Raw genomic sequence first — 144179 nt, 5'->3', positions numbered from 1 at the left:
TTCTTACTTAAATCAAGCATTTATATGTTCCCATGGGAAATTAAGATTGTATAGAAAAGGATAATAGAGAATCTTCATTTTTGTGTGGAGTAGCTATTTTTTAGCAAATAAAATCACAAGTGGAAAAATTTGGAGGGTTGAAAACAGATAACCATTGCTTACTAAAAAAAATTACTGCGTGTCTTCATAAAATTCTTTCCCACCAAAATTTACCACTTTTTTAAAACCACCAAAACTTCCCTCTTTTTTTAACCATCAAATATTCTCTCCAATGTATATGTAACAATAAAATATCAATACTATTAATTTGTGTGTAAAAAAAAGTGAAATTTCAAATTGTAGCAACCACACCAAAAATTGGAATCGCACGAAGGTAGTGAAATAATTTTTTTGTCAAAATTTAAAATTATAAAATTAAATTTTTATTTTACTCTTTTTTTTAATTCTTCAATCTCGTACCAATATTGTTTTTGGTTGATAATCTAAATTTAACAAATTGTTTATCTATTTTCCACTAATATTTCTTGTACAGTAGGTCTGCTCTGTAATTTTTTAGACTTCATATTAGAAAAGGATACAAAGGATACGTGTGTGCATTGTTTGACCTCTTGCCACTAAAATAGCATTTCTAAATTTAAAAATGACAAAAAAAAGATATGTCATTATTTATTATTTCTCATTTATATTTCTTTCAAGAAGGTTGTTATGTTTCTTATGCTTTTAAATTAGAATCTCATTCATTTGATAAAGAGGAACTGCTTGATTGAAATTGGTAAGTATTTTGAAAGACTATGTTTTAATTGAAATTGGTTAAAATTGTCTAAATTTATTTGCGCCTATCTTTTTTTTCACTGAGTGTTGCTTATTTAGTTTGGATAACTGCACATGTCACAATAGTGTTTCAACTAGCTTTCCTTTGTTGGGGTTGAGCACTATTTCAATACAAGATAATTTTTGTACCCTTAAATTTTGAGTTTTTATTGTGCAAAATGTTACCAATTATTTTATCTTTTAGTCCTAACCTTGGTAGAGGTGAAAGGAGAGTGGAATGATATCTTGAGTGTGGAGTCTTCCATAAATTGGGAATCCATGAAAAATAGCACATTTTGTTTTCATATTTTTATTTTTATTTTGTATTTGTTGGGAAGTTTTATCTCTGATAGGTCACCTAATCTGTCTGAACATTTATTTTGGAACTTATTTGTTGCTCACAGTTTTACACGTCCAAAGAATTATGAGAAATGAAACCAATACATTGTAAAAAACTATAGGCTTTTTTAAAACCTTATATCAAATTTGACAAGCATTTAAACAATGTTGATTGGTTTAATAGTGAACACAAAATGCATGTCCATCTTCTTTAGTTGAAATTTGTCCTTTCTGCTTTATATTTATATAAAAACTTGAGCACACTTGTAGTAGAACTTGGCAATAATATTGAGAACCAATCAATGTCTAACTTTTCCCTCTTTAGTTTGGTTATATTTTTTTTTTTCTGATTTAGGCCTAACTTTAAGCATTAAAATTGCAAATTTATTTTAAGTGGTGTTGTATGTCTGAATAGTTAACACAATATGCATATGATTTAGGTCTAACTTTAAGCATTAAAATTGCAAATTTATTTTAAGTTTTGTTGTATGTTTGAACAATTAACACAATATGCATATTCATTCATTCTAGGTGAAACTAATTCAATTGTTTATGCATAAGGTTTAACATAATTTTGAGATCTAGACAATAATATTTGAGATTAAGAGGAACCTCATGTAAATTTTTTCCTTTATGCATAAATAATTTGACAAGCATTTGCATTTGCAATATATAACATCCAAAAGTATGATGTTTCTCTTTCAAATTTGACAAACATTTTAACTATAAATGCAGAGCCTATGAATAACAACTCATGCTTGTCATCATATCAAGAAGAAATTGACATTGAGATTGGTAATAACATATAATCCATTAAGAGAGAAATCAAATTCAAATAGATAATGATTCTTATGTTTTCTTAGGAGCTTGTGTGTTGCAAACATTTTGTAATATGCTTGTAAACTAGATTTGGCTTTAGTGTTAATTTCCAAGCTACCATAAAATAAACTAGTTGAGTAAAGCTTGACATTCAATCTATTTGTTAGCTTTTGAGTATAGACAATTGAGAACTAGATAAATAAAAATACCATTTTTAGTCATCTTTGTCATGTACTTAGGAAATTTCAAAGTACACTATCAGGCACTAAAGAATTTTTGTTTAACTTACCCTTACCAAAAGCTAAATCAAAAAATCAAATCTATGTACATAAATCTATTTCACTGACTTCTTTGCATTTAAATAGAGAGTGAATTTTACTAGTAGTTAAACAACCAATAGCCATCCAACTTTAGACTTATTGAGAAGATATATATTGCTCATAGAAAGTGGATTTATTTATTTATTACTATATTATGCATAATAATAATGATCAATTCTTTTTTTATATGTTTTTCATTTTTTTCTATTTCTGCATTGATTTGAACCATGTTTGGCTACTTTTCTTTTTCTTTTTTTTTTGGATGTGGAACTCCTATGAAGATCTTTGGCTTTATATGGTCAAAAGTATTTATTTTGATACTTATTGCCTAATTTTTATAATTTAAAGTGGCTCAATATTATCAATTTGACTATTTTAATGTAGGTACGAATAACAATCTATTTTCCATCGCTAGAAATACCTACCATCCAGTTCCTCGACAAGGTTTCTTGAATTTTACTTCAATGCTTTCAAACACTAGCATGGCTGAAAATTATCTCCTTCAATGATGACTACTAACTAGAGTTTGCTTCTAGTACACAAGTGAAAAATCAAGAAGTAGTCATTTAAAATATGGTTTCCAATTAGTGATGTAGAAGTATCAAAAAATCACTCATGTACCTTCTCAAACAAAGGGTAGGGTTTGATGGAGCATAGAAAATACAATGATACTAATTGAAGATTGTCATGCCCGAATTCCTACAAGCCAAAACACAACTAAAAATTTTTTTTTTAACATGAGAGAAAACTAAAGATAAGATACATGATCTATCCTTAATTTGGAGGTGATGAGGTAAGATGGTGAAACAAAGTTTGTTCCACTCAAAATCTAGATTTCAAGTTTCCTATGAGATGTTTACTTGATTACCGAATGCAGGCTAAGTCTTAAGATGCTACGGTGATAGCCCTTCACCTACAATTCTCCAGTTTAAGACACTTCACAAAACATGTGAAAAATCAATTTACGAGCCAATGGTTCTAGGGTATAGTGTCACGAAGATCTTATATGAATATCCTGATCATTTGATTTTGCACTACTATCTATGTTTTTTTTTCTTATTTATTGATTTGATTCTCTTCATTTATTTAATTGTTTATTTAATTATTTATTTATTACTAATATTACTACTACGTTTCTCTTGATTTACTAATTTTTTCAAAAATACTAATTTTACGCCCAATGGTCTTACCTTACTTTTTAACACTAAGCTCTGATTTAGTTCTTTACCCAAATATTATTAAAAAAATATATACTTTATTAGAACTATTCCTAAATCTATGCTACAAGACCACCCCTTAACAACCATCTTTAATTAACACATGTATATAACAAAATTAAAATACATTTACCCTTAACTAATCCAACTTAACAAATTTCATTAACTTCTAAGACTACTCCTAACTACCCCTATCTAATAGAATAAACATTTAAATTTTTGAATTCAACTCTTCTACTAAAATTTTCTAACACTCTAATCCCACATAACCCCTTTCCACTTTTGCAATGCAACAATATTTAAACAAAAACAAAAGTAAAATAAAAATTTTAATTGACTAACTTACTTTACCCAACTACCTACTCATACTTGAAATATTTAAACAACCCATATTAATAATACTAACATATATATTCATTTCTTTTAAAGATCAATTTTCATTATAATATCCTAACTTCCTAAAACCCCTTTCACTTTATGGCAATTTTTTATAAAAAATAAAATAAAATAAAATAAAATTTTAAACTAATCTCTAAACTTTCTTACCTAACTACACCTATGGCCACCCTCTCATTTTCCAATGCCTTTTCCATCCTTCCTTCTCTCTTCCCACGTGGGAAAGAGGAAGGAGGAGGGGACGGCATGCCTTCCTAGGCGTCTAAGGCCCCTAAAGTGTTTGACCGCCAGGAGGAGTGGGGGGAAAGGGTATGTCCTTTTTCCCCATTTGCATTTTTTTTTTTTAAATTTCTTTGAAGACCATTCTTACAATGATAATGACCAAGCCACCTCCTAGGATGGGGTGTAAATATGGACTTTTATTTAATTTAATATTTTAGTTATTTTATTATTGTTAGTTGACAGAGTACTACCACATAACCATTATTTAATTTTTTTGTATACTTCATGGGTAACCTTCTTGATTATGATAATTGACTTATACATTTTTATATTGCAATTGGATAAATAAGATTATTCTATTCTGATATTAATATTTTATTGACTATTTTTTTTTGAAGATAGACTTTTTGTAATGCCATACATTTTCCAAAGACAAAATATGCATCTACAAGCACTTCTTTTTTTCCAAGTTGCTTAATTACTTTGTTCTTCCACAATTTACTTATGGTTGTTTTATGATTGAGCTGTTATATATTGAACATTTCATTTTGTATTCTAATGCCTATTCTATATAATGCATTCTAATGGTTGTTACATAATAATTATACCATCGCTATCAAGATTAAAATTGTAAGATACCAATTTAGGAGGCACAATGAAATCTTTGCATATAATTTTATGAACAGCATATACTCTAATTTTATTATTGATATCTCCTTCATGACTATGAATTCACAATGAATTGGAAGTAAAAATCCACGTGCAATATGAATCAAGATTGAACACAATTACATCTAGATTATTCAAATGAGATTATAGGAAATAAGAATAACAGAAGTATAATCTCCTATTCTTGACTCTAATTCTTTTTCTTCAATGCAATCCTACCTAAGAGAATGAAACTTTAATAACAACTCAACGAAATTCTTTATCAAAGTCCTTCCATTTCTTCCATACTACACACTTATCAACTTGAACATAAGGTGGTGAACCAATATATCATATTACACACAATGGAAATACCTATTCCATAATACATAGATGAATCATATTCTCTCTTGACAAGTGAAATGGAACAAACAACAGTTTTTCAATTACAAATATAAACACGTAACAAAGTGGATTTTCTCTCTACTCAATACAATACAATAGTTTCTTCTTATCCTATGCCATGGAAGGGTTACATGAAACTCCAAGTTTCCAATATCTTCAAGAATAACCTGCAATAGAGAGACAAGAAAGGGGAGCCATGGAGGCTCACCTCCCAACCTAGGCCTCAAGGAGGCCACCCACCGAGCATGGGGAAACAAGGCACAGACAGTTGCACACTACACATTCACATAACATGCATGATCACAACAATATAACAAAATAATACACAATACATTACAAGACAACCCAACCTAAGGCTTGCACAAAGATTCAACAATTGAATCAAGTTATAGGGTGAAGGTGGGCTCTCTCCATGAGGAGGATTTCCAAACTATGATTCACAAATATGCACATATTCTCATTATCAACATGCCCTTTCGAGGCTTACAATGACTTCCCTCTTCACACACTTCCTTATACCTCCCAAATGCAAGTAAACAAGAAGTCCATATTCCATTGAACACATAAGAATCATCTCCACACATGGGAGAGTTCCTCAACTACATGAGTGAGCCCAACTAACCCCTTCACCCAAGCATCTCTTCCCTCCCAAGGGTGAGTGATGCTTCACACCCATTACAAAAAAATACACAATATGAAACAAAACAAGATTCAAGGAGGAAATCACATAAACTTCTCACATGCAACACTCAAACAAAAAGATCCTTTTTTCACAAACCACATCTACAATACACCAAATTTATCATGGAATTAAGAACAACATATCAACTCTACATGTAAATGAAGAACACCATGGATCATGGATACCAACCTCACTCCAAGCAATGACAAATAAAAAGTTGTAGTAGAGCTCCTTATCATCTTCCTCCAAACCCTAGTTGTCTCTAAAGATAAAGAGTGGCCAAGTAAGTTTCTAATTTAGCCATGCCTCTCTATATCACTTTCATTTTCGGATTCAATATAAAATGCATTCTTTTTGGGGTCTCCTAGGTCTTCTAGGCACCCTAGTGGTCATTATTAGCCCCCTAACTTAAAGTACTAACATGGGTAGGGTTTATTTTTATCACAAATTCACCTTAAAGCTACTTTATGGCCCTCACAATGCTAGGTAAGTTCAAATTTCAAATTTCCTATGGTGGTAACCTTGTTCTCTTTACTAATTTAAGGCAATAAGTCAAATTTCTCAATTAAGGTATTTAACTCAAGATAAGGTGGCCACATGATCCATCATCAAAGAACATGTCATTTTCACATAACGAGTACAAGTGTCAAGTGACACACACAAAATTCACTATACATCACACATGACATATTAAGAATCACACATCACAACAAGGTTTACAAATCTTATAAAGATTCACCTTGGCAGTGTCATATGAACATTTGTTTATACTTTGTTTCTCCATTATGTTTCCATGGTTCCTTTCCTACACACTAAACTTGAGCATCAGTAGTTCAATGAAAAGCCACATATAAAATACATATGAAAGTAAAAGTACATGATAACTTCATTATTCTACCATTCACATACAAAATATTTCATAATTAACTTCCTATTCTCCATCATTTACATATAAAGCATTTAATCATTAACCCTAAAAAACAAACTACATATTACTAACTTTCCTAACAAGATCAAATTAAGCATTGAATCACATCATAATTCCATTTCTTATCATAATAGTGAAATACTGAATAATTATCCATTAATTCATTGACTAAGCCCATTAAGTCCTAATACATACCATAATGAAAGATTACAAGGTAAATATCATCAGATGAGTAGAAAAATTTACCGTCCATCAAGTATCAAATATATATGTTGATATATCTAGTCCTAAGTAACAAAATGGAAGTACAATATCTATGCTATAATGGGTCAGGGTGAGACCTCAAAAAGATAAACAAATTGAGAAACTTAGTCAAGTGGTGGTGCAATGAGAAGAGCGTTAAACTACAATGAGAAGTGGAAAATCATTCAAGAATATTGATCTACTCAACCAATGTAGAGATATTTGGGAGCATATATGATGGGGACTCAACCCAAGAACAGAATGGAAACAATAGAAAAGGGAAATTATATTAACTGAGAAAATAAGCTAGTACAAACAGTACAGGAAAATGAACTTCAAAACATGCCCTAAGGGCTTACAATAGCATAAATCTGGAGATAATTTCTCCTTATGGCACCTCCTCTCAAACTCCACTCCGAACTGCCTTTTACAATGCCAAAAATCTCCTTAAATAGGGACTAGGAGTACATTCTAGAAAGTGCTAGTAGGCATCCACTGACCAAATAGAAGGTTCTGGAAGCTACGTTAGAAGTCGGTGCAAATCTAGAAGAATCTAGAAACGGTAACCGAACTTTTGGGAGGCATAACTTTTGAACCGTAGCTTCGATTGACGAACCGTTTACATTTTCGGAAAGCTCTATAGCCCTATGGACAAGCTTCACTCGTCCCCCATTTTTTGGCTCTTTTCAAGGTCATTTAATGCCCCTAACCTGACTTCGAAGCATTCTTAGGGGGTCTCCAAAACCTGAAAAACTGCAATAACTTTCAAACCGTGGGGCCTTTTGACCTGATTCTTTTTTTGGAATGCTCTAAATCACAATTACATTCATCTGGTCAATTCACACCTTCTAGGTCACCAAAATGATGGCCAAATTGCATGCTCCTATTTTTTCAGGATTTTCAAACGCACTGATAGTGGAACTATGAGAGTTGGAACCTTTATTTGACCCAAATGGGTATCCAAAAATGTAAAGACATGAAACAGAAACTAAGTCTAAGTACATTTTTTTGGGTGACACAGGATTGCCCTTATACCTCTGGATGCTCCTGAATCAGACACCCAGGGTAGATTGAAAAGTGACCCTGTCACTTTATGGATGGTAGAGGAAATCCCAAATGGGAAACCTCAGCTACTGAAATCCAAGTTGAGTCCTCGATCGGCCGTCCTTTCCATTTGACCAAATACTCTTCATACTGCCTGTTTCTAGTACTCCTACCCACACGATGATCTAGAATGTCTTCTATCTCCTCCTTCTTAGAAGCAAGAATTGGACATGGCTCTAAAACCAGCTCCTCATCTGCACCATCATCATGATATTCTGTTAAATCTGCAATGTTGAAGATGGGAGAAATGTGAATACCTTCTGGTAGCTCCACCTCATATGCATTTCCTGAGTCATGTTTCTTCAGAATTTTGCAGGGGCCAAATTTCTTCATTTTCAGTTTATTGTAAGTACCGGCTGGAAATCTTTCTTTCCGTAAGTGCACCATGACTAGATCCCCTACTTGGAATTCCTTATGTCTTCTCCTTTGATCAGCCCTAGCTTTATACTCTTGATTCATCTTGGTAATGTGTGCCTGAACCTCCTCATGTAGACGCTTGATATGTTCAGCAAATTCTTCTGCTTCAGCACTTGTCCTCTCCCCTTGTTCTATCTTCCTCAGCTCTAGTGCAGTCCTTGGGCTACTCCCATATACAATTTGGAATGGTGATTTTCCAATACTCCTATTTACAGAGCTATTATAAGCAAACTCTGCCTGTGGTAGAATCAAATCCCATCCCTTGGGCTTATCCCCAACTAAACATCTCAGCAAATTGCCCAAACTTCTATTTACCACTTCTGTTTGACCGTCAGTTTGTGGGTGATGCGTGGAACTGAATTTCAAGTCTATTCTCAACTTTTTCCACAATGTCCTCCAGAAATACCCCACAAATTTAGTGTCTCTGTCAGAAACTATACTCCTTGGAAGACCATGTAGTCTTACCACCTCTTTGAAAAACAAGTCTGCAATATGGACAGCATCATGAGTTTTGTGGCATGGAATGAAATGTTCCATTTTGGAGAACCTATCAACCATCACGAATACTGATTCATTACCCCTTTGTGTCCTTGGTAATCCAAGAATAAAATCCATACTTATGCCCTCCCATGGCCTTGATGGAACAGGCAACGGCTGATATAGACCAGTATTGTGACTAAACCCCTTAGCAACTTGACAAACCTGGCAACTCTGTACAAACTTCTTCACATCCTGTGAAATTTGAGGCCCAAAATAATGTTCTCTAAGAATGGAAATGGTCTTATCTCGACCAAAATGTCTTTCCATTCCTCCACTGTGTTTCTCCTTAATCAGATTTTCCCTCATGGAACTCCTTGGAATGCACAATTGACTACCTTTGAACAACATGCCATCCTGAATCAAATAATCTAACCACTTGGTTCTATCTACAGCAATAGGCTCTTTACAAGCTTTCCATGCTTCAGCAAAATCAGGATCCTCGGGGTACAAATTCTTGAGTTCATCAAACCCAACTACTTCAACCTGCATTACTATAAGCAGTGACTGTCTCCTACTTAGTGCATCTGCAACCCTGTTAGATTTTCCACTTCTATGCTTCAACACAAATGTATAACTCTGCAAGAATTCTACCCACTTCATATGCCTCTGATTCAATTTACCTTGGCTATTTAGGTACTGTAATGCCTGATGATCAGTATACAAAAAAAATTCCTTTGGCAATAAATAATGCCTCCATTTCTTTAAGGCCTGAACTATTGCATAGAATTCTTGATCATAAACAGAATACTTCTTCTTTGCATCATTCAAATTTTCACTAAAATATGCAATAGGCTTACCTTCTTGGCTTAATACAGCCCCAATAGCGCTACCACTAGCATCACAATCCACCTAGAACACTTTTCTAAAATCTGGAAGTGCCAACACAGGCTGTTCAGTCACCTTCTTCTTCAGCAATTCAAAACTTCTCACAGCTGCTGTAGTCCATTTGAACTCTTTTCTATCCCCTCTTATTGTATCAGTTAGGGGTGCACATATGTCACTGAAATTCTTAATAAACTTCCTGTAAAAACTAACCAGACCATGAAATGATCTTACCTCAGTAGTAGTCCTTGGAGTATGCCATTCCAAGATGGCTTTTACCTTCTCTGGATCCATTTTGAGACTTTCAGGTGATATAACAAATCCCAAATAGACTAACTCCCTTTTTGCAAAGACACACTTCTTTAGATTAATTAACAGTTTCTCGTCCCTTAACCTTTCAAGGACACTATGAATATGCAGTAAATGTTCTTCCAAAGTCTTGCTGAAAATTAAAATATCATCCAAATAGACAATAACAAATTTTCCCAAGAACTTCTTAAGTACCTCATTCATGAGCCGCATAAAGATGCTTGGGGCGTTCGTCAATCCAAAGGGCATGACTAACCACTCATAAAGACCCTCCTTGGTCTTGAAGGCTGTTTTCCACTCATCTCCTTCTCGAATCTATATCTGATGATAACCACTCTTCAGATCTATCTTTGTGAAGTACTGAGCTCCACTCAAGCAGTCCATAAGATCATCCATCCTTAGTAAAGGAAACCGGTATTTGATGGTTATCCTATTTATAGCTCGAGAATCTATACACATCCTCCACTCTCCATCCTTCTTTGGTGCAAGTACTGCAGGTACTGCACATGGACTCAGGCTCTCTCGAATCAAGCCCTTCCTCAACGGCTCCTGAACCTGTCTATTTAGCTCCTCTGCTTCTGTAGGAGTCATCCTGTAAGCAGCCTTGTTAGGCAAACTAGCTCCTGGAATCAGATCTATATGATGACTGATTTGCCTTACTGGTGGCAATCCATCTGAAACATTATCAGAGATAATATCTCCAAATTCTCCTAGTAAATCTGAAACTTCAAATGGTATTTCACTACTACCTTCTTTATCTTTCCTAGGAATCAAAGCATAGCACATATGTTGATGTTTCATGCCATCTAAAAATTTCCTTCCATCAACAAGACAAATCCTAGCACTGCTACATACCTTTTCACCTTCCTTTTTCATGGGCTTCAATTTATGGTGAACTCCATCCTTTGTGAGAGAGTATGTGTTTGCATGTCCATCATGCACTGCATGTCTATCAAATTGCCATGGTCTACCCAACAATAGATGGCAAACATCCATCGAAATAACATCACAGAGAACTTCATCATGGTAACTCCCAATTTTAAATTTTACTAAACATTGTTCACTTACCAGGACCTTATGATCATCTTTTACCCAAGCAATCTGATAGGGTTGGGGATGTTTCTCCCTCTTGAGCTTCAGCTTAGAGACCATCTCTTCTGATACCAGGTTATCAGTGCTACCACCATCAATGATCACGTCACAACATTTATCCTCACACTTGCATCTGGTACGAAACAAACTCCTTCGTTGTCTTGGTTCATTCTCACCACTTAGTAGGACTCTTTTATTTACCAAGGTCTCTCCTCTTTCTACATCCTCTGAATGTGATGATTGTGTATCCCCATCCACATGAGCAACCCTAGCTTGGCCCTTAGCTCTCCTATCTGTCCTTCCTTGTCGTTGAGGGCATTCAAAGGCACGATGACCTTCTTCATTGCAATGGAAATAGGTTCCACGGAAGCCTCCTCTTCCTTTTCCACGTCCTCTACCTCTTCCTCTTTGATTTCCAAAGTCTTGATCATGGGAGCGGTTGAAACCCTCATTCCTCTGGTTTCTGCTAGTACCCACATCTTCATTTTTCTTTTGGGTTTCATTGCGGCCTCCAGATGATCTACCGCTTCCCCTTCCTCCTTGACCGCGCCCTCTTTGTCTTCCTTCAAACCTTTTATTCAGCTTCTCTTCAACTCGTAGGGCAAACTGGTATGCCTCTTCAACGCTGGTCATTCTTACCAGACTTAATTCCTCCTGGATGCTAGGTCGCAACCCACTGATATAACGAGCAACCTTCTCCTTATTTTCTTCTGCATGCCCCGCTCTAATCAAGAGTCGGTAAAACTCCTCTGTATATTCTTGGACTGATCTTCCTGCTTGCTTTAACCCATGCATCTTCTTAAACAGATCAAGCTCGTAGTCCACAGGAATGAACTGCTTCTTCAATTTGTCCACCATGCGATCCCATCTTGTGATCTTCTCCTTTCCTCTTCTGTTTCTTTCCAATTGAACCTCTTGCCACCAGATTTTGGCATGGCCTTTCAGTTTGGCCTTTGCAAACTTAACCCTATCTGGGTCCCTTATATCCTCATACTCAAAGTATTCTTCCAGTTCATTGATCCAATCGATCAACTCATCTGGTTTCAGATTTCCTGAAAATACACCCACTTCAATTGTAGGTCTTTTCCCAAACTTAGTAATGGCCCTAAAAATCCTTTCCTCTACAGGATTCAGAACTTCCCCATCAAATTCCTCTTCTGGTCCCATTACTTCTTCTTCATTGTCATCCTCACTGTTGTCACCTGCGGCAACATTTTCTCCTCTACGAAAGCTCCTCTTGCAATGCTTGTACCTGCCTCTGGAGGGCTCTAACCTCCTCAGGATTAATAGCTCTGGCCCTTCTACCATGCTCTCTTCGTGGAGGCATCTTCTAACTCGAACCCACAACCACACAGTCCTGGTGCAAACTGCCTCACAGTCGGCACTTTGTCTACACACTCAGAAAAACCCGCTCTGATACCACTTGATGGAGACACAACCCAAGAACAGAATGGAAACAACAGAAAAGGGAAATTATATTAACTAAGAAAATAAGCTAGTACAAACAGTACAGGAAAATGAACTTCAAAACATGCCCTAAGGGCTTACAATAGCATAAATCTGGAGATAATTTCTCCTTATGGCACCTCCTCTCAAACTCCACTCCGAACTGCCTTTTACAGTGCCAGAAATCTCCTTAAATAGACCCCAGAGGGTTAAGGACTAGGAGTACATTCTAGAAAGTGCTAGTAGGCATCCACCGACCAAATAGAAGGTTCTGGAAGCTGCGTTAGAAGTCGGTGCAAATCTAGAAGAATCCAGAAACGGTAACCGAACTTTCGGAGGGCATAACTTTTGAACCGTAGCTCCGATTGACGAACCGTTTACATTTTCGAAAAGCTCTCAAAGCGCTCTATAGCCCTATGGACCAGCTTCGCTCATCCCCCATTTTTTGGCCCTTTTCGAGGTCATCTAATGCCCCTAACCTGACTTCGAAGAATTCTTAGGGGGTCTCCAAAACTCGAAAAAATGCAATAACTTTCAAACCGTGGGGCCTTTTGACCTAATTCTTTTTTTGGAATGCTCTAAATCACAATTACATTCATCTGGTCAATTCACACCTTCTAGGGCACCAAAATGATGGCCAAATTGCATGCTCCTATTTTTTCAGGATTTTCAAACGCACTGATAGTGTAACTGTGAGAGTTGGAACCTTTATTTGACCCAAATGGGTATCCAAAAATGTAAATACATGAAATAGAAACTAAGTCTAAGTACATTTTTTTGGGTGACACAGGATTGCCCTTATACCTCTGGATGCTCCTGCATCAATATCCAACCTTATTACAAGAGAATTAGAGACTACAAACATTATACTTCATCTGGGCATGCCAATAGTGGAATATGACAACTCGAGAGAGAACAAAAAAGAAACTTCCTACAAAGTTCATTACTAAACTTTATAAAAGAGATTGCATTTAATAAAGATCGAATCATCAATCCAGGGAATATCACTATTGACTCTTCTGATACAAGTTATGCATTTGATGAGAGAAACCTTTAAAATCAAGATGAAGCATGCATGAACCTAGAATATCAAACACGGAAAGCAATGAGCACTCTCAAATTGGAAGTAAAAGGGGAAAATAATATACAGTAAAAAATGAAAAATTAATCTCCAGTGCAATAGGCATAAAGAATGTTATTTTGCTAATAACAATATGTTATTGATTTCTACTCTCCAAATGGCTATGGAGGAATGCATGAAACATCATGAACAAGGATGATTTGGATGAAGAAAGACTATTTAACCTCAAAGAGAAAAAAAAAATATCACTAACCAATATTGGTGAAGTAATGTTAAAAATTAGTCATTTTTTGGAAAAAGAAGATTGATATTATATTTGCAAGCATGAGGCAACTATAAAATAAAAACAAATAATAAATTTTAAATTGGTCATGTGAATAATTCAATTTAATTCTAATGTTATGTATTAATTATCTATAATATATATGATTAGTGTATTCTCAATTTTAACATATGAATATTTCAATTCTTATGTAAATATTGTGTGTTAAGATCTATAATCTATACAATAAATGTCTTCCCTTATTTTTTTTATTTCAATGATTCTTGAAAAGTTCCCCTAGGCCCTCTTAGTATCATGTTGGAAACATTGAGATTTTATACAAGGCTTGTCTTTTACATAATGTCATTGAATGTCCTTAACTTAATGGTTTGTCCTAATTAGCATGCATGCACTTCTCAAATTTCTATCATAAAGATATAGGCCTAAGTAAGAAAAGTATGTTATTTAATGCTATTGTTGATTGTTTATTCATTTTCAAATCTACTTGAGTACAAATTTGTTCAAATGATTTATGAAATCCATGATTTATTGTGGCTTTGCATATGCTTTATCTTTACTATTAAATTTTGTTGATGCTTGTAAAGATTTGTAAGTATTTTCTATCTATACTTATCAAAATCAAGTTATTCCCATTTGCAAGACCACTAAAATTAGATTGTTGAAAGAGAAGTCTGATTTAAAAATTGGCATGTACAATTTATAATAAATTTAATTGTTTTTTTTTCATAGTCATTCAATTTTTAATCTTGAACTACATTTCTTATAAGTTTATAGTTACACCATACACATCAATTTTATTTTGAGTATAACTTTGTAAGTTTGAACTTTAAGTTTGCAGTATACATGATGGATCCCAATACCAAAAAAGAGCCAAAGTATTGTTAGAATGTCTTTCTATAATACAAAAAATAGCATTACATGCTTGTTTTGATATTGAAAATTCAACAAACATATTCAAGAAACACAAGAAAGAAACGATTCAAACTTCTCATAATTCAAATGATGAGGTGGAAGATGAAATAGATTTGGAATTTTAGATGATATATTGTCAATAACATGGTATACTTGTCAATTTAGAATCTTCTACATCTCTATGAGAAGAGAAGGTTAGTGGCGAGTGGTATGTCAAGCCATGTTCCATGCATTAGTGGAATCATTAGATCTTTGAAGTTAAATGTGATGACCAACAATTCTATAGGATCTTTAGGTTATCATATACATCGTGTCAATTTCTATGTAAATCATTATATGAATATCGTAAGAAAAGTGACATAACTATGTCATTTGCAACATCTATCAAGAGTTGAGTGCTTCCAATTGAGAAACAAGTGGCTATTGCTATTTTAAGATTGTCATTAGGAATGTCTATGGTTACCATAAGTGAACTGTTTCGGTGTGGAAAATCAATAGTCACTACTACATTTGGGCCCAAATTGCAATGACAAGACACTGTAATGGTGACTGCCACTCATCACCCAAGCGACTCCAACAGGAATTGGCTCCTGTCAAACAAGCGTCAAACTTTTGCCATTGAAAGTTGTGATGGCAAGGTCTCTCGTCGCAATTATGATGCCCCAAGTTATCATAAATTGAATCCATAGCGGGCAATACACCATCAAAGGCCCTGTCTCATGTGCGACGTCCAGGCAACGGAAATGTTGTGGATCCGATGACTAGTTGTTGTACCTGTCTGTCACAATAGTGATGGATATGTGGCAACAACGCTATGAACCAATGGCTAGCCATTGGAGTTGCGATGACTACGTGGTAGGAAAAAAATATAGAAGGTGTGACATTGGAGAGTGTGCTTTCCTAACAAATCTATTTCTAAAACTCAACTTTGAATTGACAGTCACAAGAATCATCCGGTCTCTCCCAAAAGATAAAAATAATAGGAAAACGAATTATAGGAGTAAGAGCGATGTAGTCTCCTGATAATGTTCATAACCAAAGTTGAATTTTAGAAACAGATTTGTTAAAAAAGAACTCTCTCCAACATCACACATTCCATATTTTGTTTATATTACAATTGCAAAATATTGAGCTTCACTTGGTTTCGAGAATAGTTTAATATTCTCTACTAACCAAGGCCAACCATGTGAAGGTGGAAGCTCATTTGCACCCCCCCCCCCCCCCCCCCCCCCCTCCCCCCAAACATCTGAATTCCTTGTTAACACCTAAAATATTTAAGGATCAATGTTTAAAGTACAAAAAAAGGTTCCATACCTATAGAAGTGACATCATTTTCCCATCTTTTGGTGCATGTCATGTTTCCATCGCATTCAAAAAAAGATTCTGCCACTCTAAATCGAGAATGTATGTTGCATTCAAATGCATGGACAGCAGGTGGAGCTGATAAAACATAACACAATTATATTTATATATTTAATACCTAATTAAAGACCTCAAACAAAAATACAAACCTGTTGTGTTTTTCAGCTCCACCTGTTGTCCATGCACTTGAACATCTTCATTGCTCACGAGTAATTCATCACATGGGTACATCCAAGAATGTCCTCATTGCCTCTTGCATAAAAATGAATCCAATATTAGAAAATACCCCCTAAGAAATATTAGTTCAAGTGAAATAAACACATGAAAAATGAGAGAGAGAAAGAGGAATCTAATTACCAATAGGTGTTGCCATCACACCTATGGCCATGCTAGCTGTTAAGTGGGTTTTATTATTTTCTTGTTGTGCCAAGATTTCTCTATTTATATACATACACACATACATACATATATACATATATATACATATATACATACATACATAAATATACAGAAAACACAAGGGCACGACAACAAAATCTAGTGATCGCAAGGGCACGGCAACAAAATCCTAGATCTCCACATGATACATAGATACATACATATATATACATACATGCATACATACATACATACATACATATATACATACATACATGTGTATCTATGTATATACAGAGGGATCTTTTCTAAGGTGCTAAGTGATGATTTACCTCAAAATCCTCCACAAAAATAATGCAGACTAGGAATTTTTTTTATAAAATTATATTATAGTAGATATTTTTAGAAAGAAACAAGTCATTCCAACAATGAGAATAACTACTAAAAATTCTTGGGAGCCAAGGGACCCTGAACCTATGCTACATTTTTTGGAGACATGGGAGAAGTTACCATCAACTTTAGTACTTCATAACATTCTAGATCATATAGTGATGCCCAAATTAATAGTAGCAGTAGATACTTGGGATGTAGAGATCACAAGAGAATGACAACGAATTCCTATAGAATTGTCATCATATTAGGTACAACAAAATGAACGACATGCAAAGATTAGAAGGGCATGACAATGAGATGCAGAGATCACAAGGGCACGACAACGAAATGTAGTGATCACAAAGGCACAAGCATGACAACGAAATCCTAGATCTCCACATAGTACATACATACATATACAGAGATCACAAGGGCATGACAACGAATGAGATGCGAAGATCACAAGGGCACAACAACGAAATGCAGCAATCACAAGGGCACGAAAACAAAATCCTAGATCTCCACATGATACATACATACATGTGTACGTATGTATATATAAAGAGATCTTTTTTAAGGTGCTAAGTGATGACTTACCTCAAGATCCTCCACAAAAATAATGCAAACCAGGAAAAATGGCTACAGTTCACAATAAATTTTATAAAAATATATCATAGTTAATATTTTTAGAAACAAACAAGTCATTCCAATAGTGAGAATAGCTACTTCAAATTCTTGGGAGCCAAGGGACCCTAAACCTATGCTACGTTTTCTGGAGACATGGGATAAGTTACTATTGACTTCAGTACTTCATAACATTCTAGATCATATAGTGATGCCCAAATTAACGGTAGCAGTAGATACTTGGGATGCAGAGATCACAAGGGCATGACAACAAATTCCTATAGAACTGTCATCATATTAGGTACAATAAAATGAATGAGATGCAAAGATTAGAAGGGCATGACAACAAGATGCAAAGATCACAAGGGCACAACAACGAAATGAAATGATCACAAGGGCACAACAATGAAATCCTAGATCTCCACATGATATATACATACATGCATGCATGCATGCATACATACATACATACACACAAATATACATATATACATACATACATATGTATGTATGTATGTATGTATGTATGTATACAAAGAGATCTTTTTTAAGGTGCTTATTACATCTTAGCACAATAGAAAAATTGATCGAGTTGCATACATATTCCAGAATCTAAATAGTTAAATAATAAAACTCACTCAACCCGTGCTAAGTGACTTAGCTCAAGATCCTACACAAAAATAATGCAGAGTTAATGGGCAATATGTATATATATAATGTATGTATGTAGGGGAAATATAATGCCCATTAACAATGACATTAACTCTACCAATACATGCACAGTTACATCCTTGGTTTTCATTGTTGGGCTAGGGTATAATGCCTTTATATCCAACCATTCGTTATAAATTGGAGAATGTGTTTTATGCCTAGTATTCAAGTGATGCATCTGCATATGCAATTTTATCACCTTGGAAAACTGTATTTGATCTTGCTAGTTGGGAACAGTTGATTGTTTATTTTATTGTACCTAATATGATGGCAGTTGTATAGGAATTTGTAATCAACCCAACTAATCAGCAACTAGACCAACTTAACTAGATTATGACGTGAGCATGTGCTATTCCCATTTATCATATGGTTGCAATGTTGGAGGCAACATTTTTAAATCGTGTAGGATATGGAGGAAGAGCAGTGGTGTTGTAAAACATGAAAATCTTGTAATGCCAAGTCACCTTGAGGAACTTGTGTATGCTCTTGGCAAACATGTCATCAAAAATGTTTATCATGACCTTTTTTTATTCTACATGTTTTTGCATAGAGCCTTCACACATCTAGTGCTCACAAATGTCTACTTAAGAATGTATGTCAACTTGCAAGATCTAGTTTAAAGCCGTAGTTTTTTAATCTGAATGCCATCATTTCTTTCCACATTAATGACTTGTACAATAAAAAAAATTACTTAAGAATGGATAAAAAAAATTTGGGAACCATACATACTCACAACCTATAGTGACAAAAAAAAAATTTTGGGTAAGCTCTACCTAGGGGGCAGTACCCTTTGAATTACTTAAGAAAGAAAATACATAATATCAAGGAACTAACATTGCATTACATATCATCACAACAAACCAAACCTATCGAATTAATGAACTAGGTATCCAATCCCATTGCTGACTAAAATCAACCTGGCAGAGACTTCAGCCGAGAAAATATAATCACTTTCTTAGCAAAATGTTTCAAACTTACTCTAATCATATTCTTTTGCAACCTCAGATTTGAAAAGTGACCAAGCTTTCTTCAACTTTTTCTTCTTTTCCTCAACTTCAAGAAAGAAAACACTCAAAAGACCCCCTCCATCCAAGTTTGTATCTATCAGATCCAGAGCATTCATCACCTCCAAATAGAGATTTTCAGCAATCATCCTCCTAGCCACACCATATGTAGAAATAGGATGGCCCAAAATTTGTATTATAGGCTGGAATAAGTCAAAGACCGCCCTATCATCATGAACATGATCATCAAACCAATAATCTATTCCCAGCAACATAATGATTGTATCCTTCTCCTACTCATTGGCCTACTTGAAGATCCTAGCCACTTGAGCTTCCATCGCCTCCTCCACCACCACAACCTACATGCACCTACACTTAATTCCTAAGAACATCATTTGATTTGAGATAATAATAATAAATAGAGGCCCAAATAAATAGAAAATTAGTGTGTTGAATACATTCTTGGCACAACAGGAGGAAGTATACTCAGTCTAGAAAAAAACAGTGACAATCTCTTGTCAGTCTCAACAGTACTAACAGAATACTACAGAAGATCTGAGAGAAAGATTATTCAAATCTAAGGATGATAGCAATAGCACCAAAAATTCATGAGAACACCATTAACCATATACAAGGGGATTCTTTCAAATTTTAGCGAATGCCTTTACTGACAAACGCCCACATATCTTCTACCAAAATATCTAGGAAACTCTATGGAATGCAATCTCCACTCATCAAATATGTCTCATCATTTGAATCAATCCCCACATTTTTCAAGAAGTCAGCAGCCCTACTATCCTCTCGAAAAATATGTTGGAGTTGGAAATTGTCAAAAGATCGAAGGTGATTTGAGATAAAGTCTCTACCAATACTTATGAGGATTACTAATCAAGACTTGTCATGGGTCAAAGAAAGACAAAGGATTGGAATGTATATAAAGATAAGTTCCTCTTTTAAAATTTATCTTAGTAATTTAAAATCTAATCTTGTGATATTTAAATTTATATTTTTCAACTATCTAATCCCAAACTGAAATTGTTGTTGTAGGATTGTTGACCAATTCATAAGGAGATAGTATTGAATTGCTTGAGGACAAGCAATTTTGGGAAGGGTGGATTGTAATGTCCCCATTTCCAAGATCAATTTTAATAATAGAGTTACTATAAGGAATAAATAAATAGAATTTGATTTAATTCTAATTGCATTCAATAAAGTTAAATAAATAATAATAATTGTTTCTAAGACTAGATTTAATAAATAACAATAATAATAATAAGTATTATAACATTATATATCATTTTTATCAAATTGATATAATGCAATGTTATATCCATTAAATACAATATAGATGAATTCTTGAATAAATTTATAATTAGTAATAAACTTATTATTATTATTATTACAAATATATTTTTATTGTAAAGATATATAATTAATATGATTCATATAATTCATGATTATGTACAGTTAGTAACTACCTTAATTACATATTTTCACTAAAATATATATTAATCAAATATTGTAATATAAAACCAAACCAATATATGAATGGTCACAACTTTTGATCCATACACATATCTAAGGAAGGACATAATATATTCATATTATTACATCCTATATGGATAATTTCAGTGAACATAGATAGGAAAAATTGAATATATCAAATAGGGAAACAGCTTATAAGAAGCCAAAAAGTTTATAAGAAGCAAATGAACAAAGACAATACAGTCGAATACAAGCATCAAATTAGAAGGTTAGATGAATTCATTTAAAGGCCAATTGCAAGGGGATAGAGAAGGAGAGCTTGCGTACAGTCAAAGGAATAAGAAAATACAAACTGCAATAACGAACATATCTTAGCCATAGCGAAGAGGAAACAATACAAGAGACATATATGAAACATTCATGGCAAAAATGATAATGAAAAATCCATATAATTCAATGTGTAACTCATCTACTATCAATATCAAATAAAAGACATATTCAATTCCAACTCATCGCACACAAAGTCTCTAGTCAAAGAAATTGTAAGAATCAACAAGTGAAGGTTAAATCTCAACTCAAAAAAGACATACACAGGGAAGATATTAGGAGAGTTGAAAAAATTAAAAAGAAGAGCATAGAGTATTGAAGACATATCAGAATTTATTTGTAAGAGAAATACGGAAAAGACTCTCAAGGATTGCGACGCACAACCATTTGAACTTTATATATAGTGAACATGGTTTTTAAAGCCAATCTGATATCAAGAGAATGTAGTCACCAAATAATGAATTCATGTCAATAAAACTATATCTACTTAGCCAATGAGTGACGATATACAAACATCAGTGAACAAAAAGAACAAAAAGAGTATTGAATATAAATAGATATTATTAATTACAAAAAATTATAATCAAAATTGCACATGATTCATGAATAATCATATATGTGTAATAATGAAATCAGAAATAATCCCCTCAAACATCGAAGAATATCCTATTAATCTCTTTCATATCTATCTTTTTCAAAGCGGTCAATCTAAGAATTTGGTCTATTATCAAGATTAGTTACATGTCGAATGAAGTATTGCAGAAGGTTCAAGCTCAACTACCTAACTATGTCTAAGGCATCTGCACACTGGAGGCATACTATGCCTACCAAGCTGCCTACACACTTGTAGCTACGAGATCAAGACCCTTGAACTACTCACTCTAATGAATACGTAGTTATGGTTTCTAATTGTTTTGATGTAGTTGTATTCCTATAACCACTGGTGAGCTTTACTCACCTAATACAGCCCTTCGCCATCATACACCCACTCGGGCGAATCAGGCAGTTTTCTATAATTACAATATTGTAATACCCTGGTGCAACCTTTGTGTTGTAGTTTACAAATAATGTAAGGTTAACCTATATACGTCCTAAATCAGTCCTTATATAGTTATGTTTAAAAGCTTGTGACAATAACAAATGGGTCTACATAGACCAATCAAGTTAATGTTGAAACGCAAAGTTTAGCCTTCTATTTTCAATAGCCAAGTGCACTAGGTAATGTCATGTTTAGAGGTAATGTCATTGTGGTTTAGAGGTAATTTGTCATGTTTAGAGGTAATTTGCATGGTTTAGAGTGTAATGTCATTGTGGCAGTGACAATAACTTCAGTGAAGAGTTGAGTGTAAGGAGTTACTACCATGAACCTATGCTACAAATTCTTGGGAGCCAAGGGACTTTACTCAAACCACTGGTTACAATACTCGTGGCCATGCTACCTGTTGAGTGAGTTTTATTATTTTTATGTTGTGCCAAGATCTCTTTGTTTATATACATGCATACATATATATACACATATGTATATATATACATATATACATATACATGGATCACAGGGGCACGGCAATGAGATGCAGAGATCACAAGGGCACATCAACGAAATCCTAGATCTCCACTAATCTCCACAATCCACAAGATCTCTCTCTCTCTCTCTCTCTCTCTCTCTCTCTCTCTCTCTATATATACATATATATATATATATATATATATATATATATATATATATATATATATATATATATATATATACACACACACATATGTACATATGCATACATACATATATACATATATACATATATACATGCATACATATATACATATATACATCTGCATATGCAATTTTATCACCTTGGAAAACTATATTTGATCCTGCTAGTTGGGAACAATCAATTGTTCATTTTATTGTACCTAATCTGATGATAGTTCTACAAGAATTCGTAATCAACCTAGCTAATCAACAACTAGACCAATTTAACTAGGTTAGGGCTTGTTTCTTTCTAAAAATATCTGCTATGATATGTTTTTTTTTTTAATTTCTAGTGAACTCTGCCCATTTTTCCTGTTCTGCATTATTCTTGTGCAAGATCTTGAGCTAAGTCACTTAGCACGAGTTGAGTGAGTTTTATTGTTTTATTATTTGGATTTTGGAATATGGGCTTTGTGCTATCATTGGCTTTGCTCAAGTCATAATTTTAATGAAGTAACAAATTAGTTATTAGGGTGGAAAGGACTATATAATGAAGAGGAAACTTGAAAACTTGAATATTGAAATGTTCAAATGAAATCTATCGAGGATCAGACATCTATGAAAGAGTTACAACACAATGTAAAGTTGGTTTTAGATATAAACAAATAAAAAAACATTACATAAATCATTCGCCATTTGTTTTGATTGTGGAGAGTTTCATGCGAAAGAGGGTGGAGAGCTTTGAAGATTAGTGGATATTTCATTGTCATGCCCTTGTGATTGCTACATTTGGTTGTTGTGCCCTTGTGATCTCTGCATTTCATTGTCATGTCCTTGGTGGAGATCAATGGAGATCTAGGATTTCATTGGCATGCCCTTGTGATCTCTGCATTTCGTTGATGTGCCCTTGTGATCTCCTTGTCCTTGCTCTATGATTTCATTGTCGTGTCGTTCCCTTGTGATCTTTGTGCCCTTTGCAGCTCACTACAAAATTTGGGGTCAAATTGAGTCAACAATTTGTGATGGCGGTGTAATTTGTGGTGTTCGGGCCCAAATGTAATAGTGCTTGCTTTGCGATTTTCTTCAAGGGGAGAAGAGGTACCTATGTAAATGTTCTTTTCTTTTCCTTCTAAACATGTATCTCTTTATATTTCCCCCAACAACTGATCACGAGGGCACAGCAACAAGATGTAGAGATACATACATATATACATACATTTGCATATGCATATGCAATTTTATCACCCTGGAAAATTGTATTTGATCTTTATTCAATCACCAAGAGATAGTATAATTTGTATGTACAGATTTTTGCGTACTTAGTTTGACATGAATAGTTTCGATTGAATTTGTCTAAGGAGAGTGAGTTTGCTCATGATGATAATGGCTCCATGTATTGGATCTTTAGAGGAGAGAGACTTGCAGAATATTAGATGGTGAGGTAGGAGGAAGATGGTTGTGTGAATGGCTGATTGGGCAAGTTGCAAGAAATCAAGGTGTCAGTTGCAAGTAGTTTCATTAATTTGATAAGGGAATCAGCTTTGAAAGCGGGATGATTAAAATTGGCATGTCCATCCTTATGATAGATGTCTCTATCTCATAATAGAAAATTACCTCAAATGACAAGCGGCAAATTATTAAATATATGGAAAATTAGAAGAACATTCACCTATAATATTTTTGAAGGACAAAAAAATATAATTTGGTGGAAAAATCTATGACCTATGTGGCTATTCCACTATCCAGCAGTAGAAACTCTTCACGTTAAATATGAAAATCTTGAAATTAAAAAAGATAACTATTAGAGATCTATATTTGTATTTTAGTGATAACAAATGTACAGTCTAATTTTAAGAAAAATAATAATCTTAAATTTATATGACTAAATTAAATAAACAAGAGTACTAGTTGTAGTTGTATAATTCTAGTAATACTGATTATGTTAAACAAAATGTTCAATAAAATAACTATGAAGTAACATAAATAGATCATCTGCTCAATCCTATTATGACTTAATGTGAATGCATCAGATCATTACTTGGACGATATTATGCACGAGAGCTTTACTCAATCAGTAAGAGATAATATAATCTATAAGTACATATTTATGCATACTTAATTTGGTATGAATAAATTCAATTGAATGCAAGGATAATTGCTTGTGTGAATTGAAGACATGAATGATTAATTTAATTTAGCACAAGTACTATGCAAGTGTGTGTGTGTGTGTGTGTGTGTGTGTGTGTGTGTGTGTGTGTGTGTGTGTGTGTGTGTGTGTGTGTGTGTGTGTGTGTGTGTGTGTGTAAAGCAGTTCACATAGTGAACTAATTTACATACATACATGCACATATGCATATAATCATCATAATTAGTTATCCTTGAATCTAAGCAAAGCCATTAGATATGAACAAGAGATACATGTTTAGAAGGAAAAAAAAAGAACATTTACATGCGTACCTCTTCTCCCCTTGAAGAAAATTACAAAGCAAGGGCACAGAGACCACAAAGGAACTGTAACAAAATCCTAGATCCCCACTGATCTCCACCAACGTTCAGAGTTCTCCACCCTCATTTGGAGCTTTCCACCCTCTTTCGCATGCAGCTCTCCACAATCAATCAAAACAAATGGGGAATTATTAATGCCATGTTTTCTTTTCTTTTTTGTTTATAATCCATAATCCACAATCCACAAGATCTCTCTCTATACATACATACATACATGAAAACAATAATGCACTTTCTAAGAGTTTACAATTGTTCAACAAAATTAATGTTCTACAAGAAAATGCATATGAAGGTACTATGACATTGGAAACAAGAGTTAAATTGGTGTAGTTGTTGATTAACTAGGTTGATTACTTCATTATTATATGATCCAATGGTAATTTTAGTTATTATTTTGACATACATGAAAACATTATTATTATTCATTATTATATATACATACATACATGAAAACAACAATGCACTTTCTGAGAGTTACAATTGTTCAGCAAAATTAATGTTTTACAAGAAAATGCACCTGAAGAACTGTTAGCTCAAAAGCAAGAACATAGTGTTGAAACAATACAAAAAGTGCTTGACATGAGAGGTCCGCAAGTGAGGGTGTTGACCAATCTTGAAAAGTTGAATGTTGAAATGAAAGCTATCAATGATCAAACACCTATGCTAGAGTTACAACACAATGTGAAGTTGATTTTAGATAAGGTAGAGGCAGATGTTCAGAAGTTTGATAATCAAAATTTAAGGCACGAGAGCAAAGGAGGAGTGGCTTTAGAAAGAGAAGGAGAAGGAGTGGCTTTAGAAAGAGACTGCACAAAAGAAACAACACGTAAACAACATAGAGGATATTATGGGAGCCACTAGATGGAATCCAGGAAAGTGTTGTAGTAGGTACTATGACATTGGAATCACTTGCAAGTGTCTTTGAGAATTTACAGTCCAAATATCAAATGCTTATAAGAGTGTTTCAAGGTTGGGAGCCACTTCAGCATCCATTGCATGGTTTAGGGGTAATGTAATTGTGGCAGAGGCTTCTGCAAGGGAATGAGCCTCATGATTATGGCATTTATACAAAAGTACAACTTGCTTCTTCAACTCCTTACACTCAACTCTTCACTAAAGTATTCTTCAATTCCTTGCATATGCAATTTTATCACCTTAGAAAACTGTATTTGATCCTACTCGCTGGGAACGGCTGATTGTTCATTTTATTGTACCTAATCTAATGACAGTTGTGCAAGAATTTGTAATCAACCCACTGAATCAACAACTAGATCCATTTAACTAGTTATGGCTATGATATGTTTTTGCAAAATTTCTTGCGAACTTTGCCCATTTTTCCTAGTCTGTACTATTTTTGTGGAGGATCTTGAGGTAAGTCACTTAGCACGGGTTGAGTGAGGTTTATTGTTTTATTATTTGGATTCTGGAATATGTATGATCAATTTTTCTATTGTGCTAAGATGTAATAAGCACCTTAAAAAATATCTCTAAATATACATGTTCAGAATGAGATATAAAGAGATACTTGTTTTGAAGGAAAAGAAACCAACATTTACATAGCCCTTGAAGAAAATTGCAGAGCTAGCGCATGGCAACAAAATCAAAGAGCAAGGGTACAACACGGCAACAAAATCGTAGAGTGGGGGCATGGCATGTCAACAAAATTGCAGAGCAAGGGCACGACACCGAAATTGCAGAGCAAGGGCATGGCATCAAAATTGCAAAGATAGCATGGTGTGGCAACCAATTCGCAAAGCAAGGGCACGAAAACGAAACACAGAGAAAAGGCACAACAACAAAATGCAAGGATATCACGAGAACAAAATGCACCGTGCACAAGGGCACGACGACATTTAGAGGTCTCCACCTTCTTTTGCACGTAGCTCTCCACCTTCTTTCATTCGGAGCTCTCCACCTTCCTTTGAGCCCAGCTCTCCACAATCAAAACAAATGGGGAATGATTTATGTCATAAATTGTAACAGATTTCCACAATCCATGCTATTCATATTTATGCTTCTGGGTGTGATTGTGTGTAAGTTTGACAGCATCATATTTTGTTCTCTAAGCTCTCTCATCCTGATGATGGATCATTGAGTATGATCTGAAACATTGATGCTGTCAAACTTACACACAATCGCACCCAGAAGCATAAATATGGATTTATGTCATGTTTCCTTTTTTTATTTATAATTACGCAGACGTTACAATTACAACTCTGATGTCAGTATTGCAATGGCATCGAGGAAAAATGCAAAAAAAATATGAAAATCACCACAAACTAGACCGTTGTCCCAAAATGTCGTCACAATTTTGACCCTAAATGTTGTAGTGAGTTACAAAAGTTGTGAAAGCATTCATTAATGTTATGCATGTAAATTTTCAAAACTATATAGAGTGGCCAAGAAATCATTCTACACTTAGAACTTGTCAAGCATGGATTTCATCAAAAACAAGGCTTTCAAAATTGTTGGGGTGTTATAGATGTAACTCATATTAATTTTAAACTTCTAGCAAATTAATGTTCATCTGATTAGTACAATTGAGATCATAACTACAATGTCATTACAATCCATTATTGATAGTAATTATATGTTTCGTGGATATTTTTATAGGTTGGTTCAGGTCTATTAATGACGTTAGGCTCCTAAGAAATTCTTCCTTCTATATATTATGTGAAGGTGGGAGAGGTTAAATGGAGTTTCAATGTCTATTGGTTCAATGGTTAGTACATTGTTGGTGATGGTGGATATCCTTTATTACCATGGTTTAATCACACTATTGCATAGAATGGCTCCCGTGAAGGTTCTTGCTCAAGGTGGCTTTCAAACCCCCGCTCCCGCTTCTCCCTCCCTTCATCCGCTGGTTGCTTTGGGGGAGGTTCTTCGTTCCTAGAGTGTGGCTCTAGATGATCCTCCTGTTGCGGCTTGAATTGTCCTGCTCCTGCTCTCGTTGCCACTGCATTTTCTGTTGCTTTTGGGTCTTAGGTTGCTGTGGGGAGATTTGTTATCTCCTATGCGGATGTTGTTGCTTATGAGGCAGGTATTGGTGGTCCTGCTAAGAAGGGGGGGATGGATCTAGTGGTCCTGCAGTGAAGGGGGGTACCCATCTGGCTGTGCCTATAAGTAACCCATTAGTGCTTCGTCTAGATTCTGATATTGTTGATGAGATCAAGACATATGAGGTGGATTACTCTACTACTATTGTTATTTTTTGTTTTAGGGGTTTTGGGTCGTCTCTTTTAGATTTGCATGCTTGGACCTCCAAATATTGGGAACCTATCATTTTGGATTCAGTTTAGATTTACCATGTGGCTAGGGGGTTTTTTATTGTGAAATTTACAAATGCTGAAGATAGAAAGTTTATCCTATGTTGTGGTTTCTCTTGGGAGGAGAGGTTCCCCTTGATGGCCAAATGTTGGTATAAGGATTTTGACCCAACTACTGAATCCTTTAATAAGATTCCTCTATGAGTTCGGTTATCAAATCTTCCCCTTCACCTATGGCTGGATTTAGTCCTAAAGGCTATGGGGGAGGCCCTTGGGGGTCCTTTTTTTTGGTTGATTCGAAGTCTTCCAATGTGTATAGGGCAACGTATGCTCGCATTTTTGTGGAGATTGATGTCTCCAAGGGGATCCTTAAGATGTATGTTGTCCTCTCATGGTTCTTGGCTTCAGCTTCTTGATTATGAGGGAATTCCTTTCAGATGCAGGAAATGTCATAATATATGCCATCTCGCTAGGCAATGCACCTCTAAAAAGGTTAGATCAAAGAAATCACCTTCTTGGTGGTTGGGGGTTTCAGATGATCACTACATGGTTCAGAAAGTATCCTCTGTTGTGAATGGGTTGGAAAGCTCTTCTCAAATTTATCTTTCTTTGATGGAAGATTTTGTTGTTGTCTCTAATGATTCATTTGTTGTCCCTATGGCAGTGAATCAAAATGTTGCTGATGTCTCCTCTTCTGTTGTTGGAACTATTGGACCGAACATTGTCCCTGTGGCAGATATGTTTCAACATGGTGATGCTGTCCCTTCTTTTGAAGCTGTCCAGAACACTGTTGCTGGTGTTATTTTAGATGTTTTATCTCCTACTTCGAGGGGGATGGGGGTTGGTTGTGGGGTTGATTGCCCAAATTGGCAGAAGGCTACTGGGAAGGTGGAGGATGGATGGACATCAGTAAAATGAAAAAAGTTAAGTCCTCCAAACCTTCATTTAATATGTCTTTACGATTTCAAAAGACAAGACCAAAATGAAAATCTTGATGGTCTATAAGGAATAAGGTTTCTAAAACCTGGTATTTGCCTGCTCTTTTAGAGATTGTTCCTTTTAGTCATGCTCTCCTAGCCTTTAATGGCTTCTTGTGTTTTTTTGGTTCCTTTCGGTTTAGGACTTAATGTTTGTATCTTTTGTAAGTCGTTGGGTTTCAAGCACCCATTAAAACCTTATTTACTTAATCAAAAACTTTAAGCTATCTTCAACTCGGATTGTTATTGAACATGCCTTTAGAAGGCTAAAGGGATTTGACAAATTTCAAATTCAAAAATTTGTCATCCAAATTTGCAACTACTGCCAAAAACTAATTTTTTTGTTGTATTTTGCATAATTTTATGTTAACACTTGAAGAAGAAGATACTAAAGTGAATTTTGTTGATGAGTATGTGAACAAGGTACAAAGCGATGAAGCAAACTCAAGGGATTCTGTTGTTGGGTTATCATGAATTGCACTAAGGGCATGTTTGGTTGCTAGCATAGGAATTGAAAATTAGAATAGAAAATGAGAATGAGAATGAGAATGGGGAATAGGAATGGAAAATGTTTGTTTCACCAAGAATTCGATTGGGAATATGTTAATCTTTTGTTTGGTTGTACAAAACTAGAGCTGAAATAAGGTCAAAACAACAAAATGATTTTCATTGCTAAAATTTATCCACTAGTCCATCGAAATGTTCACCGCCTTCTTATTTTCATTCACTGAAATCATTTTCTACTCTTGCTGGTTTTCCCTCTCCTAAAACCCAATTCAATATTAGATCTAATTTCGAATCAAAACTAATTTGGTTGGTTAAAGTAACTTCTCCCCTAATTTGATAGCAATCCAGAGAACTAATTATTTTGTTCTCATCATTCTTTTGGTTATAATTGAAGTGAGAATTGTGCAAGGAGTGTTCCAAGGAGCGCTAAAAATTTTGCTTCAATTTGTGGAGATCGGAACAAAGGGTGAGAATAACATCAAAGTGCAGCAACAAGTGAGAATGGAAAGAAGAGGCATTGGGATCAACAAAGTGCTATTCAAAACCAAAAAGGGACATATTGTGCTTCGTGATATGCACAGATATGTATGGAGGCAGGTGGGAGTGGAGCTACCACCGTAGGAGTCTAAGAAGATATCGATAAAGTCGCCCTCTACATTCTTCCAACTAGGAGCAATGCTTAAGCTGGATGATCGCCATGAGAGAGATCAAGAGATCTATATTTGATATAGAATAGTTTGTGGGTCAGAACATCTCTATTTGTAAGGATTAAAATCGTGGGTATTATCTTTAGGAGCAATAGCAATCCGATCATTTTCTTTTATTGTCTTTTATGATGCAACCCTTATGCGCGTAACCACAATGGATCTAAATTTTATATAATTTGGAAAAATCAGATTGGAATAAGAATGGCCTATTCCAATAACAAATATTTTTTTGCATAGACATGCTTGTTTTAGGGACAAAATGAGAATATATCTTCCTATTCTCAATTTTGATTTGGCGTACCAAACAGCAAATATAAAACATATTCTAATTTTTTATTGTTGTCTCCATTATATTCCAACACCCAAACAAGCCCTAATAGAATTTGTTACTGATAATGATGATGTTGCACATCTCAACACTTGATGTTCAATTTTGATGAGGGCATATTTTCTTACCCATTGTCTGATTTTCATTACCTACATTCTAGTAACTCTTAGAAGAATAGTAGCCATTAGGATTAGTAACTTTCGTATATATGCTTCAATTAGGTGAATGTATTAAATAACAATTCTAAGAAGGAATCATGGTCTCAAGATATGCAACATTGTAAATTGTGCACATCATAATTGATCACATAAAATTCAGATCAAATAATATTGTTGGCTCCAACAATCCCAGTTTGTTAAATTCAGTTATAATTTATATTTGATTGGTAACTTTGTTCTACTTTACTATAAGAATACACTTGTATTAATCTGTTCTTTTCAAAATTGAACTTGCCCTTAGTTCCCTGTTTATTTATTTAGTCAATTTGGTCTGAAAAAAAATTAAAATCAACAACTTGCACATCTAAACATTCCTGAGTGTACAGCTGTGTAATCGAGATATTTCCCATTTGCATTTTCAAATAATTTTTGTGTACAGCTGTGTAATCGAGATATTTCCCATTTGCATTTTTCAAAAAAAAATTGTAGTCGCGTTCAATTTTTGTTAGCTAATGTACTTGATTCTGCAAATCGTAACTTGCCCGTATTTCCATGTTTATTTGTAGACTCAATTTGGTTTGAGAAAATTTTAAAGTCAGAAACTTACACTTCTAAACATTCTTATAAGTGAGTGACCAACCGTGTCTGTAGAGATTTTTCCTATTTTTATTTCTCAAATGATTTTTATAGTTGTAAATTATTTGTGTAGTTGTACATTCTATCAAATTTTAAAACATTGATGCAATTACTCAATCATAAGATTGTTTTTAAAGTTCGGTTCCATGGGATTTGAGTACATTTTTAACAATACTGTAGCATACAATTGAATTATTTTTTAGAACCTTGCTGAATATAAAACTGTACTGTTGACTCTATTTTAAATAATATTAACATATGTAGGTTTTTTATCTCTTTATTTTTATAAAAAACACGTTAGTGATGAATTATACAACAATTACAAGATCAAATGATTTTTTCCACTGTAGTGGCAATGAATATTAAAAATAGAAAATATACATTTCAATCATATTCGCAATTTAACATAAGATCAACATAATTAATTTAAATTTTATATTTTAAAATCAATTAAAATCACTACTTAAAAATTTCTCCTCTGAAAGTTGGGCAGCAGCCAATGATAGCCAAAATATAAGCCAAGTTTTGAAAGTGATAGACAGCCAGCTACAAGAGATCGCAGCCTTAGCACAGCTCTGGTGAACAAATAAGATCGGCCGTACTTTAGACCAGGCCCACATGAGTCGCCTAGTCTAGGCCATTGACCTCTAGCGCAAGCCGATCAGAATTTGGAGCTCATTTCAATTCAACTTGGGGACGGTGATTTTGAAAGCAATTTGGCAAAATCATAGAGGCTGTCTGGTATAGGTTTCTTTATCAACTGCAAATCCACTTTAACATCAATAATTGCAACTATTATAATTTGTAATTATCAATATTCCACTATAACATCAATAATTGTAAATATTGTAGTTTGTAATTATCAATATTTAGTGGATTGCAAGCATTCAGATTTGATTCTATGAATTATTTATTATGTTTCAAATACTCGTTATAACATAATAATAGCACAAAACAGAAAAATACAAAACAAGAAAAAAGAAAAGAAATATCAAAACTCGTCAATTGTTAAGAGTGGTTAGAGATTGAGCCCGCAGGGCTCATCAAACTTTTCGATCAAGATCCACAATAGCTGCAACTCGAAGAGACTCCAAAATTTTCAGTTATTGGTCAGCACTTACTTTGATGTTGGTCTTAGTCTCGTACTGTGGGGTCTCACCATCAAAAAATCCCTCATTCATTCACCTATTCCATTCTAATATTCAACATGAGCATGATATATGGGGCTCTCACCTGCTTTCGTCCTATTCAAAATGAATATAAATTTGTATACTTAAATCAAACATGCTCATAGAGGGGTATTCATAATTGTGATAAGTTCCATTTGAGAAATAGTCTCTCCATTATTTCCACTGCCATTGGAATTTCCATGGTACATTTATATCTTAGTTTAAGTCTTTTTTATAACCTCGCCTCCTCATGAATACCATTGTTGGAACTTGGAGTCAAAAAAATAAATTAAAAAAAAATTGCCCGCTTCTCAGGATTCAAATCTATCTCGACTCTTAATCAACTATTATAAAAAGTTCAACGTGGCAATCAGGAACAATTTGTTTAAGCTATGTCATATATCTGACATGTACTTGAAAACCCTAATTCTCAGCACATTTACAAATTATAATTATAATAGAAAATTAGAAAAAATTCTCATTCATTGTATTTAACAAGAATAATCCATTATCTTCTCCACGGTTGTGATAAATCTAAAAAATTATCTTCTACAATAAGTACAGACAACTACAGTAACAGGGCCGCGAAAAAATTGGAAAGATTTACCTCTAGGAGTAGTGCTAAAAATGGTGCGAACCAAGAAACCCTGCAATGGTTGACAACTGTTCAATTATTTTTAAAAATTAGATAACTTGCATTTTAATCACACTAAACAGTTCCACAGAGCAGGTCCCTAGTTAAATGTTTTGATCACCCTGCTACCAAAAATTACAAATAAATGAAAAAGTTAAAAATTTCAAGATGCAGCAGGCACGGGGTTTCTATATCTCATTTTGAATAAACAATAACATTAGACATCTATTCTTCGCTAAATACAACTGACTTAAAGTTTTCCAATGATGCCTTCACCTAATAGATTTTAGAATGGAAAGATTTTCCTACCATGAAAAGCATCGAGCATACATGTTTTTTTAACACAGAAAATACTGTCACAAAATAGGTAAACTTATGGCAACCAATAAGAACACCAGTATTTCATCCAAACAAGACAACAGGAGAGAACTTCGGTTACACCAATCTTTGATAAAATACAGAAGCCAAATTACTAAGGCATCTGCTACTTATAAAACCCCATCCTGAACTACTGCATTATGAAAAATCCTGAACTTCCACAAATTCACAAAAAAGGAAGCAGAAAATCAATTCACTTAAATTCTTTGAACGTGTTGATCCAGGGAAATAACGTGCTTTTGTAAGATTAGAAGATTATAAGCTTGAAAGCCTTCGAACATAGCCCGAAGTATCTTAAAATAAGAAAACTCATTCACTGGAGCATCAGAATTTTCAAAAGATAGCAATTTACAAGTAGGGTCGTTAACTACATTGGAAACGTTTCATGGCTTATGTTTCAGCCTTATTTGACTATATATGTTTGATATCAAAAGTAAAAGAATAAATATGACTCATCAAGGTCTACAACTTGTAGACACTTAACTGTTAAAGACATCATCCTTGGAAACTATGCATTGCCTCAAGCTCCCATTTCAAGCTTCAATTGTGTTACCAATAAATTAAGCCATTAACAAGATGTTTTTTGACTGAATAAAATCATGCATTCTCAGACAGAATAGAAACATGAGATGATGGAGAAGCTTCAAGCGCTGTTATATCCACTGAATGCACAGTACCGGAATCTTGGTTGGAGCGTGTCACCATCAACTCCCTTAATGTTTCATCTTCTCTATTGTTTCTGATTTCTTGTGAAGTTTCTGAAGAAGTGCACTGAACAAGTGTAGTTGTTGGTGAACTGACTCTTGGATATGGCACAACTGGTAGGTCAGAGAGTGAAGAAGAAGATGGACTATATGAAATGGCTGGCATTGGATGATTAAACCTGCATGTTGGTCCAAACTTACAGAATCCTTGGTGCTTGTAATATGTGCATGTTGGTTGAGTCTTTTCATCATAACAATACAAGAACATAGTGAGCTGTAAGATCTGCTATAAAGGTCTCAAAATCTGTTATATCGTATTTCATATTTTGTTTTCTAGATGATGTATAATATATGCTGATTTTTTCACTGCAATTACATAAAATATAATTTAATTTGCAAACCTAAATCACTGAAAATTGAGAGAGCATGTCGAGCATTAACTCACAGGTCGTATAGGTAGCCCAAGTGGGCTAATAGCACAGGCAATTGACTCAGAAACTCTCCCCTGAGGATGTTGATATCTACAAGCAGAACCAAATTTGCAATCCCCTGTTGTAATGTAATACTTACAATCTGTCTGACCCAATCTTTCAGAATATGTGCCCACCAGGTTAGGAGTAGCCAGATATTGTCCTGGTTGAGGTACAACTGCTGTAGAATATCCCTGCACAAACTGAGTAAAAATGCCTTGTGTTCCACCCACATATGGATGATTTGGTTGTGCCACCCCATGCATACTCATACTTTGCAGTTGTTGCCTTTCAGATGCCATATGACCTGCAGGACCCTGAAGAAAGATGACATGATATCAAACTAGAAGCCCTAAACACCAAACAAATACAAAGCTTTGTTTAGAAAAATGAAGTAGTGGATAATTTTGCCGCTCCTTCAAACAAAGTTGAATCATTTCACTAATGGAGAAATAAAAATTGACCTTCATAATCTTTTACTTCTAAATGAAACAACCCTAAGGAAATAAGCAAGCCTAAGCTGCTCTTTGGGACAATTCTCTCACCAATTTTCAAAAAACAACATTTCTTAAAAAATTCACATTAACAACTCGTTTACTTAAATGGGTGTGTAGTTCTTATATGCAAAAGAACATTAGTGTAACACCGGCGCTTGGGTACATCGGGACACTGGGACAAGTTTCCAAGACAAGTGGAGAAAGGGTCTCAAATTCGGGACGGTGGAAAGGCGATACATATAGAACTTGAAATGCTACTTACGAAATGATGTTTCAGTATCACATACCAAATTGAAATACTTGAACATAGAAAAATTGCAACATGAAGCAGAACCATTGAACATTCATACTAGTAACATACATACCCAATAGTAACATTCAAAAATCAGAATTCAAATAGAAAATCAAGTACCCTTCTCAATGGCAGTGTGGTTGCCGAAGGACGGAGGTGGGGGTATTAGAGTACTCCAAGTACCCGGTGCGAGGACTTCCTGGGGACAGCCACTTTGAGGTTTTGGGGAGGGTGCAAGTCTCTCAGTTTAACTGCATTAACATTCAAAATATTGCAGGGTGATATTTCCTTACTCACAACCGGATCCTCTGCAGACCATGACAACCCAACATGGGTTTCCAAATCAGATATTGCCTAGGCTGTGAAAATCTAGGAGCTCACCCTAAAGCACAACAGCTCCCCAGAACCCCCACTAGAATTGTCAGCAGAGAAAGATTTAAGATACTAGGAAGCTATGGCAATGGCATGTTAAGACTTATTCATGCCAATACTCACAGAGGAACTCATTAATACAAGTAACACACACTGAGAAGTGCCTACAACACAGCAACAGCATTTAACAAAATTAACCATATAAACCTTTGTGTTCCTTTCATCAAGTAACACTCATCTGATTACAATCACCTTAAGGTGTAAACTACTATCATCTTCTATCCTTACTGTAGATCTAGATTCCTATTTACATGCTGTAGTGCCTACCCTCGTTCACATCTTTTCTAGACTTATTGCTATCAGACTATGTAGACTAGTTTTATGTTGATGGTTTAGTGGTGTTGTTTTGACACTATCAGATATTATGATATGGATTCAGTTGATATATGATGAGATCATTTAGACTTTACATTTCATGTATGTATGATGATCATTACATTGTTTTCAGTTATTAATGATGATTAGTTAGATGGTTTATTATCTCATGTGTTTTATTATGGTTACTTACCCCATACTCGCATGTGTATGGTGTGCGTGTTTTCTTATTGTATGGCGTATCTGATGTGGTTAAGAAAGGGAGTCGTAGTCACCTGCTTAGTCGGGATCTACACGATGCACCATTTCTTGCCATTGTCTGTTTAGCTTAGCATTATATATTGTATGTACATGCATGGTTTTTCTGCAGGTTGCAGGTACCGAGTATCGACTTCCCTGAATTGCCAGGATGAGCGTACCCTATTATACTATCTCAATGATAAGAGAAGGGAGATAAATTCTCAAGTCCAAATCCCAAACCTAAAAACCATTTGTCCTAGTGAGTTAGGACAAGTATCAGAGTTGAATACCCACCGGATGTGTCGAATGACATATTTCGTGATTTTTAACCCTTTAGATTTATTTTGTATGATTTGTTCTATGATGGGTTTTCATATTTTATCTTGGAGGTCTATGGTGAATTTTCCATTAATTAAGTCTTAATAAATAGATTTAATTAATTAATTATTTATTTGAGAAAATTAATAAAATATCATGATCTTTGATATTTTGATTGTAATTAATTAAATGTGAATTATTGGGGAAAAGGAATTAAATAAAAGAAAACTAGAAATTAAAATTAATAATAATTATAAAATAATAATAAAGTAATAAATAAAATAATAATAATAAAAGTTATAAAAATTAAAATAAAAGTTATAAAATTTAAATAGAAATTATTTAAAAAGTAAATTGGAGTTATAAGCTTGCATGGGAATTAACATGTGTCAACAACACGGGGGTTAATGCATCAATTAAGCACAAGGTGTCTACAACTCTATGACTCATCAAAAAAAGTTGGAAAAGACCCATGCTTAGTTGGTGACACTTTTCAGCGGTTTCAAGAAGCATTCCAAAGGTTTCTTGAGAGCTCTTTATATTCAGGCATTCATAGAAGCTTGGGAGAGAGCGTGGAGAGCAATTGGAGCATTGGAGGACTCAAGAACTTTGAAGAAGGGAGCTTGCTCTGCGGGTTTTCTGAGGAAAAGCGAATTAGCATCAGAATCCGGGTAGATTCTTGTGATTTTTCTTATGCTATTTCCGCATCATGCATTCCTGTCTTCTTTGTGTCTTCCATATGTCTTCTGAGAAATTTCATATTTTTATTGTATGCATTTTCAATTTGGGCAATTAAATTTATTTGAGAATTTTATATGCATGGATTTTTAAAAAAAAAAAGAGAAAACGGGGCTAGGGTTAATTCATAGCCAAACCGATTGGATTATTTATTGGATAAATTTGAGATCAAAGTTTATAGGAAATTTCTGAAAATTAGAATTTCTAAATAAACCGTGTATATACATGTTTATATTTTTTAATCTGCATACGCATATATATATATATATGCAATTATATATATAAATATGTATACATGATTATATGCTGTGATGTTTTTTTTAATTCTGCAAGTGTGTGTGTGTGTATATATATATATATATATATATATAATTTTTTTTTTAAAAACGAATATCATTAATCGAAAACGTTTTTTGAAAAACGTTGAACTTTATTTAAAAATCGAATCGCATACTCACGAATGGAAATCGCATAAGCGATTTTTTTTATTTTTTTTTTTAAAAAATTTAATGCAAATTGAGGCGGGCGGGGAGGGCCGAGCGCGTACCCCCACCACACTACGTATATGTGGTAGAGGCCGGCAACACTGCTGCCGCAGGCTCTGCGACAGCAGGCCCGCACGGTACCTCCTCTGTGCAGTGATATAGATATATATGAATTGACTTCCAAGGTTGTGACGCAATTTTGCGATTTGCGAATTGCGTTTTGATTATTATATTTTGTTTTATAAAATGTTTTTTTTTTATATGTATATATATATATATATATATATATATATATATATATATATATATATTATTAACTATAAATGATTATTATAAAGTTCTCAATTAATGGATCACTCTTTTAATGATTAAAATATTGCTATTAAGCTTGTCAATTATGAAGAGATATTAACAATTAATTTAATTAAACTTAGTTTTTTTTTAATTAAGATTAATTATTAGAATATATAATTGAAGTCTTTGATTCATTGAGAATGTCAATTTTCAAACAATGTCATATAAATCAATTAGAAAATTGAGTCTGATGGAGAAACTTTTATCTATCAAACGAATACTTGGGTTAGGAAAAAACGTGAAATTTCTCCACTTGATATAATTTGGAAAAACGTAAACTGAGACTTTTAAAATTCAAAAAACTTAGCAAAACCAAAACATGTGTTTACATTGTGTATTCCTTATGCTATTGTTTTGGGTTTTGGGTTGACTAGTGTTGACCAATATAGGACATCTACCAGAGGCTTGGGGGTTATGTGACTGCGATGCCATGATGATGTTTTAATCTCGATCTTTATGTCCCAACCATGGTTATGTGATGGAATGCTCTGTGTGTTGGATGTGAATACTGATTGTTATAGTTGAGATTCTTATTTATGAGACTTAACCATTATTTTTGGTCATCGATCAGTTATCCTTGGTTATTTTCTAGTCGCCATAATGGGACTGAAATGTGGATTTATTCTTGATGATGTCATGTTGTGACATGTTTGACTCAACCATTTTTGGAGTCTTCGATCAGTGTGTTTGAGATATATTGTTGGTAATTGAGAACCATTGGATACTTTTGATTATCAGTGATGCTTCAGTTGCCAATAGAGAGCTGTTGCGGTCATGATTTTCTATGGATGTTTGCTCATGGAGATTTGATGCTTTTATTTGATGATTTTATTATGGATTATTTTTGTGATTTTGAGATTTATGATTCCATGAGCATTAGGGTAGGATATCTGCATGTAGTGACGGGAAGTGGCTTGCAATGGGGGCCGGGGCCCTAAGAGGCTGCCAGGGTAACTCATTGTAAGTTGGATTAATAAGTGATAACATTCACACCTAATATTAACTGAATGAACCTAAAAAGATAAGTGTTTTGGTTCTCGCCCATGCCTTGAGTGCTTGTATAGGCTAGGATGGGAGTAGTGAGAACGCATGGTTGCGACCTTGCATTCCATAGTATGCCTTGTCAGTATGAGAGGATACTAGTGGCCGCATGAGACCAGTATGGACCCGTAGAGTTTAGCTAACTGCCAGGGTAACTTGTACATGATAAATGCGATGACACTTTCCCACTTGCATAGTAGGTTCCTACATGTCATTGTGTGCCTCTGGGATTAGATGTCAGTTTTGTGATTGGAACCTTTGAGTTAGTATACTTTTAGGATTCTTGGATTATAGGGATTTATGCTATGTGATTTTGATAACCTGTTTGGGACTTGAGATTATCTCCTCAGCACGGTGGGAGTGGACCACTTAGGTACCACGCGGTCGAGTGGTAGTGTATTTTCCACTCTTATCATTTGAGATTCATTGAGACATCGTGGCTGATGCGTCTTTCGTGATGGTGGATATGTATCCTTTCATTGATGATTAGCATATGTTAGATGATGTTATCTTATGCTTATATTTGCATGTTAGATTACTTTCTACATATGATGTTGTATATGTTAGGAGTGACATTCCTACTATGTTAATACCAATGATCTCTTCGGTGATTTGGGATGTTATGCACGAAGGGATGGCTAGGGCCCACGATGGTCTAATGATGCTATTAACGGTTGGGAGGAACCGTGCACTTAGTTATGTTTAATCTTATGATGGATGTATATGTATTCTATGATGATGTATCATGTGTATCATGTGATTGTCTTTGATGTATCATGGATTAGAATAGGATGATGTACCTTATTTCACATATGTATATTCTTTTAAGCCTTCATACCCTGTGACATGTACAGTGGATGATTGAGCATTTGGAAATGTAATCTATGAACATTGGACTTATCATTATTATTTCATGTGGATGTTGTACTAGATGGATTCATGTATGTTAGTTAATTTAGATGTAACTCAACGTTAAGGGATTCTTAAAGAATGAAATCGGTTATGTATGTTATGTTTACTTTTAGATGGACATTGCTATTGCTTCCGTTATTATGTACAAGTTATATGTGGTATTTACTTTCATGTTATTTGTTTTTCTTTTTAAAAAAAAATGTTACGAAACTTAGTGAAATTCTAGGTTAATTCTTTGGATCCCTTTGCGGGGCATTACACACGCCAGCTAGTATCTCCACCACTTCCCTAGTCTACTAATCTAAACTTGGCCTACTCAGTCTTGGGTAATGTTATCTCATTAAGAGCTCATCTGAACTCCTTGTTTGTGGTTCATCCTTGTGTCATTGTTGTTACTTGGTAGGCAGATAACTTAGTGAATCTCATTGAGAGTTCTTTGATTCCTTGGCTCTGGTTCATCCTCATGTCATCACCGTGGTTTGTTAAGCTTACGTTAAGCTTACATCGGCCTCTTGCAAATGATCCTAAGTTACTTGGTATGTAGTTTACTCTGTGAATGTTTTATCTAACTCCCTCAATATTAACAAGTTCAATATTGAATCCATATTTGTCTATCAGAACCTTTTTCCTTTGTTTATTTTTTATATCGGCATCGATCTTACATCACAATTTACTAGATTCCTTGGACTCTCATTTCCTCATGGCCCTGTCTGTAATTCTCCCCATGGAGATTTCCACTTTTAATAACAATATAGTGGCCTTCTTTTTGACAGCCTCCCTTACTTTGCATATCTCTTGGCACAATTAAAAAACACTTCACAATTCTCATATATTGCACCTGGAATCTTCTTCTATGCAGTTATCTTCTCACGGGAATGTACTGACCCACAAGGTACCGAGATCTGTTTGTAATAAACCTCTTCAAATTAAATCATGTTTCTCATGTACCCATCAGTCACATGTGTTCCTTATGGTATTGGGCATAAGCCAAGTAATTACCCATAATATGAGACTAACATCTCAGGATGTATGTTGCAATGCATTGATTCCATTGACATCTTCCTCCAACTCCATTTCCCAATATATGTTGGTCCTTGATTGGCATCATAGGGAAGTACTTCACATAGCTGCTCAAAACTCAAGTAATTCTTCTTAAAGTGCATATTTTGCATTTTAACACCATGGCCAATCCAACAAGGTTGGACAATTGTTTCATCTACCAGTTTAGTTACCTCAAAACACACAATGAACATTTGCATCCATGATGTTAACTTCCGCATCATGCAAGCCTCCAAATGACTATGTTCTAGCTTGTTTCGCATTAGAAGGTATTATTGTGATGGTCATAATACTAGGCAACCTGTCTTTACCAAGTATATTTTGTAAGGACACTACTTTGAGTTCAATGTCAATTAGGGATGCAAACATGGATCGTCCACGGACTCTTGCATCAATCATTTTCTCATGCTCATACATGATCCTATGCATAGATCTCAACTCCTTAGCTTCTTCCATTGCAACTGTAAACTCACCCTGGTTTGTCTTAGCCAATTATTCAACAAAAGTTTGAATTCAAGCTTCAAGAGATTCTAGATCTAGGAGATTAAATTTTGGCCATAGCTATATTAGACAGCTTGACAATAAGAAAAGATGCAATCTGATTGCGTTATCTGTGATGATAGACAAACTTCAGTGACAAATTGTTGAAAGACATGCCTAGATGAAACATTGAGCTAAAGTTGACCTTCATGTTAATATAACAAGTGGGATAACTACCTATCTATACAAACAAAGGAGGAAGTTAAAAAAGCTCTATAGATTGCCATAGTGGACTAGACACATTTTACAAGTATTTTACCATAGATTAGCAAGATGTTTGAAGAACTGTGAGGTGAGATTCAACATGTAAAGGATGTTAAAGCAATAACTGAAAATGAGCAATTGAGGAGACAGATACAAGAGAGTTAGAAGTTGAATTCTTGGTTTCATCCCCTTTCTAGATGACATGTTCTTTTGATTGTATGAATGATTTCTGAAAAGGTTTCCTTGATACAATAGATCTTTACCCAAATTTGAACTAGGGGAACTAAATCTCTAATGTCAAAGCTCTCTTACTTGCCTCTAGCAAAAAAAATGGGTCAAAAACCCTCACTAAACCCTTGAGATGTTTGGATAGATCCTCTGTAATATCCCCCTAATGATGAAATTTAATCTTAATAACCATAATACAAATCTGTAAACATTTTGAAATCAGAAGAGACAATATTTATGACAAACTGATTAATTAAGAGACTTTGATAATTATAAAATAATTATGTATTGATTATACCTGATATTAGTTCAATAAATTTGAAATATATATATATTATATGCATTTATATTGAATATATATTAATAATAAATAGAATTATATTAAAATTAAAATACAAACTTGGTTAATTAGTCACTGAGGGTTGTGACTGTTCAGTCTATAGAATCAATAAGATATAAGAAAGGAGGAGCCAAATAAGGAACAGAGAAAGCAGATAGAGGAGGGACGAAAACAACTAAGTTACAAACAATGTCAATTACTGAACATCCCATACAGTAACAGCAAATGGAGACAAGGAACTGCCATTACTAATCAACGTCACTGCATAATAGCATCTCAGTTCACGCAAAAAGATATATATAGATACAGATATATGTTGGTGTAAATAAATATTTACTATTTACATTTTACTTAAGTTTACTTAGGTTAATGCATATTCATATTAGTTGTCATGTAGACACCTAGGAGGTTGCATATTCATATGAGTTGTCATGTTGACAACACAGTAGTTTGTACTCCAATCAAGCACATATTGTCTATTACATCTCTTTATGACATACACCTTTACATTCTTATCCTCTCATTGTTGCACATACATTCATGCACAATGGAGGATAATTCACTCTTGGTGGACATGTGCTTAGTTGTTATGCTTATCTCCTGTATAACTCCTAGACATATCAGTTGTCTTTATATACAAGGCACTTCTATAATGTATTCATCCAATTATCTGATTAATCCATTCTCATTTGATCATATCTTGTCTCTCTTGTGCTATCTCCTGAGCTTCTAGATCTTGGCATTGCATTTTTGCCTTAGGAAAATTCATACATGGTATCAGAGCCATAGGAGTTTTCTTGCATAGCCATTGGAGAGTTTTTTTTGCAAGTCAAGATTGGAGCTTCTTGGTGCAAATCAGATCTTGGCATCACATTTAGAAGGTCAAAGAACCTCTAAATCGATTTTTGTTTCATCAAAATCGGACATCTAAGGTGAAATCTAGAGTCATTTGTTTCAAAGATCTTATTGACCATCCAGTGCAATTCAACATCCACCACCTTGTCCATACAACATTCTTGCATAGCCTAAACACGTCCAACATAGTTTTAGTTAGGCCACTATAAGAAGATGATCCACAACTTTGCACGTTAATGAATGACCCTTGAGCATCATTTTTGTATTTTTCTGCATCTAGACATATCCTTGTCACTGCAATTTCTGCAAGAGCTGTTTCACTAAAATATTTTTTCTCACACCCATTTTGTGCATAAGCATTCTTGGTTTCTTCCCCTTTCTAGATGACATGTTCTTTTGATTGTATGATTGACTTCTGAAAAGGTTTCCTTGATACAATAGATCTTTACCCAAATTTGAACTTGGGAAACTAAATCTCTAATGTCAAAGCTCTCTTACTTGCCTCTACCAAAAAAGATGGGTCAAAAACCCTCACTAAACCCTTGAGATGTTTGGATAGATTCTCTATAATATCCCCCTAATGATGAAATTTGATCTTAATAACCATGATACAAATCTGTAAACATTTTGAAATCAGAAGAGACAATATTTATGACAAACTATGTAATTAAGAGACTTTGATAATTATAAGAAAATTATGTATTGATTATACCTGATATTAGTTCAATAAATTTGAAATATGATTATATATATATATATATATATATATATATATATATATATATATATATATCTGAACATTTATATTATATGGATTTATATTGAATATTTATTAATAACAAATAGAATTATATTTAAATGAAAATACAAACTTGGTTAATTAGTCACTAAGGGTTGTGACTATTCAGTCTATAGAATCAATAAGATATAAGAAAGAAGGAGCCAAATAAAGAACACAGAAAGCAGATAGAAGGGCAAAAACAACTAAGTTAGAAACAACATCAATTACCAAACATCTCATACAGTAACAGCAAACGGAGAGAAGGAATAACCGATACTAATCAACGTCACTGCATAATAGCATCTCAGTTCACGCAAATATATATATATGTTGGTGTAAATAAGTATTTACTATTTACACTCTACTTAAGTTTACGTAGGTTGATGCATATTCATATTAGTTGTCATGTAGACACCTAGGAGGTTGTATATTCATATGAGGTGTCATGTTGACAACACAGTAGTTTGCACTCCAATTGAGCACGTATTGTCTACTAGATTTCTTTATGAGATGCACCTTTACATTTTTATCCTCTCATTGTTGTACGTACATTCATGCACAATAGAGGATAATTCACTCTTGGTGGACATGTGCTTAGTTGTTCTGCTTATCTCTTGTACAACTCCTAGACATATCAATTGTCTTTATATACAAGGCACTTCTATAATGTATTCATCCAATTATCTAATTAATCCATTCTCATTTGATCATATCTTGTCTCTCTTGAGCTTCTAGATCTTGGCATTGCATTCTTGCCTTAGGCAAATTCATACATAGTGTCAGAGCCATAGGAGTTTCATTGCATAACCATTGGAGAAGATTTTTTGCAAGTCAAAATTGGAGCTTGTTGGTGCAAATCAGATATTGGCATCACATTTAGAAGGTCAAAAAACTCCTAAATCGACTTTTGTTTCATCAAAATCGGACATCCAAAGGTGAAATCTAGAGTCATTCGATTTTTGGAAGTGCAGCAGCGGCGATTCAGGAAAAATAATTACAAAGACAATTTTCAAACAGCGATATCTCTCTCATACAGATTCGTTTTTTCGAGCAATTTTTTTTTGTTTTAGGGTAGAATTTTGTGATCTACACATTTTTGTAGGTTGATTGTAATCTTTGTTGCTGAAATTTTCTGAAAATTGCAAATCCCAATTTTTGCAACTTCAAAGGCTTTGTTTGGGCTCATATGGACACTTATTCAGGTGCTATTTTTTTTTAAGTGCATAATTTTTTGTGTACTTTCCAAATCTGGCATCCGTTTGGAGTAATTCTGAGTGGACATAGTACTTTTAGAATTTGGTCATTTTTGGCCTATTTTGGCACTTGTAATTAATTAGATCCTTGAGAGGTCTTGTGTCTTATCTTGTTGAGTCATATATAGCTTCATATATGCTGTTGTAACTATCAAAATCAGAAGTCCACTTTGGTTCATTTTGACAAGTGGCAATTGTACATGCACTAAGTATAAAGTGCCAAAGCATCTTTTTTTTTTTTTTTTTGGGGGGGGGGGGGGGGGGGTGTTCTTTCTTTGCATTTTTTTTGAGTGCATTAATTTGTTTTTCGTGAGATAAGTACATCATGGGTAAAATCATGGAATTGACAATCCATCTTGCAGTTATATTTTTTATTGGGGGTAATTATACATCACGGGCAAAGGGAATCATTACATATTGTAGATGGATAAAACTCTTGCCTAATCTTTATGGACTTAACCCTAACCCCAAGTCAAAGTTCAAAAAGTTAGCTTGGTGTGATAGGAATATGCATATAAGGGGATTGATTGCTTATAGCCTTGGTCCATCTTTCTTCTCTGAAGTTTATAGCAAGCTAGAAGGTATTAAGTGCCTATGCAAACCGTTGGATAATAGGCAGTTAATATTGAGAGTCTTGAGATGATCCAAAGACTCCAGTTGCAACTATTAATTCTCCTACTAATATTGAATCTACTATTGCTCCTGATGATGATTGTATTCACACAACCATGGATTCAAGTAATTTAGTGCAACATGATACTCCTTGTCTTCCAGATTCAGTTCCATGGGACGACTACTTGGCAGAAATTTCTAGTTTGTTTGTAGAGTCCTACATTGCAGATTTGAGAGACACTATTGATGGCATTCATCTTCTCTTTGGTGAAGATGATCCACCTTCAATTGTTGCGAGGGAACACTCTGACCCTCATCTTCATTCTCTACTTGATCATTCTTTTCAGGTTGACATGATGGAGGATATTTTGATACAACAGTTGGAGGAGGTCACTTTCTCTTCAGAGGAGATATTTGAGTCTTTGATACATGTTCTACACTCATCTTTAGTCGATCCTGATTTGTCCTTTTCAGCAGAGTGACATAGTACATATGATTTGAAAGATGCACTTTTTAGCATTGACATGGGGACACTTGAGCAAGTTTTAGAGATTCCATACATTTTGAGGTTTCTTCCTACACATGGGGGAGGCTTCTTTGATACACCTTTGGTTTTGTTTCTTCCTAAGGGGAGGAATGTTGTTCTACACTCATGGAGCAGTTTCTACATCAATCCTAGAGCATCTACCATTGGTGTACAATCTACACTGAGGGGAGGCTACTTTGTCTATCTTCCTCTTCTTATCTCTTATGGGGTGGATATTTTCCTCACATGAGGTCTTCTCTCTCATTTTCTTTTATTGTACTTATCTCTCTTTTTGGAGGGGGGTTTTCCCCATGTGGTTTTCCCTCTTTCTCCACTTTATGAGAGTGCATATCTTTTGCACTTGCAGTTTGTACATGGGTACCTAACATGGCCTAGTAGCCTAGACCCATCTTGCATTATTATCTAGCTTTTGTGAGCTGAAGTACATTTCCCTAAGTTGCACTTAAGAGGTGGTGTTGCTGTAAATAAGTTGTGATGTCCCCCTCTAGTTGACATCTCTCAATAATTGAGATTAGCCTACTATTGGACCTCGTAGGCTAATGAGGATGGTTAGAGGGTCTTCTGTAGATTGATTCTTCTCCGACTTTTCAGATGGCATCACAATCAAACAAGTATTTCAAAAGATATGAAAGGTTTAAGTGGCTTAAGCTATTAATTTAAATATTTTTTGTTGTTATTATAAAGTTCTAAAGTAACTTTATAATAATAAAGTCACTTTAATTTTATAAAGTGCATTAAGTGAAAATTAAAAGTGGAATAATATCTTTAATCCCACATTGGCCCGAAAAGTGTTGAGCTCTCACAAGAAAGGAATAAAAAGGGCCTTAAGAGCTCATTCTTGGGGGCATCCAAAGAATTAATATTGGTTTGATATGAATTTGGGAGAAGAAACCAAGGATTTCTAATTTCAGTTAGCCGTTTGAGGTGGTGAAATATCCACTGAATTTGGCATTCAGGAGATCTTCATTATGGAGTTCTATTTGTGCTCAGAGTAGGGAATAATCGCAGGGTTTGAAGAATATTGAAGGACTATCAAGTGCAGACCTAAGCATTCATCTTTGGCAGCCATTAATAATTTATTTTTTCCCTTGCTGCTATAGTGCGCATGAACAGTACCGCGATGAATAGTGCCACCATGAACAGTAATTTCGTATGGCCGTGAACAATGATTCTGTACGGCATGAACAGTGAACAGTGTTGCGCGAACAGTGAATCCAAGTGCAACTCTTTGCCTTCATCATTGGATATCATTATCAAGTTTTTTTGCTACAATTAGTATTTAGTATTGTTGTCTCAGGCATATAATTTTTCTGTTAAAAGTAATAACTTTGAATCATATTTGGCATTGTTGTAGTTATTGGGAATTTAATTCAAAGTTGCAGCAATAGTTTATTTGTTTTGAAATTTCAGATTATTGTTCATTTTCTTTTGTTCAAAACCCTTGCAAAAACACAAAAAAAATTCAAACATTCAAAAAAAAAAAAGAAACACAGTTCAGCAGTTAAGCCTATGAAGGGTTCCTACATTGGTCTCAGAGCTAAATCCTGCCATCCTGAGGGTTTAGCAATCAAATGTAGCCACCTGGGGTTGGCTCTCACAGATTTTACACGTGCAGGTGAGCTTTGTGTGACAGGGAACAAGATTTTTACAGGCAGCCAGACACCATGGGTGACAGGCAAGAGCATAGCCCACCAAGAGACAATAGGAATGAGGATCAGGAAACAAGGGAATTTTTCAGAGCAATGGTTACAAAACAAGAGCGGATGCCTCAGGTTTTGCAGGCACTCACCACCATGGTTGAATGCATAAACCCACAAGACAGACGAAATCAAGAGCAAGGGGATAACAGGAGTGCAGTGGGATCACCTAGATTTCATAGAACTCTTTACAAAACAGCAAATAGGCCCACACGTCCAACCTTTGTTAGAGAGGAACCAATATAGGAACCAATGAAGGAAGTTGAGGATGAGACATTTGCGGATATCCTTATGGTTGCAAATGATTAATAGGAATTATTAGTTCCTCAAGTTCGGGAGAGAATGACCTTTGAACGCTTTGTAAATCGGAAGAGAGAACATTACAGGTCACTCAAATAGGATAGGAGCCCTAGGGGTCAAAATAGTGAGCTGAAGAAGGCTACAGGCAAGCTTACCATGCCTACTTTTGATGGAAGTGGTAAGATGACAGCTCAAGCTTGGATTCATAGGCTTGACACATTAGGCCAATGACAGAGATTGAAGCTATCAAATACGCCACTTTGCATTTAGAGGGAGTAGCACATGATTGGTGGTACCATGGGATGGTAACACTGCAGCATAATCAGGTGACAGAGTATCAGGACTTCGTGGATAGGTTGGTTGAAAGATTTGACAAGAAAGATCCAGAGGTTTCCTTCCGAGAGTTGGCACAGCTGAAACAAACAGGCAACTTGGAGTCTTTCATTGGTGAATTTCAGTAGTTGACAGTCATGGTGCCAAACATTTCAGAGCATAGATTGATAGTTCTTTTCATTGAGGGCCTATCCGAACCACTAAGAGGTTAGATAAAGGCGTTTGATCCTATTTTGTTACAGGAAGCTATGAAAAAAGCAAAAAATATGGAACATGCACTCCCAACAAATAAATTTCAGTCAAAGGGTGCATCATCTAGCAACGACAAACCATTCTTCAAGAAACCTGAGAGGAATGAAACAAACGCTGAAAATAAAGACAAATCATTTGCTCCTTTGGATAGAGAGACATTGAATGATTTAAGGAAGAAAAAACTCTGCTTCTATTGTAAAGGACCTTATGACATGAACCATGATTGTCCTTTAAGGCCAAAGGGGAAAGCAAATAGAGTTATGTGGGCATACTATGAGGAATCCGAATCCAATAATTCAGATTAGCAGTCTGATATAGAGGAAATAGCTGGTGAAAAAGAGGAAGACAAGGCTGAAAACTTGTCTAAAATGGAGTCCCAGGATGGGGAAGGAGTTAGGCAACTTAGGGAAGCTCGTCTCACTAGTATTAAGCAGAAAGGGTCATTCCGGATGAGAGTAGTACTTTCTGGACAGCGAGTTATAACTTTGGTTGATACAAGTGCCACTCATAATTTCATTGATGCTAGGATGATGAAGAAGCATGGCATACAAACAAAGGAGTTTGGGGGAATTAGAGTAAGAATAGTTGATGGCTATGTCCTCAAATGTGATCGTAAGATCACTTGAGTCCCATTGAAAGTTAATAATTATGACTTTAAGGAAGATTTCTATGTTGTGCCTATGGGAGATACAGATATAGTCCTTGGGATGAGTTGGTTGCATGATATTGGTGAATTCGCTTTTAACCTCAAGGAGATGGAGATGAGGTTTAAAGTGAATGGGAAGACACATATTCTTAAGGCAATCAGGGACAGTGATCTCCAGAGGATGGCTAGATTGATTCGACATGATCAGGTAGAGTGGGCAGCAGAGTGCATGTTGATGCCAACACAGGAGGGACAGCAGAAGACTAAATATCCTCTTGATATTCAAGACCTTATAGTTAAACACTCTAAAGTGTTCAATGACATTCCACCAAGTAGACCACCAGACAGGGGTATTGAGCACATCATTGAGTTAGAGGAGGGGGCTAAGCCCATCACGATTACACCTTACAAGCATCTGAAGAGGTTGAAGGATGAAATTGAGAAAACCATAAAGGAGTTACTTGCTATGGGCCACATTAGACCAAGTCTCCTTTCGCTTCTTCAGTGGTGTTAGTAAAGAAGGATGGGACATTGAGGATGTGCATTGATTACAGGGTGCTTAATAGGAAGACAATTAGAAACAGGTACCCCATTCCTAGGATCGATGAGTTGATAGATGAGCTTCATGGAGCTTGCTTCTTCTCAAAGATAGATTTGAGATCAGGTTATCATTAGATCAGAGTTAGAGAGCAGGACATCAAGAAGACAGCCTTTAGATGTCATTATGGCCATTTTGAATTTGTAGTTATGCCATTTCGGCTAACTAACACACCTGCTACTTTTCAGGCAACAATGAATAGGGTTTTCCATCCTCAGTTGAGGAAATTTGTACTTGTCTTCTTCAATGATATCTTGGTGTACAGTAGATCTTGAGAGGAGCACTTGGTTCACCTTGACACAGTGTTGGATATATTAGGCAAAGAGTCCTTGTATGCAAAGGAGTTGAAGTGTGATTTGGGCATGACAGAGTTGTTGTACTTGGGTCACATCATCAGTGCAGAGGGCTTACACATGGATCCTAAAAAGATTCGTGCCATTGTGGAGTGGCCTTCACTTGTGAACCTTACATAGTTGAGGGGCTTTCTGGGATTATGTAGTTTCTACAAGAGGTTTGTGGATGGATATTCTAAGCATGCAACACACTTGACAAATTTGATAAGAAAGGGAGCTTTCTTGTGGACTTCTGAGGCACAGGAGTGTTTTGAGAAATTTAAGGAGTTGATGACTTCTTGTCCAGTGTTAGCATTACCAAATTTCGGCAAACCTTTTGAGCTACGCTGTGATGCTTCCGACGAGGGCATTGGTGCGGTGCTTATGCAGAAGAAGCACCCTATTGCTTATGAGAGCACGAAATTGAGAGGGCCAGAGCGAAGCTTTAGCATATATGATAAGGAAATGTTAGCCATTATGCATGCTTTGGCTAAATTTAGGCAATATTTGGTAGGTAGCAAATTTGTATCAAAACCGACCATAATAGCCTAAAGCACTTTTTGGGGCAGCAAGATCTCAATGATAGGCAGCAGAAGTGGGTGAGAAAGTTACAATCCTATGACTTTGATATTACATATTTTAAGGGGACACAGAATGTAGTTGTTGATGCCTTATCACGTAGGCCCCATCTGAGCTTACTGACAGACATATCAGAAGATTGGAGACACTTGATCCTTGCAAAGTATGCAAAGGATACTTGGGCAGCTGGATTCATAGATAGGACTATTCAAGACAGTAGATACACCCTTGTGAATGAGCTCATCATTTACAAAGGGCGAATATTTTTGGTCATAGGATCAGCAGTGAGGAGGATGGTATTGAAATCTTTTCATGATTCACCTATGGCAGGACATCCTGGTTTCTACAAGACATACCGATAGATTTGAGAGCACTTCACATGGAAAGGGCTCAAAGCAGAGGTACTTCAGTATGTTAGGGAGTGTCCCACCTGCCAACAAAATAAGCAGGAGCACTCCTATCCAGCCGGTTTACTTCAATCACTTTCAATTCCTGATAGGAAGTGGGAGTGTTTGTCTATGGACTTCATCACAAGACTGCCTAGAGCCCAAGGCAGAGATTGCATATATGTGGTTGTGGATCACCTTACGAAGTTTGCACTTTTTTTCCGATCACTGCTACTACTACACAAGTGGCAGAGTTGTTCTTCAAGGAGATATTCAAATTACATGGCTTACCTCAGAGCATTGTGAGTGACAGAGACAGCAAGTTTATGAGTCATTTTTGGCAGGAGCTATTTAGGTTGTGTGCGATAGAGCTCACTCCTAGTACTAGCTACCACCCTCAGACAGATGGTCAAACAGAGATAGTGAACAAATGGGTGGAGGGATATCTCAGAAATTATATAGCAGGGCAACAGAAGGCATAGATAAAGTGGATTTATCTCTATGAGTATTGCTACAATACCACTTATCACATGTCTATTCAGATGTCACCCTTTATGGCCCTGTATGGGCATGAGGCACCCAATTTTATGGATCTGCTTTTGAGTGATAGTAGAGTGCCCAGTGCAAGTGATTTGTTATAGGAGAGTCAAGACATTGTTAAGACTCGAGGATAATATAACGAAGGCACAAAATCAGCAGAAGCAGTATGCAAATCAGAGAAGGATTGAGCAGACTTTTGAGGTTGGAGATATGGTGTATCTTATGTTGCAGCCTTACCGTCAATCCACTCTCAAGAAGAGTGGTTCCGAGAAACTTAAGCCACGATACTATGGTCCATTTAGGATTATCAAGAAAGTGGGAGAGGTGGCTTATGAGTTAGATTTGTCGGCGGAAAGCAAGGTGCACAACATGTTTCATGTGTCACACCTCAAGAAGGCGCTAGGACATCATATTGTGCCTTCTACAGTACTACCACTCCTAGATGATGAGGGAAAACTTGTTTTGATACTGGAGGCTATCATTGATGTTAGAGAAAGGAACTTGAGGAGACGTACCATCCGAGAATATTTGGTGAAGTAGAAGGATTTGCCAGTAGAGGATGCTACTTGGGAAAGCGAGGAGATATTACAGCATCCAGAGTTGAGATTGCTTGAGGACAAGCAATTTCAAGAGGGGCAGGCTGTGATGTCCCCTTCTAGTTGACATCTCTCAGTAATTGAGATTAGCCTATTATTGGACCTTCGTAGGCTAATGAGGATGGTTATAGGGTCTTCTGTAGATTGATTCTTCTCCGACTTTTCAGACGGCATCACAATCAGACAAGTATTTCAAAAGATATTAAAGGTTTAAGTGGCTTAAGCCATTAATTTAAATATTTTTTGTGTTATTATAAAGTTCTAAAGTAACTTTATAATAATAAAGTCACTTTAATTTTATAAAGTACGTTAAGTGAAAATTAAAAGTGGAATAATATCTTTAATCCCACATTGGCCTGAAAAGTGTTTGAGCTCTCACAAGAAAGGAATAAAAAGGGACTTAAGAGCTCACTCTTGGGGGCATCCAAAGAATTAATATTGGTTTGATATGAATTTGCGAGAAAAAACTGTTGGTGTTTGAAACTACTGAGCAACAAAATGCTCAATATCATAATGAAATTACTCACACAATCTAAAGGATTAGCCAATTCCTTGTAGCAATTACATGAATAAACCACTTTGACCCAACTTCAACAAAACCAAAAATGGTTTTCTACTCTTCAGGCTCTGCTAAACCAAGGCGGGTATACCTAGGGATGATTCTAATGCAAATTGTGGTATGAAATTATCTTAGTTTCATTCTGATTCTCATCTTTTACCCTTAGGCACATACACAGTTTATCAATTTTCTCTAAAAGCTTCTCAAATCTATATGCATCCCCTATAAGAAGATCTGGTTATAAATCTCCTATAGTTTACAAGTATTCCTAGAATTAGTGGCTCTCTAAGACTCAAAAAACTATATGCAAACGAGTAGTAAACAGCATTTGTAACTTTAAACAAAATGGAATGAAATAATTTTGATTTTTTTTAAAATGATTTGATATGCAACAGCAGAATTCACCCTTGCTCACTTCTGACTTATGTGACCAGTGCCTTATCCATTGGGCAGAAAATTAACTATTGGCAGGAGATCTAATTCAAATAACTTGTAAGTGAATTAATCAATTGTAATCACCCATTTCCATTCTTATGAAGTATCCTTTCTATAAACTCATAAACCCTACTGATTCATTGAAGCATTTCTATAATTCCTTGTATTAAAAGCAACAGTGATATCAGCATACAACCCATCCAGATTGCATTCAGCCAAGTTAAACCTTATTTAAAATGACTTCAAAGTAGACAAACCCATAAAAAAGAGACAAAAATTGATGACACAAATATAGTGTAAATACCCCTTCGTATTATCCTTTCAGATGACTAATACAATGACCAATAGAAATCAATTGAAAGCCCAGAACAGATTGCTTTTTCTATCATATCAATATGTTATCAGAGAGTACAATTGGAAGCAAACTCAAAACAACTACATACTATTGGACTGACTAAATGTACTTTTCTTGAAAGAAAACAAAAATTCTACAAGTTTCGGACCATCACAATGCCTTGAAAACTCATTTATATAGACATGAGTTGCAACAAGCAAAGGGCAATTGTGATTGACAAGTGTCCTTCCAAACAAGAAACAAAACAACATAATAAGAGACAAAAACGAGCATAACAGAATGCCAAGCGCATCAAAAATCTTTGGGTAGGCCCGTTTCTGTTACTGCAACAAATCATCAACTTTTGATTTGTCCCCCATTATTTTACATCTTCAGAATATGTGGCTACCAAACTGGCCAACGAAGGGTTATTCTGTGGTGCCTCCAAATCAATTTTTTCTTGCAAGTTTTCACTGCTTTCACCTTGAGTAGGCAATATTACTTTTTCACCTTCTTCTTTTGTCAGATCTAGTGCTGATGTGTCAATGACCTGCACCTCACCCTTTTGTTCCTCATCATCATTTGTACCGCCTTCTTCTAACTGCTCATCAGAAGGAATATCTGCTATCCAAGTGTTAAACTGTGCATCATCAGGCCAACTGAATTGCAGGATATCATCTTGCTTTTTTAATATGTAGTTAGCCTCATTTTCAAAACCAACAAACTCGTCTCAAAGAATCAAAAAATAACTGGACTTTAACCAATTCTTCTGTCGTGATGACCCACCAAGCATGACCCTTTTCGTTTACAACTTTATTTATCCTTATGCAGAAAAGGTCATCCAATTCTTTACTCCATTCATCCTTATTTTTCAATTTATTTTTTCTATCCAAGACACAAGGAAACAAATCAAATTTTTGATTCTTGTTTCTACTTAAAGAAGAAACAATTTTCAATTGCAAAAAAATTCTCCTATTATTAAAATCTGACAGGTCATTAGCAACATCATACATTTTTTCAGTATAGTCATGGGAAGACCTTATAACTGAATAACATAAAAAGGTGATTTCTTTCTCCCTTTTTCCCCACTTATTAACAATAGGCTTGAGGGTTTCATCATGGGTTTTCAGTTCCTCCCATATACTTGTTACTCTTGCCAACTGATCATAGAACAAGGACCATTCAATTTTATCTACTAAATACATTAGAGCCTTTCTAAGCTTATCCTCATATTGCATATTTAACTCTACATGTAAGGCCCATAGCTTGCTTTTCTCTTCTTCAAAATCCTCAGCTGTGTAATATTCTGGCCTTTGAGGTGTGTCTGGTATTTCTACAAGGGGGGTGGATTTAAAAGGTTCCACTGGAGGACGAGGGTATGTTATTCTTGGCTTAGTGGACTTCCCCATTAGCTTGTCTTCAAGCTCAATTCTCCTTTTTACCTCCTTATTATAGGCCTCAAGAATTGTTTCATATTTATTTTGTAACTCAAACATAACATGTTCCTCCTTCTTAGCAGTGGCCAAAAGAAATTGGGATGAATCCACATTCCAATGTGCTGCCTGCACATGTGAGGTATCAGCAACTCTTCTCACAATTATGCTTCCTAGCAATCTAGACTCATCTAGTTGTGATGATGTGGTTCTAGATCCTCTTCTCAATGACCAACTGACCAATGCAACTTGATCTTCAATGAATGCAGTGCCTTGGAAGACCCTTTTATTTTGATCTTGCAAAGTCAATTTATTTGAAACAGAACTGAAAACTAAGGCATCAGCAATATCCCAATTTGGTAATAATAAAATGTTAGATGCCTTCACCATTTGCCTTCCATCCTCAGGGCTTATATTCTAAAATTCTTTTATCATTTCTTCTTTTGTTTAGTTTTGGATGGAAGCTCCATCCATTTCTGGATGCTCTATTTTCAACCTTTTACATTTTTCTTCAAAAATATTCATGTTTGCCCTCCATGCAAACTGCTGAAAAGCTCTAGATTTCACAAAGCTGTCATCAGCCAAAAATTGATGACTTGCCTGTTCCAACACAGGGTCCAATTCCCTGCCTCTATAGTCAGCTATTGTTAGGTCCAAACTTGGTAGAGTAGGTTCTGGAGGGTTACCTTCATCCAATTCTGCTTGAGTAATAAAGATACCTCCCTGTGATCTCATCTGCTCAATTTGCTCACCTGTGAGCTGTTCTTCTCCAATCCTCAAAGGGAATTGAGTGGGTGAATATTCCTCAACTTGAAGCCTCTCTTCTTTCATTACCTTCTGCCTCTTGGGACTAGGCTCATCAGGTCTCTCCTCTTGGGCTATACTGGTGGATCCCATTATTTGCTTGCCCTTATCTACAAGAGCCCTTTTATTTTGAATTATAGTGTAACCAAGCTTCTTTTGTACAATTATTTGACCAGCTCCTATATTAGAAGTGAAAGCCAACCTCCTCATGACTTCTCTGGCCTTATCAGGATAAGAATCAATAAAAAATTGTTTCTTCTCATTCATAGCTTCCATTATTTCAGGGAAGTTATTCATGAGCTTATTTATTCTGCCAGCCTTTGTATTAGCATTATCTAAAGGACTATATTTCTGATCAAAACAATGAATGAATTCTAGGACCCAGGAGTAAACTCTCCATTTTTCTTTTTTAGTTTCCTACTCCTGCAATGAGAATTCATTCCTTATAATGTCCTCTAAATAATATGAATCATGTTTGACCTATCCCAGCTTAATTCTATGCCTCAAGGTCTACTTAAAAAATCCCTCAGAATCACAAAAACGGGGATGGGAGACAGCCATCATATACTAATTCAAAATTTTATGCGAAAAGAGCCAACCCCCTTTGGTAATCACAAACTGATGAGCCACTGTGCAGCTAGGTAAAATTGACCCTAGTTGCCTTTTCAACAAAAACATTTCTTCTACTCCTCCTAATTGTCACAAAACTTCAGCCATTCCTACCTTAAAAGGTACTTGGTAAGGCAAGACATAAGGACTCCCCTTAAAACCATAAATTTTGAAAACAGTAAAAACAGAGTAAGGGATGATATCTCCCCAATTATGTGAAACTTTCAAATTATGGGGGTTATCCATAGGCCTGATGAGACTCATTAGTACCTTAGGGATTCTAGGATTATCACTCAATATGAGGCATCTCAATTTAGAAGCAAAATACCTATCAAATCTGACAAAACTGGCATTATTTGCATCCCAGGTCATATCTGCGCTCCACAACTGGACTGGTAGTGCTTCCCCATTCTCCTCTCTGTTCAATTCCATCTCATTACCAAAATATGTCACCCCCTTGAACAAGAACATATGCATTAATAGAGAATAGTGGCCAAAAGTTTTCTCCACTTTGCCCTTCGCAATTCCAACTAAACCAGTATGAATTTCTTCAGCCAAAAAGGAGGCAAAATCAAAGATAACATCTACACCAAAAGAAGCAATTTGAACCATCATATACATAAGACCAATGGGCATGAAATCCTGCTCATCTTCACCAAAAACACGGCACAGGGTCCTGTATATCTCTACAACCCGAGAAGTGAAATGACTCTTCTTAAAAGGTTCTCTAGAGGCTGCAGTAATTACTGGCAAAGTTCCTATTGTACCAATGTGTGCTCTCAGTGCACCTCCCCTAATTACATCCTTCTTTGCTTTGTATTCATTCTCTAATTCTGGCAGATTGATTGGCACATGGTAATCTGACAATGGTTCTAGGTGAAAAACCTCTCTAATTTCTTCAGGACTAATTGAGATCAAAGGCACGCCATCATTTCTTCTCACCACCCTAATAGCTTGGTCATAATTCTTGGCAATGGCTTCAAGCAAATCATAATCCATGAAAACACTTGGAACTACTAGCTTTCCCAAATCAAAATTCCAGACATTAGCATGCAAGGCAAACAAATTCCTTTCTGAAAACTACTTTTTAAACAAGACAAGACTAGTTTGAGTAGTTGTTGCATCCCTAACGCAGTTCCCCTTGTCATATAAGCCATCAACAATGTTAAGCCTAGGGTTTAAGGAAATCAATTTTTTAACTTGTGCAGGTTCAATGGTGGATTTTGGGAGCAATTCTAACAAATCATCATGAACATTCCTATCCATATAATTAACTTGCCCAAAAAATGCTTTCTTAGGAGGCATCTTGATCGTAATAATAGGAACTGGAATGTTACAGAGGTTATATATATGAGTACTTACTTGACTTGCCAGACTTATTCTTCTTTGAACCTCTGCAGTTGCTCTCGAACGGATGAGGAATTAGTTCACGTTCGTACCAGGCTAAACACAATATGATCAACAGGCTCTTGTGCTCAGAAAACATGTAATCTTTGTTTGCGTGGGACTGGAACTAATGAAAATCTCTTGTATTATACTCTGTTTCTCCCACACGCGAAGCTTTCATTCATCATAAATGCACAAATAGAAAAACAATGGCATCGCACTTCCTTTTAAATTTGCGTCGTTGATCCTTGAAAAATTCTACGATCCAAGAATGACAACTAGTCTGACTCACTTTTCTTCTTAGCACGCTAGCAGTCAAACCAATAAACTGCCTCCATCTGTATCTTTCCTTCAATGTTGGTGTTCCAATCTGGGCCCATTGATGACTGGGACACATGTCATCAAGTCGCTACCTCGCTATGCGTAACTTTCGAGCACCTTTCTATAGTGAGCTAGCGATAACCATTGATTTTGCTTTGATCCTATGGCAAATATTTGAAACAACTTTTATGAGAACAATGGTGGATTCCTCGTTCGCTAACTCGCTATACATAATCTTCGCACATCTTTTCATAGCGAGTTAACAAGTATCGTTGATCCATGCTTGATCTAACGATCAGAATTCTTTATATGTTTTATACATGGGGAGTGGGTCTAGGTTACCACTGGTGTTGAGCTAGTTTAATATGTAATCACATATATATATATTGTTTTAAACCTTTAGTGACATCTCATGTCCTTGGCCTTGCCGTGTTTGTTACCTTCAGGCGGGTCGCTACATCACTATCGGCAAAATTACTAACTATCTGGCTGGCGATATAGCGACTTTCCGGTAACCATCAAAACCGACCCCGGGAAATAAAACTATGAGTGACACAACTTGCACAAAAATAAAAGCAAAGCTTGCACAATATTTTCCTCGGGATCCTCAAAATCATTTCTTATTTTAAAAGAACGCCGTCTTTTGCAATGACCGAGCCCTCGCTATGTCGCTACCGAAAAATTGGTGTTTTTTCGGCTAGCGATATAGCGACCTCCGACGGAATCACAATTTTGGTGACGGAAAACAAAGACACATTGATTGAGACTTCATCAATTAAAACTGGTGTCAGAGAAGTTAGTCGTGCATATTTATAAGACTACATGGGAATTTTTGCGGTCAGATCAACCTTAAACAAGTTACTGCCTTTTGCAAAATCTGGGCACTCGCTATGTGGCCAACGGCAATTCACATGGATTTTCTGATGGCGACTTAGCAAATTGCCGGAGAAACTTGAACTCTGGTGACACCATTTGCAACCTTTTCCACGTGTGTTCTTCTTAATACTGACAAGCCTGGGTCATAGCACGTGATCATAATGCCTTCATATTAACACACATTTTTCGGCACCAGACTTCATTTTTTAGTATCACAACATAGTTCTCCGATGGTCGCTACCTCGCTATGCGTAATCTTCGAGCATCTTGCTATAGCGAGTATGCGACAACCGTAGATTCAAATAAGATCCAACGGCAGAATAAAACCCTTTCAAAAGGACTCAACAATGACCTCAAAGCAGGCGGGAAAAGAATATTCACTTCACCCTTTTTTAAAACTTTCATGCCAAAATAAAATAGAAAGGGCAAGACCTAGGGCTTTATACAAATTTTAAAAGATATCAAAAATACGAGACCAAAACCTAAAACCCTAGGACCTAACAAAAGAACTCACATCTGATTTTTTCACCATGATTCTAAGAAAATTTAATACGTAAAAAATTAGACCAACAGAAACCAAGGGTTTCTAATTTTAGTTAGCCGTTCGAGGTGGTGAAATATTCACTGAATTTGGCATTCAAGAGAGCTTCATTCTGGAGTTCTATTTGTGCTCAAAGTAGGGAATAATCGAAGGGTTTGAAGAATATTGAATGACTATCAAGTGCAGACCTGAGGATTCATCTCTGGCAGCCATTAGTAATTATTTTTTCCCTTGCTACTACAGTGCGCATGAACAGTACCAGGATGAATAGCGCCACGATGAACAGTAATTCCATACGGCCACAAACAGTAATTCCATGCTGTTGTGTGAACAGTTGTTCTGTACGAAGTGAACAGTGATTCTGTACGGCATGCGCAGTGAACAGTGAACAGTGCTGCGTGAACAGTGAATCTGAGTGCAACTCTTTGCCTTCATCATCGGATATCATTATCAGGTTTTTTTGCTACAATTAGTATTTAGTATTGTTGTCTCAGGCATATAATTTTGCTGTTAAAAGTAATAACTCTTAATCATATTTGGCATTGTTGTAGTTATTGGGAATTTAATTGAAAGTTGCAGCAGTAGTTTATTTGTTTTGAAATTTCAGATTATTGTTCATTTTCTTTTGTTCAAAACCCTTGCAAAAACACAAAAAAATTCAAACATTCAAAAAAAAAAAAAAAGAATCACAGTTCAGCAGTTGAGCCTATGAAGGGTTCCTACATAAGTATTTATTATTTACACTATTTACACTTTACTTAAGTTTACTTAGGTTAATGCATATTCATATTAGTTGTCATGTAGACACCTAGGAGGTTGCATACTCATATGAGTTGTCATGTTGACAACAATGGTAGTTTGCACTCCACTTGAGCACATATTGTCTACTACATCTTTTTATGAGATACACCTTGACATTCTTATCCTCTCATTGTTGCACGTACATTCATGCACAATGGAGAATAATCTACTCTTGGTGGACATGTGCTTAGTTATTATGCTTATCTCTTGTATGACTCCTAGACATATCAGTTGCCTTTATATACAAGGCACTTCTATAATTTATTCATCCAATTATCTGATTAATGCATTCTCATTTAATCATATCTTGTCTCTCGTGTGCTATCTCTTGAGCTTCTAGATCTTGGCATTGCATTCTTGCCTTAGGAAAATTCATACATTGTATCAGAGCTATACCAAATTCTTACAATATATATATATATGATCGAATGAAAATAGTTGAAAAGGTGATGACACAAAAGGAAGATAGAGAAGGACAGTTATTGCACTAGTAAGTATATGCAGACAAAGACCATCATTAGAACCAGAAATACATCTGCATATAAGACAAGTCCAGAAACGTGAGAGTTCAGAAACAAACAAATTATAATCCTGCACCTTTGGCAAGAGCATTGACCAGTCAGAAACTGATCTTAAGGAAACAATAAGCAGAGAGATAAAATAATCAAAACCAGAACCAAACTACAAGCATGGAAGGATATCCAAACAGAAAAGAAACAAATACAAACCTCAAGAATAGCACTGAATTACAGAGAGACTATTAATACCTATCTGTACGGGAAAAATAAATAAACACCTTCATAGTCTATCAACGTAGACATTCTAATAACAGAACAAACATAAATTGAAGTACTACCCGTGAATCACCAATTACACACAGGCCCATAACAAAAAGAATAGCAATCATTACATGAAGATCAATCATTGATCAAAGAATCCCAGGGGATTGCATCTGACGTGATTAGAAGGTAGACACCACGCCAATGTGATACAAGGGAAACAGTCATAGTCTAAATAACTTTATAAAGAGGGGCTTGTTATTTTGGGAGAGAATCCAGTTCCAATAGTGGAAGAGAGAGTAACTATAAACTGAAATAATAGAGAGAAACAAAGTGCACATTTAGTACCCAACAGAGATTTATCATGGTTGCTTGCATTCATATAATAATTGAAATTATAAAGAAATCAGGGATTGTAGATCTTATAGTAACCAAGTTGATATGGTAGATTACATCTATAAGACGTCGAGTTTCTCATTTGAGAGCTCAGTGACTAGAGGGCATTTTTAATTGAATGTTGGATTCCACAATGGAAACCCAGAGGGAGATTCATAGGGGATCTCTTAGAGGCAATATATATTGTAGTGGTTAAACATATGCATATGTTAGAGTTAAAGAGGTTTGGTCAGAGGTGGGATCTCTACCAAGTAGTGTTGCGATAAGTGTAATCAGAGATCCTAAAGAGGCCTTAGAAAGGTGCTCTTCATATGATGGTTGCCTAATCGAGAATGTAATTCTCACTAGAGGGTTAGGCGATTTGAGAAGAGCTTCTTTCGAGGGATTGGGATGGGTTAGTGAGGGGTAGTATTCAGATTGATTCATTTATTATTTCTAACATTTTTTTGACTTTTATATGTAATTTCTATAATGTACTAACGATATGTTGCAGGTTCCAGCATTCATTCCTTATACCGGAAGAGGGGACATGACATCCTCCGTAAAAATCACAAAAAGCCTTGTAATATTCCACTAGATATTGTTCGTAAAAACTCACGGAAATTTTCAGAAATACAAACAGATGAATTTATGCAAATAAAAAATCAGCAAATGAACCAACAAAAACCACAAATATTTCTAGATTTAAATGCTCAAAGGTATTTTCTTATATTGGTCAGCGATAAAATAAAATAACATCATAGTCCAATCTTGTTAAGTTTTTGCTAAGTTTATATCAGACTTATAAAATGAATTTTGTTTTTCAGAATCTTACTGATTCAATATTGATATGATGCAGATTTTAATCTTCAATGTTGATCAATGCAATATATGGCAGAACTTTTACATATGCATGTCCAAGACTTCAGAAATGACGGAACACTCCAAATCGCTGCACTCTATTGATATTCAGATCTTGCTTGATATGAATTGATTTCTATATCAACAAGAATGAGTTCCTTTGAATATATATAAGTTACGTTGGGGGTGAATGGTTACGTTGGGGGTGAATGGGCATGTCTCTAATTAAAGACATGACCATTCACCATTGTATCTAATCATATGTTAGTTAACATATAACAAATGCTAATGGTGGTTGATATATATAATCACCAATTCAATACTGTGCATTGCCCACACATGGAACTTGACAATTGCTAATTCAGTATCGGTCCTTACAAACAGGCCGATAATCTTTCAAGGATTAGCATCAGCAATCATGCCAATAATGCCATCAAATATGTGAACTTGTATCAACTGAAATATATATATAAATGCATCGGACATATTCAGATTTCGATTTCAGATTATCATCGAGCATATATGAATAGACTGATATGCATATATACATATCAATATGTAAATCATATTGGTATGTGTGTACATATATACAGTTATTCAAAGTATTTGTCTGAACGGAGCTATATGATTTAACAAATCTTAACTACATAATACAGCCAGATTGAAAATACTAAGAGAGAACCTATATGTGCAGTGTGAACTCTGTCTCGAATCCACCACAAAGCTGAACCAAGTTTGCTTTTGTCTCTTAAGAAGAGCCTAAAAGTTTTCGTCCTCAGGATCCTGAATAGAAGCTAAAGCTTCCTCAATTTCACTAAGAGGAATCTCAAAACCAAATCAATATCCAACCACAGATGCAAATGAACTCCTCTCCTTTCTTTAAGCTTGACTGGTGACTCTTCACCTTCCCCCTTCAATCTTCTTTCTTCTTCCCCTTTTGTCACCTTACGAACACCTTTTTAATAATAAAAATGTCTTGAAATAATCTGCCTTTTGCTCCAATTAATTCACTTCAAAATTAATTTATGCATTTGATTTAAATTGTCCCAAAAAGTGGGCATATCAGTCCTCCTTCCTTGAGACTGTTTGTCCTCGAGCAATCAATGGCAGGATCCCATATTAATCTGTATGTAACTTTGTAGCCCATGCTAAGCTCATATCATGTCACATTGTGAAGCAAGGTGGCCAGCAGCAACTCTTTTATCAATAAAATTCCCGAATCCCAAGTCAACCTGAAAATTATTACTGCACTAATCTACTATGTTACTCTGAACACAATTGTGTCAAGTCTCAGATAGTGAAGCAACTCATCAGTCTACATAATACAAAAAAGTCATCCTAATAACCCCTGGATCCCAAATCACCATATCAACACAATCCTTGGGTGTAGAAATAGGTGCCCATCAATCCACCAGCCCACCAGAATCAGCCAACTGTCTAAGTAGGTAACCATGATGCTGCAAAAGACAACTCCAATGTGCACCCAAATCAACTTGCCAAACCTCCAAATGTCGTTGGCATAATCCGGATCAGCAATATAAATGATTCCAATGTTGTCGCTATGCCCTTGTGTTGGAAAGCTACACATCACATATGGAATATATCACAACATGTGATGTCCCCACACATCTGCCTACAACTCCCTAGCCCCTGTAGACCAAGCTAAATCCAAAATGGTACTAATAGACCAAGGAGGGCAGCCACTGAATATTGAACAGGCATAAAGATAAAATCACCAACTAGTAAATAGTTAGTTGTCATCTCAAGAATACTCGGTGATAAATCCCTCGATAAATTGTAGACACCATCAGTACACATTAAGGACAATTCTGAATTTTCAGCTCTGTCAGAAGTTTCATCACTTCAATCATCACCTTCACCAAGGAAGGGCTTCACCACACAGTATTTCAGAACTAGTAACCCTCAGATCATCTTCTTCCTCCTGATTTTGTGAAGGCATATTACTGCTGTTGTAAAAATCAAAATACTTGAGGCTAACTTCATGCTGGTCCTTTTGATCTTTATTAGCATAACTTGCCTCTTTAGGGTGCAAAATGGTGGAAACATTGTGCTTACTTTCATTCTCACAAATGGTCTTAATTTCTTCAACAATCTACATCATTTCCATAGCCCTAAGGTTCATTTCATCTTCCTTGTGAATGCCTACAATAGAAGTTTGATTTTCAGCTCGGTATAATGAGTAGAGAGTCATGCTCAACTATAAACAAAGTTCATCCACCTCTCTTTCCTTATCTTCTGCAAACTTTATAGCGAGATCCTTATCCCAGAACAGCTGTAAATAATCTGATTACAACCTTTCAAAAGCTTCTTTGACTGAGTGCAATTGAATATGAGTGATTACACGCGAATTTCGCTTTTGCCTCTCATCCATTTGAGTTGTCCATATAAGGTCTTCGATGTATTTGTGAGACTCATCTGTCCTTGTTAAAACTTGTACAACCCTCTCCTTTGTGACCAACATTCATTCCTTCAAATCTTGCAAGGATAAAGGCTTTAGTTAAAATCCATCCAGAGTGGATAGGCTATCACACGTTGAATTTTTTGATTGATTCTCAATTGTGAGAACATTATCTGCATCAAACTCTATAATCTCTAGAAGATGGCATGCAATCTTTGTGTGGCACAAATGGAACAGTGTTATTATCGTCTATGAAATCCTCGAAGGATTTTCCTCCTTGCCAATATGGATCTGCAAATCACCAATAACAGTTTTAAATACTCTTCACCTTTGTTGATTGGTTCTTACTCTACATTATCCCTTTTCGCTGATTGGAAACTATTAACCATTGTGCTTTCATCATGCCCGATAAGATATATATTCAGAGTTGTATTGTTAACCTGCTCCTCGTAAGTCATGGCACCACCTTCATCTGCAACTTTTCCTTCATCACCCATCAGCTGTAATATATCCTTTTTCAATAGTATCACAAATATGTTCAAGTGTCCAGGGCTCCTGAAATGAAAAGCAAATTTGCTCTTTTCTCATCTGGCTTTTACTCTTTGTTGGAGATACTGAAACCTTCAATCCGATTGCATTTAATTCTTCCTTAACCTGTTGTTTTTTGTACTTCTCAATTTTTAGCTCACAATGTTTGAGCACCTTGTTGACCAACGTATAAGCAATTTTTGAAGCCTTTTGCTCTCTATTTGAAATTGCTAACAACATTTGCAGAAGAGGCTGGGAATGAGCATCACTCTCATTATTGTTATAACCATAATGTTTTCCATAGCTGAAATAACATCTGCATTATGTTCTTTCCTGATTGTGCCTGTGAATGTATATCAAACTTCTTATCATACTGGTATAATATTAGCAGTTTTCAGATTGTAGAGTACTAATTTCTTATTTGAATTTGCAGGTTATGATCAGACTGGTTCTTGAATGAAACTAAATTTCAATGGCAATAAAATCTATATGTTCAAATCTGAATATTTAAATTTGTCTTCAATTCTGAAATCACTGATATGTACTTGAGAAAGTATTTATCAATTTTGATGCTTCTCTTGGTTGATCTGGTGTGTATTAATATTGCTTCAGAAAGACATGTAATCAAAAGACATGTCATGAGGGGACATGTCTCATGTCCACTAATGACATGATTTTCTACATAAGCAACCATTAACTATTATCCTAATTGGATTTATTAAGACTTAGCCAATTTGCTTAGGGCAAGCCACCAATCTGCATTTGCTATTATAGATCATTGCTCAATCTAAAGCAGGCTTAACATTAACACGTTCAATCATTACTTTATCTGTTCAATAAATTCATAAGATTATTTCTTGATCTTGCCAAGAGAAAATAATTATGTTAAGAATCTGCTAATGCAGATTGAAGTCCACTTGCATAGAGTTTCGATTTGTATATAAGGGTGATAGATTTGTCTACAAAAATTTGTAATGATTATTGAGCATAGCAATTGTGTATGTATGTATGTCAATTCACCATGTCAACTGACATACATACATGCACGCACACGTGTTAATCAGTACAATCTATCAACCTAATATCTGACTGAAGCTACTATGTATCAACAGTGCCTAAGAAATGTTGAAACATGGAATATATTAATTCATACAGTCCCAAGTCAAGCAGTAGATTACACAATCTGATTTCTGCAAATGATTTTAGTATGGCAACTCTTCTAGAGAACTAACAACTAGTAATGTTCCTTAAATTATGAAACTGTCAATAATTAAGTACCTCATTCATTATGTCTTCTTCACAAGGTTCTTGAGGTGCTAGAATTCTTGTAACCTCTGTCAAACAAGAAGTAACCAACAACTCTACCTCGCCATTTGAATGCTTCAACCACTTCCGTTTGTTTAATGCACTCACTATAGGAAGAAGAGCAATCTGTAATAAATCAGGATGTGATTGCTCGACCATGGTTTTACATCCTTCCATTCTAATCAAAATGGTGAGAGTATGTTCACTTGTTTGTGATTCCAACTCCAACTTGCTACCTGTTTCATGAAGTACTTTGGCCAAGCTATTAGTTGATAGCATTTTTGGAATTTTCTCATCCGACGCCACTGAAGTTTTGCACTTTTGACTGCTCTTGCTACTTCTGTCCTGATAGTTCACCAGTAACACTACCAAACTGTAGTTTATTGTCCTGCTAATTGATTTCACTGAAACTGCCAGCAAAGAAGATTTTCTTTCAGTAACAACCAGACTCACTTATTATCACAACTGAGTTGTAAAAACTACATCAGTTGTTGCAAGACTTCCATGATAGATGTACTCCCAACAGTTTTGTGTTTTTGCAAATTTAGCATTTAATGAACTTGAGTTGTCACCTACAAAAATTTACTCTTCCCAAACTACCTAACCTTCTAGAATGACCCAAATCTAGCTTGTGTAACTCCTACAACTTAAAAAATTCATTTGTCTAATAGAACTTGGACATTAGATGATACTGTAACAGAGGTATGTGCATTTCCTCTTAGAAGATAGATAATACGTTTTCACAGTATGTTAAACAAACATTCAAATGCCTTATGCAAGCCAAGAGATACCTCAAGACAAGCCAAACATTTATATGGACAAATCTCAAATATTGAAGTTCACTACCCTTATAGCTCTTACAGTTCAATATGAAAAGCTCGACCGTTCCCAAAATATCCTTCCACCCAGTCTAACCTGCCAAAAGATATAAACCACCTTCCATCTCAGCTAATGATATAAAGGATTCACTCAACTGATAACACCTGCTATATTTGTCATTCCCAACAGGAGAAAATTGAAAAATTCTTCTTTGCCGCACCAACTATGCTCTGCCATGATGAGAGTCGTTCAACTACTACAAATATTTCTTCTTCCCTCTCAGCAAATAAGACACTCAATATACCAAGTTAAGAAGTACACAAGGAAAGGGCAAATATGTTCTCGAAGTCATTATTTCTCTGAAAATTAACGATTCTTCAGCTATGTTTATGAGAGAGGGAAGAACTGTTACAACTTACTGCACCACTCCTGAAAGCAAAATACTATGAGAGGAATTTAATTCAATGTGAAACCTCCACACGATATCTCAAATGCTTGTGCCATAGAATATGTCGATTCTCCTGTCTGAAGGCTCACAATAACTAGAAACTGAATGCATGCTTAAATTCTAAGTGCTCATTGATTCCCATTCTTAACAAATACAACTTGCACACTTTCAAAAGTCTTAAAATCTAAAGAATACGATTTAGATTCATCCAATTTAGATGACTTCTCTACCGTTAACTCCTAGAAACTTCCTAAACAACTATTGTCGTTCAACAACTCATAACACTAGATTTCTAGTGCCACACTAACCACATTTTCAATAATGACTGTCCCTGTTATACCTCACAAGGGAAAAGACATCCGAAAACAAAAATTTTGACACCCTCACTACCCACACAAATTAGGTTCTTGAGAAATAAAGGCTCTGACCTATCTTTCACTATAAAGGAATCTACAGTTTTCGTGCCAAATTCAGGCGACAAGTTAGTTGATTCCTATTATGTGCATCGAACCACACTAAATACATGTAGTCTTCAGAAATTGTTTCCTCGTGACTAGGAGATTCTATATGTTGTATCAGATGTGTGCAACTATCTAGCAAGACAATACATGGTAATCCCAGTAATTCCCTATCTTATGAGGTGATCTTTAATATCGTCCAGAGCCTTGGGCACTCTAAATCACATCAGCTGGTCTTGTTCTATGACACTCGTCAGTTACTTCCCTGACACCCACATCCGACACTCACCAGCTTGCTGCCCGTTTGAATCACGACTATGGATGTGGCTTGATATTCCCATTTTTGTTACCAAATCATCAATACATTAGCCAACAAATTTACAGGACATTTAGCACTGAAAATGGCCATGCATTAACACGATAAGTACCGAAAACCTTGGAAAAACTAATATTTGTGTATTAGTGTGATGACCCGATTCCACACCTTCTAATCAAGAACCAAAAATGTCTAATGATCCTTCCTAGTATTGTTGTTTCCTTATAATATGTATGGGTTAAAAATCATGACTATTCATTAAGTCACTTTGGTAATATAAGATTGTATTTGGTTTGTAATTATATACAAACCAATATTTTTATTTTTTAAATGAATTTTATTTAACCCTAAGGTTATTTGGGGATTTTTGGGCAGGATGCGTCCCCGGGAACATTAGAGATTTTGTCATTTGCACATGATCCGATATATCATACCATGCTACTCAATGTAATCATCTTTATGATGAAATACTCATACTTTTGAGGTCTTTTATAATTTATACAATAGAACTCTCCCATTTGTTGATTCGAGTATTTAAAATTTTATTGGTCAATGTTACAATTGCATGTTTCATGTTCAATGTCCCACTTCCATGTTCAAGTATTTAGTAATTCTAATTTACTATTTTGCATATCTATGTCTTACATTGTTATACATCTTTTTCATAACTACCATTTTGAGTACCACATGTATAGTATATAGCATATGTGTTAGAAATTTGTTCAATGCTCCCCTCGGGATTCTTGACAAGGGTTTAATTGCCTCCTGTGTAGTATAAGTTGAGTGGTTGTATCGAGCATTAACAGATCGGTCTTTTGGTCTAAAGGAAACCCCATTCTAACAAGTGGTATCAAAGCTTTGTCACAGGTTCGAATGCTCGGACCCTCGGGTAACACTGAGGGGAGAGATTGTTAGAAGTTTGAAATTTGTTCAGTGCTCACCTTGGGATTCGTGACAAGAACTTAACCATCTCTTGTGTACTATAAGTTGAGTGGTTGTATTGGGCATTGACAGATCGGTCTTTTGGTCCAACGGCAACCCCATTCTAACAATATGCACCCCCTTCCCCACCACCTTCCTTGTCGTCATCCCCCCACCATCTTGAATTGAGGCCCCTTTGTCCCCCCTACCCAAAAACATGTCCCCCTATTCTGATGTCCCCTCGTCCCCTAGGGCAGTGTAACTATAGCTTTTTATTAAGAAGAGCAAAGCCAACTAATCTTGCAGCTACACAGACTTTATTACAAAGGTTGTAGATGATCCAATTGTTGGGAAAACAAGTTCTTAGGAATCATCTTCAACCACTACAATAGATCCTATGGTGCAAAGGCTAGCAAATGAATTGCTAGCTCTCAAGAAGCAGATATCTCAAGGTTCATCCTCTAGTCCTTACAAGGACATTCCTAGGAGAACTTGTCCAAATCCTACTTCTAACTATGTTGCAAGGAGACGAAATAAGCTACCTTCGCCACCGTAAGGAAGCAAATATAGCTAGCGACTTCATATTTGGTAAGTGTATTATGAGGAAGTCATTACACAAGAACAAGAGACTATGTAGCATACCGTAGGGAATAAACAATAAAAGGATGAAGGCCACTTTAGGGACTGGTAAATGAGGATAATCATGTCTTGAGATGTGAAAAGATGGAATTGCAGATAGGTATCAGCCAAGTTGAACAAGATGAAAAGAATGCATCTATATTTTAAGGTCATGAACATGAACATATTATGCAAATGGGAGCTTACAAGGAATACATTTAAGGCCTTTTCAAAAACATATTAGAGAACTTTTGTTCAAGTCTTGACAACAATTCAACATCTTCCAAATTTGAAGTTTGTGAGCCGCATAACGGGGTAACTCATTCCAATCAGCAGCATAAGGCTAGGGTTAAAGAAGTAACTAATAAAAGTGGAGTTGGCAAGAAGAGTTGTGATTTTCCATTTAAGAGGATATCCAATAAGATGTCTAGCTTGGTTGAAAGCCTACAAATCATCGAATGTCACACTTGAATGAAGATATAGTTGAAGATGCACTTCTAGTTGAGCAAGAGCAATTTAAACTCATCCATCCACTCTTAAGCAATAGTATATTTGACCAATTTGAGAAGATAAGGGGATTTGTTGATTTCTTCCAAGAAACAGTGCATTAACTCGTGGTATAAAAGTTTGTGCTTCATCTATATATGGTTGCTTATGATCATATGAACATTGCAAGTTATTATAAAGGGTGGCTATTTTGTAGAACCATTTGATGGTTACCTTTGAGAAGGTTTGTTGTTGGTTAGTCTAGGTTAGGTTAGTTTTCTTTTCCAATAAGGGCAAATGCACAAAATTGGGTCTTGTTTTAGTAAGTTGGTTTTAGTCAGTTGTCATCCATTTTGTCTTCTACTATCTTTTGTTGCATAACTTTGTAACACAACGACTGGATAAAAGCACTTAACAGTTCTAGATTCTTCTCCCATCAAACTTTTCAACAATCAAAGGGTGCTCCCCAAGCAAAGCCAATTGTTATCCTTCATTTTTGGCTTGCTCAAAATCGTGGGATGACCCTATGAAACTTTTATGTTCACTAACCCACATCCTCTTAACACACTTTCAAGGCATTATTACACAACTTCCCTCGAGCGTAGTTTGATCCTTAAAGTTGTCATATCAATCGGATCTTCTTTCTTGTTAATGAAGTTTTTCACTTCTAGGAATTAGAAATTTCCATCCCCACTCAAGATTTGGGATTTATTCCACAACAATACATATTCTTAGCCAAAAATATGTTGTTCGGATTTTGAAACCCAAACTGCAAGCAGCCCACCATTTAGCCAAACATGCCAACTAGGTTTTAAAACCCAATTGACATCATCTTGCCATAGTTTTAGATCGAATTTCAATGAGCACCATGTGCGCCATCACATGCACGTTTGGTTTTAAAACCCGATATGTGTTGGTATAACTGATTAATGAAGCTACTTGATGAAGATACAAATTGAATACATTATGATTGTTGGAATAGTCAGGATAATCAGTTATATTGTTGTTATTGATGTCAAACTATCTAATATGACTTATTGGTTAATAGTGATGGACAGTTGAATGATTTGATTAGAAGTGAAAACATTAGTTGATCTATTGTTGAATATGATTCATCAAGAGGTTTGGATTACATGGTGAAGACATAGTGAGTAAGGTGATGATGATTTAATCAATTGGAAGCAATAGAGACCAATAAGTAAACTGGACAAGAATAGGTAAAGGAGATATCTTATCGGCGAGTTAAGAATCTTACAGTACGGTACAAATCTTATAGGTGAACTAGAAAGTGATCAAGAAGATTGGACTTAATTGGTACAAAGGAAAGGAGCTTATCAAGTTTGAATTGGTAAAGTTTGAATTGTTATTGGCAAGTGTGAATTTCATTGGACAATTGGAAGGTTGAAGCAAAATTTAGGGCAAAATATGATGACACAAAGATCGAGGTAATACGTTCGAAGATGGATTCATTAAGAAGTTTTGACAAGGTCAAATAGTTTATGAAATAGGACATGGTCAAGTTTTGTTAAGGTCAATTTGGATTGTTGGATTTAGGTTTAGGGCCTGTGGTCGAACAGTTTTCTACTTAAGGACGAATCAAAGAAGAACTCTGGTATTATATGGAAATCGCATGTCAACAAAATATTGTGGTGAAGTGTTGTTGCAAAGCAAAACAAAGGAAAGAAGGAAGTTGCAATCACACAAGAAGATACAGGATCAAGACAGAGGAACGGTAATGGTATGTTGATGTATTAAGGAACTTTGTTGGATTTGATTTAGCAGAATAGTGAGAACTACAGATCATTTGTTAACAGTTTCTCTCTAACAATTGTGAAAGTAAAATCCCTTAATCGAATGGCCCTAACAAGTCTTTTGTAAAATCCTTGAACAAGGTGACATTCTCAAAAGAGTATTTAAAATCCTATAACCAAGTTACTCCTAATAGGATATAAGACGTTAATAGGTCTCCAAAGAAAACCCTTAACTGGGTAGCATTTAACAATGCTTTTGTAACCCTTGACTGGGCAAGCTCTTAACTGGGCGTATTCTAGAACAATACAAATATTTATGGGCATCGTTCTCATACCGTGGTTTTCACCCTAATTGGGTTTCCACAAGATATATCTAGTGTTACTATTGTGTGGATATTATCTTTGATCATTTACTTTACCGATAATGTTGTTATAGGTTAAAGAAGTTCTAATTAGTGTATCTATTTAATTAAGTTTAATCAGGCTTGTAAGTTTATCGAGTTGGTATTATTGATTCACCCACTCCCACTCCCCCCTCTTAGTAATCATTTATATACCTACAATGTGCAGCTCCTTGCATGTACTAATAAAGTGCAAACCGTATTTTAAAACTCAATTTGCACATTCATATGCTTATCACCAAGATGCAAATCAGGTTTAAAAACCTAATGTTCACCTTTTGCATTGCATTGGTTTGCACTTGTCTATTGGGTTTAAGAATTTGAATGACAAAACAATCCACTGCATTTTCATTGTCACATGTAGTTCGGGTTCCCAAATTGTACCTTCCTACACAATCAATTTTTTCCCCTCGTGCACTTTTTGAGTTTTTCTTTGCCTTTACATGAAAATGTTTACTTTGGGAAATTATCCAATTCAGTGCTATAACTCCATTCCAGCTGCCTGACTCCACACATCAAAGACAGATGACTCTAAAGCACAAGCTACCTTGCAACAAAATGAAATTTTTCTCAAGGAGATCGATGATAGTGAAAATGTGTCCACAAACACATAGCTTACTCTTCATATACATTGTGTAATTTGTTTATGACATTTTAGATGTTATTCGTAAACATGTAATTACATGTAACAACACAAGTCAAAAGACAAAAAGGACTCAATTGTTGAATAAGTTAAAATTAGTTGCAACTTTTCCTCTTTTCGCTCATAAGCTCTCCTCTATAAATACGAGGTCCTTCTTTGTAAATATGATTTTTAGCAAGTACAACAAAACTCTGTAAATTTGTAGGGCATTTCAAAACTTTTGGTTTTGGAATGAAAGTCAGATTTCAGTCGATAAAGGAAGCAAGTTGCATTCAGTCTTTGAGTTGAATCGAATCATGATGTAATGATAGTGTTCTTAAGACATTGTTGTTACATTATCTTGAATTGATTGATGATATTGCGGTGTTGATAGTTGTCTAAAACAGATTCAAAATGGATTTTGTGATCTTTGAGCCGCAGTATTTAATTTGGAGTTGTGTTTAAAAGTTTAAACTAGAAATAACTTGCATGGAGGTGCCGCACCAAGTCCCTGCTCATGAAGGTACCGGCTCATGATGAAGAAGGTACTGGCTCATGCATGAGGATCGCCACAATGGCCGGTTCGGTCTATGGGGTCATGTCAGTCACCCTTTAGAGATAGAGGATGTCAGCAGTGATGTCTGCCGACAGTGGCCTCACGATTGCTACTGATTGGCCTTAAGGCGTTCTGGCACTGCAACCTGCCCAGATTGATACTTAATCAAGCAGAGTCTTTGAGCTGCAATTGTTTTCGAAGCTTATGTGTTGAGTTGTAATGTATGTTGAAGTCTTTGAGCTGCAGATACACTTATCTTTGCTTCAAATCTGCATAAGAAGTAACAAAAAATCTTAGTTCTTTTGTAGGTTTCTTAGTTACTTTAAAGTTGATGGTATAGTTTTAGTCATTCTTCCATTTCACTCGTTGTAAATTGGATTATGTAAGAGCCCCAACTGGTTCTAACTTTAAGAAACACCAAACTGCTTTACTTTTCAGATGTTTGACATTTTGTCAAACACTTCGCATACAAGTTCTGTCTCACTGTCCTTTATTTTCAGATTGCATTTGCTTGTTTGAAATAACTTTAAATGAAGTTTAAATGCTAACAAATAGTTATTAAGAAACCTGGGTAAATAATTGAAACAGAAATGCAATCCCTTTTGACTGTTTGAATGCATACATATGATTTTTACATGTAAAATGTGCATTTGCAGCCAATTAGCATTTTCACAAATGCTTGGCATGTAATCTAACTTGCCACTAACTTTATTTGTTGCAAGGTAAAATGCAAATGTTCACAATGTTGAATGTAACACAGTTAATTCAGAACTTGAATGGAACCTGGTAATAACAAAACATGGTGTTGATGTCTTCAAAATGATTTATAGCAACCCCAAATGCGGGTTCATGGATGAAGTGATTGCTGGTAAAAAGCATGTAGTCAAACAGAACCCAAATCGAGCCCTCACAAGAGAACGCTGCCTGTAAAATTGAATCACAGCCCTGCTAGAAATGTCCATGATGCCTAGCTAAGACAATAAAAATCCAACGTGGCAGCCCTTAACTTGATGAAATTCAACCATTAATAGAAAGAATTCCAAGACATCCCAATACCAAGCTAGCTTCAGCATATTCGCTCAACCTTCAGCATGAATCGGTCCAATTCTCAGTCCCAAATCGCAGCAGCAGTAGAGACACAATTCATTGGCTAAATTACCAACTCAAAGTGCACAAGTCTGATAGAAACTTACAATTTCTCCAGCTATCAATGCTTCAAACCCTCGTCAGGCATTAAATCACCAAAAATCACAAGCAATTGAAATGAATAAATCAAAGTTTGAGGCTTTTTTTATAACGATTAAAGTCAAAATCTTCTTCAACATACCAATGGCGAATAGCTTCTTCCATACACTTTTCACCTAAATGTGACCCTTGCTTTTTGGTTGCATAATTGAATTTTCAAATATAATTACTCCACGTACCTTTTAATTAATAATTGGCATAGGCTACCATGAATTAATTAAATAGATGGCCCCTTCCAATGTTGCCTCAACCCTCAACTTAAGTGAAATTAATAAGTTCTATTATAACTTTATAAAGAGCCATTTAATGATTTAATAATAATTTGGCCACTAAAATAATAATAACTCCCCAAATATCTATCTTTTAAATGTCATCTGAAACAGCAGTCACACCCTATTATTTCCCCATATGACCAAATGCACTTTCCTAAAATAGAAATGGTCTCTCTCAAGTCTCAATAATCACCAAACTTACCATAAATAGCAAGCACATGAAACTAAGCCCAACCGAAGTCCAATCAGAGCCAAACAAAGACCGGAATGGAACATACTGACTTGTGAAGAAGACAAGGCCCTCCTGTAATTGAGCCTCTGCCTCAAAAGAACCTCTATCCACAATCATTAGCCAACGAGGATCACAATATAGGCTAATCCCTCAAACTCTGAAGCTAGCAAAAATGGAGGCATTACAGATTATTGCTCTGGCTAGTGTTTTGTAGCAAACTATATCTGAGATACGGGTTTTTTTAAAGTTTATTGCAAGTATAAGAACATATATTCTAAAACAAGGGTATATGATGAGTGTCACACTATATTGCTAGCAGTGTAAATAAACTTAGTTAAGTCTTTATCATGTTTAGTAGCAATAACAAGGAAGCCTCCCATTTCTCAGAGTAGAGATTTTATCTCACTATAATGTGGCCGAAATACCCATTTCCTAATCAGTTGACTCAAGTCAATTACAGAATATTCACCCAGCACAACGGCATTCATAATAGACCTAACTATTGGTAAAAGGCTTTCTTGATCCAAAGGAATTAAAAAAATGGTAATATGAGATGCTATTTGTAATCAATAAATAATCATTTTTTTTCAGGAGTGTAATATAAGCCTTAAGGTACAGTGCCAAGAATATTCAGGTTTAGCACAAAAGTGTTCAGTCCAGTTCGAAGTTAAAGCTAAGTGTGAACATGGAAACAATTGAGACTTAGACACTGCTAAGCTAAGTGAGATTCGTACCAGCAAGAAGGTTTGACCAAACTAAGCCCTACATCAACAATTCCAATCCCAAAGTTGCATACATGCAACAAAGGCAATGAGATCAAGACTATCACAAGAGTCTGAAAGATTTTTCATGAAAATGCTTCTATGGTTGAGTCTGATATAAAACAATGGGAGAGGAGTTAATCACATTACCTTCAGAATTAAATAAACAGTGTCAACGTAGAGAAGTTGGTTGTACAAGAAGAAATCTGAGTCATGGTGCAAAGAAATTTATAAGAGCGAAATATTATGTTGAAAAGATAAGTTTCTTTTGTATGTCTTGTTCTGAACACCATTTGTAGCATTCTTCTATTTCTGAAATAAATTCTATATGTAATAAAACACATTACATCTAGCAGTTTAGCTGTTAAAATGGTAGGCGTTAAACAAAATAATGATACATTTGAATTTGCAGACAGACGTTTTCACCTACACCCAAAATTATTTCATGACTTTCAGTAACATTGAAAACTATCTGAGAGGAGTTGAATGGTAAGAAATATTAATTTTTCAGTATTTGTAGACAATCAATCTGATTCATTATGTTTTCAATAGTAAGGTAGATGCGAATATCAAGATATCTACAAATTAGCAAACAGAATTTGACTAAACCCTCAAAGCTAAAACTACCATGGCTGGTGGTGTAGGCGAAGGTTAATAACTTAATAGAAATGCATACGTCAGCATAGACAATAACTTAATAACTTAATAGAAATGCATACTCAGAGGAGCTTTGAGGAGAGCCCCTTTGCTCAGAAATCCCAAAACCAGGATTCACTCCTTGATACTTCTCTATTTTCCCTCAAAGCCTCTTTCTAGAATTCCCTCTATACTGAATAGTAGGTATGTACATGTGTGTGTATATGTCTATATGTAAATGTGTAGGAAATCTCCTTTCATAGATATATCTCATATTGCTACAGTTTTAAGATTGCAGTTAATTGCGTATTATTTAATAATTATGTCAGAATGGACCACTTTTGGTGGAACATGTGCAGCAATTGTTTGTTATCTATTTCCCTTTTATATATTATTTTCTGATCTTGATTGCATTTAAACCAGATGACCTTTTTTTCCTGCACTACTAATATTAATTAGTAGTACTAATATTCCTATACTAGATATGCCTTTTCTTAAAGGAACCTTAAATTTTCCATCTCCCTTATATGTATCTACATTTCTCAAATTGGGTACAGTACCAGATGCATTGGTTTTCAGCTCACTAGAATTGGAATTCAATTTCAAGCAATGCCTGCACCGAGTCCCATTTTGTGGGAACAAGGAACCAGAAATGCAAATGGTGGATGCCAAAGAGAACCCTTTAATATTCTAGAACTAGGAAAATGGGATGGGGGCAAGGGGCACAGCAGCACATACAGATGCACTTTATTGATGCTGTCCTAGTCACTGTTCTTCACAAATTCATGGACTCAATAATCAACCTATAGCACATCCATTATAATCTCAAGACATGAATTATGTGTTTATAATTCATACTGTAAGCTGTAACCAATTAAAAGTTTAGGAGAATTTAACAAGGATTTGCTACATAATTCTTGCTCTGTTTGAACAAAAAAAAGATGGAAAGGGGCTGCTCATAGAATGAGAAAAATGAATTTGAAAAATACAGCAATGTAATTCGAAGAACAGAAATATGCTTAAACCAGGTGCAAATAACATTTTTATCCAGTTCAACTAGATCATCAGCCAAAACCATCCACATAACACTTAAGATAAACCATCCCTACACTTTAATATCAACAGCTGATGTCAGCAACAACCACAGCCTCGAGAATCATAGCATACGAAAAAAGATGGCAAGTAGACTCCACACATCCCATTTATCTATCTCCATGGAGAGTAATGAAGAATCTAAACATTAAGGTAGGAATCTGTATAACATGAGCCTCTCTGGCCCCAAAAAAGCAAAATATAATTGAATATAATTGCTACAAACCCATAGAATTGAATATAATTGTTACAAACCAATACCGCCTGAATTTTTGGAATCAACTTTGCTAAAACAACAAAAAAAAAGTGAATGACAACCTCCTACGCCTCACTGAAAATTTTCTTTCAGATCTTGGAAGACAGACTGGTTATTAATGTTAAATCTAATCCAAGCTACATTTCTTCAGAATCTGGATTGACAAAATTGATTCAAACATCCATCTTGGCCACCTCAATAGAACTTAAAACATATTTGTCAGTAATAGTGTGGCTTTTCTCCTTGAATAGGGATTCCAAACTTGCACAGTCAATTCCCTATTCTATACACCCTTTTTCAACTCATCCCAGCTTAAGGAATTCAAGACTTTGTTCCAATTAATGAAAGAACTAAAAGCGAGGATAATCCAAGTGAAGTAAGAGTACTAAATTAATGGGTGAATTTCGGACAAAATGATAATATCTTAATCAGTTGCTGTGGGCAGCCAGTACTAGAGAGTGACTAAAGAGAATATAACTTACTTGGTACATGCCCCATATTGGTGCTGAGAGTATGCCCTGCTGCGGTGAATATATAACAGGCATATAAGGTGGCTGCCCTTGGATATGTGACTCCTGAACATGGCCAGTTTGTGATGAAGGCCATGTTGAAATACTATTAGACTGTTGTGCTCTTGATGATGGTAATAAAGGAGATCCAACAGTTGGATATACAGAAGAACCTGACAGAGGCACATATGATCCCAAAGCAGCAAACTGCGGATGATCAAATTTGCAACTAGCTCCATATTTGCAAGATCCAGTCTGCATGTAATATGTACATTCCTTTTCTCCCTATACAGTAAAAAATCATTCACAAAAGCACCTTCTATTCTTAAAATAGGGTTCATAAATAATTTGTATAATTTCTTTCATCGGATCCAAAGAACAAAAAGAATTAATCTCTTGCCAGTGTCATTCTGATTCATATCAAAAGCAAAGACTGACTGTGCTCTAACTAATGCAAAATGAGTAATCACATAATAAAAGGTTAACTAACCATGCGCATAGGAAATCCTAGCATGTTCAATTGCGTGTCCCCAATTCCAGCCTTGTCAAGTGGATGAACGTATTTGCAGTTTGCACCATATTTGCAAGTTCCAGTCCTCAAAAAATACTGTAATGCACATCCATCAAACATAGCATTTCACTTGGGAATTAGAAGGCATGCTCGTGAACCTACATAACACACATTCAAAATAGAATCCACCATATCTGCTTTAATATTCACTATTGCTGCTTGAAGCACTATACTCAAATCTTCAATAAATGAGAAGAAATAATTGATCTGGTCATAAATACCTACACCACTTGAGTTCTTAAAACTTGCATTATGTCTTATAAGCTTCTCAAATAAATCTTCGTCCTAATGACTAACCAAAGAAAGTGCCAGTGTTGCTACCACTAACCTGCAAACATGTTACCTTATGCCCAAATTTCAGAAGACAGCAGAGACAGAAAGACAAATATATTGACAGTATTGAAATTAATGGGACATATACTGAATCATATTGGACCCAACAATTGTTTGGTAGTCATAAAATTTACCATAAGAAATTTCAAAAATCCAGCACATTAACACCTCTAGAACTACCTTGTTTTAACCGTAGACTTGTATTTGTATTCTTCAGCACACATGAAAATATTCTCAACTTTTTCCTCCAAACCCATACTATATAAACTTGTACTTAACTCTCAACTTGTATTTCACTTGAACTCATCTTGGAATACTTTTCTTAAACTTGTTCAAGAGCTATCTCCCAGTTTCTCCCTGTGAGTACACAACCCATGACTTCCTTTGGTATATCCCCATTATTTTTGTGAACACTTCAACTGCTACCCTGTTTTTGCACTTGAAATTTTGGATTACCCAAGTTGAATCATCTAGGTTTTACATTCTTCTCACCTAATAAATTTACAGTTTACCATTGCTTTAAGGGCACAAAGGCTAATAAATTTCAAGCAAAATAACGATATGTATTGTAAAACACAGTAAGATATACATGAAATAACAAGCATGCACATTTTGAAAGTTGACCTTCATTCCATTGTTTACTTATCAATTTGTTCATAATTGAAGTCTGCACAACCCGTTGTTCTTCTTTTAAGTATAAAATGAAGGTTAAACTCATCCTAAAATGTGTATTGTACAACACAGTAAGATATACATCAAATAACAAGTATGCACATTTCGAAAGTTGACCTTCATTCCATTGTTTAATTATCAATTTGTTCATAATTAAAGTCTGCACAACCCATTGTTCTCCTTTCAAGTGTAAAATAAAGGTTAAACTCATCCTAAAACTATCTTCCCCATTAATGTTATACATTTTATGAGACTTGTATATTCTTGATTATATTTGCTCCACAACTGATTTCAATAATTATACAATTGCTAAGACTGAGAGACTCTACTCACATTTTTGGTTTATTTTTTCCATTTAAGAATCATGAGAAATGTGATGTGTCAAAAGTCGTTCATCAAACTTCAAATGTGGCATCTTTCTTTTCAAAAAAAAAATCAAAAGACTTGGGAAAAAAAATCACTAACTTTTGGAAATCAAGATTATTGCAGCACATCGAGTTTGTTGACGCAACAATATGCATCTCCCGGGATCAGAATGTAACTTGCATTATAGAAATGTTCTGTTGACTTTTAGGAATGTTAGATAATCCATATTTAGTATTTATACTTTCAACTTAAAAGAACTAAGTTGATATTAAAATGAATATATCTCTTAGATTTCTGTTCAATGTACTCAAGTTCTGTAGAAAACTATTATAACCATAACAATCCAAAGTTCCTAAAATAAATAGCACAGTTCTCATAACATATTGTGAAAGCCTCAAAAGGAATATTTGAACTTATATTCGTGAATTGTGTTTCTTCATTTAAAGTTGGCATTGATAGTACCTCAAATCTTCTTCGTCTAGCATCTGATGCCCTTGCCTATGCATTCTAATACAGCAAATAACATTTGAAACATAAATTTCAATATGACTTGTACAAGGATCAGCAAATTCTTAGCATTTGTAGTTAGATATCAATCAATCCGTTTCAACAAGTAATATCCCATGCTAGGAAATTTCATACTTATGGATGACCAAATTAGCCAACTCATTAAAGCACGTTTATGACAAACACTAAATTAATGGCCAAAGTAAAAACTAGGAGATAATCAAGCATGTCAGTCCCAAGAGATCTGACCAAATGTCTTGCTAATGTTTCAACAACTCAAGTTTTCTAGAAGCTGTCAAATCCTATAATAGATGCATAAATTATATTTGGAAGAAATAACCACACTCCAGAATATTTAAGAATGTATCACCCATCACAAGCCTTGAAAATTCTTTGAACCATCTGAATTATGTTATCTGCATGCATCAAAGAAGTGATTATTTCACCACTTTGGACAGTAGAAAGAATTCATAGCACAATTTTAAGGTTGGGTATTTTTAAGGCACATTGTTTTTGACACGTTGCTTCCTTTTTATGTGGTTATAATCTAAGTCACACAAAGAATGAGTGTAAAGGCGGTTAAAAAGTGAGTAGATATTTCGAAGTATATATAATTCAATATAGTAAATATAATAAAATACAAGCACACAATTACAATTTCAGATGCAATGTTGTAAACCAGAGTCACATCTGGTTGAGTTGAAAGCAGATGTGTGCAATGGGGCAAATTATAAGGAGTTTCCATGAGCTTAGACTTCACACACCCTACACACCACACATTATTAAAATATTCTTCTATAATACTCCGACCCATGGTTTACAAACTCTGTCAACTCGCTACAGACTCACAAAGACTCGTGAGTCCATGAGCAAGGCAAGTCGACTCGCCACGAACTCATGAGCCAAGTCTGGATGAGTCCATTCCTTCGACTCGTTATTTTTTACCATGGACTCAACCCGAGTCTGATATAAGGACTCATGCGTCTTCTTTACTGACTCTTGGTGTTGGCTGGAAATGTGCAGTCAATCTTAAAACAGATTATATTTACACTTTTCCTTATTTCATTCATTTGTTATTGCTCAAAACAGGTCTGTAGGATTTGAAGAAGGTGAGAAACAAGATCAAAGTGGCAAAAGAGATCTAGGTAATGAATTTTTCTTCTCTTTTCATTTCCATCGATTGAAAATTGAAAAACAAGAGAATATTCTAACAAAAAAAAATTCCATTTCCATTCCTAACTTGTTTCCTTGTATTTTTATCTTTTTTATACTATTTTTTCCAAATAATTCATTATAAAAAAATTTACTGATTTTCCACTTTATTTTTTCATGTTAAAACAGTAATTTCAAGTTCAACTCCAAGGGCAACCCCAAAGCCAAGTAGACAAAAAGACAAAGCATAGAAATATGGGATATGGAGAAATAAAAGGGAGAGACCACTTATACGGAATATGACAAATGGGTGACAGGTGGAATCAATGGATTAAAATATCACCTTGCAAAAATACCTAGACAAAATGTGGAGCTATGCCCGCAAAACAACTCTGGAGATTATTACTGAGACGATGACCCCTTCTTGCTGAGTATGAAATTCAAAAAGAAGGAAGGCAAAAAACAAAAGAAGCCATAGCAGCTGCAAAGAATCTGAATGTGTCCACTTCAACTACCCTTTGTCACACTCGCAGAATTTCAAACCTCCATCAACTACATTCATCTATTACTGACAATGAGGTTGAGGCTATTGAAACTCCTCTTACATCAGACCTAAATTACTTTGATCTGCACAATGTTACAAGAGCACCATCTTTGCTAGGAGGTACCGGATGGAATAGAGAAAAACATGAGCAAGCAAGGACAATAGCAGGAAATTTTTGATATTACAACAATCTACCTTTCAATGTGAGCCCATATAGGGACCAAGAAGGGTTTAAGGCCTCAAAAACTAGAGACTTCAGTGAGTACTACTAGAGAAAACCTTAAAAATACACAAGTTGTGGTTGAGATCATGTTTGAGGTTTTCACACCATCCCTCCATTGCAAGGGGACCCCCTCTTTTTGATTAGCAGCAAGGGTCGTCATCTTATAGATGCTTTTAGGTGGTCTTAGGTGGTTTTGGTGGTAATTTTCCAAGTCTCCAAGTCTTGGAGGTGAGTTTGGGCAATTTTGACTTGTTAGGTGGTCAAGTTTGTTTTGGATGTGAGTGAGAACTGGGCTTAAGCTAGTCAAGGATATCGAGTTGAAAGTTGAAACTAAGAGAATTGTGATGAAATAAGTTAGAAAATCCTCGTTCCAATTTCAATTTCACCTTAGAAACTCAAGAAAAGTTGTGTGAGGTAACACTTTTGAAGGCATGTTGAATCCTAAAATTTTGCTGTCTCAATTAGTTTGGAAATTTCCTAAATCTTGAATCTTTATTATAACTCCTTTTAAGCTCAAACCTATGTCGAACATCCTGACAGTATTTAGATAAAGTATAACTTGAAGTATAAGCTCAAGTTGTATAAGTTCAAGTTATACTTTATATAGATACTGTCAAGATGTTCGACATAGGTTTCAGCTTAAAAGGAGTTATAATAAAGATTCTAGATTTTGGAAATTTCTAAAAATTCCAGCTTTCTAAAGTAAATTTGAAATTGGAACAAGGATTTTCATAAGTAACTTATACTTGAATGCTATATTTTATATAAATCCTCTCGCTCTTTGAGCTGAAGAAACCAACTTACAAAATTTAGGAGTTAACTAGCAAATGAAATATTCTAGCACTGCGTCGAAATTGACCATGTCTTCGTATTCATAGTCCTAATTCCCCCCAAAATTCTGCCCCTTGTAAAAGTGATTTTCAAGTGCAAATAGTTGAAGGAAACGAAGGAAAATGCAAAATGTTGTTTTAAGTGAAGTTGTAAGACAAATGCAAAATCCTTAGGAGGTGGCAAAATTCATTGTAAGAAACCCTGCTTAAACTGATCAAAGAAATCAAGTTTGGAATAGAGGTATTTTGTCAAATAGTTGGCATGTACCCTGGGTCTTAAGCTTTGATACTGCTGTAAGAAATCTGACTCTAGGAAATATAGTAGTATGACTAAAGGAATTTGCAAACAAAGTGAAGACTCGTGGAATAACAGTGCTGACTAATATTACTCTCCACTACAATAGACCTTATACAATATTCTAACAATCTTGAATCATAGAGGAATAACTACTGAATGAATTTCCAATGCACTGCTTATGTTTATAATATATTACTAACACAAGCTTACAAACACAATGAGTGATAAATGGAACCTGGTCAAATCGGAAATAGCTGGAAGTTTGTACTGTCGTTTACGGCATGCCTCCAATGATCTCAACTCTAGAATTGCCAACACCCAAACACTCTAAGTTCATATTGTCTACTGAATTCAGACTTAGCGTGACACCTAGGCCCGTGATCTCTCTATGATGAAGGAGCAACTGTCATGTTCATTCTACTATCTACTAACCCTGTCAACTATTATACTCCATGCAAGCTATGGTACATGGCCACTGAACTATAACATGTCTTAATGTAGGTGACCCGACTTCTAGTAAGTCTAGTCTATAGGTTTCTCAACCCATGTTAATCTCTCTTTCCTCGGCAATGGAATGACTACACACCTTGTTTGTCGTCCGAGCTCCAATTGACAAACAATGACGTGTGCTTGCTAATAGACTACACCGACTTCAATCACCTTTCCTTCCATCTGTCGTGGAGTTATAACCTCCTAAAAATCAACGTATCAATTCAACTCTCAGTTTTGAAAGTGCAATGTGAGTACCAGGTTTATGTCCAGCCTCACTATTTTCCTTAAGGGTTTTCATCCTTAGGAAATATCCAATCACATTTTAGCAACCATTAGGATTTTGTAAAATATCATATATTCGTGGTGTCAATCCCAATGTAGCTCCACGCTTTTACAAGCTCGATATGAGGGAAGATACAAACAACTAGGCAATGTGGGATTAAAAGCCAATTTCGTCTTTTAGTCACTTAAGTTACTTTATAACTTTATAATAACATTAAAATATTTAAATAGATCACTTACGTCACTTGAACTTTAGTATCTCTTGAAATACTAGTCTGATTGCCATGTTGTCTGAAATAGGAATCTCTCCTCATAATTCCCCATGTGACCAAATACACTTTCTAAAAATAGAAAGGGTCCATCTCTATTACTCCTAACTTACTATTAATAGTAAGTATGGCAAATGGAGTCCAAATGATATCGAACGAAGGCCAAATCCATAAATCGTTGAATGTTGGAGATGAATCAATCCTCAGAAGACCCTCTAACCATCCTCATTAGCCTACGAGGATCCAATATTGAGCTAATCCCTGAAATTTTGATGCTGTCAACAAATGGGAGCATTACATCCGCCTACCTCCTAGGATTCCTAATCCTCTAAAAGCTAAGATTTTTTCCCCAGTGCATCACAAACTCAAAGAAAACTCAATTCCCCCCTTTAACTAGGAATAAGATGGAAGAACTTGAGTTCCAAAGAAAGCGCCAAGTGAATCCGAATTGGCAAAAGCTGAGCTGAGGTAAGTTGGAATCCTTGAGAGGGAGTAGAATTTGCTGCCCCCTAGGATTCCCAATCCTCTGAAGCACTGAATTTCCACCCCCTTTAAAAGGTGAGTAATTCAAACCTTAGTTTGCTCAAATGCAAGGCAAGATCAACTCTTGACAAGAGGACCAATAGAAGAAGAAATGAAGGGATTTTACAAGGCAAGTTTGGTAATGAAAACATGAAAGGATGAAGGAAGTGGAAAGAAAATCCTTGAAGGATTGTTGACTTTGACACCTTTCAAGGATTTAAAATCGTCTCTCACCCCCAAATTGTGCCTTGATCAATAACTCATGAAATGCGCTAAACTCACAAACTAAACATGAAAGGTGAAGGAGGGGTGAGGCAATGATATGCGTAATAAGATGGATATCATGCAAACATGAACAAGGTATAAAGAAAAATGCTTTGGAGGTGGTGGATTCTGCCACCCTCCAAGGATTTAAAATCCTCTAAACTTCGTAATTTCCGCCTTGCGTGGATGGTGACTAAGATACAAACTAAGCATTCAAACTTGCACAATGAGGGAGAAGATGGAGATCAAGAACATGGAATGCACAATATGCTAACAAAAGTTGAAGAATCAAACCAGTTTGGCCAAAATCAATAAGGAATGGAAATGAGTTTGAAAATACTGAAAGAAAGGAAAATCCTTGAAGGCTAATTTGGCCAAAATCAACAAGGAATGGAAATGAATTTGAGAAAAATGGAAGGAAAATCCTTGAAGGACAGTGCATTCCACTACCTTCAAAGGATTCAAAATCCTCAAACCTCCCTAAATTTCACCTTGCATTCATGAGGACCAAAACATACATCAAGCCTCCAAGTTCACATGAAGAGAGAAGAAAACAAAGGGCAAGACCATAAGAGGCATAAGCAATAACATGTTGGTATAAGGATGAAAGTCAGAAGAGCGTTGAAGAATTAAATGAATTTGAGTGGAGAAAGGTAAATCCTTGAAGGATGACCAATTTTCTGTCAACCTCCAAGGATTCATAATTCGTTACAATATCTAAATTCCACCAAGAGTTGTACATAATGGATGGAGGAACGAAAGGGGGGTGATTTACTTAATGATTAATAATCAAAACATGTCTTTGCCACCCTCAAACATGTCAGCCTGCATTAGGGAAGGGAATAATGAGATTAATTAAAATGCTTTAACTGGCTACGAAGACCAAGTCGGTCTCTATAAAGGCATGGCCCTTCAAGAGTGCTAATCACCTATTTAAAAGGGGGAGATAGTGATTCATTTCACATTAACAACGAGCAGATTTATCTCTGCTATTACCAGCGACTTCCTTCCTAAAAGGCCCGAATTATCTAGAGGTAACAAAATATCTTAGACAGGCAGCGAGTTGTCTTGAAGAAAGAGGCAATTCCATCCTTGTCAACAATTTGGAAACTTCACAAGGCATCAGTTTTCGACATTTAAGGCAGATTCTTCTCCAAAATCAGAGATAAAGCGAGGTGAAGAAAACAAAATCTGGGGATGATGTTGCATTTAGAAATCATTTGACATCCAAATTTTAAGTGAATCCATCTCAAATTGCAAGATTAAGATCATTTTATCAATAAGGTCAGAACTTGGTATGGGCAAGGAAGAAAAGTTTGATCTTGAACCAAAAAAAAATCCATGATCAAAGTGCATTTTATCTCCTTACTTTGATGGGAGTTCCAGGTCAGATAGATTTTATAGAAGAAAGTTGGATTTAAATGCATTTACATTCCATGGAAATTTTAATATTTGCTCCATTTCATTTACACTTGTCAAGTTTTGAGCATAACAAAATTTCTCTTTTGTTTTTGCAAGGTGAAGAGGGAGAAGCTTGGAGAGAGCAGATAATGGCAAGGCCAAATTCAAGACTTCAAGGAGAGAATAAGTGGATGTTAGTAAGTCAAGCTCAAAACTTCAAATGAGAAAAAAATTCAAAATCAGATTATCAAAGTGCAAATTTGAAGATCAAAATCAAAATGGAATCCAGGAAAGCAGAAAACAAGGAGAAGGAAAAATCAGAAATCCAAGTTCACTTTGAAGGATTGAAGTGCATGACGACTTCATCACTTCAAAAAGTTCAAGTTTCAAGTTTGCAAGTGCGAATCATGGCAATGAGAAAATTTCCAAGAATGAAGATAGAGAAAATTCGAGAAGATGAAGGAATTTGAGAATATGCCATCATAATTAAAGGCTTGATGATGTTGAATATCATGAGATATTTTCTCATCACCAAGGATTGATCAAGTTGGCATCCGTTGTATGAATAGCTTAAGTCCCTTGGTGATAACCAACATATTACATCATAAAACTGAGTGGAAGTCCCATTGAGAAGGAACCTTGAGGTTGTCTCATTTGATCACACAATCCATATACATTGTTTAGCATATGAGCATCCTTATTCAAGAAAGAGTTGGAAATTTGATATTTCATCTTGGAATATTAAGTATTCAATTATGCATGTTGCAATGGAACAAAACTTACATCAACAGATCAAAAAAGATTTTGGGGGAAAAAGGATGAAGCATTTTATCAGATGGATGGATTGATTAACAGAATAAGACTCTCCTCAACTTCTAAAAATGTCACCAAATTCATCTACAACCATACTTGCCTCTTTCTTTGACGAGAAAACACGTGAATGACAAGGATCTTGTGCAACCAGAAGTGACATGATTTGCTAGCCATTTCCTCATGTTGAAAAGCATTCTTGGCGCCATTCCTCATCTTAAGCAAATGCTTTTGTCTTATGTTTAGTTGGAGTTTGCATTCTCCAAAAGAATTGAGACAAAGAAGATTGTAAGTATTGTTTTTGATGATAGGTTCAACAAAAGCGGAAAGGAGTTGATCGGAGTAAGAAACACAAACATAAACTTATACACGATAATCTATTTGCTGGTTTTTTTTTGAGAGGTTAATTTTGTAATAACTTAAAATTTACTTTCCTTTGTTTAGGTGATAAAAACTTTGGTAAGGCTACTTGTAAGGTGGATGGAAAGGGCATGCCAATGTGTTTCATTTATGAGGCCATGGATAGGGCCAAAGAGGCCATTTCGCATTACCACTGTGGAAATTCAAGTAAAAATGAAATCTTTTGGCACGTCATTGATCAAAGGTTGACAAACCAATCCCACCAACTGATAAATACCTCGGCCTACCTCTTGAACCCAAATTCTACTTCTCTAATTAATTTAGGGCCAATGAGGAAGTCATGGCATGTTTTTCTAAATGCATTGATAAGATGACACCCCCAATTGTAAGTTGAGAGACAAGGTTCTTGATGAGATGGAGGTGAGATTTGACATTTGCTATATCTTATTTATGAATTTGGAAATGTTCATTGTTGAGTTTGACTGTCTTATATTAATTTATAAAAAAATGCATTTATTATAAATTTTAAAATTTAAACTCTCAGTATACTGTATGAATGATGAAATTTCAATATCGAGTGCTTGGAGATCATATGACATGTGTAATGTTTCAATTATGGTTCTTATGCTCTCTTGCATTGATTTCTTTTTGGTATTTTGTAAAACTACAGCTTGCTTCTTTTGCCAAGTTCTTTCCCAAGTTTTTGTCGAGTCCAAGTTCACCTCCAACTTTTGGGCTGTCAAGTCAACACCAAGTCTGAGTCTTCCAACTATGCTTTAACCTTCCATAACAAAACAAACTTGACAAAAAAATTCATTGGGTGGGATAGAATGGTTGTATAAGCAACCTACAAGAGTACTCAAGTGTCAATCATAGAAGCTCTAATTTACTAATGGTTTCAAAAGAGAAGGCGAGAGAGGATTGTCTTGAATGTAGGTGTAAGATGCCAGAAAAGAGAAACTCGCCAAAGCAATCTTTATATGAAATATTTGAGAATGGAAAAAGTAAATTATACTGTTGCACAATTTGAATTACTCCTCCAAAACAAAGATCCACTCTCAATGTTTACAAATTTTTGTTTCTCTCCCATGAAATGCAGGTCTAGCTCAGAAAGAGCATATGAACATAAAAACTAGTTAATAGAAGGTACTATTCTTCATGGCCACTAAATTTCCAACTAGTTAATTAAAACTTAAGAGAGCACTCACTGCTTTGTTTCTAACATCATGAGATCTAAGCAACTTTGATCAATAAAAATTATTCCTCATCATAGAATCTAGTAAGATTAGCAGATCATACAACACACATTTCGTTATACCAAGATAATAGAAATACGGTAGCCTATGGTCATATATCAACTTATCCCCAAATTTATGCAAATCAATCATGTAATACAGTAAAGCAAGATATTGCTTAAGTAAAATCCTAGAAATGATGCAACTGTCGCACATAGCAAATAGAAATTGCTTCGTATTGAATGCCATACCTGACACTCGCTGTGTCCTACTCTCTCAGGAAATTCACCTTTCTTTCGATCCACCTATACAGGGAAACAAATTAATCCACCAAGCAGCAGCTGTCAAGTTCCTAAACTGCTTAGTTCAACTAACTGTTCATTAAAAATCTTTTCTATACCCTATATAATAGCATTTTGTAGTGCCTATTGTTTTGAAAATATAAGTGGTGATTCCAATTATTTCATTTCGTTTTATAAAAGTAAACCTCTAATAGATCGACAATTTCAGCCGTCTTATAATTAGTATGTAAGAAATGCAAGCCGTCTACTTCTCTTCGATTCCTACATCTTGATCACATTACCCGTAGCCGTGAAGTTTCAAGGGAATAAAATGAGCCAGTAAGCTTTGAATAGTTGCTCGTTTTCCAAGACCATTATAACGAAATTATAAGATTTGAATCATTCATTTGTTATTCAAAACAACAGAAAGCGCACGTTTCACCGCAAGAATTCTAGCAATTGGATAGTGAATGCAGATTCAGATAGGATAAGGTAATAGTTGTAATATACATGAAAGTCCAAAATTTGCCCATCGGATTCTAATAAGGAATAATGAATTGGAAGAGCAACAAAACTTGACAGAGGAATGCATTGAACAGAAAGCATATAACAACAAATCCTGGAAAGTGTACCTGTTTAACAGCAGTGGCGGGATGATTAAAACGGCAATTAATGCCATAGCCGCAGAATCCTGTACGCAGGTAGTGCCCACAATCAGGCTGGCCGGGCCTCTCTGGGTAGGCACTGACTTTGCCATCTGCCTGCAGTGTAATCTGCGACATAGATTCTGCATTCTCAAAGAAACAAACATGGTCTCAGAATTGCTGAAGAAACATTAAGAGGGAATCAAAGCCATCAATTTTCTTGACTCGGATTCAGATCCGGTGAAACGTGCTGGACAAGGAATACGAGATCAAGACATGGTAAAATCCCCATGAAATAAAATGACACTTTAACTCTAGTTGTGTGCACGAGACCCAACAGATGTTAAATACTGCATCTTCTTCTATAGACTTGGATGTGAAAATCCTCATGTATACTTCATTTTTGCTCTTACTAAAAATGCGTGTTGCTCACAATCAAACAACACTCATATGGACGTCACTCCTGACTCAGTAAAGCTCAGATCAGGACAAGATAGTTAAGATATTTGGGGGACGTAAATCAGCGAGAGTTCGAATCTCGGAAAGCAATTGACAGCAGCTAACGACTGAAAGCACAATTTTACACATACAAAAATCGGATTCAATTAACTTCAACACTATAACTTACCCCTTAAAGCTCTTTCACCATAAGACGACACCCTAATGCCTTGGTCATTTTCATCAGTCACTTGACGGCCTCTCCAGACAGCAGAGCCCTGTCTCCCTCGTTGCGCCTTACGTTCCATCGATCATCTTACTCCCACCTCTACCTGCTCTCTGAAGCCAAATCACGTTTCCGCCAGTTAATTCCCCATATGCCGAACTCTGATCTCACTTCCACCCTCAAATGCACGTCAATTCCAGCAAAATCAACCCCCCAAAACGCAAAAAGCTCGACAAATTTACCACCACATTACCCAAATCGTACAATTACTGCCCGAAGCTCGCCAATGCTCTGTCAATTGGCGTCGTACCTAGGACTCTTCTTCTCCTGCCACTTTCGCACAACGGAGCTCTAGAATTAGCACCCACTCACCGGACTTCGGCCATCGATTGACCCACGGGTCAGATCTTTTCACCGATTTCTCCTCTCAGGTAGAAAATGCAAATCTTCACGCGTTCTTTCGAATATAATAACATATATTTGTGGCTTTGTGCGGCGAATGAATTGAGTGGCATTTAATTGAGGGGTCCATCATGGCGGATGGCCCATTCCGCGCCGTCAATACGTGCTCGGAAAAAAATATATACAAATTTGTGGAGTGACGGCGATATACTTCTCTTGTCTTAAATGCTCTGACAAGATTTGCCTGTATTTTCATGGCTTCCTTGTGTGGTGAACTGAACAACAGAGGTATGCAAAATATCAACACGCCGTACAATTTGGCCGGCAGTTCAGCCTCCTTACATAGGATTCTGGTCCCACAGAAGCACTTCCAATAATACTTTTTTATTTTGTTGGCACCATGCAAGTGGGAAACACATGAATTGTTTTTCAGTTCCTAGGGAGATGTTACTTTAGTGGAATGGTAGAATGAAAGCTGCATGCCTAAATGTACTTTTCCTTTCCCCTTTTGGTTTGACTAAGTTTTTTTCATTTAGGCTACTTGTTGTTGTTGTGACGAGTGGTGTGATCTATATCTAAAAGTTAAGTGTATTATTTAAGGTCTATTCTAATGTTAGGTCGTTGTTAAAGATTTGTTTTTTCTATTGAATAAACGATGAAGGAATGTTAATGATGTTTAGGAGATATTATTATTTATAAAGATATAATTGTTTTGAATGAATGAAGGAATTTTATTGATATCAACGAGATCAAGCTATTTAGGAGATCAATTGATTCCCAAATAATTACAATTTTAGATTTTTTTAATCTAAGTTGGTTTTTTTTAAATGAATCTTGATAAAAAACATTACAATTTTGTGAATGGTTGCTTCCTCAATGGCTAGATTAGATTGTCCACCTTCAAATTGTTCTCAAACATAGGTTACATTGTATGATGAAGTGTCATTTGGTTTCAACCGCTCCTTTACTACAAAAGAGGCAAGTTATTTCTTCCCACTCTTCATTGTGGGTTATACATCTATATATTTCATATCTAAGATGATGAGACACAATCCTTAACTAAGAAGTTAAGTAGCATTTCCCTTTGTTTCATCCCTAAAATAAGCCTTTTCATCGTGTGTCCATGCAGAGTTGAATAATTTGACATAGTGCATTTTTCTTGCCATTCATAGTAGTCCAAACAGTTTGTAATGCCCAATTTTTTGTCCCCTTGCTAGAGTTGGGACAATCTCACCAATTAATGTCCCATTTGTCCATCCACTTGTCATTTTTTTTCCGAACAGCTCTTATTCAAGTATTATTTAACTCTACTGCAACCATCGAGGGCTTGTGGTGTTCATCCATGTTTTCAACCTTTTTAAGTAACTTTACAAGTGAATTGCCCTTGAGGCCTCCAAATCAAGAACATACTTAAGCTTAACTAAGAGGATCTTATAGAAGATTAGTGATTTGAATTTGAGGCTACTGGTGATTAAGTTTTTTTAAAATTCTTCCTAATTAAATCCACTTGTGGGTTGACACAATACTTTCTCAAACTTCAAAACTATGGAGGATAACTAAAACAAACATTTGAATGAAATAGAGTTTTCTTAATTTTCAAGTCCTATAATCCTTCTTTTATGTACTTGTTCTAAAGAAGGTGGAAAGTTATTCACTCCCCTTGAACCCTTTTAATCTCACATCTCTCCCAACTAAAATGTTGTTGAAATCAACTCCTAGGTTCTTGTATTCTTCATTATCTATAAAGAGCTCCCCTCGATTATAAAGTTAACTTGTTGCTTTTTTGCTTCAAAGAAAAAACCATGATTTGTCTTGTTGGTGTTTACTTGAAATGTGTATTTGTTCTATCAATTTTATCCAAGTTGTTGGTTCCCAAATCAATAGATTCACCAAACCTTAAAGGTATACCAAATCTTATGTTCAAGTTTAATGATGGATTTGGCTAACAAACAAGATTAAATAAGATGGTTAAGTCCCTCTACTCTTTAGGCTATGCTAGTCATTGACAACTACACCATTTACCTCATCATTTAACTACACACACGTGGTATGTTCAACAATTGTGATATAGAAAATAAAAACTCACACACAATCTCAAAGGTTTGTTTAATTGAAATTTTTAGCAATATCCCTTTTTTTGTTATGCATTAGCTTGAGGTGAAAAAATGAAAATAAACTAAATCCTACCAACATAATTCAAAATAATAATTATTTTATGTCTTATCAATTTTGGAGTTAAAACTTATTGATGCATTTTCTATAGGGCAATTACGTCAAATTACACAATTAAAATGTGTTCCTTCAATGGTGAAAATTGTAGTTATTTGGCACAAAAGTTATGTTCATCCATGGCATCAAAATGTAACTTGTTTAATCGTGAACTCCTTAGTCATCCAAGTTTATTTATGTAACCACTACAATCTATTTGATAGAGTTCAATTTCTACGTGAAGAAACCTATTTAAAATATCACATGATAAACATGAAAAAGCGTATTGACATATCAAATACATCGTTGATATATTGATTCTTATGGCAAAGAGAAACACAAATTGAAGATGACCAAATGATGTTTTTGCATTAGTTGTATCAAATAACTAAAACTAATTGGGGAATATGTAACACCCCACTAGGGAACCCAAGGGAGATGAACCTAAAATAATGCAACTAAGTTTACTAAATAATTCTTTTATTACAAGTTTACAAATGATAATGTAACAACAATGTGGAAGTGAGTAAAAATAAGATAACACATGTACAGAATACAACTCAAAACAAAGACTACTAATATTAATGGTTACATGACGTAGAATTGCATATATATTACAAATTCACTAAGTACAATTATAAAAAATAACTCACATAATGTAGATGAATGACTAAGAACATCATCACATATGAGAATCCTAAATCTAACTAATATAATATCCACATACACAAAACTCTACATCTACTACACAAGTCGTAGAGTGTGAGATACAAATCAAAATATAAAGTAGATATACAACATCTCATGAAGGTATCATGACCAAAACATAAATCAATACACAAGAATAAGATGAAAAGATAAAATTAGTCTTTAAAGATGAATTATGACAATGCAATTGCTACAAGGATTATCCATTGCTAGAACATGAAGTAATATATCTCAATAGTAAAGGTCACACTACCACCTGACCTCGTGGCACCCAAAAAAGGCCCACTCCCTCTATGTTGAGGAGATGATAACGAACTCCATACTGATATCAAACCATAAAACCAATCTCAAATATCTAAGGATGAAATCCTAAACAACTATCTAACTCAAGATCAATACTCAATTGTATAGGTAGTACACACTAATCCAGAGGCAATAACACATGTAGAGAAACCTAAGATCTATATAGATAAGTGTCATCACATACGTCTAACCTTTGAGTTTCATCTTGGTAGTCTCTTTGGACCTCAGCATTCAAGTGACCATATGCATCATCAATAAAAGTTTCATACACATAAGGCTACTAACCGTACAGGACCTTAATCAAGCATCTTCTCCCACTCTGATCCTATTCAAGACCTTAATCAAGTGCTCATGCATGGGCAAGGAACATATCTTATTTATTCATTTTAAATCCCCCATTCAATTTATCATGTTACCACTTTATTAAGTTGCTTATAATAAGTTATTCTAGTAGCCACTTTTGGTCCTGACTGCCATTACAACCCACTCACATCCATACATCTAGATAACCTAGTTAGAAATTTGTTCAGCGTTCCCCTCCAGATTCATAACACTTGGGCTTAACTGCCTCTTGTGTACTATAATTTGAGTGGTTGTGTTGGTATTTAACATTGCCAAGTTGCAAATGACCCAATATCGAGATGCAGAAGATAAAAATGAGCTTAAGGACTAGCTAGGTCCCATATTCAACAGGATTTTCTTTAGATTTGGACCAACTTCAACAGAATCAAAAGGACTCTCTACACTTTAGGCTTTGCATAGCTAAGGTGGGTGCACTTTAGGGATGAAAATGATTGGATATTTTCTTCAAAACTCACTCTGTTGCACTCTTTTATTTAGTTTTATCCCATATAGTTGGAAAATGGTCACTGTTCTTCTTGGATTTGCAATAAGCTCCATGATTATAGTAGCTAGCCATAATTCAAAGGGAAACTATCACAAATAAGTGACGACCAACAGTTTGATTCTTCATTATAGAAAAGTAAAATTGATTTTGTTTATATGTGCTTTGTGTAACCAAACAATTGCATCATAACTTATGATCAGTGCCTTATCCATTTGCTATACAGAGTCACACCAGTAAATACTTGATCTATTTAATTGCCTTGCAATGAAAATTATCGGTTGTTAACCCTAAACCCCATTCATATGATGTCCCTCTCAAATGCTTAGAAACCCTATCAATTTATGGAAGCAATTACTTAATTCCTTGAGTTAAAAGAAACAATAAATTAACATAAAATCTATCCAAGTTGCATTAAATTACATGAACTTTGCTCACTCAATCCCAAAATAACAAGCACATGAAAATGGAGACAAAAATTGAAGACACGAATATTCAGAACTCCCTCCTTTATTAATATTCTTTGAAACTAATACATTACTAGTGTAAACCCAGGAATGACTCAAGATATGACAGAATTGTCATTCAAGATCAATTTATATTCTCAAACATGCAAAATTGAATACATCATATAATTGACACAAAGAAAATTGGACCAACTGCACAAAATAGCATAAACACTAAAAGCTATACAAACTTCAAACCATCCTCTAGCCTTGGGAACTCACTTATATAGTGTGAGATGCAACAAGCTACGGGCATAGAGGGAAAAGGGCAACTATCTTTGGAACAAAAGAAAGACAAAAGGACAAAGTTGTCGCTATCACAAAAAGACAAAATTGGATGCTTGCTTTCATCTTTGCAACAAAATGTCTTTATCATTGATCTTCTTGTGGTGGGACCAATTCTGTTATAGCAATTTCTTGTTGATTTGCTTCATTTGATGATTGGCCCAATTGTAGTTGTTGCTCTTCTAGCTATGGGACCACTTGTCTTGCACTTGATGTATCAAGTTCAACAATCTAGATATTAATTACAATTGGTTGATCCTCTGTCAGATCATCGGTTTGAATTGCCATGTCCATAGTTGCAATTGGTTATTCCTTGCTTATTCCCTATGTTTGAACTGATACATCAACTAACTGTACCTTTTCTGAAGCCACTACTTTTTCTACACTCTCTGCTTCAACTGTCATTTGCAATAACTGTGTGGCTAGTCAGTAATATGTTATCCACTTGTCAAAGAGTGCATCATCTATCCAATTGAAACTTAATATTTCTCATTCCTTCTTCAAGACCTCTCTTCCTATTCTTCTTATCTCAACAAGAACTTGCTTAAAAGAACCAAAAAAAGTTGTACCTGTACAACTTCCTTTATAGTTCTAGCAAACCAAATACACTTTTTATCATTTACAACTGCATTAAGTCTAATGCTCATTAATTCATTCAATTCTTTAGCCCATTCCTCCTTTTCTTTTATTAAAAACAAGCATTTGGGTTCCACTTTAGTGGGACAAAGAGAAGTGCAAAAAATTTGCAAAGGCAAAATCGGGTGTAACATATGTTCGCAGTGAACATACTAAACATGTTCGTTGCGAACATATATTTATAAAGTGTTCGTTGCGAACATATTATTATGTAATAACATATGTTCGCTACAAACATGCATAATTAATATGTTCGCAGTGAACATTCAAAAGTCAATTTTTGATGTTTAAAAATGTCATTTTCACCCCTTTTTGTCATTTTATGGCATTCACTGTTCACAAGTTGGAGAGAACTTGTGGTCTTCATCAGTGTCATCTTGTCATTTTCCTTCAGATTCTCCTCTCTAGGTATGTCTATATATTATTATTTTAATGTTTTTTTAACGTTTTTAATATTTTTAAAGCATTTTTCAATGTTTTCAAAGCATTTTAAAATGTTTTTAAAGCATATTTTAATGGTCTTTAAACGTTTTTAATATTTTCAAAGCATATTTTAATATTTTTTTAGGTTTTTGATGTTTTCAAAGCATATTTTTATTGTTTATTTATATTAAACTTAATTATATTAATTTAGAAAACATTAGAAAAATATTATATATAAAACATTAGAAAACATTAAAAAAAAATTAGAAAAATATTAGAAAATTTATAATAATATAAATTTTAGAAAACAAATTTAGAAAAACATTACAAAAAAAATTAGAAAAAACATTAGAAAAATTATAATAATATCAAATTTAGAAAAAAATTAGAAAAATTATAATAATATAAATTTTAGAAAACAAATTTAGAAAAACATTAGAAAAAACATTAGAAAATTTATAATAATTTAATTTAATTTAGAAAAAATAATTAGAAAAACATTAGAAAAAATATTAGAAAAACATTTTTAAAACATTAGAAAATTTATAATAATATAATGTATTAGAAAACAAATTTAGAAAAATATTAGAAAAAATATTACATTTAAATATTAGAAAAATATTAGAAAATATATTTTAAAAATAATAATTTAGAATTTTATATTAGAAAGCAACGAGAGAATAAATTAGGATTTAAACATTAAAAAAAATTAGAAAAAAATCAAAAAATATTTTAAAAAACATTAGTCTTGAAAATTAGAAAACATTAGAAAAATATTTAAAAATATTAAAAAACAATAGTGTAGAAAATAAAAGTTAGAAAAATGTTTTCAATATTCATATAAATTTATTAATGTTAATGTACATGTTATTGATTTTTTAATACATCTTAATCTTTTATGTTTACGTATATGTTTTATTCATGTTTTTGTATATGTTATTCATGTTAATGCCTTATTCATGTTTATGTGTATGTTATTCATCTTTATGCACCTTAATCTAAACTGTGTAATTAACTATATTTAATGGCATACATCTTAAGGGGAGATCCTAAATTATACATAAGAATGCACAGATTAAAATTATACTTATTTTATTTCATAGATATATGTGTACATATATGTTAATGTTAAATGTACAAATGTATGTATGTTTTCAATGTTCATGTTTATAAATGTATATGTCAAATTCATCTTAATGTCTTAATCTTAGAAGTGTAATTAAATGACATGTCTCAAGGGTCCAGATCCTAAATTATACATGTAAGAATGTAGATTAAAATGTATTTTTTATTTTGAACATAGATGTATGTATATTTGTTCATGGTTAAAAGTAGGTCCATGTACATGTTTTCAATAAGTTCACATTTTTATATGTATGTATGTTAACTATTGATCTTAATTTGTCTTATAACTAAGTGTAATTAACTATATTTAATGACATGTCTTAAGGGGAGATCCTAAATTATACATAAGAATGTAGATTTTAATGTATATTTTATTTCATAAATGTACATGTAAATATGTTCATGTTAAATATAGACACATATATGTTTTCAATATTCAAGTTTATGTATATATGTTATTATTTTTAATGCATTTTAATCTAAGTATATAATTAACTATATAATTCAATGACATGTCTTAACTTGGGGAGATCCTAAATTATACATATATAAGAATGTAGATTAATTTGCATCTAGGTAAGAATATAACATACATACATACATAAGAACATATAACTTAGAACGTGTATGATAGGTAAAGAATATATGTTACGACATTTAATTAATAAAATTTAACTATAAGAACAAAACTTGATTATAATATACAAACATAAAGAATGTACAGATCATATAATCTAATGTTCACATGTGTAAAGATTAAATATATTTAACTTAAATTTTAACTCTTAAACCTTAATGCTAAACAATAGTCCTAAATACTAAACCTGGTCATAATCCTAACTACAAAACCTTAATCATAAATTATAACCCCTAATCTTAGATGCACACTTGAAACCATAACTCCTAAATCTCAATTTGAACTGTAGAGGTCTAAATGATAAACCCCAACATTAAATAGTAAATCATATTAATACTTGATCCTAACTTTAATTATAAATATTAAAACTGTGTGTTAATTTAACCATAATCTAAAATCTTATATCCCTAATACAAATCCTAACCCTCATAACCATACTTCTAACAACATGATGCAAACCCATACCCTAACCCTCTAACCATACTTCTAACAATGACATGTAAACCTATAAACTAGAACCCTAATTATAATCATAAATCATAAATGTTAAACCATGACCCTAAATACTAAGTTCCAAGTAATCTTGAGTTGTATGTACACTAAGATCCTAATTATGTTAAATTTAAATGCTAAACTCTAATTCTAAAAGCTAGCTATATATAAACTAATCTTAAGTACTAAACCATAATTGTAACCCTAATCATAAATTATGGTAAACCCTTATACTAAATTATAAGCCCCAACCTTTATCCTAAATTATAAGCCCTAATCATAATCCTCAGATCCATAAATTTAAACCTAGATGTACAAACCATAACCCTATAAATAATACCAATAGAAATGTAAACCCAATGTACCCTAACTGCTAAAGCCTAATTTACTAACCCTAATTGATAGACTATAATTTGTACTGCTAAGGTCTCTGACCATGATCCTAACCCTAATCGTGGTCTCAATCCTAAATCATAGCCCTAACCATAATCCTAATTCTAACCCTAAACCTAAAATTTAATTATCCAAACCCTAACCCTAACCTCAAGATCTTAAAATTTAATTTCTAAACCCTTATATTATAAATGACAATTTACCCTAAATCATAATCTTGAACCAAATCATAAACTTCATGTATGCTAAACCCTTATCCTAAATTCTTAACCATATGTGGACCTTAATTTATTAACCCCTAAATAATGCTAAATTATATTTGTATAAACCCTAACAATGTCATAACCTGTCCTAAATCTTACCCTAAAATTGAACCTAATTATAACCCTTACACTAAAACCCTATTTCAAAACCTAATTGAGGCCTAGAACTTACATAAAATTAAAACAAGTTGACCCTAATCCTAAATTATAATATTACATTCAAGAGATACATGCACTAAACATAAACACATGTATGTGTACATGTACATAAAGTATGACCCTTGTTTTAAATGATCTATGTAACCCAACTTGAAACCTAAACCTCAACATTATCCTTTAAGAATTTAATATACATAATTTATTACCATAATTGAACTCTAATAATACCCCCCAAAGTATAATAAATCCTAACAATAAATTAAGAATCCTAACAATAAATTAAGTCTAGAACCATTGTAATGTCCCCTTTCTAGCATTCATAGCATGATGTTGTTGTTAGCCTATTTCCCCATAGTCCCGTAGGCTAACTAGGACATTAAAGGGGCTTAGAGGCCATTTGGCCTAGACAGTTTCAGTTGCAGGTCTTTCTGAGGGGTTCTGAGGCAACTTTGGGCATACTTACTATTTATAGTAAGTCATCTTGGACATGGCCGGACATTCAGTCACAGTGGTATGTTGATGGTAATTGTTTAAAATCGACAGGAAAACTTATTTATCATTGATAAGATTTGTTATGCATTGATAAAGCCATTTTATAAAGTTAAATTTAAATATTTAACTTTATTAATGCATAGACTATAGTTTGTGGGAAATATTTAAATTAAAAGAGTTCCCTTTATTTTTATAACACATTGGAGACATAAGGTACATAAAGGGAGTTATGTTTTATCCCACATTGAGAAAACAAAGGATTGAGCTCTTGTGAGAACACTATAAAAGAAATGGAAGAGCTTTTTTTTTGTATGCTTGGATGAAGATTAATGTTATGTTGCTGGATATCTGATTATCGGGCTTGGAGGACGGAATCCCTCTTTGCTAGCATTCTCTTCGCTGTTGGAAGACACAGTCAGGAGGATCAATGGTGTTTTCACTTCAGGAAACACACTGGGTTTCATTTGGGGCGTTCGCATAAAGAAATTTACAAGGGTTTGAGGTGCAGATCTGAAGTTAGTTATTGCTATAGTGCTGCATGAACAGTATTTTTGCTACAGTCGGCATGAACAGTATTTTGCTACAGTACAACGTGAATAGTGTTGGTATCAAGTTTACTTGTTTTTCCAGCTGATTAGAAGTTTGGAAGGCTGCCGACTACATCTGCAAAATACTACGACAACTAATTCCAGGTTTCTTCTATCAAATTTTGATACTTTGCATAATAATTGTTGAATACAAGTCTGAATAGTTGTTGCAGCCTTTAAGGCAGCTGTAAGTGCACATCTACATTTAAAAATCACCCTTTATCAGCAGATTGAAAGAGTTTCCAAATTTTTCATATATTGTTGAATGTGTGCCAAGTGTTTGTGAAAATGTTATGATGGGTATTATGCATTTTAATGTCACTTCATAGTTGTTCGTAAATCTACTCATTGGAAAGCAATTTATTGAGGAAATCAGCTTTATGAGTTTGCATACAAAGTGTTTGACAATATTCCTTAAGTTAAATTTCTACAAGTCAAAGTTTCAAATCAGGGGAGGATATTACAACCATAACCAAACTCTCAACTTCAAAGTTATCTTCAACCCTAACTATAAATCAACTTGACTTTCCCTCTAATTTGCACCTTATCCTACTTGCTAACCTTAACTCTAACCTTAATTTTCCTTAAATCATAACATTAATTAAACTAATATATCCCTATTTTAACCCTAACTATAATATAATCTAAACTATAACCATAACCTAAGTTAACCCAACACTCACATTCATGATAACCATACCCTAATTTGAATCCTAACAAAAGCTCAATTTGAATCATAAGGACCAAAATCATAAAAGCCCAAAGGTTGTTTGAACCTTAGTAGAAACATTAATAAACAAGGACATGTTGTGTCGAGTTCCTACCTTCAATAATTGCGGACAAAAGTGAAAAGAAAAATCCAAAAGTTCAAAAAATGGAGTCAAGTTGTTGCAATAGATTTTAGCCAAACAACCCCTCTGCATGTGGCTTGTGCGAAAGAAAACTGAAATATGGTGGAAAAGTTGCTCATTCTTTTTGTTGTATGGGATTCATTCACGTGTAGAAATCATTGGCAATGACTATATTTTAGATAAATCCTTTGCCATCTAGCATTTTTTTCTCAAAAGTTAAGGGCAATTATGGAAGGTAACTATGGTAGGACAGAAAAAATGTTAATTTGGTTTATATTTTATTTTTCCACACATGTAGGAATGAATTTTCATTGCTCATGCATTATAGTTTTGACGGACAACTATCTTGTTTTCCTAAAATGTTTAGGGCAATGATCAAAGGCAATTGTGATAGCGCCAAAAATAGTTAATTTTATTTATATGGTCCATTTAAATTAGAAATGAGCTAATGAACAGACTTGCTTGTGCTATGGAAAAACCAGCTGAAACAAAAAATCTCAATGATAGCAGTAGACCATTGGCCGTTTCCCAGACAACTTCTTCCAGTGTTATGTCTTCCACAAAAGACAATATACCCTATGAGTTCTAACAACATATAATGTGGAAATACCTGCTGAAAGAAAACCAAGCCTCCACCAATAATGAGGGCCTTCAAACTACCTCCCTGAAAAACTTCCCAAAAACTAGCTTCCTATTCTTGATCTTGATATGCATCTTGTATAGATCTTTAGTTTTCCTCTATTTGTTCATCAGAGGCCACATTACCCACAAGACAACCTCTTAATCTATTTAATATGGAAGTGTCCTTACGTTTAAGATCTTCCATATTCCCCTTACCCTGCATAGCTTGAAGAAGGATCCAGCGTGGGGATGGTGGAAGCCACCACATACGAAACCCCATTACTATAGCAAGTGGGATACTTGATCCATACATGTAACGCCACCCTCCAATAGCATCAACTGCTAAACTACTAACAAGATAACCCAACTGTACCAAAAGATCACTAAAAATCATATCTAATTGGTCTAATAGCTCTATATTCAAAAGAATTGGAATTCATTTAACCATAAGGAAGACCTACCAGCATCCCCAGAACTATGAAAAGCTCTTTTAGAGATACTAATCTTCCCTAAATCTGAGGTGGAGAAGTCTCTACAATGTACAATGGAGTTGCACGCATGGCCTGAACAAGCATAATTTCTAAAATAAGAAATCAAATGAGTAAAATATATGATCTGGTACTTTACTGACAATGAAAGAAACAAATTTATGATCTATAATGGTTCAAGCAGCCAGATATGTATTTTATTCACAGTAATATCATTTTCAATAATAATTTTCTCGAGGCTTGCTAAAAATTATGAGTCAAGAGTCTTTAGAACTTAGCCTATAACTTTAGACAATCTACTTTATGGCTATGATAAAATAAGGCCATATGTTTTAGAGGAGTAAACGATAACACTTTGTCAAAATAGTTGATGTCAAGTAGCAATGTGTATTCAATTTGAAAGCTCGGATCCAGGCTTGTTTCCCCGGCAAAGAGCATGTCCTCATAGTCATTTCTATCCAAGAAAAATAGGAAGTTCACCAATGACAAAATGAATGAAAACAAGGCTAACAATTTGTTTTGCATTAACAACATCAACACTAATTATGATGCTATGCATGCTAATGCTCTAGCTTTGTTGTTGTGCAAGCAACGATGCAAATGTAGAAGATATATGTAGGCACATAAGTAGAGAGTTGCAATCACCTTGATCATAGTGCTAACATAATGCAATGGAAAAATCTTTCTCCTACAAGCATCCAAATGGTAAATAGAGGTAAATCTTTTAGAGTTGAATAAAAATTCTGTGATATGTAAATCAAAAGGTCTAGTTCCAATTGATTTGCCCCTACAAAATAACAAGTGATGTTAAATCCAAGGTCCTAAATTGAATCTAATTAATCTAGGTTGTTGAAACTTTGAGAAATGAATTAACTTAAGAAAAAATATTTTGAGCTACATCCAGCAAAAAACTTAATACACCCAGTTAATTAGAAAATATCTAGTTGTAGTAGCCAAGTAAGAATGTAAATATAATAATAGCTATCTGGATCTGCTTACTGGGTAATAGCACAGATCTGTGTCATCGTTTATGATACAAAAACCTGTTTTGGTCAAATCTCATTTCTCTATCAAAGCTCAATTTTTTTCAAAAACTAAAAATACCCTTTTTTAGATCTCAGATTCAATATCATCATTATATAAATTTTTGAGTGCTTTGATTACTTATAATATGTTATAATCTCAAAATATTATAAGTCGATATTTCAACATTTCAAAAGTTGCTCCCTCAAAAAAGGAAAAAAATGTTAAATCATATTAAAAAAATAAAAAAATAATATTTATCTCTAGAGGAGAGAATCTTCTTCACAAATATGTAATTTTTTTTCAAGAAGGCATAGATTTGATAGGGAAGTTTTGACGTGAGGAAAAAATTGTTGGATTCTGATAAGATTGAACTTGAGTACTTATAAAAAAGAAAATATACATAAAAAATAATTATTTCTATTTTTGTTCACTAGCTATACATTTCATCTATAAGATATTTATAAATTAGAACAAAAAAAGATGATTTACATATACTTGTTTGACGGGAACTACACCCTATATTTTCTACAGTTAAAAAAGGGACTTCAAAATAAAATAAAATAAATAAATTCTTAGTCAAAAAAATTATAAAAATTATAGGTGTAAAATTCATCCAATTCTACACATTTCATCAGTTTACATCATCTTCATATTTTAAATATAGATACCATTTTTTTTGTCATTAATGTTGAACTGTCACATTCTGATATCTCATTTTTTTATAAAAGGTGACACAGGTTTGTGCTTTTACCCTACTTTGCCTCTTTTTAGATCTCACATTTTTTCAAATTCTTTTGTTCGAGAAGGAATCCTCTCTTGAGAAAATCATAGGGTTAATTGAGTATATGCTATAAAAAAAACTTGGTAGAGGGCAAAAATGTATGCGTGGATCACCAATTTTATTTTTCACCCAGCTTTATAAATATATAAATAGAGACATAGATAGATAGATGGATGATCCCACTTTCAGCCAAATGAACAAAAGAACATAAATATGCTACAGTAGGAGAGAGAAGCATAACAAATTTTTCAATCATAGCTATAAGTCTTTAAGCTCCATCAGAATTAAAAAAAGTATAATGAATTATACAAAGTAAAGGCGTCGTTGAACAAGATTGTCAAGGCATGGAAAAAACTTGAATTTATAGAATGAGATTGCATTTAACATAGTGCTAAATGTAGATTTGAGAAGCAAAAATTCAAAACAAATTTTAACATAATGAAAATATCTTCATTCAGTTACTGAATCTTGTTATTAATGACTCAAATATAAAATTATGAGGTACCATGTATTGGAATGGAAAAATCAGAAGCAGGTCAAATGCAAATAATCATATCCATTTAGTTGTTGAATGATGTTATTAATGACTGAAATCTGAAATTGAGATGTATGATGTATTGAAATAGGAAAATCAGAAGCAAGTCTAATCTAAACAAATATATTACACTGATGATGTCAATTAGCATGACACAATGCAGACATGTTATAGAATAAAATAAGTATAACAATGTCAAAAAGCAAAGAGTTTTATGTATAGTAAAGAGAGATTCATATAAAATATATATAATAAGTACAAGTTTGTATGACATTAAAATTTGGCAAAATGTAAGGATGTGTGAGGTTAAGATTGAAGATCATGTACTCATGTTTTAGTACTTGATTCATTTTCTCTATATTTACAAATCACATCCATAGAGAGTGCAAAATTTGGTGCGATATCTTAGTTAATCTATTGGTAGTGAAGTGTGATTATGCATCTAATCCCTATAGATAGTTTTTATTTTTTGAACAGTTGTCATGTCATTATTCAGGAGACTCCATTTTGGTGACACATTTTTGATTTTGGCTATTCTTCCTTAGCCTGCACAATTGCCACATAAAAAAGTGTTAGAAAACTTTGACTGAGATATTCAATGTTATTAAAGTGGTTCTATTTTCAAATGATTGTTTCATTGAATTGTTTTACATAAATTTTCACCTAGCTCAGTCGTCTGCATTAGATTGACACGGATAATTGCATTTGATTGAGTGAGTGTAAAATGACCTTCAATGGATAGTTGTCGTAGAGTGAAGACAACCTTGGATTTTTTCTGCATGTATTCTTCATACTTGAGGGTGTGCATTGCTGGAATTAATTTATCAATCATTGACTCATCAATGGAGTAGTAGATTTGCTATTTTTTTCTAGTAATCAGCATTGGTTTTAAATGTAACTTGTTGACATAAATGATGTTTTAGTTACATCCTATACAGTGAACTATTTCATTGTCAAGAACTTTGTATCCTTCAAATATGTGGTGACAGTTTGGACAGAAAGCGTTGTATGGGATGGAGAATGGATTTGCAACTTTCAACACACCATTTACCTATTGTAAAATAGATTTTGTAAGTAGTAGTTGTAGCAAAATGTATGAGCTATTCATATTTGAAAAGTGTAGATATATTACCTCTGTAGTTTTTTTCATTATTTCATGTAACATTTGCAGGGTTATTTTGTCATTGAGCTTGCAAATGAAGGTTGATTGGCTTGTACACAGTGTTTGTTTTCTGTCAGTCTTTGCAACAATGCTCCTGAATAGTAGCACTGGTGTCTCGTTTTGAGCAAGTTGATCTTTTGCTGCCATGTAATGGTGAAGAAAATTGGGGTGGATCTCTAGCTATAGAAACAACAATCAAATAAACATATGTAAGTGTTACATGAAAAATATATAGTTTTATGTGCTATTGACTATATTAATTGTATTTCTATTTTTTTTTGTTATTTGATGTTACTTGTGCATAATCTTCATTTGATTGGCCATATTTAATTTCTAGGAAGTTGACATTCCCTTGTTTTAGTGTACCAACCACTAATGCACCGACAATTCCAATAGGATAATTGCTAGTGCTGTTTAGGAGACTTTGGGTTGTAGTATTTGGAATGAAGCTGTATTGATTGCATATGCTTTTGATCTTTTCCACTGTACTTGAATCTTTCAGCACAAGTATACAGTCACAATCACCTTTTTCATATTCTAATCTTGGTTCAATGTCAAAATTTTCTATAAAAACAGTCATGCCTGAGACTATTTTGTCTTCAAACTGTTGTACCAAATATTCATTAACAGCTAATGTTATTGTCATTTTTTCCTTTTGGTTTGTTAGATCTGCACATAGCACTTCACGTGTTTTGTTTACTTTGTCAAGATCGGCTTTGTACATAACCAAATCATCTCCTTGGAATGTGTTTCCCACCTTGCCTAAATTGAGATCTTCAATAGAGATGTGGGCACTAGTTTTAACCCTTGTCCTGATTGTAATCACCTAAAAATGGTCATCTAGACTATTAGCCCCCTTTTCAACATTTTGGCTAAATTAATTTAATCACTTACCTAAGCCAAATTGCTAATAATCAATTTATTTGATTATAACCTATAGTTTGACTATGCTATCCTAAGTTCATTATTTGATTAAAAGAACATGTCCCCTTTTAATTAAATAAAAGACCCCATTCTTCTAACCCACTTAAAGTGCACACATAAAGTCCTTTTTCTATTTTGCAATTAAAAGAAAAGGCTTTGTGACTTTTGTCTTATATGACAAGTCAACTTATATTCTATTGGTTGATTTGTGTGTGCACATGGATCACTCCTATTTTTGAATTCCACCGTTGATCATCCACCATCTTCATCTTGATCTCCACCGTCCATACATCTTTAAAAGGGAGAGAGCTTTCCCCCTCAATCTATCCTCATTTTGAATATTGTTATGCTGCAAGTTTTCTAATAGGTTTCTTTGGAGCTTTGTGGAGAACTTCTATTTCTTGTCTACATTCTCTCATCCATGGCATCATGGCATTCTAGCTTAGCTTAGCTTTCATTTTTACATGTAGCTTAATCTCACATAGCTTAATAATGGTATTGTAACACTCTCATACATGCTTGGCATAGCTCCACTTTGCATCTCATTCTAGCTTAATTTTCATTTGCATTGCATTCTTGAGGAACTCCTTGAGACATTTGCATTCTTGCATCTTGTCTTTGGAACCTCCCATTGCATGGTTTACTAGCAAGAAGAGTATCTCTAAGGCTCATCTGAGAGCCTTTGAACTTGAAATACACTCTCTTGCACTCTGTGGATAGGGAGCTCTAAGCCGGCATCCGAACATTCCAACTCATGGAATCGTTTGGATAGAAGGGTTTAGAGTGGGACACAAATCAAGTGTACACTGATAAGCATGTTGTACTAGTTTATTATGCATGCAAACATGGAAGAAGAAATGACATATGTAATGTGACGAAGACTACCTTTTTGTAGATTGTGCTTGCCTTGTTTGTGTAGACTTTCCTGTTCTTTCGTTTGCATCCATTGGTTCTTGCAAATTTTTAAGAGATTGATTATTGTAGTTATCTTAGAAATCATTTTGCATGCGATTGTTGAAGTAAATAAATTATTGTCTTAGATGCAATTGCAAAAGTATTGGGAAATGGTCTGACCAATATGCCTCTGTTCTATGAATAGAGCATGCATTAGACATTATAGTTGACCAAATTTGATTGATTAGTGTTTTGTTTATGGCATGTGTGTGGTTGAGTAGAAAGTTTAGGTGAAGATGTTGTATATGTGCTAGTAAGGCTTTTGTAGTTTTGTTAGTAGATGTCATATCAATGTTGAAGTCTCCAACAAGGTAAGTGTTTATGTTTCAATCTATTGTGTTTGTGATTTTGTCCAACGCTATCATAATCTCTATGATGGGAGAATTTGGCTGCGTAAATGTTTGAAATGTTGAATATATTGTTTAACTTTGAAATGGTCAATGTTATTGATTCTACATATTTTGATGTGTAATTTGTTCTTCTTATTATTGTGATTGGATTTCGTATCATTGTCATGACACCATGTATTGCATTGTTACAATAAGCAATGAATAGTTCATATAAGATGTGATTTTGCAGCGTGGAAATGTGAACTTCTTGTAAGCATAGTACATCAGATGACATAATTTCAAAGTCATTGAGTAGATCAGGTTCGTGGCCATATAGACTTCGTGTATTTAATGTGCACAAGAGTAAATGTGGAGTTGATTGTGGACATGTAGGAGCAATGTCAAGGTGCCAAGATGCATTTTGTTGTAAGTGATCCATTTCTATATTTATTTTGTTTTTTACTCGAAAATGTTTGGGACTTAGAGGTTTGACAAGGAACAAGTTTTCTATTATTTTTGTACATGACAATGTTGTGTATGTTATTCCATGTTGTCATATAGTTGTAGGATCAAAAGATAATGCATTCATTGTTAGGCCTTGTGATCTGTGAATTGTGCGTGCACATGCTAGTTGTATGGGAAATTGTTTTCTGATAGTTATTTTCTTGTTGGTTGATATTTTTTGAATTGGTCTTGAGATGCGTAGAATAGGGATCCAATGTTTTTGAATCCATTGGTTATAGTATGTTGCATATTTCTTTTTTGTTGATGACCAACATTAGGATCATTAAACTCAATCCACACAATGTCGAAATTGTCATGTTTGGTGTATTGTTTGAAGATATAGTCCAAACCATTTACTAAGCCATCACTTGTATTATAATTTCCTGAATATAATTCTATGAGCATGTTTTGTTTTAGTTGTATTTCAGTTGGTAGAGTATTTGTATTGGAGTAGAGTCGTATACCACCAATGTTGTTTTCATATTCATCAATGGACTTTTGAACAATTACTTGTCCGGCCATAATTTTAAGCATTTCGTTATTATGAGCATCTACATCGATTTTCCTGTAAAAAAGAAATGGGAGTGTTGGGTCAATTGGTATTGGTCTAAGGAAATGGTGGTTGAGATAATCTATATCTTCTGAAGTTTACTTGGCTTTATGGGTTCTGTTTAATATCTGAATGAATTTTTCATCTTTTTGGCACATGGTGACATGTAAAGTGTAACATTTCACATTGTCTTTCCAGAAGTTGTATGGCAATAGGTCTCTGTTTATAGGCCTACTTTCAAATACATTGGAGTCTAGTACTGGTTGTGCTTGATATAGGTCACCACAAAAAATTGTATCAAGGTTTCCAAAATAAGTTTTAGGTGAGTGCATAATTTCTCTAGTCGTCTGTCTATGAAATGTAGGAATGATGAACCCACTAAGGAGATTTCATCAATCAAGATAAGTCTAAGTTGACTATAATGTTTTGACATTTTGTCAAGTGTGTCACTGTTTAGTGGTAAAAATTTAGATTTGTTAAAAGGAATATGTAATGTTGAATGTATTGTTGCACCACCAATGTTGCATGCTACTTTTCCTGTCTAAGTTGTAACTAATCCTTTTGGTTTATCGGGATCATTGTCTTATTGTTGTTATAGATGCACAGTAGTGTTTGGTAGATAGCCTTTGCTATAAATGTTTTGCCTGTGCCATCACCTCCAGTGAGGAATAGGTTAATTGGAGTTCTATCATTTTTTATTTTCTTCATAACAATGTCTTTAACTATTTGTTGTTGCTCTTTGTTAAGATTTTGTCTAAGTTTGAAGTAATCGACATTATTGAGTATTTGTGGATGCTTTGCCACTTCAAATCTTGAATATGTTGTGTTTATTATTTTTGTATGTAATCTTGTTGCAATGTCACTATGAATGTCATATTCTTCATGGGGGCTATAGGTTTGTATTCTTTGGTTGTTGTTACTTTTTTATGTTGTTTGCATATTTATTTCATTGGCTTAAGTATCGATGTCCCCCTATGCAAGGGTGTTTTTGAAAAAGAATTTTGCTTGAGTTTCTTTAATTGTAGCTTTATGATGCGTGAATGCTGATTCCTAGGATGTAAAATTTTGTTTGAGATGAACTTCATGTTCTATGAATGGTACAAAGAGAAGTAGTTGTTCTCTACAATAAATTTCTATATCAATATGTTTATTGTAATTGAAGAATCGTATTATGGTTTCTTTTTGTTTTATTTTATTTTGCATTGCTCTAATATTATATTTTGAGACAAAATCAACTAAGCATATGTGGGAGATACTTGTCAGTCAATTTATGTAGTGGTTGATGAGAGACTTTGATATTACATTTTCTAATTCATTTGGTTCTTGGTTAATTTGAGTAACTGGTTTTAGAATGAAGATGTGTTCATTGTCTGGTCTTGTGTCAATGAAAATACATCTGCACGAACTTTTATTGAGGGGAAGTGATAGAACTAAGTGAGTAGCTTGTTGTGCTAACATTTACTACAAGTTTAATAAAGCATTTCCTAGTTTTCTTATCATCCCTATTGCATCTATATTTTCTCTTTCGTGATCATCTTGTATTCTTTTGAAAGCATGTGTCATGGACTTGTCGAATTTTGCCATGTATGAACTGTAGTACATTGTTGTAGCATAGGCATTTAAGAAAAATTGAGCATCTGTGTTGGCTCTCCATAGCTCTGGTATTTTTCTACAGAAACTATTGTGGTATATCTCTAATGGTTTTCTCTTTAGAAACAGAGTTGGTTTATGTAAAGTTGATATTAGTGAAATAATGTATTCGGTATGTGTTGTTTTTAAGTCTTATAAGAACATTTCAAATGTGTATAATGTGTTAAATTGCTTGCTTATTAAAGTTTCAAAAAATTTGACGCAAGCATTGTTACCATGATGTCATTATCAGACAATGGCTCCAAAATCATGGTATACGGTAGTGAAGGCATTGGAAAATTATATCTACATTTTTTCTTCGATGATTTCTTGCATTGTCTTGTGTGGTGGTGTTTTTGCAATTTAGCTATATGTGATTGCAAGTGGTCAGTGTTGCATGCTATGTGGTCATTGACAAATCTGACAATTTTGTCATTGCTTTATCTTCCATATATTGGGACGTTTTGAATCCAAATGAGCATGTGGTCATGTTCATTTCCTCTATTTTGAAATTCTATAACTGAGAAGTAGTCAATAAATTTTCCAAAAAAAGAATTATCTGTCAAAATTAGTTTCCTTAGTGCATTAGTCTTATGTCTATAATACCTAGCGCATGTAATCGAGTCCTTTCTTACTAGTTCAACATTGTTCATGTCATTTGATTGAAATGATGTAGTATCTTGCATTCTTTGTTGACACAGATGATACAAATATTGCAAAGTTGTTACTAAAGGATCCCAATTTTGTTCACAAGTAAGGAAAAATGTAGGTGGTCCAAGTTGTTGGATTATTGCGAAGACATTTTTCTTTAATTGGTTTATGTAGTCAGGTGATATTCGTATTCTTTTGAAGTCTACATATCCAATATCAAATTTCAATATTTTTTCTAATTTTGGTTTTTGTTTGACATCTTTTGCAAGTAATTTTCTTCCTTTTAGCTAACCTTTTCTTATTCGTATCCACATTGTTGACATTACTTGATGTATGAGTAATTTAATTGTTTTGAAGAAGAGATTTGTTGTGTGCAGTGCAAAATCTTGATGATAGTGCAATAATTCCCACTGTGCCAACTTTTGATAAGTAAATTTGTTTGTGATGTTTGGACTTCATGGCTCGCCATAGAAGAGTGTTGGGAAGTTCATTTCTTCTGAATATTTGTCTTTGAAAATTCCAATTGGATAACATTTTTTAGAAGGAGCGATTTCAATGATTTTGTCTTGCATGTTTTGAATGCTCCTTGAATCTGTGTATCCATGAATTAGAGTTTCTGTTGGGTTGTCAATTTCATCATCGCTTTCACTTTCTGAATTAGATGAATGTAAAGTGTCATTGTCATTATTGTCAATGTTGTTATCTAATGTTTGTATCCATTTATCATTAATTTGTACATTTTACATTTTATAAAGTGTTGTCTTAGTCAAATCAAGCAAAGCGTGCATCACAATGTTTGGTCACACCATACCTTTTTGGAAAGCATTCTTATATTGCAAACGTCTTTTGAGTGAGATAGCAATAGTTGATGTGTTTGACAATGACAATGGTAGAGTGCTTTGTACTATGTCTATGTTGACAGGAACATTTAAGATGGAACTAGTTAAGCCTAGTTGTGAATTTTTGTGTCCTAGTTGCCATATTTGTCCAAATGCAATTCTTAATGACACTAAGCGCTCTTCTAGTTGAGTCAAATTTTGTACACTATTTAGTGGAGTATTTTTTCTAATGTTCACACGAACAATATATTTAGGGATTTTATTTCTAGTTAATGCATTCGCACATGTTTTACATATGTTGTTACTACAAAACATGATGTTATGATTTGTTAAGTTGTAATATGTAACTCTATGACTTTGTTTAAGATGTTTTATATCTTTTTTGAAATTGAGGAGTTGACATATTGCACAAAGATGTTTAGGCATGTCTTCTATTGTAGATAAATATCGTTGCACTTGTGTGATGTTCTTTTTTTTAATCTTGTTTTCCTTGTGACTATGACAGTTGATTGTGTCTCAAACTTGTTGTTAACTTGATTGATTTTTTGAGAGGCCCTATAGGTGTCATTGTTGCTTGTATTCAGTTCCATTTTTTTAGGTTGACTTCTAATGAGTTTTTTGATTGCATGCAAGTTTTTATTTTTAAGATTTTTGGCATTATTGAACTTAGTAGTATTGGTGAAGATGTTATTAGTATATTCACTTTTTCTTTTCCTATTTATGTTATTGAATTATATTTGACTTTTCTCTCTAATCAATTTTTTTACTTGATGCAAGTTCATGGTTACCTTATCTTTGTTTTTTAATCTTTGTAGCAACCAATGGCTCAAAATGGCCACACAAAGGATTTGCATCATGAAATAGGATGTTGTATGTAGTAGAGTTAGCTAAGTTGTTGAAATCAAGATCTCGTTTTCCAAAAGTTAATGACCAAACACAAATGCGAATGTTTAGCCACTTAGAAAGCCAGTGAATGCAAAATATGTCACCCCATAAACCTTGATGTTCTTTTGACATAGTTGCATTTGCAAATAATTGCATTCTTTGTAAATAAATGTTGGGATCAGTTATATTATGTAGCTCTTTCAATGTTTCTGGATTCAATTCAAGATTAAAAGAATCTATAGCCTCTTGATCAAAATTACGAAGGCAACTGATGAAGAAATTTATTACTCCCTTGTGTATTTTAGTTGAGGTGAGCTGAAATTTGAGTAAAAATGTAAATGAATAAAACAAACAATCACCAACATTGTATTTGAAGTCATGAAACTTAGATAAACCATGTTCTTCAAGACTTTTATCAATATCACATTTTTGTAAATGAGATTGTCTATTGGATTTATCCATTTCCATGTTCCTATAATGGGTGTAAAGTTTCAATTGTATTGATTTATCATAGAATTGTTTTGAGTGGATTGGATGTGACAATTGTTTATATGATCACTTGTAAGTTTGTGAACTTTGTTCATTTGTGTGTGGTTGTATAGGTGGTTGTCTTTGGGATTGTAACTATTACATGATACATAGATTTGATGAAAAATAGAACAACTTTTCTAAAATCCAATTACTAATTGACTTGCATTTGTAGAAATTGGAATCATTGTCAAATTTTGAAATATGAATTTGGCACAAGTTTCACAAAATAAATAGTTTATTAACTAAATATTTTTCTGACTCTAAACTAACATGCTCAATTTGTCAATTAGAGGCAGGATATGTATAATAGTTTATGGAAGCCTATGGTTTGATACATATTTTCATTTATGCATAGACAATTCTCATTTTGTTTTAAGTATTTGGTTCTAAATGGAAAACATGTCTATATTCTGTAAGTAAAAATGCCTATTTACAATATGCAAAAGCAACTTTTGTAAAACTTGCAGAACTATTTAAACAACATTGATCACATGGACATATCCTAATAGCTTTATATTTTTAGACCACTTATTATAAATAGAAATTAAAAATTACAATGTAATGGTAAACATTAAGTAAAGAAACATATGCATTTGAGCTCAAGCTTTTGTGATCGATGGCTTCAATATTCAGTCTCTTGTGCAATTGTAGGGCTTCTAAGATGTTATCATTCAATTACTTTGTTTGTCCTTCCAAAAGCAAGTAACATAGAATATAATTAAAGGAAGAAAATATCAAGGAGAGAAAGGGGAAACCCAATTTTTGAATCTAACCATTGTTAGCATGACATCTAAAATATGCATGAAGGGGAGATAATTTGAAGGAAAAGAAGTTGGGAACTCTTCTTTGAAATAATACTTGGCCTAAATTTGATAACTCTGACATCCAACGTTTGGAGTGGCCAATTATAAAGGGATGTAAAGCTGAAACAAAAGATCAAATGCCTAGCTTTCAATTCCATATATTACTTGTTGGTTCTTGCTAAAAAGAGGTGTCTAAATTAAATAGCATGTGAAAAAGGTACATAGACCTCTCCCTCCATAAATCTCCAACTTGATTTGCCGAAATACAATATTTAAGAAATCTCCCAAAATTGATCATCAATTATATGTAGTTTAAATCCATGAATCTCACTAACAACAAAATCAATTATAATTTGTAGCTGGGCATTTACACAATAGCATACTACTTAACCTTGGTGTGTGCAGGTGAATCTTTGCAACAACTAACCATTACTGCCATTACAAGTTTTTGCCGAAAGTGAGAAGCTAAATAGATATATAAGAAGTAGAGTGTATCGCAACTCATAGTGGTGTTATATTAATATTTTTTAATATAACAGTCATGTAAATACTACCACTCAGTTTTATCCAAAAAGAATTTGACAAATTCAATACACCCGATTGTGCAATTCACCAGCAACTTTGAACAGACCTATATAAATCATGTTTAGTGATAAAAAGAATATATCATCAAATTTTACAAAAGTTATCAGTAACTTGGGTATCATAGTGAGAAGGTTGGGTATTTTAGAATATTTGATGTGCATAGGCACTTGTAAATTGCATGATAATTGAACTGAAGGAAGCAAGTGAACATAATCATATCGTTGAGAAGCCAAACACCTTAGCAAAAGTTTGAGTAATTAAATTCTATTTTTTTAGTCTAAATTAAGCCACAAAATTTCTTAATATGATAGTTCTGTAAGATTGTGGTGATTGATTAGGAAAGTATTGTACATACTTCATAATTCGTAGATTCGCCACTAAAGTTATGGCTAATTTATGGCCGACATGTTATAACCCTAAAGTGGTTTAATACCTATATAAAAGGGTTTAGGGTTGGGTATTTTCATTATGTTGTGATGCGAAATTGCTTCTTGTGGCGATATTGAGCTGTAAGGGATTACAGATTGTAATCAGGTTGTAATCATTGGATTGCAATAAGATCGAACTTGTTGTTTGGTGGACGTAGCCCAGGGATTGGGTGAACCACATTAAATCTTGGTGTCTTGTGTTCATTTTTGTGTTATCTATTATTTTCTGTTATTGGTTATATTTGCATGTAGTTTTTATTTCTGTCTGTGGTTTATCCTAACAAGTTCAATTCATAAAAATGTTCACCGTGCAGTTAATCAAAACATGGTTGCTCCCAGCTATACTGGTTCACTAAAAAAAGAAGATCTTGAATGAAAGCAACATATCTGATTTCTAAACCTGAACTTGCAACATATAAAATGACTAGTCAAATCTCAGCTTTTGTGGATAAAATCCTAGGGCAGTTACTGTAATTCTATGGATTGTCACTGCAAGTAATGGTCAAACTATATGTCTATTTTTTTGATAACTTGATTTTTTTCTCCTGAAGCACATTTCTCCCCTATTTTACTTTCCCTTTTCTTGAAACTCCATGGCTTACTCAATTATGCACAAAATTACATAAAAGAGTATTATACTGAATGCCATGAGTAACGTGGAAAAGGATGTTTCTTGCAGTGACAAATAGATAAGGAGGAGAATGCACATTTCAAAAAGCATTATTATTTCAAGTAAAATCATTTTGTTCTACAAGAATCACTTGTGCAGTTGCGAAAATGAAGAGTGTATTTCCGATATCAACTTCAAGTTCTAGCAGAAACTTTAGGCTTGTAAAGCGCTATTGTCCTGCATCATTTGTATTTGAATTATGTATTAGTACACTTTCATCAGTTGTGAAAGATTGTTATGCAACTTCAAATGAATCCTTGCACTAGGTACGTAATCCATTGTGTAGAAGTTATTTTGAGCAAATATGTCAAATAAACAACATGGTGAAATATGTGTTTCTAATTGTATATACACATCTATATGCAATGTGCAATGTTATTGCCAACATTTAAAATGAGTACATGGATTTATATTCATGAACTACGATATCCATTAAAAAAATGAGCACCATAGTAGGTGAAAGAGGTATATTTTACTTACGTAATGGTTCAGAAAAGCCAAATTTCATGACAATGAATGGAACACATTACATTAATTTCAACCAAGTGATTCTAACATAGTTGAAACACCATGACTTCCTACGTTTTTAGTAGTTTAGTGTAATTAGGCCATATTTGGACTCCATGGAAGATGACTTCCATGACCTGAGACCCAAGAAAAATGGAGTGGATGAGCTTGAGTGAAAAATAGACTTTAGTCCTGCATATTGAATATGATAATTATATTTAATTATATATTATACATATTAATTGTTACATGTTATTAGAATTGATATCTTAAAGGAAATCTAACAAGATATTTAATGGAAAATATTTTTAACAATTATATTATGTAAGAGTACAAATTTTTTTTTTGAATCCAAATTTTGCAAATGTAATTAGTTTTATTCTACTAGCAAGGAAAGTCATAAAAATTAGTAAGTAAAACATTAAAGAAAAGATAAGAATTAGATTTCAACAAACTCGATAGAGAGGTGAGAAATAAATTGGTAATTGATAAGACACGGTTCAGACATACCAGATAGTTGTTTTCTATTTAACTTGTACTTTGAATTTGTAGTTATTGAAATAGGCTTGGGGAACTTGTAAAATATGATATAGAGGAAAAGCATGAGTTGACCAAGTATCGTTGATTAGTTGAACAACGTGTGCATAGTACTGCATGCAATGGCCAAGTGAACTATTAAAGAAACAATACTTGAATCAACAGAAATCATGATTAATATTTTCATTTTTTGAAATTCAAATATTGTGTATTATTAAGAAAATATAGTCAAAGAAGCAGATCTATTTCTTTGAAAAAGTTTTGAACAGTATGAATAAGCACATTTTACTATAGATAATGTTTACTATATACACATATGCAACATATGTTAATGGATAATAGACACTTTTGAAAAATCTTTGCAAACCTATAGTAGCTTCCTACTAGAGGATGTAATCGTGGAGCAATTGGTGTGAACATAAGGAAGTACTGGAAGAGGAGACATATGAATTTGTAGGAATATCATTGCACCACAAACATCTAAAATTCTTGATGCATTTTGGTCAGAGAACTGGGATCAATGAACGTGCAATGCATGGTGCACAATAGATCTGTACTTACTACTAATTGCAATTTTCAAGAAATAATACACACATGTAGTAACAGCACATGAACTTAAGGATTTGAGGGAGAATAAGCCACCTATGAGGGCACTACTCATCTCTATTACATATGCAATAATATATGGATCATAGTCTTCAAGAGGCTTGAAGTGATGCTTGACATATGTATTTTCCATTTGCTTTACAATTTCTATGTTCTCGAGAAGGTCCATGCATTTGGTAAGGAATTTTGAAACAATGTCCTTGTAGCATATGGATCTAGAACTATTTTCCAAAAATTCTTCACCTAGAACAATGCGCAATGACTTCTCCACATTTAGACATTCTATCACAAACACATTTTCCAAAATTTTTGTTTCAATCATGCTAGTGATTGGGCAATCCCACTCAAGACCTAGACTTGGAATATAAACTCGATCACACGTTGTCAGAAATAAGAATCTGCCACTAGCAATAATACATATCAGAGTATAAATATAGTGTAAATGGGCTATAAAAAAATGCCACAACTATCTAATCATTTGGTTTTAAATAGAAAATTGAAATTAGGCAAACCAAGCATTGAATGTCCTTAATGCATTATCAAGCTTAACTATTATTTTTTCATTTTTGTATTTCTAGCCATCTTCATCTACCAGATTGCATGGAGCAGTAAATTAATACAAAAAGGATTGCTTACAATCAATGAACCTTTTAATAGTAAGACCAAAAACCACATGTTTACAAGGGGTTGATCTGTATCACAATTTGATGAGACATAAAGCCCACTCTTAAGACTTGTTGATATTACACCATTTGATTTAGGTAAATTCTCACCAAAGAACTAGGGAATGTCAAACAATGTCATTAATTTGAACATATATGTGTTGTATATAATGTTGCTAACTTCTACTAATGATGATTATAAAAGTATATTCATCAATTGTGAGACTGGAGTAGGAGTAGATCCTAGGAGCAGTTTCGACTGTGGTTTTTCCCATCCTGGGTTCCCTCATAAAATCTTGTGCGTTGTTTTTGGTATAGATGCATATTTTTGGTTCAGTTACAATTGCTTTCAAATAAAATTAAATATGAGTAGAATTGTGTTATACAAAATGGTGGTAGAAATCTCATTTGGGTTGTTGATTGATATCCTTTGGAGTCTAGGCGACTATAGTTGTTGTCAACTAGGCATACCCACAAAGTTGACCTACAAATAAATGCCTTAAATCTATTCCAAGAGAAATGTTGCTATCCGACATTAGAGGATTGGCTATGATCAAAGCCACAGAGGCTTTGTAATAATTTTATTGGAGGTTCCAATCACCAACAACATGAACTGTAATTCTGTTTTAGATTCGAACCCTAACAAGAGTACAAATAAAGAGAGGCACTTTCCCTATAGGCTCTTTATTATGTTTTATAGTGGTTCCATAATATTTTGCTCCCTTAACTTAATGTATTATGTTAATTTTATTTGATATTCATTATTTTCTTTCAACTAGTTACAATTAATATTAAATCCAAACACATTATTAATGAGACTGCTAAGGAGAAAATTAGCGAGATGTTTCTATAGTAAATTTCAGTAAAAGATTATATCTGTGTGTTTATTTGCCTATATATATCTATTAATTAATTTCTACCAAGTAACGGAGGGTATAGAAATATCATGGCATTAAATTGATCACAAAGTCTTCAATGTATGTTTCAAAGATAATGTTAAAATATAATATATAGTAATGTTTAGAAATTAAATTAACTTAAATTATTTATTTTACTTACCTTAATAGTAGTAGAATTATATATATGTGAAATTAATTTTAATATAAATATAGTATATAGTTTTTTGGTGATTTAAAAAAAATATTTAATAGATTTAACAATAATATTTGTTTTCTTATAAATTATCAAATTTGTGGTGATTGGTGTAGATTAATTCAGTAATAAGAGGAATTGAATTTAAGCTTATAGGGAGTGATTTTGACATGATTGAGATTTTTTTTTACCTTAACCTTATCGTTGTATTTGGGAGACCTCTCTATTGGCTATTGAGAGTATCTTTGATGTTAACCTTATTGTTGCACTTGAGAGACCTCTCTATTGGCTAAATGATGATGATTTCAGCAAGCTTCTTATTGTCCTCAAATTCAACATGGCACTACAGGTCTACGGCTCTAAGGATTGTTTCATTTTAAGATATTTTAGTAAGTTGCACAATTGGCCTATTTGTATTAGCACGTGGTCAAACTTGCTATGCATATTAAATCTTCAATGTCATTATATTAGAAAAATGAATAAAATTGGAATTATTTCAATTAGAATTTTCCAATTAAATCACATACTTCTCTAGACGTTCATCATGCTTCTCTGTAAAGGTAGACATATTTAACAGTCCAATTGGTCATTGCTGACAAAGTTCTACTACATTTAACACAATAACTATACGAGAAATAATTTTGGTCACTATTGCACCAGCTACAGAATTAATTTCTAGCAAGTAATGAAGGGTATAGAAATATCATGGCATTAAATTGATCACAAAGTCTTCAATGTATGTTTCAAAGGTAATGTTGAAATATAATATATAGTAGTGTTTAGAAATTAAACTAACTTAAATGATTTATTTTAGTTACCTTAATAATAGTAGAATTATATATGTATGTTAAATTAATTTCATTATTAATATAGTATATAGTTTTATGGTGATTTTTAAATTTTTTTTAATAGATTTAACAATAATATTTGTTTTCTTATAAATTATCAAATTCATGGTCATTAATGTAGATTAATTCAATAATCAAAGGAATTGAATCTAAGCTTATAGCGAGTGATTTTGGCATCATCGAGAGTACTTTTTACCTTAATCTTATCGTTGCATTTGGGAGACCTCTCTATTGGCTATTGAGAGTATCTTTGACCTTAACCTTATTGCTACACTTGAGAGACCTCTCTATTGGCTAAAGGATGATGATTTCAGGAAGCTTCTTATTGTCCTAAAATTGAGCATGGCACTACAAGTCTAAGGCTCTAAGGATTGCTTCATTTGAAGATATTTCAGTCAATTGCATGGTTGGCTTATTTGTATCAGCATGTGGTCAAACTTGCTATGCATATTAAATCTTCAATGTCATTGTATTAGAAAAATGAATAAAGTTGGAATTATTCAAATTAGAATTTTCCTTATCAGTAAAATTGATTTTTCAATTTGTTATCTTATCTCTCTATAGGTAGAACTAAAGGAAAAACATAATTAGGAGTGCATGTTACATTTGGATGCTCTACGACACTAACAGATCACAACAAAAGCTATGCACTTTCATATCTTTTCCTTATTGTAATTTGAGTTTACCAAACTTCATGGTCTAAATAATAGCTCATGTTTGTCAACAAGTGCATGGTAAAAACCTTGGTTGGAGAAGCGAATATGCACTCATTGATCAGGCATGCAATCTTGATGACCTAGGAATCAAACTTGAGACTAAATTATTTTGTATCCTTTATTTAGTATTATAAGTATAGGATGTGTTTTTCTACAAATGTAAATCATATCTACAATATTTCAATAGTTAAAAAAATACTTGTAAGATTAGTCATTTTTATAACAAAATTCTTATGTTCAATATGGTTTTTATTTTATGATATTTAATATATATATCTTCATATTAATTAAATATACTTATCCATCTACCTTTTAGTCAAGTAAATCTTTATAAAAATAAAAAAATACCCTAAAACCTTTAGACAATATCATGTAAATCGCAAAATTAAAATTGAATAGACCTATCATGTAGAATATTTCCAAACTATAGAAAGAGGATTCTTAACATTGATATCTACCAAAAAGAAAAGCCATCTACCATTCAATTCTAGGGTTTCTTGAAAATCATGCTGACAAAAAAATCCCCAAAAAAGTTGGGTCTATCTAGCTTTCAAAATCTAAAATTTAGTAAACCAAAATTTCTAAACTTAAATCTTTCCTTGGTAAAATTCAGCTTTTTAATGGCTGAATAAACATTTAGGCTAGGCAGAGAGTCATTTACAAGATTAAAGAACATGGAAGCCGCAGCTAAAATTTTAGTTTTGGTTAGAGATTGCACTAACAAAAACATATAAACAAATTTCAAAGTCACAAATAATTTGCTAATCAAGTATAAAAGCTTTACCTTTGCATGGAGATTCTTGGAAAAAATCCTGTAATTACTCTTCTGGCAATGCAAATCTACCTGCAAGGTAGAAACATGGATAGAATTAAATCTCTTGCAGAACTAAACGTGACGTGCACTATGCACAACACAGTGCATCTTCATCAAAAACTATTTTCACCCCAGTCTACTGGAGCATACCAGATAGAAATATTGTTAACTTTGTGCTTACAAAATAGATAAGGATGTCTCCACTGTCTCAACCAGCTTTATATTTTCTTCAGTGAACATTAATTCTAATAGAAGAAAAAGCTTATAAGAACAAAAAGTTATGTGGATGTACTATGACTCATAGTTGCCATGTTAAATTGAATGAGTAAATTGATTGTTAAAGCATCTACCCCCGGGGTGCAAAAAGTAAAGAAACAGATTCCATCAAGCCCCTTCGGAAAGTAAAAGGAAATAACAACAATATAATATAAGCAGTTTTAGTAAACTCAAACAAGCTACCAAAGCACAGATGTGTAAAAACTGTAGTCAGAGAATGCCAATAGGTGCCACTTTAAAGTTTTGGCAATCACCTTATCAAGATGAGGACTTCATACAGGAAAAGGATTTGATCCTAAAGGCAAATAAATACTAGAAATGACTATATTCAATGGTTCTTAGAAGGTTCTACTTCTATATATGTTGTGCCATGTTGCAATACCCAATAGGACAAAACAAGATTCCTTGTCAGAGCATATTAAGCATATTATTTAATGAAAAGAATAGTTACATGCAGAATACCTCAAATTATAAGTTCAAAAACAAGAGAACTTGTCCCATAATTCATGTTTCCTATGCAAGGAATAGAAAAGGTAAAGATTAGGATATGAAATCATGTTTCAATACATTGGGATCCTAATATTTATCAATCATAGTCATAAAATTTGCTGCATCTGGGGATTATTGTTTTAAAAAACAATTAAAACTGATAAACTAGTGCACATACTATCCAAACATCACTAATTGAAAGAAAAATATTTATTTATTATTGCTCTACTTTTACTGCACATGCAGGATGTGATGTCTGTCAATAACAACACTAGATATTGCTGGTTGCAGACTGAATCTCATAAGAATGACACCCAAATCTTGGGAAAACCCTATGACTTATAACACTTGATCCTAGGTTTTGCTACCTATAGGTTGTAACTCCCTGATCCTCTTATAGTTATGGGCAGTTATTGTTATACACAAGCTATAATGTTTAAAGAACACTAAATCTTGGTATTTTTCCAGTCTTAGGACTAGGCGCAGGCTGTGATCCCCATGAATGATGACTAGTCCTACATTTCCAGCCATTTGACATCCCTTCCAAGAAAATGCATGTTCACTTATTAAACAAATTAAATTGCAATTAAACTTACAAAAAGATAATTATCCATATACTACGAGAATTTTGGGTTTGCCCAAAAAGTGTGATCACATCGGTTTTTCCCCATATTGCTCAAATATTATCAACTAATTGCATTTGTAAAGTCAAAACTTTGCATAGAAGTAGATGAGTAGGATGATAAAAAATAATAGTATTTTTTTTGCGTGGGACATGGTTTGTGTTTTATTTGCTTGAAGTGGTCATTATACATAGAGCCATAAACCTACCTTGTATAATTCAGTCCACAACATATCATCTTGATAGTGTAGGCTCTACCAAAAGATATAATTTTATTCTTTATGTCCTGTGATATTAGCCACTTTGGTTAATCTCGAAGCTAAGATCATTTATATATGTAATAGTATCTACAAGCATAGAAGCCTTATCTATCTTTGAGACATTTTCTGTTATAGCACAAAGCTCATAGAATTTCTAGCACTCTTATTCTAAGATATGGACCGTGCATCCGCAAGTCTCACGATTTCTTCACATGACAAAACTTTGAGATTTGTGGGTGTCTTGGCATTTGATTTTGAGGGCAGCACTACTGGCCATGAAAATTCATTGTCAGAACAATATTGAGTGTTTTTATCAACAGATGTTTGATATCTCCTCGCCATTGCTGCCTTCAATTTGTACTCAATTGCAGACAAAAGCAAGAGATCTAGTATTTGCTAGTAGTTTTCATCGACAAATGTAGCGGTTTGTTGTGAAGGAGCAAATTAGCAAAAAAAAAAAGTCTCAAATACAAATAAGGAGCCAAAAATAAAAAAGAACAAATAATTAAACCCTAACTTTAGCAACTTAATCATGACCTTAGTAATTGAAATTAGGAAAGATGCATATCAATGAAAGTAAAGAGTTTGTTTCCAAATACGACCACATAATTTAAGTTATCTAGCAAATCACCCAAAAACTTTATGTATAGTCATGTACTACTTTTGTAACCCTACGATTATGTATCATTGCAAACCTTTGATTTCTTTACACATTACCTTTGTAATCAGTGTACCAGTTTCAAGCTAAAAGAGTAGAAAGATATCTTTCATCGTGCCTATTTCAAAGCTTTTAGGAAACAAACCCCATTAATTTCTAGCTTTCAACCAAAAAGGAAATTGGCAATATAACACCCAAAAAAAACTTGCTAGATGAATAGAATTTCCAGAAACTAGAAAATCACAGAACAATGAATCTCAACAAAGAAACATACCTTCACGGAGCACCACTTTGAATAGTTTGCCTTACTAAGAAAACCTTGTTGAAATATGGCAAATATCAGTTTCACTCTGCAAATCTTGAATGACATCTATATTTCAAACCATTCACATCTTATTATAAATGGCAAACAAGATAATTTCAACTGCATTAAACCAACATTTATTACTATGAATGGTAGGTGAGATAATTTCCAAGCATTAATTGTGTACAGTTTGGTTTTCAATATCTCGCCACAAAATGTCTACTCAAAACATCCATTCAATATTTCATTGAAAAACTGGGAGGGCATTAGTTAACAAAATTCACAGCCCACATATCTAATTTCGTTTTGATTCTTGTAGATGGACAGTTTAGAACTTAGAAACAAATAATATCATCCATTACCATTCTAAGGGTTTTATTAATCACTATAATGGAGAGTGCATACAGAGAAGGTAGATTTGTAGAAGATAACATTTTGGAGTTTTAAATTATTTTTTGTTTGGCTTTCAAATACCTTGTTGAAAAAGTAACCCGAAGAGGCAGTGGATGGGGAGATAAGCACAAGCTATGTATGAACATACAACGACAGGAGGTTGAGATGATCAACATTCTCAGTTGTGAATTTATTACTTTATACATAGCTAAGAGCCCACGATAGCTTTGATACATAAGTGTCTATGCGGTCTCATTTCCAACCTAAAAAAACCAAACAACCAGAAAACATTTAATTGGAATTTAATAGAATTAAATAAATTTTCCATGTTTAGCAAAATATTTACGAATATCTAAAATTTTAGCAAAAGCAACTAACATGATAACGCATGATGGTAGCTTATGACACAGAGATGGAAAGGAGACACATCAGACGACTCCAACACATGCAAACATCACATCGGACGGCTCTACTAATTTTTGTACTGGGTTTAGATTTTTTTGTTTTTGTTGGAGCCATTTCTTGGAACAACGTTGGGAGTGGCTGCCCTATTGTTCACGGAATAGGCCAATCAACAATTGACAATTTAGTATCTCTAAAAAACGATCTACCTCCAATCTAAAGAAAATACAGTAAACATTTAAAATAAAACAATTTGATTGGTCCAAAAAAAAAGACAGCAGCACCCACTAGGATGCTATAGTATCTTCCCTAGGCAGGAACTAAAAATTATTTAGCCATCATATTAGACCTTGGACAACATATCTCGTGATAAAAGATCAATTGAGATTCTTGTAAATGATTTAAAAACTAGTTTGGATAAAAGCTTGAAAATCAAGGATTAAAAAAGGTGTCAAAAGTTGACTTTTTTTGCCATGAGATAACCTAAGCTTGAACATCTATATGAAAATTTGGAGATACATGGTTAACAAATTAGTATGATAAAAAATTGAGTGCACATGCATTTTTTATTTCATAAATCTAAATTATAATAATTTACAACATCTTTAATCAAATGATACTAAATTTTCACTTATTTGAAAACAATGTACACATTAAAATACATTATTATATATTATGACATTGTGTTATTTCTATTTAAGGAAAATACAAAAAATCTAGCTAATTAATTTAACACATTTTTAATTAATAATAAGTAAATATATTATTGAACTTTCTTATTATATGATTGAAAGTTTATTTTGGATATTTAATTATTGTTAAATGAAATATAGAAAATCTAAGTTTACTTATATTATTTACTTATTATATTTACTTATTATTAATTAAAAATGTGTAAAATTAGCTAGATTTGAACTATATTTTCCTTATAGAAATAACGTGCAATGTCATAATATATATATAATAATGCATTTTAAGTGTACAATAGACTTAGCTAATTTTTAATTAATAATAAGTAAATATATATAGGCAATTTAACACATTTTCATGTTTAAAAGTTTATTTTGAATAAATTATTGTTAAATGAAATATATAGAAAATATGTTCTAACTCTAAAGTTCTCATGTATATGTACATGTATATCCATTCAATCATATATATTTAATTTTTATCAGATCATATATGTACAACATGTTACAGATTATCTAGACACATGTGTGATGTACGTTCAATTACATGTATAATTTTTAATAAAAAATTAAAAATTGTGTGTACAGTAGATAGTTTAGCTCTTGATACATTTCTACATCTAGATATGGCTTCACACGATCATCTTGTTGCGACTCCTAGTGCGGCACCTGATGCAATTCCTACTACAGTCCTGCTGCGACACCTACTGCAGCACAGGTTTATGTGGTTCCTGTTGCAACACCTGATGCAATTCCTATTCTAGCTCCTCATATAGCTTGTCGTGGTGCTCATGGTAGGGCTCGTGGTGTACCTTGAGAAAGGGCTCGTCGTGTGGCTTATGTTTCAGCTCCTAGTGCGGCTCCTGTTCCTGGTCAGGCTACAGTCCTGCTGCGACACCTCCTGCTGCACCACCTCCACGCATCAATATCGATGCTTTATTTGCATTTTTAGAGCAGGAGGTTGCTAGACTACAATAGTCTATATCATCCTTTGATGATGGTATTTATAGAGACATATGTGCTACAATATGTAGGAGTTCACAGGATCTGACAGCTAGATTTAGAGCTCACCATTCATTTACTCCTGACATATTAGCTTCCATAGCTAGGGAGCTTAGGGCTGAGATTTCAAGAGATGCATCTTTTGATGATGTCAAGAGGTTGGCCCCCAAAGACATCATCAAAAGAGAGCTCTTTCCAAAATATGAAGGAGCACAGGGTAGGGTGAGAGGCTACTAAGTGACACGATGCATAGATCTTGTTATTGCTAGCATGATCTATCCTCAGTTCTTAGCTGCACATGGTCGTTATCCTAATAACAACTAGATACCTCTTTATTTTGCATAGTAGTTGTAGGCTGAGTTTCGCGTGGGGCTCAATGTCAACTACTTTGATATTTCTAATTATTATGGATAGGGGCATGGTCAGATTACAGATTGTGACCAATATTGTAGTGCACATCGTCTGCCACCTCGAGATGTCAGATAACTTGTTGGACAGAGACTGTCTCTCGTGACTCCAGTACATGCGCCTATTGCAAATAGAGTTGTCATTGCTTCCTAGAGGGGAGCAATTGACACTATTGGACACATTGCATCTACGGTTGCCAATATCACATCTGATTCTATTGGTCATTATATTCATAGTCAACATCCTTGTCCACCTGGTTGACCATCTGTAGAGGCATCTAGTAGCACTTCAAGCACCTCTAATGATGGATATAGAGCTATTGGGCTACCACTACTAGGTGATGTTCGTGGTCTTTTAGGACATCAGACATAGGATTTAGCACTGTATTTTTTGGAGGATATGTTGCACATTATTAGTTATATTTCTGATACACAGGGGATTCTAGTTCACTCAGTGATGGATGTTGTTAGACATCATCATAGCCCCGATGTAGTTCCAAAGACACAGGCCGCTACACCAGTGACAAACAATACACCTGTGCATAGCTCACAATATTCAACACCAAGCTCACGACACTCTATAGATCACTTAGGCATTTGAGTTGGAGATGTCCAGATCATAGCTGAGGGTCTTAATGATTTTGGTGAGCAGTTGCGAGGCCTTTTTGAGATTGATACTAGTTCGATCCTGAGTATTTCATCGTACATGGACCTATTGTTCGGGTGATGTGGCAGCACTGATTCTACACCGTTACCCAGCCAGTTACTTAGTCCACTTCACTCAAATTTACTAGCAGTTGGACATGGTGTTGAGGGTGGTTTAGTAGGTGTCAGAGTTTTAGGCTCAGGTGCATCAGTAGATGATACGATGGAGTCTACTGATCATCCTCCACCTCTGGAGACCCAGGTACATATATAATTTATTTTTAATTTTTAATATATATGAAATTTAAAAAAATAATTTTATTAAAAAATTTAGTTCAGATATATATCTAGATATTTAAAATTTAATCTAAATAACTATAATAAATCATGCAGGCACAGGTCATTGAGCACATGGTTACATGTAGTGTTGGTTTAGGGCATCATGTACATGAGAGAGATGATTCTATTGAGGCAACCGGTAGTGCTCAGGTACTTGAGTTTTAAATAGTTTGTTTAACTTTAGTTATTTAAATGTTTCAAGTTCTATATATATATATATATGCTTAGATAAAACTCTAATGTATGTATGTATGTATGTATGTATGTATGTATGTATGTATGTATATATATATATTTGTAGGGCTCGGTTGATGCACCTCGATGAGAGGATGCACAAGAGACTCAATTAGAGGGTCGTTCTGTTCGTATGCGTCTTGAGGGGTCCCTCTAGTAGTAGATCTTTATATATTTTTTGATGCATTTATATATTGGAGACAATTTACATACACATATGTGTACATTTTAGTACCTTGATGACATACATGTATACATATGTTTCATTATTTATTTGATTATTGAGTACTTCAGTAATTAGATGGTCACATGTATATATGACTTTTTATATTTTGCTACGTACATGTATTTATTCGAGATTTACAGTTTGCATATGTATGCATTTCAGTTCTAGAGATATATTCTAGATCCAGGTAGATGTTTATTCTTGAGAAGTGTATATGTGTATGTGTATTTTTTTTGTACTATAGCTATAGAACATGATCTTGAGACATGTACATGTTACATATATACATGTGTGTTATTTTTTTTACAATACTTATAGTAGAACATTCTTCATCAATAAGATTATAGCTTTTAAACTTTAGATTTTATTGTCATCATTATAAAATAATCAAATTAACTTCTCTAAATATAGGTACTTCAATAGTTAAATATTCAAAGAAGTTCCAAATTGATCTATGAACCTAATTGAAAATTTTGAAAAAGAACAATAATTTAAATAGGGTGATTGAATTGAATTAATATAGGTGCTTAAAACTACTAAATTAACCTGGAAATGATTTAGATTATAAATTTAAATGTTCATTATATTTTAAAATTGTAATCATTATATGAAATAAACAATTAGAAGGACTAAAGATACATAAATTTGGTAAATCAATTAGTACCTAAATAAAGATGCAAATTTGTTATATCAATTAGTAGGAAGTTAAAAAGATACATATTTCTTAAATTATCAATTACTAACCCGCTAAAGATAAATATTAGTTTTATGTGAATAAAAATATGTTAATTAGGTTTAAGCCAATACATTATTTTAGAAAAATTTTACAAAATATAATATTTAAAAGCATATTAATTTAAACTAATTTAAACTTTAAGAGTATGACCGTAGATGTAATAAAGTTCAAACATTAAAATATATAGTTTTTTAATAAACTAACATTTGATAACTATGGACTTATAATCTTACAATTTTAAAAACACATTTAATTCACTTATGAAATTTAATAGTTTGAAAAAAAGTTGATAAATGAATTTAAATTATTAAATTCATCCATGGTACAATTAATTTATTATTAAATTATATAGTTTTTAAATAAACTAATGATAATTAAGAACTTATGATTGTACAATTAAAAACACATTTAATTCAAGATGAAATTCAATAGTTTCAAAAGAAATTGATATTTAATAATTGTAACATATTAAATTATTTTTGATACATATCTATAGATAATGATTGTGTAAGTTCGAACTAACTTAGCCTATTTAAATATCAAGTTGTTAAATTATTAAATTCATCCATGGTACAATTAATATTATTAATTTATATAGTTTTTTAATAAACTAATGATAACTAAGACTATGATCGTACAATTTAAAACACATTTAATTCAAGATGAAATTCAATAGTTTGAAAAGACGTTGATATTCAAATTATTATAAAATAAATCTCAAATGTCAGTTCAACCATGATGTACACTTATAACATGTAATATCTTCTAATGATCTTCACTGTCTAGTCTCCACTTGCAACGTGCGCGCTTAACTTTGACTGGATGTAGACAAAGCTCGATAGCGACGATCAGGTGGCTGTATTGTAAAACCTTGTTGTTAGGTTGATAATCAACAAAGTGTATTCCATGTTGGACTATTTTGTCTTGCTTCAAATATGTTCCCTTTATCACAACAGAACCTACATCACAAATTTAAGTATTTTAAAAAATGATAAATATAAAGTTACATATATATATATATATATATATATATATATATATATATATATATATAGTTACCTATGGGGAACAACATTCCATCACTTTCTTCAGGGTCATATAACTTTGTCCCCTCTATAGTACATCACAATAAATAATAACTGACACCTTTATAATTTCCAGGCTCAGCAATCACTGCAAAGATATCTCCTGCCTAACAAGTATACATGTGTATGTGTATAGTATATAAGACAATTCAAATTGATAATTAAATAACATTGTTCAAATTAATTTTTATGATACTTACCCACTTTTACCAATCCAGAGATATAATCATAATCATCAAAAATCAATGGAATATCATCAAAATTTTCATCATCTTTATCAAATGTATCAGTAATATCAAGTGGTACCAAAATCCATGCACCTGCATATCCATGTGCTTGATTGATGCATTCTTCATAATCTTCATCAATGCAACTATCATAAAAACATGAATATTCTCTTGTCTTCAATGTCCAATTGCAATTATATGTACTCATGACTGAATGTAAGGAAAGTGTGTTTTCTACCCTCTTGTAACCATGAATGTTTTTTTTATTAACACCCGAAAGTTCATTAAATTGAAAATATGGACAAATTAAATTTAAACTTCAATGAATTGAAAAATAAAACTTAACAATAAAGTTTTATAGCTTAATTGCATAAAAATTAAATAGATGTACACATCCATACCTATTATCTCCCAAAAGACTCTATATGGTACATGTCAACTTGTTGCTGATGATGTCCCGATCTCATCTAATGCAAAATGTGTCTTACACCATTCAACAACATCGTGTGCATTATTTACACGAACTCCCTTATAATTCATTTGATACTTTCATAGAGCACGTTTGATGCAAGCTCCAACACCATCATGTTCACCTTTTCCATGACCACTCTCGAAGAAATTCCATATGTGTTTTATATTCTCATTGTAATCATATCTACATAATGCATAAAATGGTCTAGATGATTTGAACTGTGTGGCACATCCATCAGACCAAACATAATGTTTATCAACATTTATGTTTCTTTCTTTCAAATAAGAAAAGAAGATATTGAAGCAATGTTCGACATAGTGAATGTCATGTTCTTTATCATCACTTATATAGAAATGATATTCCTTTTTAATTACTCATGCTTGAACTATACTCTAAACACCATCCAAATCTAACTGTGTATGTCTATAACAAACATGTACCATAATAGTGACCTGCTTAGAAAAGTAATAATCTGATTGAATTGCTTTCTGATGAACAAAGAAATAGTTCTCTGAAAAATCAACAACTGATACAATCGTTCCAAGTGGGAAATTATCTCTCAAAGTTTGAAACTGTTGTGCTTGCCACTTTGCAAAAAATGCGTGACAAATATAAGGCAGAATCAAATTCTTAAATTTGTCCATAAATGTTAGAACATGTAACTCCTCTTCAACATATTCCAACCTTTTTGTCTCTTTTCCCAACTTTATTTCATTCTTGACATACTTGTAACTTTTGCAATTCAATTTTTTTGGTGCATCAATATTTTCAATTTTTAAAGGAAATAGAGCCAATTCACCACATTTTCACATAATCCTTTGTTGCAATTTATTTAACCAGTTGAATCATCTATTTTGTCACATAGAATGGATGATATAAACTCACTTCTCCTACTAGGAGGAGCAACATGAAAACCATATGTGTCTTCTACAAACTTTCGAAATACTTGATAGTGGAGATCAAACTCAATATGATGACAACAACATGTTTCAAACACTTTGTTTGACCTCACAAAGTATGGCTTTAATTTTCCAAACAACATTTGCCCAACTTTTACATTAGGATGTTCACTACAAAATGACACATATAACTCATGCTATGTTGTGTCCAACCAATGTTTTCTGTGATGTTCATATTGACCAAATGCAATCCTTATGCTTGATAACATCTCTGCTATTTGATGAAGGACGAGTGTTATCAATCCAAAATGATATGACTAAATTTTTTAATGACTCTTCAATCCTATTAGAATGAGGTGCTCTACACATGATTGCCCAATTGCCCTCCATAGTACTGTCATCTACAATTAATCTTCTCTTAACATATTTTCTCATTTTTTTCCTACTAAAACCCATTTTAGATGAAAATAAAGATATTTTTCTATTTTGGGTCATATTCTTATTTACAACAGACATCAACATCACTTTTCTTGCCACAGACTTATCTTTAGTTCGAGAGTATTTTCCTATGTTTCTCAAACCTTGTTTAACATTTTCAATTAGATCAGTTTGCATGCTAGAAAATCTTCTCTTCTTTGATGTTGTGTCTACACCTAACAATTTCAATGCCTCTTGCAACTTCTTTTTTGTAAAAAAAGGTGAAAATAACTGAGCTTGTTCAAGTGTTTCAATGTTATCAAATTGTGTCATAATTTCTTTTGTCTTGTTATTCATTGACCTTTTCTTAGACAAACTTAATGGTTTAACAGTAGCTACAAGTCTTCTCAATTTATCCACATCCATTTTAAGTAAATTATCTATTTTTTTTTTAGAAATAGCATTCTTTACAGATTGGGCAATATTTAAGAGTTCATCCATGCCAGTTCTTGCACCTGATCCCAACCCTTCTCTGACTTTTGTTACTAGAATTTCTACAGGGAGCGATCTCGCACCTTCTCCAACATCCATTGTTTGAGATTCTACAGGGAAAGACTCTGACCCTTCTTCGACTTTTGTTATTTGAACCTCTGTAGGGAGTGATCTTGAGCCTTCTGCAACATTCATTGTTTGAGATTCTGAAGGGAGTGTTCCTGACCTCTCTCCCATATGCACTTCTTCTACTTTTTAAGAGCCTTCTTGAACATTTCCTTCACCTTGTTTAATTCGATGATAAAATGTCGTAGTCTTCTGAAGATTTCTTTGTTCTACTTCATTAGATCTCTTTCTTGCATATTTGCTTTGCCTTCCTTTCTTGTTTCCCATTAAAAAAAAACCAAAAAAAATTTACCCCTTGCCTCAAGATAAATTTCACGCAATAATCATATAAAAATTTTGTTGTATGGATTTGCTTGTCGTTGTCACTACTTTTAAACTGCTTGTCAGAAGCTGATGTCAAGTTTTTTGTTTCTTTTATATGTTTGTGCGATAACAAATTAGATATGTTCACACGAACATATCATGTTAAATTTTTGGTGGCCAGGAAATTATATCCCCTATGTTCACTGCGAACATATGTTCGCACCAAACATTTAAAATATGTTCGTAGCAAACATCCAAAACCAAGAATATTTGCCCCCCTTTTTTTGCTCTTTTGACACCCATAATTGCAAAAGAATGATCTCCTACTGTAAAATAAAAAATGTCAAAATGTGCAGCTCAGAGAAAACTTTCCAATGACTATAATTGTAATACATATTTTAATCATTAAGACTTTCAAATATGAGTTTAACTCATTATAGGTTCATTACCGATTGAACATCAACCAACTTCGACACTTCAGAAAAATTAGTAAATTAGGTCAATTTTTTTTTAAAAATATGTAGGAAATAGCTTATTGAGATAGCATTCTATTCAATTTTTTTAAAAAAAGGTTTATGATAAATTGACTTCAAATTATCTGTGTAAAAATGAACGTATGTCTGAATTACGATTGGTGTCACTTCAAAACTTCATAAACTATACAATATTCAACCAAAATGAATCAAAATAAATGCATCCTCTAGATATTGATGTTACAAATCTAGTGCTAAAAGAATTACTTCATTATCATTTCTAGAAAAAAAATTATGTGTGTCAAATAGATTGTCACTCTTTAAAAATATTGAATTTTATTATGTATCACTTTTTAGAGGAGATGAAATAATTGACATAAATATTTATTTATTTTTAGATTAAAAAATATGGTTACAAAGTAGGAACAGAGTACTAAAAATCACTAGTTTATGTCATCTTGAAATTATTTATAGTTTTAGAGATATAGTCACTCGAACGTGAGGTTTGTTGCAAAATATTGATTTTAGTGTCAAAATTGGCCAAAAAGTGGAACCCATTATTGTGGGATCACCCCTCTAGGGGATTATATTTAGGCTTAAAGACATTAACAAATTCAAGCACCCTGCTGTACAGTTTCCATTTCTCTTTTCTAACCTCCTACTCTTGTAGTGAAAATTGATTTCTAATTATATCTTTAGGAAAATAAATAATATATTCATGTGATTTAGCTCTTGTTCTTTCCTTAAATAAATAATAGAAACCTTTAGGATCACTAAAACAGGAATGAGATTGAGCCATCTAGTATTTGTCTAAAAAAATTCTAATTGCCTCTAACCCTTTTTGACAAAAACATAATTGTGGACAACAGTAATCTGAGGGAAGAAAGTACCTTTAGATTTGCCCAATAGTTCCTTTTCTTCCAACCCTCCAACTTGCCATAAGAATTATGCAATCCCCAGCTTCAAAGGTTTTTGATATGGCAACACATGTGGTTTCCCTAGGACACCATATACTTTGAACATAGTAGAAACTAAATATGGGATGATGTCTCCCCAGTTATGACCCACCTTCAGTCCTTTCGCATGATCCTTAGGTCTAATCAATTGTAGCAAGGACTAAAGTATTCTAGGGTTATCTCTAGGCAGTAGAAGCGTTAGCTTGGAAGCAAAATATCTATCAAATCTAATGAAACTGACATCAGTGACTTCCCAAGTCATGTCTACACTCCACTACTAAACAAGTAACTTTTCTCCATCATTTTATAATTCCAATTTCATCTCTTTGGAGAAGAAGGAAACACACTTGTACAAACATATGTACATCAACATTGAGTACCAGCAAAATGGTTTTACAACTTTAGCCTTGTTTATACCTATTAATCCATCATGGATTTTTTCTGCTAAAAAAATGGTGAAATCAAAAATTGAGCTCATGCCATATTACAGTGTTTGGGAAGTGATAAAAACAATGGACCCTTGGATGTGATCCTATACATCCATTCCAAGAAGTCTTCAGAGGGAAAAGTATATTGCTTGAGCCCTAGGATTGAAATATTTCCTTAACAGTGGTTTTGTGATATTTGGAGTCACCAATGACAATTAACCTATCTTAACAAAGTGTTCTTGCAATGGCCCTTTCCTTAGGTATACTCTTTGAGCATCATACCTAGCTTGCAAATCCTCCAAATCAATTTTCTCATGCACTGTGTGAAAATGATTTAATCTAAAAACTTCCCTAAATACCTCTGGTGAAACCCTAAAAAGATTATCCCCAACATGATTTTTGACCATCCTTGATACTGGTTCATATCTCTTCACTATCATTGCTAGTAAGTCATCATTGAAGAAAATACCTGAGAAAACTAGCTTACTAATATCTAACTCCCATACATTATTTAGAGAGTATTAAGTTTTCTCTCTGAAAACCATTTTCAGAATAGCTCAAAACCCCTAGTGGAGTTTCAACATCTCTTAACCAATTAGCTTTGTCATAAAAACCCTCACTAATCAGTAACCTAAGGTTTTTCAAAATTAATTATTTTCCTTTAGAAAACTCATTAGTAGATTGTGGTAATTGTTCTTGAAAATCATCATGCACAACTCTCAATTGGTAATCTACCTTTCCTAAAAAATCGCTTCACGAAGGCATTTTATCTATATTATCTCAATTATAACTACAAATTCTCAACTATCCAAAGATTTTCAATACTCACCTAGAAAAACTTGTTGCTCTATTGAGAAATTTGTCTATAATAATTCATGGATTGAGGAAATGAAATTTGAAGCTTTGAATATTTTTTGTACTCTAAAAATTCTTTGTTGTTTGGTACCCAATAATGAGAGGAATCAAAATTTTTATGGCAATTGGCTTCATATGAACTCGCACTAATCAGAATTAATGTTTTAACAGTCATATTTCAATTTGTGCTACAAAATTTAAAACCTAGCCATCGATTTATGCCAAATCAGACGATCAAGCTTTAAAACCTTAAAAGTTGCATTACCTTTTTTAGAAGCCAAACACGTATCAAAACCTTGCTTCCTTACTTTGGCTAAAGTTTGATCATCTTCATATTTAGGGGAAGTGACGATAGTCGATCTTCACTTGATTGATGATCTTGAATGATCTTACTATTACTATGTTTTCTTCAAAAACATCAAGCTCACTGATCCAACTCAACATCAACCTCCATTCATATGTTGCATCTTTGGCTAATCAGGGCAAAATATTTGGCACATTATCCAACTCAGCATCATCTGGCAACTCACGACACAATTGACACCACCAAGTCTACCTATCATCACTTCGCTTCCTCGCTTTGTTTAAACTTTGACCATTTTCAAAATGTGGGAAAGCGACAACCATCGATCATCATTTGATTGACGGTTTCATAAAATTGACCTTCTTATGTCCTAGCTAATACTTTCAACCAATCAGGACATGCCAATTTGTCGCTTATTCTGACAGTTCCTTTTTGCGGCCCACAAACTAAATCCAATCCCACTTTATCCACTTATCATCACATTGCTTCCCTGCTTTAGTTAAACTTTGCACATCTTGAGAATCCGGGGAAGTGATAATTGTTTATCTTTGTTTGATCGATGATTACGAACTTGCACAATCTACACATCTTTAAAAGACAAGGGAAGGGGGCTCACAAGGATAGGTGTCATCACCTCGCTTCCTTGCTTTGTTTGAACTTTGCATAACTTCAGAATGTAGAGATACGCTCATCATTGATCTTCACATGATTGGCGATCAACACAAAAAACTCTCCAAGGGTTAAGAGTTTCAAAAGAAACACTACACAAACTAACCCAAGGGAAACCTAGGGTTAAAAAGCAATATGCACTAGGGTAAAAGGATTTTCAAAAAAAATAATAAAGAATTTTGAAACCATATAACAAAAGGTTTTTTCAAAGGCATTTAAGGCTTTATGAAATCTTACCACGCAATTTATGAAAATAGAAACAATGCAAACCCATTTTTTTAGGAAACTAGGGCATAATAGACAATAAGGCAACATAACTTAGGGATTTTTCTAGGACATAACCAATTGAAAAACACACAATCTCTAATTTCAACTAGTAAACTATATTTTTCACTATACTTTTTGCAAAATTTTAAAAATGTGAAAAACCAAGCCAACAGGTTGTATTGGACATTAACATATCGATCTTTTGGTGCAACAGAAACCCCACTCTAACAAGTGGTATTAGAGGTTGGTCACAGGTTCAAATCCTCAGACTCTTGGGTAATATTGAGGGGAGATTGTTAGAAATTTGTTCAACACTCCCCTTAGGATTTGTGACAAGGGCTTAACTACCTCCTATGTACTATAATTTGAGTGGTTGTATTGGGCATTAATAGGCCGATCTTTTGATGCAACAACAACCCCACTCTAACAAACCTAACCTAAGATCACAAAACATAAAGAGTCTCATAAATCAAATCAAAGTAATAATAAAGTATGGCTCCATAAGAAGGTTACTAGAACATACACACTAATCCTCAAACCATAATTCTCATAAGTACACATGGGTCCTCAAATTACAATTTTCACAAGTTCACACAGGTCCTCAATCCACAATATAGAAACTCCAGAACTAGTCCTCAAACAACAATATATCAAATCTAAGATTGGTTTTCAAATCGTCAGAGTACAAAATACATGAGCTTAGAATATTGGTTGAAAAATAATAATCATGACTGAGACATCAATATAAAGTACATCACATAAATCAGAGACTCACCAAGCCTTTGTGTATGACCCCTATAACCAACATAAATCCCACAATACCCCAGGAACTTGAATACAATAAACACACACATATACTCACATAAATAGTTCTTGATGAATAAAAGTTTACTTGTCTTCTAATATTTAGTTTGACAATAAAAACATTCATATAAAACCTTATCAAATAAAATTATCATTGTACATATCAGATATATATATATATATATATATATATATATATATATATATATATATATATATATTTCTGAAAATAGAATTATTTAATTTTTTTTTAAGAACAAAATTATTTAAAAATGTTTTTTCTAAAAAATATTTTTTTTCAAACTAAAAAATAGAATTTAAAATTCTAAAGATAGATTTTTTTTTAAAATAGGATTTACACAAATAATGTGCAAGCCCTAAACACCAAAATTCTAACTTGAATAATTCTTTCAATAGTCACATAGAAAATTATCAAAAATAATACATGAAAATTCATATTGATATAAAGAAGACAGTAACTGAAATTGAAGAAATAAAACCTTAAGAAATCAACTTCAAAAATAGAGAGGCCGATTCCAACCCAAAAATTAAAGTTTTTTTTTTTTTTTCTTTTTCTTAAATTGAGATTACGAAGGTTCAAAATCCCACCTCAAAACCATGAAGTAATTTGAAAAGAAAAAAGAACAAATTTTCAAAAAAAATTCTAACTTTGAATTACTTTTTCTTTTCTTTTCCTCCAAAAATCTCAAAAAAAATTCCACCTAATAAAAATAAATCCCTAAGATGACAATCTCATCTAGTTTATAGAAAATCTCATTAAGTTTTCTAAAAATATAACTCAACCTTCAAAGAGAAAAATAATATTTTAATAATCTAATTCTTAATTTAAGTCACTTGACTTCTTAACTTAGAATTAATGATTAATTCTTATTTAATTGTTGTACATTTAAAAAGTATAATTATAACTTAATTTATACTTAATATTTTAGTACAATATTATAGAATAATTATAGCTAATAAATATAGCCAAATATAATATGTAACTTTATTTTAAAAATCAATTTATATTACGAGTGGAGAAGAAACTTTGATTATATTGAGGTGTTTGACAAGTCTTGCAAAAAACTAAATTAGGAGATTAAAAAGAACCTCAAGTCAAAAAAGGACGAGATCTACATGTTGTCTCAAATATAGGAGTGAAAAAATATTGTCTGGATGGAAGGGCCTAGGGGATGGATTGCCTGGGTGGATACCTACGAGGATATATTGCACTAGTCTATTGCTTCTTTTTATCTTCCTTATGTTCTGATCTACTCATCTTGAACTCTCTATTTTTGTGAGGCCAGGCCTCCTTGACTCTTGGTTTTACCTCCTTTTTTACCCTCTTATATAATACAAAAAATATTAGATTTTATGATTAATTAAATCTTTTAATTCTTCAATTAGATTTTTAATTAAATAAAGGTATCTAAATAATTCATCACACTTAAATATTATAATATTTAATATTTCAATAATCATAATATTTAATTATTCTTAAGTCATAATTAATCTCAATACTCCAATAATTCTTCTATAGAGTCATCTTTGATTTTTCAAAATAATAGTATACAATAATATTATTATATATGCAATGATATATATGGCATGATAGCATTGTTATAAAATATTATTCATGCAAATCCATTAACTACTTTATCGATTATTGTAAATTCAATTCAATTCAATAATATAAAATATTAATATTAAATATTGTTAGATCTTATTATATAATATTGTAATAAAAATTTCTACACCAAGGATACCTACAAATCTTTTAAGTCTAAACACAATCTTGGGCCTTATGGCCTTTTAACTATGTAAAAAAAATTGTAATAAAATATTATAGTTATTATATAAATATATTTATAATTTATAAAATAATTATTCATGATTATTAATATATAATTAAACATATAAAATTATATTAATAATATAATAGATATAGTAAGGGTGAGTGTGTAATCGAGTTCTTATATAGGATAGTCATGAGGTGTAGTGTTAGGCTAAAAATCTCAATGCTACACACAAATTTTGATTCAAATCTCACCAGATTTACCACAAATCTTTTCTCAATAATTTTTTTCTATTACATCCTTAGAGAAATGGAGCCATTGAGGGCAACTACTTGCTAAATTAATCAGGTTTGAAACTAGAGTTAACTACCCATTCTTGTGGATTGGCATCCTTAAAGTAGTTACCAATTAACTCCTTAAGCTCATTTACAATACCAGAACAAGGGTGTTAAACTTGAAATGGTGCAACAAAGTCTATGCTCTAAGTCACATCAACTGTCATCACTATTCTATTGAAATGAAATTCTTGAAGATAAATACTAGAAATTAATCCTAACTAGCATTTGGCAATTGGAAATATCTATGCTACTAATAAAGATTCAACAACCAAACAAGATTCTACTTTGTATGTCTTTGTTGCAAGAATAACCATGAGTTATGTTACCTTGTGGTTGTAGGAACAATAGAGTGATAAATGAGTATTGAAAAATGTAACTAAC

At 33.9% G+C, this 144179-nt stretch overlaps 1 protein-coding gene and 1 long non-coding RNA gene across 2 annotated transcripts; both read right to left on the bottom strand.

The window, feature by feature from the left end:
- Positions 1 to 32404: 32404 nt before the first annotated feature.
- LOC149552554 (uncharacterized) lies at positions 32405 to 34007 on the bottom strand. Its single transcript, XR_016352950.1, has 2 exons — positions 33849 to 34007; positions 32405 to 32832 (listed from the first exon to the last, which is right to left on the bottom strand). It is a non-coding gene; the product is annotated as an uncharacterized LOC149552554 (long non-coding RNA).
- A 540-nt stretch (positions 34008 to 34547) lies between these two features.
- LOC149552553 (zinc finger CCCH domain-containing protein 32-like) lies at positions 34548 to 94015 on the bottom strand. The gene is made up of 7 exons (XM_089788143.1): positions 93179 to 94015; positions 92539 to 92693; positions 91877 to 91930; positions 80985 to 81101; positions 80468 to 80779; positions 35403 to 35744; positions 34548 to 35198 (listed from the first exon to the last, which is right to left on the bottom strand). The coding sequence occupies exons 1-7, from the start codon at positions 93294 to 93296 to the stop codon at positions 34851 to 34853; spliced, it is 1446 nt and encodes a 481-aa protein (XP_089644269.1). The 5' UTR covers positions 93297 to 94015; the 3' UTR covers positions 34548 to 34850.
- Between the last annotated feature and the right edge of the window lie 50164 nt (positions 94016 to 144179).

This window comes from Cupressus sempervirens, chromosome 6 (genome assembly GCF_028749045.1).
Source record: "Cupressus sempervirens isolate cs-2001-9-10 chromosome 6, ASM2874904v1, whole genome shotgun sequence".
In the NCBI taxonomy this organism is placed as follows: domain Eukaryota; kingdom Viridiplantae; phylum Streptophyta; class Pinopsida; order Cupressales; family Cupressaceae; genus Cupressus; species Cupressus sempervirens.
Note: the sequence above shows the minus strand (reverse complement) of the source record. Positions and strands in the feature narration are given on the sequence as shown.

Excerpts from the sequence above, each read along its gene's own strand:
- LOC149552553 (XM_089788143.1), bottom strand. The coding sequence starts at position 93,296 with ATGGAACGTAAGGCGCAACGAGGGAGACAGGGCTCTGCTGTCTGGAGA. Across the intron at positions 92,694-93,178 it reads TGGTGAAAGAGCTTTAAGGG|AATCTATGTCGCAGATTACA; the intron begins GTAAGTTATAGT and ends TTGAGAATGCAG. Across the intron at positions 35,745-80,467 it reads CAATATGGGGCATGTACCAA|GGTCCTGCAGGTCATATGGC; the intron begins GTAAGTTATATT and ends ATCTTTCTTCAG.